This window comes from Toxotes jaculatrix, chromosome 22, assembly GCF_017976425.1.
Source record: "Toxotes jaculatrix isolate fToxJac2 chromosome 22, fToxJac2.pri, whole genome shotgun sequence".
Taxonomy (NCBI): Eukaryota; Metazoa; Chordata; class Actinopteri; family Toxotidae; genus Toxotes; species Toxotes jaculatrix.
Genome location: NC_054415.1, coordinates 16,667,034 through 16,789,594, shown reverse-complemented (window position 1 = coordinate 16,789,594; position 122,561 = coordinate 16,667,034). Strand labels below are relative to the sequence as shown.

The 122,561-nt window shown below is 42.3% G+C and overlaps 6 protein-coding genes across 10 annotated transcripts; 3 read left to right on the top strand and 3 right to left on the bottom strand.

Annotated features, from left to right (window-relative positions):
- Positions 1–1,847: 1,847 nt before the first annotated feature.
- Positions 1,848–7,782, bottom strand: nfyba (nuclear transcription factor Y, beta a). 3 transcript variants are annotated; one of them, XM_041030606.1, is made up of 7 exons: positions 7,675–7,782; positions 5,891–5,984; positions 5,672–5,802; positions 4,078–4,275; positions 2,681–2,759; positions 2,500–2,579; positions 1,848–2,417 (listed from the first exon to the last, which is right to left on the bottom strand). In XM_041030606.1, the coding sequence occupies exons 2-7, from the start codon at positions 5,982–5,984 to the stop codon at positions 2,385–2,387; spliced, it is 615 nt and encodes a 204-aa protein (XP_040886540.1). In that variant the 5' UTR covers positions 7,675–7,782; the 3' UTR covers positions 1,848–2,384. The 3 variants fall into 3 exon arrangements, with proteins under 3 accessions (XP_040886540.1, XP_040886541.1, XP_040886542.1); XM_041030607.1 differs by lacking the exon at positions 7,675–7,782 and adding an exon at positions 7,375–7,589; XM_041030608.1 differs by lacking the exon at positions 7,675–7,782 and adding an exon at positions 7,163–7,295.
- Positions 7,783–18,095: 10,313 nt separating this feature from the next.
- Positions 18,096–69,587, top strand: chst11 (carbohydrate (chondroitin 4) sulfotransferase 11). 2 transcript variants are annotated; one of them, XM_041030621.1, is made up of 4 exons: positions 18,096–18,198; positions 62,031–62,116; positions 64,661–64,890; positions 65,065–69,587. In XM_041030621.1, the coding sequence occupies exons 1-4, from the start codon at positions 18,096–18,098 to the stop codon at positions 65,687–65,689; spliced, it is 1,044 nt and encodes a 347-aa protein (XP_040886555.1). In that variant the 3' UTR covers positions 65,690–69,587. The 2 variants fall into 2 exon arrangements, with proteins under 2 accessions (XP_040886555.1, XP_040886554.1); XM_041030620.1 differs by having other exon boundaries at positions 18,096–18,213.
- On the top strand, positions 51,599–55,311 carry LOC121176536 (sialidase-like). Of its 2 annotated transcripts, none has more exons than XM_041030619.1 (2): positions 51,599–54,400; positions 54,491–55,311. In XM_041030619.1, the coding sequence occupies exons 1-2, from the start codon at positions 52,148–52,150 to the stop codon at positions 54,776–54,778; spliced, it is 2,541 nt and encodes an 846-aa protein (XP_040886553.1). In that variant the 5' UTR covers positions 51,599–52,147; the 3' UTR covers positions 54,779–55,311. The 2 variants fall into 2 exon arrangements, with proteins under 2 accessions (XP_040886553.1, XP_040886552.1); XM_041030618.1 differs by having other exon boundaries at positions 54,446–55,311.
- Positions 69,588–75,165: 5,578 nt separating the features above from the next.
- Positions 75,166–102,247, bottom strand: slc41a2b (solute carrier family 41 member 2b). Its single transcript, XM_041030614.1, has 11 exons — positions 102,123–102,247; positions 100,535–101,217; positions 99,686–99,793; positions 97,124–97,195; positions 96,615–96,759; positions 96,334–96,480; positions 92,585–92,732; positions 91,903–91,982; positions 87,554–87,685; positions 84,905–85,053; positions 75,166–77,426 (listed from the first exon to the last, which is right to left on the bottom strand). Exons 2-11 carry the CDS (start codon positions 101,078–101,080, stop codon positions 77,241–77,243), a joined length of 1,713 nt encoding a protein of 570 aa, XP_040886548.1. The 5' UTR covers positions 101,081–101,217; positions 102,123–102,247; the 3' UTR covers positions 75,166–77,240.
- A 559-nt stretch (positions 102,248–102,806) lies between these two features.
- Positions 102,807–106,855, top strand: nopchap1 (NOP protein chaperone 1). Its single transcript, XM_041030615.1, has 4 exons — positions 102,807–102,943; positions 103,073–103,147; positions 103,302–103,435; positions 104,387–106,855. Exons 1-4 carry the CDS (start codon positions 102,883–102,885, stop codon positions 104,573–104,575), a joined length of 459 nt encoding a protein of 152 aa, XP_040886549.1. The 5' UTR covers positions 102,807–102,882; the 3' UTR covers positions 104,576–106,855.
- A 112-nt stretch (positions 106,856–106,967) lies between these two features.
- On the bottom strand, positions 106,968–121,855 carry aldh1l2 (aldehyde dehydrogenase 1 family, member L2). Its single transcript, XM_041030613.1, has 23 exons — positions 121,624–121,855; positions 119,805–119,949; positions 117,805–118,039; positions 116,041–116,206; positions 115,679–115,780; positions 114,520–114,609; positions 113,997–114,131; positions 113,725–113,850; positions 113,510–113,601; positions 112,834–112,981; positions 112,554–112,673; positions 112,322–112,449; positions 111,828–111,978; positions 111,670–111,740; positions 111,483–111,588; positions 111,220–111,307; positions 110,809–110,902; positions 110,507–110,606; positions 110,150–110,248; positions 109,809–109,974; positions 108,827–108,932; positions 108,542–108,741; positions 106,968–108,450 (listed from the first exon to the last, which is right to left on the bottom strand). Exons 1-23 carry the CDS (start codon positions 121,672–121,674, stop codon positions 108,395–108,397), a joined length of 2,775 nt encoding a protein of 924 aa, XP_040886547.1. The 5' UTR covers positions 121,675–121,855; the 3' UTR covers positions 106,968–108,394.
- Positions 121,856–122,561: the final 706 nt, after the last annotated feature.

Genomic DNA, 122,561 nt, shown 5'->3' with positions numbered 1-122,561 from the left:
CGTGAAGGGATGTAGGAGCCCGAGGGTGGAGTGGACGCTGAAGTGCGCTGTTTATTCACGGAGTGGGAGCGGCTCAGGAAATGGCCGGCAGGGAGCTTCCCGCGGCCAATCCCTGCTGTTCTATAGGAGGAAATGATCCACGTGGGCCTGAGGGAGACCACTTCCAGCCCAAGGGGGCCCATGATGCGGGGCCACCCACAGGAAATACAACATTTCGCATTCATAGTATGTGTACATTGAAATATTATATTTAGCTTTCAAGAACAACTGCATATCATGAAACCTAATGTCAGAGATTGACCAAAATTTTAAGTTTGAAAGGTCTTCGCCTGGAAGGATGTGCGGCAACTGTGGGAGGACTCTTGACGGACTGCTACGACCTGTGAGGAGAGGATCACATAAACAACAAAAACATCAGGAGGCACTGGTAGGTGATTTATTGGTAGTCTTGCCTGCCCGTCTTCTTCAACTGTTCAAGAGTAATAAGAAAAAGGCCACAACACTGTCCTTAACCCTGTGAGCCCGTACGTATCATATATGATACCCACATTTCTGGGACTCATTGCATCACCATCAAGCATAAACTTTGCATTTAACCCTTTTAGATGAACTCTTATGCTCGTATACTAACTCCTGGTGGACACTCCTCCCTTTCCAAATGTTTTGACATGTGTTTTTTCTTTCTTTCAAAATGGCTGCCTCGCACTAGCACACATTTGTGTTTCTCAGGGTCAAGAAAGTTGATCATTTCATGGTTTATGGTGAGAATTTCTTTGAAACACTTACAATATTTTTTAAATGAATAGTTAGTTTGTCCTTAAAATGTTGTATTACTCAGTTTTATAATTACAGTTAGTAGTTATATCGAGCAGAAAATCGGTGTATAAAATATAAAATATACTTAGAATTTATTTTTTTAATTATTTTTTTTTACATTTTGTCAAAGGGACAAATAAAGAGTTCATATCTGAAAAATTAGAATTTTCTGACCATTCTTTCATAGTTCAGGTCTCACAGGGTTAAAAAAAGGAATAGAACTTTACAGCAAACTTTACCTGGAAACGTGGCTGTTAACACTTACAGCATTCGTAACTTTCTCAACTCCATTACAGAGCAGTGTACAGTGTGGAGTTTTCCATGAAGACAGTCCCAAACAGGGTCATGACATGGTCCGCAGGGGAGAGGGACCAGAGAGGAGGAAGACCAGGGAATGGTTAAGTGTGCTGAGGGTGACCGGGGGTTCAGGAACGGTTACACAATTCAAAGGGTCCAGCCATGATCCAGCAGGCATTACCAAAAATACATGGGACTGATGTTTAGGTAAAAAGAAATTATATGGTGAGGGTCAATGACTTGGTTTGTAACCTCACTAGTGCTATAGCTTTAAGGACAGTAATGTAATTGAACCAGGAAGTGCAGACGCAGCTCCCTCTCCATCTTTCTTCACAGGTTCATCTGCCTTCAGAGCTGCAGAATCTGGATCTGGGTCCGGGCACCCCACTCCCCCACCAACCCTTCACATTTACATTCATTCCAGGGACAAGCCCCAACTAATCCCTGTCTCCGCTGTCCTTGGGACAAGAAAACCACATGTCCTGACATAAGAGCTGCTCACACACTCATCAAAGCAGCAAAAGGGCAAGTGGGCCCCAAACTTAACATGCTGAACTTGTCACTTGGCAGCGTTTGTAGCGTCACATTCAATGATTTCGAGGTTTGTGGCTTTGAAGGACAATTCAGCAGGACATGGACAAAGACAGGAGACAGCAGAGGAGGGGAAGCTCCAGCTCTAGACGTCTGAAATTATGGGGGTGGGGGGGGTATGTCATGAATAAAAAAGGTGAGAATTGAAACATCACTCTTGAATTTTTATTCAAAGGATTTACATGACATTTAAAGCACATGGTAAATTGTGGGAACTTACAAAAGAGCTGCATGATCTGATGTGACAGTAACAACGTGGCTTCTCTCGGTTCAAACGAGAGAAGGCCTTAAAAAATAAGCTTCCAATACAATGCCGCCCCCATCCCACCCCCCACCCCACAAGAAAAAAAAATGCATAAAAGCAAACACATTAACACACACCCACAAAAACAATTCCACCACTAAATCATGTAATAAGACTAGCCTTTCAAAATAAAAGCCTCAAATTCCCCCAGCTGTTTTGGAGGCATTCCAAAAACACCTGGTACCTCACAACTAGAAACTACACTTTCTACTCAACAGGTAGTGATTTCTCTGTACATGAGGGTCTGTGCGGACGCTGCACTCCCTCCTCACTCTTCCTCCTCCTGTCCATCTGGTAACCTTTACCCTGTGCTGGGATTAGAGGTCATCAGTAGAGTGCGGGGGACTCGATGTGTGGGCTCGCGAGTTAGTCCTCGTCATGAAAACTGGATCTGTTGTACGGTGGGAATCTGGAACATAGATGTACAGTTTAGTTGGTGTGTGTGATTTAGATATCATCCAGGTCAGTGCTGGAACTGCACAGGCTTTTACCTGTTGATATGAGGTGGTGTAGACCATGACGTTCTGCTGCTGTCCATCTGCTGTGATAATCCCAGTTTGCAGCGGATTTGCTGATGAGGGGAGGAAATGGATTTTAATGAGACCGAACTTCGAACATTAAGAACAGACCGACTGATAATATTCATTGTAAATTCAAACTCATTCTACTTACTGAAGCTATCATCCGTGAGATCCTCCCCCAGGCTTTCTCCCACTGCAACCCCGGGCATCCCCTTTTCCCCTTTCATCGCCTGGGGAAAAAAGTATATGTATAAGCAATATGGGCAACTAAACAAGAACATGGCCTCGTCTGGTAACAAACTGATACCACCTTCAGGCCTGATTCTGCATTAAACCAGGTTTATTTTCAGATTATCTGGCTTCAAAGAAACCAGAGGTCTGTACAAAAAAGCAAGTTCAACATATCCAGGATAACGTTTGGTTATCTGGCTTAATTGAGCCTAACATCCTGAATCACCTGTACTACGAAGCTGGTTATGAACTGGGTTTATCATTGTGGCTACAAATGCTTTCATGCTTTCATGTGAAAGAGACTGAGTGTTAATTACAAGAACTTAAATATGATATGAGAAGGAACAGTGATAACTGCAGGTAAATTCAGTTATAGAGACATGCAAAGGTGATATTCAATAAGGTGAAATCTAAACAACATGATTGCATGACTAGAATAGAAATGAATCTCCAGAAATAATTTACAATTGATAGACTGACAGTAGATGAAGTGAAAAGTGAAACATACTTGAGTTCATACAAAGCAAGTAAAACACTATTAAGAGTCATTTATCAAAACACCTGTTAAAACAAGCATCAAGTCAGAAAAAAGAGATGCTTCCACCTATGCCCATAGTCTCCCATCCACAGCTCATTAGGCTGAGGCTAACTGCTGTGATGAAGCAAAAAGTAACATCACTCATGAGCACGGTCTTGTGGACTTTGTGCGCACGAAGGCCACCTCATGGTTTCCAGATGCCTTTGATATTGATATTCTTTTTTTTTTATTGATAAAATCCTGATCTTATCCATTTCTGCTCCTGATCATCGCCTTCAGTGTTTACAATCAGCTGTTGCTAACTAACACTAATTCCAAGACTCATTTCACAGAGGATTCAGGCTAAATAAATAAATCTGAACCCCTGGTGACACATTTACAATCACAGCACTGCAACAAACCGGGCTGACAAAGGAGTTCAACGTCACATCCTGAGCTCACTGCTGAACTATTTCATGCTGCACGTAGTTTTCTTTTGCTTTTCTATTGCAGTGGTTGTGTTCAGTTTTTACTAGAATGCGTCATTAAATTTCGTTGGGTTCATTTAAGATAGACCTCCTTTACTGGACACCTCTCTGACGCTGCCTCAGGATTACTCTATAAGCAACTGCACCAAGAATGAACAGGGTTAGACATCTTCATGCGTCAAACTAGCTCTGAGTCTGCTGCTTAGCTGCTTCAAGTTCTGTCTGCAGAGTTGACAGTTTTTCTGCCCTGCATGGCTGCTTTTAAAGAAAAAAAAAATTTGACAATTTTACTCCTTGCTTATGTGCTCTCACCTCTCTGAACTTCTGCAGGTAGAGCTTCAGTGGCTCCACGTACATGTCAAAGCCCAGCGTGGACATGGCGAACAGGATGTCCTCCCCGTTTATGGTCTTCCTCTTCTCCTGGTGGCAGCGCTCACTTGCCTCTGATGTGATAAAGCTGATGAACTCGCTCACGCACTCCTGCACACACTCCTTGGCATCTTTCGCGATCTGTGGAATAAAAAAAAAAAGTGCGCACACATGCATTCAGGATAAACAGCCTTGAATGGACCCACTTTGGAGTGGACATTGTGGTTATGTCCCTGCCGTTGCATGCACATTGTGGTGGCAGAAAAACAGTGGAAAGAAATGGTGAGGAAAAACTTCCAGATCCCTGGAATAATGTTTAAAAAAAAAGTTGTGCCGCTGGATGTCAGAAAAGGATGCAAAAAAACACATGATGACCTGTATTTGTAAAGAACACCATCATCAAAAACGTTTATGGTTGTAAACCATTAAACGGACAGACTGGATTGATGAGTGCTTCCCATTATTTACCTTCACTGTGGTGGAGCACCACAGTCTAATTTATCCTGCCACAGTTTCATAATGAAGCTAAAATATTTGTATACTTCTTATAATAACACAAAAGATCTGTGCCATGGTGTTTGGAGCTGTTGTTTCAGTATTAATTTCCTCCTTGCCTCTCTTACACACTCACAAAAAAAGAAAAAAAAAACACACACACACACCGACAAAGGAACCGTCTGTCATTGTCGGAACATCCAAGCACACAGTAGGGGCAGTACCATTATTGTAAACATTTACATTTATGTCCACAGGGCAATCTTTTTAAAAGACTGAGTTTACATTAGGGCTGTACCTATGCCACAATATCAGGAAAAAAAACTTCCTACATGCTATTCTGAGGATAATTGGGTCTGATGCAGGTACATTTTCATATTTTCAAATTGTATTAACTGCGTAAATGTGTGGTAAATAGTTTTATTTTACTTGGATAATTTCTCCTCAGAGATGATAATTAACACAATCTGCATCCACAAATTTGCTACCTGAGGCCCTCTGCTCTGCAGTACTTGTTTGAATGTTTCATTCACAAAAATGTTGAGAAGAGAACTTCAGCCAGAAATCAGCAGAGAGAAACCTTTAAAAAACTGAAGATAAATGCTAAAAAAAAATCTTTCCAAAGCAAAGTGGTCCATGATGAATATGAGAGATTAAGAAGATGAATTATTCATTTTAAGGCATTTTGAAGTCAAGTGTTTTCTTTTTCCTTGTGGAGAGTCAGACTATCTGTACATGACTCATACAAGAGCTCTGGACCACTCAATCCTCAGAGAAAGCATGGGAAATTTCTTAAATGTGCTATTGAAGAGCAAAGCTGTTCTTCTAATTGGTTCCGGCATAAGGCCCAGTGTTCATAAAGAAAGAGAACACAGGTGAAGGTTCAAAGCTGAAATGAAACTATAACCTCTCTGGGCACAATCTAAATTACTGACATAATGACACAGATGATCAGTCTCACTGTGATGCACCTATTTCCATCTGTCACACTGAAAATAAGCCCCACCGACCCTCCAAAAAAAAAAAAGCAAACATCACAAACCTTTCCAGTTTGAGGAACAGCATTCTTCATGATGCGAGCCACGTTGGCAATAGGAAGGTAGATGTCCTGCTCCCTGTAGTTCTCTTTGACACCCCCATCTTCGTGGTCATTCATATTCTCCTCTGTGTCGTCTGCAGAAAAGAAACAGGAGTCAGCAACAGCTCTACACTGACGGCTGTTCTCAGACCAGCACCCTGGTACACCCTGTTTGGTCCTCACCATCTTGAGACTGGAGAACGTAGTGACTGGAGGCCATGTACTCTCCGGTGATGCCCAGCTGGGAAGCGTCTGTGGTCGAGCTGTCTCCGTCCATCTGTGACACAAACATGTAATCACATTCAAAGGCTGACTTTTCTGCATACACCAGAAAAGCCTGAATGCATCAAACATCTCAGAATCATGCTTCACACACACATACTCTTTCAATAACTCTGTATTTACAGGCTTCTAAAGATTACTCCTCTTGGGTTTGGATAGCTCTGATGCTCTCCTAAATCTTGAAGAACAGTGGATGCTTTCAAATACAAGCCCATATACAGCATTGTGCAAAAGTTTAAGACACTTTAGACGTTCAGATTCTTCTCCATCATGAGTCCAATTGTGGGAGACATCTGATTGGTCCCACATTCATTCTGCAATAGGACAACGAGCTCAAACACACAGCATCAGAGTCATAAAGAACTATCTTCAGAGACAAAAAGAACAAGGAGTCCTTCAACAGATGGTCTGATCACATGAAGAGACAGAGGACACTGAGAAACAGACTAGATTCACAGAAGGACTGTGGCAAGTTCTACAAGATGCACAGTCTTGTGCACAGTCCTGCACATCAGTATGATTCTGAAACATGGACAGGTTACTAAACAGGCCTATAACACACAGGCTCGTGTGCCCAGGAAATATCACACAAATGACATGACTGCGTGTGGTCTGAAGTCATTTAGTGTCTTTTGTGTGTCAGTATTTTAGGTCAATCCAGTTTCTATGTAGAAGGCTTGTTACTGAATCCCCATCATCACATCAGGTATGATCTGATGATGCAAGTGTAATAGACATCATGATCCTGAGTAATGGCTGAAAGCCTTCAGGTTGTTCTGATGACTTATTTCAAGTCATTCAGGCGTAAGAATTTTAAACGTTTCGGACATGACAACGTACACGTCCACTACGTGGGTGCAGATACGTCTGTTTTCAGCTTGGTGGAGCAGTAATCGGTCAAAAAAAGATTCAAATGTGTTTAACATAGGGAACTAACTACCAGCTGATTTCATCAGCTCACTGGCCTGTTGAATTCAAGTCATAGTCGTTACAGGTTTCCATTTTAAAAAGGTACCATCCTTGTTTCAGAGGGCGGACATATTTTCAGAGATGGACACCCCTTAATTTTACCCACATTTTTGGAAGGTTACGTGATGAAATGCGTTCGCGGGCTCTGGTGCGGCAATTGGGCCTCTAGCTAGCTGTGTTAGAGAGGTTAGCACTATAACTTACGTGTTAAGCTGCTGTAACCCGGGCGGGACCACATTCCGTTAGCCACATGCTAAATACACCGATGTGCGTTTAGCTACCGTGTGCTAACTAGACTAGCAGATGTCAGGCGCGCGTATGTGACATGTTAAGCTAACTAGCCGATTCACTGGTCTCCACGAACTTAAGTTAATGAGTTGAATACAGTGGAGAGAGGTTGTCCAGCGGGATATTACCTTCTGTAGTTAACCTGTTCAGGTACATTGTGTCTCTTAGACAAATTCTCACTGTAAATCCACCACAGCTGGCGCCTGCACGGACCGCGCTGGCCTGTTCTTTGTCGCACGGCGAAGGGTAAGACGTGGCCGAGGCCGAAATGATAAAGACTTCGTTTTTAAAATTCACCCGCAGGATACTTCCTGATGAGCAGCTCTCATTCACTCAGGCAACAAATAAAAAATCAGACAGAGACGGACATTTCCATTCGAGCTAACGAGAAATCGGTTAGCAATCATTGGCCGAAGCCAGACACAAACCTGCAATGAAGCCCTGGTTGGTTACCTCCCTGAGACGGCTGTTTGGTTGGACAGAAAATGGCTGCGAAAGGACCAGTCCCAGCGCGGAGCCACGGCTGCACTGCCGCCTGTGGCCAGCAGGGAGGCGCATTCAGGGACTCCCCATAAGCTCCTACCCCGCAGATCTAAAGTCAAACCACAAGTGGAAGCGCATCGAATATGGTGGACAATTAAACAATGAGTCGAAATGTGTATTTGAGCTGTGTTTTAGCTTTTAGTGTAACAGTCAAGGCCAAACACAGGTTGGCGGCATTCTGAAATGAGAAGAAAATACACATCAAACTTGCATTCATTATTCAAAACTATAATAAAATATAAGTCTTTTACAGCAACGTGTCGCTCACGTGGTTTCATCTCTGTTAATCATGCAATTACAGTAACTCTGTGCCTAGCCTACAATATAAAAATTCGCTCTTTTCAGAGAAAAATCGTTTATCGGAATTTTCACAATTCCCACGTTGCTGGCAGCATCTGAACGCATCTCTTCTAGCTCCGAAGCGCCCCACAGAGAGGGTAGTAGGTAGTAGACAAAGAGGCTGAGTGAGGAGGGTCACTGCAGGTTACTCTGCGTAAGTGTGTGTGCGCGCGCTTGTGTGTGTTAACCTGACAAAGTAAATTAAAAGAAGCTGAGGTAAAGGAGGCGAGCTAGGTTTAGAAAACTGTTCTGACAAGTGCTAACATTGCTAGCTAACGTAGGTTTGTTATGGTTTTTCATTGCAGTCCATTGACACTTGCAGCATTGGGTTTAGTCTGATTATTTACTGTGTTTGAAAAAACCGGAAGCTGCTGAGTGGAGATGATAATAATGGTTTTCACCACAAGATGTCGCCATTTTACCCTAAAAATTATGTACATATTAGACACAACTTCTTTTGCTCCTCATTAGAGCCATCTGTCATATCCTCTGTATGTCTCTGGTCAGTACACAGTATAATAAAGCATTTGTAAAGTAAATTAAATTTAGAGAGTAGCCAATTTACCTATTGTGTGTTTTTGGTTTGTGGGAGGAAGCTGGAGTACCCAGAGAAAACCACAGGGAGAATATGCAAACTCCACACAGAAGAGCCCAGACCAGGGTTCAAACCTGGAACCTTCTCGCTGTGAGGTGACAGTGCTAACCACTGCACCACCATGCCACCCCAGTCTGAAGATATTAAACTGAAATGATTTCTCTCTCTTATGTGATTGGCTTTCTACACCATAACTCTGTGATCATGTTTTTATTTTTAATAATAGATCTTGCATTTTGTCATAAAGAAGTTGACAGCTGCCATTCAAACGCTAGGATTCAAAAAACACAGATCAGCTCATATCATTCAGAGCCATCCACAGTGACAGAACTTGATTTTTATAATAAAGTATGATGACAGTGATACTGTCATGATACTTTGAGGTTTTTGTAGTTATATTGTGAGTTTCAGCTTGCTGTTGCCACAGCAAACAGACTCAGTTACAGACCAACATTTAGCAGCTACAGAGCCAGATTTTTCCCTGGTAGAGACCAAAAACAGAGCTGAAAGAGAGGTAATACTTGACATAGATTCATCAGGTGGACTCAAACACCACTCCAGATGAATGCTGAGTTGTTCTGTGACTGCTGGATGTGTAAATAACCAACTGTTATTTGATAACAAGTTCAACATATGAACTTAAAAGCCAGGGATATGTCAGTGTTACGTTCACTACTTGTTTCTATAGAAAATGTGTGGCCTGAGCATCAGTTTAGGGTTTAGGGTAATTCGTTGGAACATTTCTCCTGTCTTCTGCTGTTGCTGTTATTAAAGAATGCAGTGTTTTTCCAACATTGGTCAGTTCATCATATTATACTGAGAATTGGTTTTAACTATAGTTGCCATGGGGGAAAGATGACAGAAAACAGTCAGGTAGTTTCCAAAAAGAGTGGGCTTTTAGAAGATCATGGATGTCTGCAGAGTTTCTGAACACAAAGTATGAACTCATACACAAAGATTTAGATCCATATTTAAATTTCCCACTTGTTGGTTACTAAATCCAAAGGTTTAAAAGTCTAACTACTATCAGATATCTTATTTCATAATCCTTTGGTCCTCTGCACGCATCCATCCTGCTTCCCTCCCTCAGAATTACTGCTAATCTGTCAATGAACACAAACTTTGCCACAGCACAGCTCAGGTAATTATCATATTAATGGGACACTCTGTGAGCAGCTCTAGAGGAAAGTGGAAATGAGATGAAGGGGCAGGAGCAGTGATTATTGAGAGAGACATATGCTTAACCCGTTTGAATATTTAATTTCTCTCCCCTTAGTCACCGCCTGACTGTCTGTCTCTTCCCTTGCTCCTTTAGGAAGCTGTAAGTTTGAGAAAAAAAACTGCTGATAGTTGACCTCACGGCTCCCTCTCCAAGAGGCGATGAGAGGGGTGAGTGTTTAATTCAGTTTAATTCAGAGTGCTTTATGGGCAGGAATGTCAAGTGAACAGTATTGGCTTATCATCAAGGACGATACAATTCAGTGATGAGACAAGAAAAAAAGAATTCCATCCATCCATTTTCTATACCATTTATCCTCTTAAGGGTCCAGCTCTTAAAGGCTGGAGCCAATCACAGCCAACCCCAACTTTGGGCAATAGGCGGTGTACAGGTTAGCAATCTAACACAGGGCTGACATATAGAGACAAACAACCATTTACACTCACATCGCCACCTATGGACGAAGTTAGAGTAGCCAATTAAGATGCACCTCCAAATTAATCTGCACATCTCTGGACTGTGGGAGGAAGCCGGAGTACCTAGAGAGAACCCATGCTAGCAGTGGGAGAACATGCAAACTCCACACAGAAAAGCCCCAAGGGGCTGATGGTCTCAATCATCCCTCTCACTGACTCTTTCTTGACTCTTGTTTCTTTTTCTCTTGTCTTTCTGTTTAGTGTTTTATTGTGTTTAGTTACATTCCTTGGAAATCTGTTCTGGTGTTATATGTGTTTGTGTTTTTTCTCACCTTGGTGATCATCTGCCCCATCTATTTGGTATTGTAGGAGGGACAAAGTAGGGGGAGTATGTGTAGGGGGAGAAGATATTTCATTTTGAGAGGTGAGTATAGGAAATGAGCAAGAATATGTAACTGGAGAGATATGGGCAATTGAGGCAGAATTTGTAATTATTAATTATTGAAATCCTTGTACTTGACCAGTATTAACAGTACAGTGGAAATTGTAGACGAATTAAGAGGGCAACAGTAAGATCTGGACTGGCATCTCTTGTGAAGAATGAAATCACCTAAATCTTAAAACATTTAGGTGTCTTAGCATCTATGAACCTGCCAAGGTTTTTATGGGAAGTGGGAAAATTTCCAACTGGTTGGGAAAAGGCAGCGATTATTCCTTATTAACCAGGAACAGATCCATCCAGTCCAATCAATCATCAGCTAATAGCACTGACATGATGTATAAGAATGATAGTAGAAAGAATGATTACAGAAAAATGTAGAAAAGGTTTATGATATGGTTTGGAAAGGGGGATTAATGGGTAAGTTAAACATGATGGGAATTGCAGGTAGAGCATATAATTGGATTAAAGATTCTTTATTTGATAGGGTTCTTCACATCAGAATTGGGCTAGTGTCATCAGGAAAATATATAGTTACATTTTAAGTTCTGTCTCTGGACCCAAATGTGGAGCTCAGACAGGTTGTGAGTTCAAGCAAGGTCGTTTATTGTAATATGATATGAAATCAGTCTCTGTAGGTTGAGGCGGGCAAACCGGAGGTTAGAATGAGCCAGGTGGGATAGCTGAGAAGGCTGGGGCTGGGGAGAATGTTTAGAGACTTCAGAGTAGATTAGGCAAAACCAGCATACAGAGTCGAAATCCTCCAAAGGTGCCAGATGACCAAAGTGGCACTGAGCACAGCAAAACAGTTAGGTGAACAGGTACAGGAGAACCCAAGGCACAAGTGACGAGATCACGGGAAAAACTGCATAAGTAAAATCCCTAGAGAGTCGACTGAATGTTGTACCACATAGCTGAACTGATGATCTGGCATAGAGCAGAGTGCAGAACCTGTCTTTAAACAGAGCAGTTTTCAGGTGGAGTTGATGGGATGATGGCTGCAAGTGTGTAGGAGAATGGGTGGGAAAGGGACCTCAAACCACTGTCATTAGCCCAATACTCTTTTCCTTCATGTTTTTTTCTCAAGTTCAGGGTGATATTGGATGGCCATTGTTTGTAAATGATGGGGCCTTGTGCAAAAAGGGGAAAGAATATGAATCATGAATCAAGGGAAAAACACAAGAGGCAGTTAATACGCTTGACTAAATGTCTGTGCCTCATTTAGAATACATTGTATTGTGTGCTTTCGACACTCATTGATATTTTTCCCCAGCAGTGCTATTAATTCCCTGTCACCTTTTTGATGTCCTGCCACGCTCTGTTTTGAGGCACTGTGCTGAGAGCTCAGTTTTGAGAAATGACCATGTCAGCCCTTGGAAAAAAGCTCCGCTGACTGGGGTCAGTGCCAGAGCAGCGGGTTCAAATGAGTTTCCTACTCAGAACACTGCCTGTCATGAATTATTCATGGACGATATTTAATAAACCCAATCGTCCCCACAGTCTGTCTCTGTGGAGACTGACCTCACATTACATGAGCGGGTTAATATCTGGGATTTTCAGAACTTAATAAGGTACGCGGTGGAGTGTTAAATAGAGGTCAGTGGTCCTGGTGATGTCAGCGAAGATGGATTTTGGCGATACTGTGTAGTGGCTCACCACAGATCCTCAATCAGACTAACTGATTGACAGAAGAAGGATGCTGTAATTATGCATCTTTTAGTGACGGCATGTTTTACAGGTCCGAGGTCAGATGTTTGCTCCTGGATTTCAAACTCTCATTAATACATCTTGCAGGTTTTTTTTGACTGGCATTGCAGTTTGGACACAGATCACTGTGCTTTGTAACTTGCCTTATGTTGCTTTGGAAAGTCACACTTCAAAGTGCTGACTGTCCCACTTTCTTATTATAGCTGACAAAGGCTGGTAGTTGTCAGTCACCATCATATGGTATACCTTGAAGGCAGTTTTTAATTTAATAAGTTAATTCAGTTTTGAGAGCCACTGTGTGTAGAAAGGGATGACTTTAGCAATATGTGATTAAAACATCTTGCAAATTAAAGGAGTTTGTGTTATTGTGGGAGGTGGAGCTATACCAACTTCATAGACGTGGGCTCACCTCGCCAACCAAACTCCAGGATAAGAGTTGCCAGGTGAGTGTGGGAATAATCAGGTGCCCCTAGCTGAGCACCATTGTGTGAGAGTGTAAGAATACAACTGTTGTTAGTGCCTAAGCAACAACTTCGTGGTCACATTATCAGATCTGTTGACATATGTCTTGAACACTTCAGTGGAAAGAGGAGCAGAGTTGTCCACTAATCACCACCTGGTGGTGAGCTAAGTCAGATGGCATGGAGAGTCAGCCAGACAGACCTGGTAAACCCAAATGTGTAGTGTGGGTGAACTGGTCGTATGTGACTGTTGTGGTGGCAACTTGACATCCAGCTTTTGGACACCAGTGGTGAAGGAGGCCATCAAACTGAAGGAGGAGGCCTTTTAGGCTTGTCTATCCCAGCAGTCTCTTAAAACAGCCGAAATGTATATGTAGATGGGCTACAACCGCAGGTATCACTGATGCAATAATCAGGCTGCGGGAGGAGTTCGGGGAGGCTATGGAGCAGAACTTTTGGCTGGCTTCAAGGACGTTATGGCAAACCATCGACTCAGAAAGTGACTCAGGCTGTGTACAGAGGTGGACAAGAACTGCTGATCGTGACTAAAGATATTGCTGAGCAAGTACACAGAGCACTTTGGGGAACTCCTGAACCTTACCAACGTGTGTCCTGGGGTAGGAGAATCAGCACCTCCAAGTCTGAGCTAATGGTTCTCTGCTGGAACAATGGATTGCTCCCTTTGGGTCCAGAGTGAGTTGTTGCAGGAGTTCAAGTGTCTCAGGGTGTAGTTCATAAGTGAGGGTAAAATGGAGCGTGAACTTGACTTGATTGCCGCAGCAGCATCAGTTACGCATGAATTGCATCTGACTTATTTTGTGGGTTTTGTACTGTAACCACAATTTGACAGTCAATCTATGTTACAACCCTCAGCTATGGTTATGAGGTTTGGGTAGTGACCAAAAGACATTCAGAGAGTCCAGCTGTTAGGGGAGATTATATGTATATCTGGCCTAAGAACACCTTGGTATCGCCCAGGATCTTTGTTTTTTGCCACCGTAACCCAATGGATTAGTACAGTTGGATTAGAGTCATCTGGAAGATGCTATAATAGGTGGTAGGTAATGCAATGCTGTCTTTCCCAAAGTAGGAATAGATTACAAATGAGTAAATGGAAATGCTGTAGTTACCACCATAAAAAGAATCATGACAGACTTGTGTCTTCATTACAGTAAATGGTACCAACTGATATAGGGTCACTCCTGTTTGCTCTACTGTTTTTATGTAACATAGAACAACGTAAGCAGCAATTTTCTCACGGTCTCAACTTTTGCAGGGCTGTACAGTCTCTTAATTTGCTGACACATGCTAATAAGGCTGGGGTCTTCGAAGTTTTTCAGGCCAAGGACCCCGAAACTGATGGAGAGATGGAGCAGGGACCCCCTACTGTATATTTTTTATTATATTCAATTGTATTTTATATTAAACTTAGCCTAGTGCCACCTATAAACATACCTTGTTATTGTGCATTCAATACTAAGCTATTCAAATAATACACAGGTTCATATATTAATGTTTTTATTTTATACATGTGCAAGGTACAGTGAGTAGAGTGACACCATTTATAAACATTGGTATCTTCTTTTCAAATAATATTGCAGCGTCTGTCCTTGTGTCTGGTATCTTAGTTAGCTGCAGGACTGAATAGGCTCTAGGCCAGCAGCGAAAGGGGCAGGTCCTCCTCTTTGTGTGCAGGAGGGTTGGAGGGACAGGTCTAGTCTCGTGCAGTGGGTGAACCAGTGCCCAGCTTGAGAAAGCTCCTGTGTGTCGCTGAATGTGTGTATTTCTGACTGAAAGATAACATCTTCTGCCTCCATTTATCCATTCGCTAATATGTTGGATTCATGTTAATGTGTTTTTAAACATATTTAAATTTGTGGGGAAAATATAAAAAATATATAAAAAATTGTCTAATCAACCAAAAATTTCAGGACCCCACTGCAGTACCTCTGCAGACCCCCTAGGGGTCACAGACCCCCTGTTGAAGACCTCTGTAATAAGGCATTGGTCTCTCCCTTCTCACTAGGTACTTGATCCCATTGACCCAGAACCCAGCCTATGTCTGAGGCCTTGGTGCTGAGGAGCAACTGCTGAGGTTAGCCCTCTGCTGTCAATCTCAGTTGCCAATAGCAACAGTACAAGGCACCAGCCATATGATACCCCGAAGAGTAGCTTGCAGAGGGATTGTGTTCCAATGATGCCTTTAAATTTTATTTTTATTGAGACATTAGGTCAGAGTTCCTGATGCACGCTCTAGTTTGCATTTCTTTTTTATATTCTCTGTGATTCAGCTCCTCCAAGCATAGCCCCCATCTTAAAGCAACTTTTGAATATTCATGTAGATCATTAAGTGTCTGATACAAATACAAATGACTAGCTGCTGACCTGCTAAGTTTTCATATTTGTACTGTACATCTGTGAGTGTAAAACAAGGGTGTTCCCGTGGTTCTCATGTTGCTGCTTGTCACGAGTCCAGAGGTCAGTATTGATGCCCGTACTGCTGTGTATTGTGTACATGACAAGCAAAACAAGTAGATGTACATTTTCTGAGATTATTCTCCTGCCCACCTTCTGATTCTGTCTATGTCAGACCTGCTTGTGTAAGTAAGACAGATATCTTCATTAGAAAATGTGCACAGGACTCTTTTGGCGTGTGCTTGAAAATCCCATTAGAGCACAATTTGATCAAAGCAAAGCTGCCTCTATGACTTTGTGCAGGTCTCACAGCAAGGTTAAGATGCTGCATAAGAGGTCCATCTATCACTGCCTGCTTGTCTTGGACGGTGCTCAGGGGTTTCATCTGACTTTCGTGCAGTGTATGCTCTTCTACCAGTAGGTGGCACTGGAGTTGTATGTGTAACAGGTAAATGAAGCATTTACCTCACTGCATTTTGTCAGACTGAGAAGAAAGACAACTAAAGCTGAGACTTTTGTTTTGATAAAATCTGTTCATTTACACCGATACTGTTGTAATGTCTCCAAATATAATAACTGATAGATCCAACTACTACTATTAGTACTACTTCTATTACTGTTACTTGTATTGCTGCCATTTCTGCTATGATTGTTTACCGCTACAATCACTAGTGATACAAACATGGTATTACTATTTCTATAATCTAGTAGATAGACGGTCCATAGATAGTAATATTATAACCACTATTTGTACTACCTTTACTATGGCTACTTTAAATGATACTCTTATGATTACTGTTACAACAGTTGCTATTACTCTTACTATTACATGTACCACCACCACTACTATTTCTGTTACTATTCAGAACTCAATGGTAGAAGAAGTAAAAGTAAAGGATCTGAAGTGAAAGTCCTGTATACTGCTAACTGCTTAACCATTGTAATGGTTTAGGTAAGTTGGACCCAAATGCAGATGTTCAAGGCAGGCAGGTTTAGTGATTATATTTTAAAAACAAAAAGGGCAGGCTTACTAGTAGTCTAACTGTCAAAGAGTGAAAGAACAGAAAATACAGAGACTTAAATACTTCAGTGAGGGGAATATAAGGACACAAGTGACGCTAAGTACGGTCAGTCAAGCAATAACACAGGTGGGAAAAAACAAAAACAGGAAGTACAACCATAACAGGCTACAAAGAACGGCAGAGCTGCTCAGGAGGGCGGCCCGGAGGTTGAGCAGACAGGTGGTTGCAGGAGTTGGCCAGTGATGCTGATGTGATCCCCGGCAGCTTGAGGGATCGACATGTTTGTGGCCTACGCTTCTCTCTAGGCACTCTGACCCTTAGACGTCTCAGGGCAATAGCCAGATAATTCCTGAGGACAAGGGACTGCTAGAGGTCCCTGGGGTCAGGACTGGAAGCTAGCAGGCTGAGAGCTAGCCAACTTGGAAACAGGCTTGGAAACAGAGTGGACACTCGTGGGCCTGGGAATTGCCAGCTGGGACTCAGGATGGGGGACTAGCTAGCTGAAGGCTAGCCAACTGGAGTACTGGTTGGAGGAAAGCTGAGTCAGGAGCAGGCTGGCACCTCATTAGCTGGGAGGCTGCTGGTGGCTAGCAAACTGGAGGCTGGCATTTTGAAAACTAGATGGCTGGGAAATTGCTTGAGAATCAGGAATGTTATCCTCAGAGGAGCCTTGTTGTACAAACGTTTTTTTTTAACCACTCATGATATAGGAGCATCTGACAGAGTGGTGTGGCAGGAATAATCTGGACCTCAACATTTCAAAGACTGAAGAAATCATAGTGGACTTCAGGAAAGCAAAGCACTCGGCTCTCTACACACGGAGAGGAGGTGGAGAGAGTAGAGAGCATCTCAGCAGACCTCACCTGGGAAGACCTCACCTGGATCACACACATCTCCTGGCAGGTGGGGAAGGCCCAGCAGAGGCTTTATTTCCTGAGGAAGCTAAAGCTTCAGCTAGCTAGAGCCTCCTGACCTATTGCTGTACAGTTTGGTTCAGCAGCTGTACAGAACAGAACAGGAAAGGCCCGCAGAGGGTGGTGAGGGGAGCGGAGCGAGTGACAGGACAACCACTACCACTGGCCGACTCCAAAAGAAGGCCAGCTCCATCACAAAAGACCCTACTCACGCCAGACACTACCATTCCACCATTAATTATACTATAATATACTACAGTCTGTTAGGAAACTACTCCTGCATAATTATCATAAACTCACAGAGTACTTTTATTAATAAAACTTTAAAAAAGCATGTATACAAATAAAGTTTTCCTCCTTACAGTTAGTAGTAAGGGAAATCCCAGCAGTTTACAATATGGACTACACCAGAACAGTGTAATTCAGTTCACCACTGTTTCCCAACTAACTCATTTAATAACTAAGTAATCTTTCGAAAGCATGGCTGTAGTCCTGATGATGCTCTTGCACATCTGGACGCATTCATTTCCTTCTGAGCGGGGGGGGGGCGTTTTGCCGTCCCTGCCCTCCCCCCAAAGCTCAACAGTGGTACTTTCCGCGTTGGCTGCGTTCAGCTCATTGACCGGCGGACTATCCTCATCAGTCTCTACAGCCAGCAGAGCTGCTCGCGGAGCCTCCGACGAACTTGGCCCCCCTCCCGCCCTTCTTTCCGCCTCTCTTCAAAGCCTCGAGCGCGGCGGCTCCCTCCGCAGACTCCAGCGTCTCCGCTCCCCGCCGCCATGAAGCAGACTCTCAGCGAACTAATGAGGATGAGCAGGATATGCCGGATGATATTTGCCACTTGTTTGGGATCCTTTATTCTGGTCATCTTTTATTTTCAAAGTATGTTCCAACCAGGTAGGATCTCCTCTCCTCACACTCGGATTTGTGTGTATGTGAATGAGTGCGTGTGGTTTTGTGTATGATGTATGGAATCCTGCCTGGCAGCCCCCTTGGCATGTTGACACATCGATGATTTTTTTTTTTTTTTTTTTTTTTTGTGGCTGTACGGTAACGCAGCAGATAAATCACTGATACTTACATCGTGTGGAGTCGTAAAACACCCAGCGAGGAGAACACTGTCTTTTCTATGGCGCGTTACAAGACACTGTGGATTGATTGTGTGCTTGTGCTTTTGTCCGGCTTTTGCTGAGCGGGTCTTTCTTTGTGGATGTGTGTGCGTTTGGGTGTGATTGGACGTGAGAGACCGGGCGCTGTTCGCTCGCCACCCCTCCACCACCCCCTACCCTTCAGCTGACAAGTGGCATGGAGATATTATGGAGATGGCTTTTGTTGTGGCTTTGTCACCCAGAGGTTATTAACGGATCCCCAAACTATCTGTTCGGAGAATTTAAAACCGATGTCCCTTTCTTATCCATCCAAATCCATTCTAGTTGAGCGGAGGTTCTTGGGTGTGTGGGGGCATCAAAGTATGTTAACTTGGGAGATTTGATTTGTTAATTAGCAAAACAGCAGTTGTGTGGCTTTGTGCGCCACAATCAAAGAAACGTGCGTTGTTGGGATGCGCAAAGCTTGGCAGGCGCACCGACTGTACAGTGGTGTTCACTCAGCGCTGCCTGACCTACTGTACAACAGGTTTACTGTGTGGAAGGAGGGAGAACAATGCTTTCTGGGTATTTGCGTTCAATGAACAGAAACGGAATCAGTCCCAAGAGAAATGATGATCCTGTGATTCTGCTGTCTGTTGGGCTCATTGGGAGGGTTTATAGATTTCTTTTACCATTCTTTATGGCATTTGTGCATCTTTTGCATACTCCTGTCCTGGTTACAGTCTAAATCTATAATTGATAGGGTCAGTGGTGTAGCATCTATAGGTGATGATGTGGAGTCACCTACTGGATCTGGCTGCTGGGATTAAGAGAGAGATGAATCACAAGGCAGAGTGGAGAGCAGGAGCTGCATGCCGCAGGAAGCTGAGCAGACATGCTGCCACATCTCTGATTCAGGAGGTATATTCCTCTAGACCGTTGTGAGTCACCTCTGTTGCTGCTGGCAGAAACTGATATCAATCTAATCCCCGCACAGAAAATCACTGTGATTACACCACTTCAGGGAGAGAGAGGGTACATCAGACAGCCCCCAAACCTTTTCCACGTCAGCAACCTGAACAGATCGATAACTGGACCACGTTTAGCCCTTTGTTTTGTTGACATCAACTTTATTTACACACCCTGCTTTAACTACTGTGTTAAAGTGATTTAAGTGTTAACCTTTCAGACTCACAACAAAGACATGATTTCCACAAGGGACTTCAGCAACAGATCACCAGTTCAATAAGATAATAGTACGTCACACAAATGGAAGAAAACATTGCTTTAACACTTTGGTTATGAATGGATTAAATAAATGAGATGTGTTTATTAGGTGGGTTTTGCTCCCATTGGATAGAGTCAGTTTCCTTGTTTCCAGGTTATGCTAAGCTAAGCTAACTGGCAGCTGGTCATAGCTTTATATTTACCAGTGCAGACACGAGAGGAGAATCTTTTAATCTAACTCCTTGCAGGGGATCAAATAGGCTCATATCTTAAAAAAAAAAAAAAAAAAAAAAAAAAAAAAGTAAAGCTGTTCTTTCCATGCTCCAAAGCCATGCCATTTTGGACGTCTATATTTCTGAGATTTCAGTTTACAGCCCAAGATCACTGGAGGTGAATGGAATTTAATTAATGTTGTTCACAGGTAATCTTAAAACATCTTGCTTTTCCCCAGTTTTCTTTGGAGCTACTCTCTTATGAAGACATGGTCCTACTGGAAACAGCTGGCAAGGTGTTGTGTGAATTATGCAGAATAACAGATGCACTGATGCTCATACTGAATTTTAAATGCCTCGAGCACCACTAATGAAATTCCAATGACCCCCTTTTAAAGCCCAACAGGATGTTAAAAGATCTGCTGTTAATATCTTGGTGCAGGGTCCCTTCAGACCTTAAGAGGTCTTATAGAGTCCATGTCTTGGCAGGACTAGCACAGCTGTTTATGTTTTTTGTTGTTGCTGTTGTGATGTGTTGTTGATGTGAGTGAACTGACCCTTTAGACTTCGGGGAACCTCCAGCTGATATGATTTAGATATGGTTTAGCTCAGTAACATTGTACAGTGAGACCTCTCTCTCCTACTGTACATCGTTAAATCAGCTTCCAGGGAGAGAATTGATTGTAAAAATTGAACCGAGACTCCATTAAACCCCTGTCAAGGACCCCTGGATTGTGCTCTCTGAGTTGTGCCAACCTCCAAAGGCCTTGCATCAGCTTCTGTCCGACACACACTCACACACACAGGTCACACAGTGGATATCTTATTTTGCAGCGTTGATGACAGGGTGCTGTGTCCAGGACGCTCTGATTGAAGAGGAGATGTTTAAAGCACAATGTTTGTGCTGGAGCTGGGATATAACTTTTAATGATGCAGTGTGTATTTGTATGTGTGATTACACAGGTGAGATTGATACTAGTGAGGTGAGTGTGTCAGTCTGTTTACCTTCTTTCATAAATGACTCCATCTCACTGTTTCACACTCCCATCTTGATCTTTCACTCTGCCCAAATCTTCCCTTTCTTTTTCTCACACAGGCACACACACACACACGCACTTCACCACCATTGTTGACCATCAGATAAAGTTCCAGTTAGTGTCTCCCAGCCCCCTGGTCCAGGCATGTTTAGCCAGCCTGGGAATCCCGCCTGGCCTCCCAGTGTAAACTCTCACCTCTCTTCCAGGACTAGCGAAGTCATGACCTCTTGTAAAAAGGATGGGGGGAGAGAGGGTGGAGGGGTATCACAACACAAACAACTCTATTTTGACGTCTTTATTAGATTTTGTTTGGACTGAAACGTCAGGTGGAGTTAAAGCAGACAGAAAACACAGCAGTGAAAATATTCTGTGAGCCAGTGTTCAGTGTCTAGTTAAGCTGTTTGTACCTGTGTGTTAAAAGAATTTGCCAAATTTTTGTTCAATTTCACTCGCACTTTGGTGGCAGCTAGGAGTGTCCTGAGTTTGGTAAGGAAGTATCAGAATATTCTTTCAGAATAAATAGGCATGAGAAGAGATTTACAACACTCAACAGAGTTTGCTGATCTGACCTCCAGTGGAAGACCAAGTCTAGAAGCCAAGACAGCAAAAGGTTTTTCTCCTCTGTATATGTATATGTATATGTATATGTATACACACACACACACACACACACACACACACACACACACACATATATATATATATATATATATATATATATATATATATATATATATTCTGAGAGAGAGAGAGGCTGGAGCCTTAATGTATTGTACCTCAAAGGAGTGACATGAAGTCTTTGTCAGTAAATGTGCAGCAGAATATGGGGCTAACTGTAGACAAGCTTGGCTTAGTCAGATGTTGTAGTAAAATGTTATGATGTGTGGTATCAAAGGCAGTGCTTAAGTCAAGAAGAACCAAAATGCAGTTTGTACCATGATCTGATTGCAGCAAGCTATTGTTCATGAATGGCTCTGTGGAATGTGTCTAATAAACTGTTTTCCTCTATGAAATCTACAAATTTGAGATTTTTTTTTCAGAAGTGGTTGAATAGAGGTGGCCTTAACCCTGTTAAACCGACTCTTTTGCATATCAATTTTTAAATGCCGGTAAAACTGCAACCACATAAGATAGAGCAATAATTAAACCAAGCATATTAAACTGGAGGAGTAACACTTACATATCAAACTTTAAACATGTCTCAGAGAGCTGTTCTCTTCCACGAGTGGGTGTGCAGAAAACCAGTAAAAAGTCGCAAAAAATCCATAAACAGCGCACACAATAAAACTAGTATAATCCAGATAGCGGGTGTTCGTTTTGTTTTTGTCTTAGTTTATAAATTTGAGTGTATCTCAAAAACTAGCCAATGAATACACTCAAATTTATTGTGGTGTAAAATTATTTTGTGCAACTTTTTTATATTTCTAATTTTGAGGGATACAGCTAAGACATCTCTGTATTTAGAAAAATATGTGGCACCACAGCAGGTAAAAATGTAAAATATGTTCTGGCGGATTTGGTTTTATGGCAGGTTTAAAAGGGTTAAAATAAAATGTTGTCTCTGTTAGTCAGAATAATCCACAGAACAAGCTGTGGATTGGAACTACTTTCTACCTAGGAAATAGTGTGGGTACAGTACCAAAAAATTTTTTTTTAATACTGTGAGCGCCAGAAACAAAATTTTATTCACCTCTATTGTAATCAGTGTTGGGTTGCAATGCATTACTTTGTCACGTGTGGCAGTATAGTGAATAATTTCAACAGTAAGGACATCCTTACAAATGCAAACGTCTGTGTCTGACTGACTGAGCGTAACTGAGTAATGAAGTTACATGATGGGTCAGCTTGTCAAGTATCGGAAAGTCCCTATTGGTTGTTGCGCTTTCAAAATGAATTGGCGCAAAAATTTTCTTTTAAGTCATCGGTTGGCGTGGGTGTACAGGCAGAGCTATTTGTGTCATCAGACTATGGTTGCTTTCCATTGAAAGTACACACCCAGTGTAAAGGACTGCAATTTGAAATTCAATAATCACATTACAGAAAGCTAATCTGACAAAATGACTTGTGGCATCGTAGGAAAGCTCACATCAGAATATGACTCAAGTTATTTAAGATGCTAACTAACTACAGTCTTGTATGCTCACCTGACACATTGAGTCATGAATTTGCTCCCAAAGCTTCTTCCAAAAAAGCTTTGGGAGCTTCCTGAAAACAATTTTAGGAAGCATAAATCAGATTAGCAGTATGGTACACAACTTTGTGTTTGTACTCAAAGAAAATACAAAGAACCGGGCAGTGAGACAGGTCATTCAGACCAAAAGAAGGTTGTCGTCCTGTTGTTATATTTCAGCCTGAAGGGCTGGTTTGTTTAGTTTAGCTGCTTCTCGCTGACAGCCCTGAGCGAGGACCTTCATCCTTCCACCTTCATCTTGTCTCTCTGAATTCGCTTTGAGCCTAGGGTCACTTATCGCCTGTGACAGATCCAATCTGCCTCATCAGGCCGAGTCGCTGCTGCTCTTTTAAAAGAGGAGTAGCTGCCGAGATCAGCACGGCTAATAAGGCCGTTTGCTCTGTGGGCTGCTTGTTTGGTTTCTTTGTGAGGTGCCTCGGGGATATTTTGGAGTCTGTGTGTGTGTGTTTGTGTGTGAGCTGAGACTGCAGCTCTATTCACTCACTGTACTAAGTCTTTTTTCATCCTCTGAGAGGTAGCCTGCTTGTACACACAGGCCTCAAAGTTGCATGCTCACATTTCACGTCTCCTTCAAAATCCCTTGTGTCTCCAGAGCGGTTAGCTAAACACAGAGACTGACCTGAGTGACTTAATTTCAACATCAACCCAACATTATTTATTTATGTTTTGTTTTTTTTTACCTGTGTGTGTGACTGAAAGATTTCCATAATATCAGACATGAACTGGGTTTGAAGCAAGGAATGGGAAAGTCTTGGGAAAGAATAAAATATTCCTGCCTGGAATTTCTCTGGGAAACTCGAAATTCCTCACCTTCGTTGGTCTGTGGCGGCAGTGTCAGCTGTAACTGATGTGCAGGGAGAGAGTGCTTAGTCACTGGGGTCAGTGACCTCAAACACAGGAGCCTGTAATTGGAGAAAAGGGCTCCAATCCTCAAACCTCTTTGTAAAAATCTCCATATTTTCCATGCAGGGTTTTCACTCTGACAATATTCGACTTATTTTATTAAAGAGGAAATCGTGTAGTTGAGTCTTCACATTGCTTGTTTTGTCTCATTGATAGTCATAAATTTGGAGTTATTCAATTTAAAATCATAAAACAAAAAAGCAGAAACCTCACATGGCCCTGGAGTCTTTGGCATCTTTGTTGATTCACGGGGGACCATGGGTAAGATGAGGTTGCACTTGATGATTATGATCTAGTTAGCACAGTTGGTAATAGACGCAAACACACTACCCCCCCCCCCCCCCCCCCGGAAAACCACGTCCTGTCTCGAGAACAGGTGTCTGCTGTGTCTGTGATCCTCCTGATCCAGCGCCAAGTTTGTCTGTGATTGCAACCAAACTATTATATCCTAGTGGAGACTTAACTGTGGTTCAAAACTTGAGGTCCTCATGGGTAGAGGCTGCTCTTTGAGGTTTTAGGGTTAGGGTTAGAATCAAGTGTAGGTTAGGGTTGGGGTTAGGCATTTAGTTGTGATGGTTAAGGTTAGGCTAGGGAATGCATTGTGTGTGTGTGTGTGTGCATGTGTGTGTCTGAAACATTACTACCATCTGTCAGACTTCTATTTTCCTCACTGCCATCTGGACTGTCTGTAGTTGTCTTTTGTGCCTTTCTGCTGTGTGGATAAATTCTAGTTGTGATGTGTGTGTACTTGTAGATTTCTCTTTGTGTGGACCACTTTGAGCATAGACCTTGTGAGGACATTTTGGGAAAGTGAGGACATTTAGGTCAGTCCTTACAACTTTTAAGGGCTGTTTGAGGGTTAAGACTTGGTTGTAGGGTTCAGGTTAGAATTGGGTTTGGGTTAAGGTTAGGTTAGGGTAAGAGGCTAGGGAATTCATCATGTCAATGGGGATCCTCACATCCTCACTGTTATTCCTTTAAATGACAATTAGAGGTTCAGTTGCTGAAGAGGTTCTGCCTTTGTTGAGCCCAGCTTTCTGTAGACACAGTAGTCACACTAGCTACTGTTTTACAAATTGTTCAACATTCCACTGATTGGTGTTGATTTGTTACTTCCTGTGAGCAGAGGAGATTTCCTACCATAGAGCTAAGTTTACGCTTAGGTCAGAAAGGTCCTTAAAGAGGAATGAAATGTCGGCGAAATATGAATAAAATAAGAGTTCCATTTGAAAGTACCTGTTAAATGTGCTAAATGGCTGAAGATGCTAAAGATTCTTTCGGTATCCAATCATTTATCAGAAAGGCAGGATACAGTGGGAGAATGAGGACAATAAACGACTAAGGTTATGAACTTTGATTGACAGTTAGAAATCCATGAGTCAGTCAGTCAGGGTCAGTGCCATATCTTGTCTGACAATCTTGAAATCCCTAGCTCGACCCCTGGGTGTACGTGTGTGAGTGCTGGTGTGTTGATAAGTGTATAGTGAGAGTGGAATGGCTCCCCGTGGTCATTATGCACAACTGCCCCTGCTTGTCTGCAGGCCCTGAGCAGCAGTGGCAGCAGTTGGTGGTGGGAATGTAATCACACTGCCGCCGCCAATAAATATTGATTTGGTTGTTAGGTTTTAGCCCCGAGCAGGACGTGGAGAGTGCGAGCGACGCGCGTTTGCCACATTTGGACATTAACAACAGGGGAGCAGGAGGGAACAGGGGGCATTTTTAGGTGGTGACAGAACGGCTTTCAGAGCAGATCTCACAGTCAGTACAGGAGAGCCAGGAGAATTTGTGTTTGGGAAATTGCAGGATGTCTTTGTAGGCATACAGTATGCCCAAAATACAACATAGTTGCCTCAAGAGAATAATGCAACAAATATGTGTGACTGGAAACCTTATCTTTTGGGAAATGTCAACACATTGATTTAGGGAATTAGGAAGAGTAACCTGCTCAGCTCTTGGAGAGTCAACACAAACACCGTACAGTGTGTGTGAGGGAAAAGAAGGAGTGTTTTGGTGTGCTCCGCTGCCAGACGTACCGTAGACTGCATGGCGTAAGAGTGAATCATGGCTTTAATTAAGTGGAGGAAGGCTGAGCAGCGGCTCAATAAATGGTCTGCTCTACACTGGCTAAGATGATGCTTTATACAACAACTGGGAGAGATTTTCCACTTCTTCCTCCGTCGTCTCTCTGGATTTCAGAGAGATCAGACTGCTTGCTAAATAAAAGGAACAATCCACCCTCAGATAGTTATACACTTATAAACATCATCCATCTTTGGTGTTCTGGCCATTCCAGCAGGGATTTTGTGATATACCTCCAATTAACTTTTTCAGTGTACCTACTTGCCTGCTATGTGCCCCATCTGGTTTTGCTTCAGTTTGAGATTTCATCTATTTTCAGAATAAAAGACCCCCAATTATACGCATATATGTCAGTTTACTTGTTATGGTTAGTTCTACTGAGCCTGTGATGATGTCGTAGTAATGTCATCAGAGTCAACTCAGTTTGCACATTTGTGTTACAAGCTGCAAGTGTAAAATTTTGGGTCTAACAAAAAAATGATGTTGATTGCATCATGGGTAATGTAGGATCATTCCTTCTTTTAATCTGTCTTTTGCAAGTTCTCCACCTTTATGGAATCGCACTACTAAATTTGATGGAGCACATCTTAAAAATGCCAAATGTCTTGTCCTAGCTTACATTGTAGTCTAATTTTTGCTATTGTGGTTATAGAAACTTGTCTTTAAGTCTCCATCTTGATGGATTTCTCCCTGTATGAGTGTTCAAGGTTAGCTGTGGTGCAGGATAAAAGCCTCTTTGATTCAGAGAGAGTGACACCAAAAATCAACTGTGATGTCTCCATTTTGCCAACTCATCCACAGGAAGATGAAAAATACCAGTGCCATATAAAGGCCTGCAAAATGTAAGCAGCATCATGGATGCTTTTTTTTCTATTAGTGAAATTGATTAGAAGCTATTAGCTATTAGTTTTCAGTCCCCACCACAGTTGTGGATCTGAGTTATACAGCTCCAGTTACATGCACGTGCAGTTGAACAGATATTTAGCAGAGAGTTTGAAGTGAACAACTTTTGTGGTATTTCTGTTTCAGGTAATTGAAAATTGCATGTCAGCTCTGTCTGCGACAGACAAACAAGCATAGCCAGGAATGTGGATTTGAACCTTGGACTAAGTTTGTAAATGTAGGAAGTAACTATGTTGAAAAATGTGTTAGGTTTTCAAAAGTTGACTCCTTCTGCTTTAGACCACAACTTATCAATCACCTCTTGTACTTTCCTGTAAAAAACGACGTCACGAACGTGACAGGCCCAAACTGTGGATTCTCTACTCCTCCATGTTTTTCCCACATCATTTCCGTCTTTCTCCTTCACTTCATGCATCTCTCTTTTCTCATTATTCATCCATCTGGGCTCAGTGTCGGAGGAGTTTTTCCAGCCATGGTTATTCTGCCAGCGTGGCCGGTTTGGCCAATGAAGGGGTGGATGCTGCCACCGGCCTGCTGCAGACTTCACAGTGCGGCATGGCAGCATAGAGCCTGCTCAGTTGGCTGCTCCAACTAAGTCTCAGAAGATTTTTTTAATGTCCCTCCAAAGGGGTCAGGGCGGACATGTTGACAGAGCTGGCCAAACAAAACTCTCCTCATCACTGACTCAGCAAGAAGTGGGCACACACACACACGTGCATTTGCCTAACCTAATACACCTTGAAGATGGAGCTGTAGTGTGGTTTAATGAGGCAGCCTCACTGCAAAATGGAGCTCATTCTTTCAGATAATTTGCTTATCTCCTTGGCAGCATTGTTGTGCAGCAATGTGTCTGTTAGATCATGGTGTCGTTGACTTTGGTCTAAAGGTGGTACTAAACAGTCATCATTTAGTAATGAGAAGAATGCATCCTCTGGGGAGCATGAATGTGCAAAAAATAAATAAATAAATGGAAACTTGGGCCTGAAGAAAGTTGCTAAAAAGGTCAGATTAATAAGAGTTGCATCCTCTGGTAACAGTAAAAATTCCATGGCTATGCTTTCATGGACCATAATGCTAGTTATGGTGAGGTTTTGACCTGACAGAGGCAAAATCATAAGGGATCAACCCTCCGCGCCACCCTCATCATGCCCAGTGTGGTCCGTCCACAATCAGAAGCTGAGACGGGCTGGGCCTAGTTGGTACTTGAATGTGAGGAATCCATCTCTATGCAACTTTTGTTCAGGAAACCATTCAAACCTCTTCTGATTAGTGTTGATTTTTCACTTCCTGTGGGCAGAGCAGAACGCTACGAGACCATACCCCATTGCTGCATCAGAAAAGTAATTAAAAGTTGATGAAATGCTTGTGAAATTGAAAATAAGTCTTAAAAAAATAAGAGTTAAAGATGCTGTTGATGACTCTTTTGGGATTCCTTGACAATCTCAGAGCAAAATGAGTCCTTTTCAATGTAGTCACTTCATTTAGTCCAACTGTGGTGAACTCACAAACAAATTTGTACAATCAACCGATATCAAACCAGCAGTGACAATACTGACCCTCAACAGCGCAAAATTAGTCCGTACCAGAAGAAGCTGTCATATTAGTTGGGTCACGTGGTCATTACCAAGAAACCAGCAGCAAATACATGGCAAGGAGGCACTACTTTCAGGAGTGACTCGACACTTATTCTGAAATTTGCTGTTATACAGCATCTGATTCCAATCCAAATATCAGTACCACACTTCAGGGACATTTAAAGCTCTAGACCAAAGTGTTGGTCAAAGTGATGGATGGATGGACAGATCAAACAAATAACAGGCTAATTTTGCCAATCTTTGTTTGTGTAGAGTAAAACATGGTCTTTTAACCTTGAGTTTGGGTGACTCTTGGCAGCTCTTGTCTCATTCCCCTGGTATTGTTTGTGCTCATGTTTTTCAAAAGCTCTAAACCCTGTTACTTCCTGTCATGAACAAGGTGTTGGCATTGTCTACCCTCTTTTGCATTGCTTAGTTTATTTTCCTTTGGGCTTTACTGAAAGTAGATAAACATGGTGGGAGTGATTTCCTTTCAGCATTCACACTTTACACCATTATGTGAAGAAACTCTACTTCATGGTTGATGGGCTGCACAATCACAGCTTCGTCTAGAGCTAGTTTCCTTCTAAAGGTCTCCCTTTATTACTGCTTTGATTACTTTGTGCACAGTCAATTCACAGACATAAGAGTGCTTTCAATCTTCTGATCTAATTCTCAATAAGAAAGCAAAGAACCGTATTCCCCAAAATGTAAAAGTAGACGAAGTAGAAGAAGTCAACAACTAAAGACTTTTAACAGTCAGGGCCTCAGACTTCCAATGTGGATATTGAAATCGCTGCAATTTGTCTCTCTTTAAAAGTCTTAAAATGTTTTTGGATTGTTATGAATCTTTGATCTGAACTGGCCTTAAAAGCTTTAGTTTGGGTTTTACTAAAATAATGTACTTCTGGGTTGTAAAGCAGATTTCCCTCAAAATTCAAACCAATATAAGTGGTCACACACTCACTGTAAAATGCAGTGCAGAAGCTTCTGGAAACAGACAGACATCTCTGCAACAGCCTGTCTTCACGGTAATTATACTGAATAATGTCTCAAAATGAATGTATTTATGGCTTGTTGACGGTAAAAGGCTTCAGCACACATGGCACTTTTAAAAGACAAGGAAGGGTTGTTTGTGAGTCTGCTTACTGTACTGAAGAGTCAGAACCAGACTTTAGCCAAACCACATCCAGCAAAACATAGCACAGCATCGTAATACCAGAGGGTTAATGACAGCTGTCTGTTCCTCTTATTTCTGCTGTAGTCTTCTTCCTCCTCATTTCTTTTCTTTTCTCCTGTCTTCTATCTAAGCCTAACCCAGTGTTAAGAGAGGAATTAAACAGGGCCGTCCCATTTCAGGGCAGTTGTGTACCTTACCTCTGGAACCGCTGCTTTGCTGGCTGAGAGAAAGACTCACTGGGCTCCTTTTATCAAGTCAAACACAGTCTTATGGTAGCTTTGTCTGCATATGCAGAAGATGATAATTAAAAGGGAGGTTCAGGCTGTTATAGAATGGCAGCAGATAAAAAAGCAGCCGCCAGATCTGCGTTACAGTGTTGAACCTGTGTTCTCTGGTGGGGATTACAGAGTCAGTGGTCCAGTCTGCATTTATGGTCCAGGCTTTACTCTGAAAGGCTGCTGGCAGTTCATGTATAAGCTGCCCATTGATAAACAGGGAGCTGACCGCCAGCTGAGGTTTGTACATGGGGTGATATCTGTGAACACACTCATGGCACACCTGGATCCAGGATCCAGACTACCCTTTTTATCACAGGATAAAACTTTAGCACATTTGTTTGACAGATTATCTAGTTTGTTTGGGTTATTGAGGGTTTGGTTTCACTATCAATATGGCATACACTGACCAATTGTGCATTAGGGATGGCTAAACTGGCCATCTGGATCTCCAAAATAGAGTGTGGGGTGGACTGTGTGGTCCCTGAGCTAACGACTAGAGGCCTGTTGGCAGTTCGCCTCAGGGTGGAGTGTGCTTGTAGTGTGATGCTGAGCAGACTGGAAGACTTCAGCCTTATATGGACTGCGGGCAAAGCTCTCTGTACAATGGGAGATGATTGATCCTGTCTGTCTGGCCAGTGGTTGTGCAGGTGATGAATGTGATTATTGTTAATAGTTGTGTCGTTTTTTTGTTCCTTAGGATTAGATTAACAGATAAATTGCTGCGTAGAGGCTGTGGTGGGTGTTTCAAATTGTATACTGTCCCCGGTTTTTGGTTTTCCCCTATACACTTCATCCGTCCTATGTGTCCTATATCAAGGAAGCTTTCATAATACCTTCATTGATTGGTGGCCAAGTGATCAGTGGTCTTGTTGGGTGGCTTTTGGGATGAATCACGTCCTCCGAGACACTATGTCCATCTATCCGATAGGCTGTAAGGATAGTCCCTCAAGATAGTAAGATTACCCTGCTGTCAGTTCTCATGACGCAGATCACCATGTCCAATGTTCCACTGTTCAATCCTAACAAGCTGTTAGAGAACAAGATCTGTAGGTTTGGATTTGGTTTACCATTGAACATCAAACATTTTAGGAATGCTTTCCTCTTTTTGTCCTCGATTGGTGATCTGCGCTTAATGAATCACCTGTGATAGTGATTATGAGATACCTGTGAGGACTAGCTGAGCATCTGTTACCTGCTGTGAGAAGCAGGGGAAGATGGAGGGAGCATCAAGAGGAAAGAGGAACAAAGAATGGCAGAGAAAAATGGCAGAGGAAGATGTTGGGGGGTGGTGGGGGCAATATTCAAAGCTTTTTACACCTTCCTCTCACAACCAGCTTGCTTTTCAGGCAGGATGGGGTTGCCATGGTGATAGTAAGGGAGGGCTGCCATCGGAGAAGAGCGACGTCCTCTTTTGGCTGTGGTCCGCCCCAACGTGGTAGCATAATGGAAGTGTGACTTCTGACAGTGAAGTGTGTCTGGTAGGGGGCTGTGCTGGAATCTGTTTTCACCTCGTGTGTTTGGGTTTGGCCACATCTAGCTCCATGTCACCTTTACGGAGACAAAGAGCAGCAGCCTAACTCAGAGCATCTCAACCCATAGAGAACAATATAATACATGTGATGTGATTTTAATGTGAAATCTACAGGAAGTGTTGAGGTTTTTTGTCAGTGGTTTAACAACAATTAAAAAAACAAAGTCAAAGTGATTTAAATTAATTAAAGGGACATTTTGGTGTTTCCAAGTGGGTCTGTTCTGCCTATGGATCATGCTAACTTTGCACTCAACACCTTTGCTATAATGATTTGGACAACATGTTGCCAGCAACTCAGACTCTTTCTCACCGTTACAAGGCATTATTTATGGACCAGCCTTTGTGTGTTTATGCAGGATTATTCGAATGTCTATCCTTTGATTAGCTGCTTTCATTTGTGAATGTATGGCATGCATGCTTACTCTGTATTTCTCAGCCCATACATCTGCCTGCATCTCTCCGTGTCCACCTCTGTGTCTTCTTTTCTCTGATTCTAACCTGAGATGACTTGGACACATGTTTTGTGTCTCGGTGCCATCCTGAATCGATTTCCCACATATCCTCCTGCCAAGTCTTGGCTGTGCTCAGCTGTAGATCTGACTGACAGACAACACAGACACCTTAGATGCTGCTTCGTATCCCTTCTCTGTGTTTCTCAGGGTCCACTGGCTCACTAAATCATGCTTAGTGAGTCACACACACACACATACACACACTAACATATGGGCACACAAGGCCATAATTTCCCCAGATGTCTATTTTAAGAGGACTCGCAGTCCTTGAAAAAAAACACACACACTATAATTTTGTGGTGCATAACTGCAGTGTTGCAAGAGCAGGCAGCATTAACGGTATCTCAGTGCGCTAAGGGAGAAGGCCAGACAGAAAGACAGACATCCACATGACTCAGTGCCTCTATCCTTCTAACTTAGCATTAGCTTTCAGGCTAATGCTATGTTCTCACAATTCGCGCTTTGCATTTCCTATTAATTACTCTGTAGGCAAGTCCGTTTTATCTCTATAGCACCAAATCAGTACAGAAGTTATGTCAGGGCACTTTTCATATAGAGCAGGTCTAGACTGTAAATATCCCCCATTATCAAGCACTCGCAGACAATGGCCAGGAAAAACTCCCTTTTAAGGTTTAAGGTGGAAACCTTGAAAAGAACCTGGCTCATAGTGGGCGGCCGTCTGCCTCCACCGGTTGAGTTGAGAGAGAAAGTAAGAGAGAGTGAGAGAGAATAAAAATAACCAGTTCCACTAAAGCAGCTGTGGATGATTTAGTGCTCACATGGAGACGCATTTGTTGCAGGTTTTGCCTGCCATGCGGTCAGTGTGTGCCCTTTGCTCAGGACGGGGCTCAGCAATAAAACAAATGAAGGCCAGAGTCAACTGCGTGTCGTGTAATCTGTCTTCATGTTTCTGTTTGAGCGTCGATGGGAAACAAAAGCTTAAACAAGGGGGCAGAATTGTGCGTCCTTCTATAAACTCTTCCTTTCTCGTGTTGTGTGTTTGTCTCTCCATTTGAAATTGTGGACATTATGGAGGTGACACGGATAAAGAAATGAGAGTGATGGTGTACAGCAGCTCTGTTGAAGTTGTGAGTCAGACAACAAAGACACCTAAGATGTTGGTAGTATGTGTTCGAGGCTTACTGGTCTTCCACAAAGTTTGCAGCTGAGATTCCCCCCACCAATGGAGATTTGTTGGTGTGGGTAAGACATAAGTGGATGTAAGTGGAATATATTCCACAGATCCTTCCAGCCCAGAGATTTTCCTTGGACATGATATCAGCATGTCAGAGGTGCTGATTCATGGGCACTGCCCTGGTTTGCTCGTCGTCCTCCTCTGCCATGGGGAGCTCTTTCTGGATCGGCAGCATTGTTTAGCATTTGCATCCTTCTATCTTGCCCTAGTTAAGACTCCCCAGGCCTAGTCTGCCCTCATAGACTTTTCCTGTAATGTCTGTATGGTGCAGTCTTACATTTGGCTATGCCAGAGTGTTGTTTGCTGACCACTTCCGCCTTGTTTAAATGATGCTTGGTCACTGCTGTCGCACAGAATTATCACTTGCCAAGCCTTGAATATCTTGTATTCCTTCACAACTGATGTTATCGCAGCTGCAGTTTGCTTCCAGAACTATACAAGTGGATGGAGGAAAAAATCCTGGGGATTGACAGCCACCTCCTTAAGGAGCTACTAATCCTCTTCTACAAAGTCTTTACTGTTGTTAAGGACACTTCATATTCAAGCAGTGACCAAAGAAGTCTATGGAGGACTGTGCTGTTATCTCCAGACTTTAAATCTACCCAGCAGGCTGCTCTTGTCCAAAGCTGGCATCCATGCTTCAGCTTGGCCAAGCATCTCCTTCACATGTTCTCTGTCATTTCATCAGATTTTGATGATCTCATTGCTCTGAAAAAATAAGTTGGAGGTATCTTCCTCCTTTCCCTCCTTTCATCCAGCCCGGCCATCAGCAGGAGGGTCCCCCATATGAGCCAGGTTCTGCTCAAGGTTTCTTCCTGTTAAAAGGGGGTTTTTTTCTTGCCACTGTCGCCTTAAGTGCTTGCTCTGGGGTCAGCCTCTGGGTCTCTGTAAAGCGCTTTGAGACAATTTTGATTGTGGAAGGTGCTATGTAAATAAAATTGAATTGAATTGAACTGAAAACTTGAAAAGACTTTCCCTCCATGCTTAGCAGTAAGATAGTGCGGTGCTGTTTTAAACTGGATGAATGTTACTCTTTTGAAATGAAGTATCCGTCCACTACAAGCCATTCCTCCGGCAAACAGTTCCTCTTCCCTGCCACCTTCATCAATTTCCAAGTATCGGTATCCCATTAGGTCCTGGAGCAGTGCATTGTCTTGCCCTTCATAAGAAGTCATTCACCTCTTTACATTATGGTTCTTCTCTTCAAAGTGGTTTGCTGTTTCTTTGAGGCCTTTCAAGATCATTATAATCTCCAGTTCCACTCGCTGGTTGCTTTTCCACTTTCCCTGATCTTTTGTCCCACAGGAGCTCAGACAGGGCTTCTGTTTTTCCCATGTCTTCTGTCCCTCTGGTGTAAGGTTTTGACTGAAAAAAATAAAAGCACTGATAGTGGACAAACAACCTCCATAATTTCAACAGGTAATGTTCCCTTGTTTTTTTCTGCTTGGAACCAACTAAGTAGCACAGGCACACACTCACACATCTCGAAAACTGTCATTAAACAGTTAAATCTTTTGAGGAGACACTCGCATTTAATACCTGTGTGCGTTTTCTCAATATTAACAAACACCTATTGGACAAAAAGGTACTGATGTTTTACAGATACGCTTGTATATATGATTAGTAGGCTTTAAAGACATAAGAATGAAGAAAAATGCATTGGAGAAAAATTGCAGTTAAAATGAATTTGCCTGTAGCCTACTTGTTTGCACAGCTATAACCATGGCAGCACACTCCAAAGGAACTGTTGAAAAAAAAAGAATGACATGCACTCCATGACACAGGAAACAAACAGTGGTCTCCTGTGTTTTGTTGATCCATCCATCCCAACACCTTTCTCCTTTACTCCCTTCATAATTCATATGACCACTAGAGGGCGCTACCATTTGCTGACCCAACTGATGCTGTCTCAAATGGCCGCTAAACATCACTTAACAATAAAGAAATGGCTCATGATAAGCTGCTTGTACCAACAGCCTGGGTTATATTTAATGGGAAGGCCTTCACTTTATCTCTCTGCAGGCCCAGAGCAGCTGACAGTCACTGGTATCTCAGTTAAAGTGTACAGACACACACATCCCATCTTCTCCCTGCTGATTAAGGCTTTTATAATTACAGGCCTCTGAATGCCTAACTTGTTCGCACTTCAAAGGTGGCTGACCGTGATTGGAGGAGAAGTGGATTTTCCCTAACTCACACATGTTCATACAGTGGGTATTTTCTATTTCACTGTCGTTGATCCTGTTCTTTGCTCTTGTTTTTTATCTACAGGTGACATCAATCCAAAATCCTCTTTCAGTGCAGAAAAACACTCCACTCCACATCATTTCATGATGGTTTTTGCCCACTTGGTATTATTACAAAAATCCAAACTTGTTTCAGTACTCTCTTGACCCAGGGTCCATCTGGTGCAAATCCGCATAAATTTGTGTTCATTTTCTGTCTCATGTCAACTTCTACCTCAAATTCTACTATTTTTACATTTATACATGCAACCCAGTAAACATGAAGATAGAATATACAGGACAAACATCTTGATCAGGAAATTAAATTCCTTGCAGATCAAGTTACTTTGTTACACTTCGGCTAAAAAAAAATCATATAGAATCCAATACTTTAACTCACCTTAAATGTTGTAGTATTATTGACAAAAATTGATTGGTTTCTCTGTTTAAGGTCCTATATTTTCACTAACTCATTGTCTGTTTGTGAAAGGGTCAGTTCACCCAAATAACACAAAAAACTTTAGCACAAAGGAGTGACAACTTTTGTAATTTGGGTGAACTGACCCTTTAAAGGTGGCAAAACAGCTTATGTAGTTTTACCCTCCACTGCATTTCTTTTTATATCAGTATATATAGTATGTTCCTGAAAACACCCCAAACACACATACACACACAGGCTTTTCCAAATGTTGCTGTTGCAGTGTGGCAGAAATGATGTGTGTTCAACTTCTGAGAGAAATGTAGGATGTGTTTTTATGCTGCAGGTCAAATCAAACTGGTCTAGTCCACCAGCAGAGCAGCCGACCGGTCGATCACCATCGATGGTTTGTTTAGTAGCTGATTGGGAAGTTCCCCCCTCCTTTAAGTGAGCCTGGCTGCTGAGCCAGTGTTAGTGTAAAATCAATCCCATTTCTCTTCCTGTCAGCAGCACCACCACATGGACTGCTTTGTTTTTTTTTTCTGCACATGTTCGATTGGAGGAACTGGGCTGAAACTGGCTCCTTCCTTCTCCATTTTATGCTTCAGCAGCATCAGTTGCACATGCCACAAAGCACAAATAGTGTTGACGCAGAACGTTAGCACCCAGTGCTGCTTCTGCTGATGTCATCTGAACTGAAGGCTGGCTTCACGCGGTTTCTGATCACTCTCTCTGGTGTTCTGTGCTTGTCTCAGAGTGGCCACAGAAAGAAAATTTCCAAAAGCTGTATAAAGGCAACTGGACTCACTTGAGGTTCTTGAAAACATTTCACCTCTCATCCAAAAGACAGTTCTAACCAACTGGTGGGGAATCCAGGTATTTATCTTATTGTGAGGTCGTTCACACCTCGAGGGTCGTCGAGGCCACATGTCAGTCGATAGGGTCACATGGGCCATGGTGTGAATGGGTGTTGATCAGTCTGGGGAGGGATCTGAAGGCTGCATTATAAGTGACTGATAAGTGGTGTCGTGGGCCACCCTAATGACATAACAGCAAGGTGGGGGAACAACTCACATTTGACCTCAACGACCCTCGAGGTGTGAACGATCCCACAGTAAGGTAAATACCTAGATTCCCCACCAGTAAGTTAGACTTGAAGAAGCTTTGCAAGTCCAGTTGCCTTTGTACAGCTTTTGGAAATATCATGACTTGGATGACTGAGAACCTTCAAAAACAAACAGGGAGAAAAAGTATACACATATCGGGGCCATCTTTTTACTGCATTAAGCACTTGAAATACTAATTCGCACAAGCGCAACAACAGAGCAGCTTTCTCTGGACCACTGCAGTCAAGCCCCTAAATTTGGAGTGCATCCATATTCTTAGTTTTATGGTAAAGGAACCATGCAGCATTACCAACTTCATTCCTTGCTTTTTCAGACTTTCCAAAGACAAGTGTTGTAGTATGAAAGTCTCGACCTGAAGAGAAGCCATAAATTTGTCAAACTGCATTGGATTTGGCAAAGATAGAGTGAGGATATGCACGTGATGGTTTTCAAAATGAGGAACAAAGTATATAATAAATCCAAATAAATGAGATGAAATGTCATAAATGGGATAAAACATGTTACCCGTCGTTCTTTGTGCCTTGAAATCATTTCCTTTCTGTAATATTCTGTATGTAGTCAAAGTTATCCTGAGCTAAAATGTATGATTTTTTTTTAACGTTTTTCCAGGAACCCAAAATCAAAGAACAAAGTTATTCCCTCAGATTTTATAACGTATTTATTATATTTCATTCTTCTGCTCTGTGTAACCAGGCTTTGGGGCTTTATCTAAATTGATCTTCCTTCCCTCTGTCTTAGTATCTGTCTAAGCCCCTGTTTTCTCTCTGGATTGCCAAGACCTAAGCCCTCTCTCTATATTTAGTGCTGGAGGCTAGCTGTGGCTCTGGTGGAGGCTGATCTGGCTCCTAGCAAGCCCTCCCTGGGACTCAGCTCTCCCACAAAACCTTTAATCTTAAGGGCCGCACCCCAGAGAGGAGCTAGATGAATGAGATGCTGGCAAGCTGGCGGGGGGGGGCTGTATGTCAGAAAAAGGGGAAGATGCAGACAAGCTGAAAAGTAGATTTGAAAGAACAAGTGTGTGAAGAGGTGGGAAATAAAGAGTGGGAGAGAAAAGCAGAAAATGAGCTCATAAAAGCAGCTCGTTAGCTCGTTCAGCCTCTGAATGGAATCAAAGAGAGGGAAGAAAAAAGAAACCTGGCACACAGACGAGCAGGGTTTACCGCTAACACTCATTTATATCCCTGTGAGGACTTTCAGAGGCCCTGTCCATCTTGGTTCATTTTCTACTTGTGCTGTTTTGTCAATAAGAATCATGGTGAATGACACTGTTACACATGCCATCTAGGCTGTTTGATTTAATGAAAAGCGTTTTTTTTTTTTACCTTTGGTTACCATGGGTTACGTGGTTCAAAGACCTGTTCAGGGTGTACCCCTTGCCTAGAGTCACCCACCGCGAGCCTTAAGAGGATAAGCGGTATAGAAATTGGATGGATAGATTCTTGTTATCAAGGGATGTGAAAACTGTGAACTGTGAACAAACCCACTCAGATGTCAGATGGAACTGTGATTCCAAGGTGACAAACTGGCCAAGTGTAGACAGCGTAACATTACAGTGCAGTTTGAAAGCAGAGCACTTTAGCAGCAGTCGGGTTTCAGTGCCAGTTCCATGCAGTCAACTGTTAGAAATCCATCACAGAGAGGAGGCAGCCTACACCCACAAGCAGACCAGAACACAATGCAGCCACAAGATGTGTTTTGGGTAAATAACTTGCTACATATCTTACCACTGCTGGAATGGATCACATTTCTGGGGCCAGATGTGCAGAAGTGTGTACATTCAAAAGTTAAAAGTCTTGTTACGTGTGGTTTACATTTGCACATGCCTGCTGACTCCTAGCGTTCTCTATATATAGATGCTGACACACCCGCGTTTTAACTTGTTTGGACAGAAGCTGTATTCAGTCTGTCGTAACACTCGTCTCTAAATGAGCACAATCTCGTGGCCTGTACTGTTTTTATTCCAGTCTCTGTGCAGAAAGTTGTTTGTGCATTTTTTTTTGGGGGGGGGGGGCATACATCTGGCTTCAGACTTCTTCTCTGTGGGTTGATGAAAGTCATTCTGGGAAGTGTAAGAAACCGCTAAATGAAGGCAGGTTGAGAGATTAAGGGTACCTTCAAAAAAAAAAAAAAAAAAAAGCTAATTACAAGATTTCATGATAGAAATAACTCCTGTCATGTACTGAGCATCAAAGAGTGATGATATCCAGTACACAAAGAGAGAATAGAATAGAACTGAATAAATTTTATTGTCCAGGAAAAATTTAAATATATTGGTGTTCAGCATCTTACCCAAGAATCACTTAGACATGTGGACTGGAGGAGACAGGGCTCAAACCACAGAACTGGGTTAAATGAGGCCTTCTTGATTATTTGGGGTGGGGGCAGGGGGTAATTACTGCAGTTAAGTGCCCATACCATCCAGAGAAATTTTGCAGGAGGACATGACATTTGCATTGTCATCAAAGCTGAGCTAAAATCAACCAATAAAATCTGTGTTTTGTAGATGACTGGCCACCATAATTTACTTAAAGAAAGGCTGACCTCTTATCTTTTGGATATTCTACCCATCATCATGTCAAGTCCCTCCCATGCTTGTCTTAAAATCAGTCTTGGCTTTGTGTATCTTGGCCCTGAGAACAAAAAACATCTCCCAGTTTCAAAACAGCACCTTAGCTGGTTGTATCCTTTCTCTATCCCAGACCTGAACTGTTTTTGTGCTGGGCTTTTCCCTCTTCACTCGTCTGTCTGTACTTTGGCAATTAGAGGATGACGTTATAGTCTGATTTGCCAATTGGAGGTCTGCATGTTGCCTTAGTATTTCCATAACAGAAATCCAGAATGTGTGATGTGCGAGTTGGACAGTCCAAATATAGCTGTAGATTTAGGAGGTATGGTTCAGGTTCAGTTCCACATAATCAAGCCATTTAGACTTTTTATTTAGCATCAAAAGTAAAATACAGATGATACAGTGCAAACTGAAAATACTGCTACAGTGCAGATTTAACAAAATGTAATAAATGAAACGTCCAAAAAAAATCAAATGAGAGGAAACGAGAGCATGAATGGACTTATCCTCTTCATCACACATAGAAAGATGTAAAATAAAAAAACAACTAAACTATGTTTGTGTCTCAGAGGCCACTGTGGAGTTTAGGTTACATTCTCATGTTAAATATTAAAGGCAATTTCCAGGTAGGACATTTTCCACATTTTTATCAAGGTTGGATGTGTAGTGCTGTACTTTGGGCCTAGGAAAGTTTGAAACTATGACTTTTAATAACTCATCTCACCCTGTGAGCCACAATGAGAAATTCAGCCCTTGAAAAATGATGGTCGGCATGAATGTGAGACTCACCATTAAATATGATTGAAGTTAATGAATTTTTGGAGCCATTATTCATAATATGATGGTATATTAGACCGTCATCATATCAGAGGTGTGATGGCTGGTGCAGGTGGCAGCAAAGTTTCATGTCATGACTTTCACATTTTAAATCACATAATAAATATAGCTCACCCCCCCCCCCCCCCCCTTCCCTGGGGAGGGATCAGAGATCAGGGATTTAGTGTCTCGCTCGATGATGCTTCAGAAGGTGGAGTCCCTTGGGATTTGAACCCAGGCACCTTTCTCACCATACCATCCTGCTGTTCCAAAATCAATTATGTTGATTGATCTCGGTGGAGTGTGAGTGTGTGTTTGCTCAACCAGTGTGGATGAAATGTGGGGCAGATAAAGCCTGAGCTCATAAAATGCAAATAAGCTGCTTGGTGCATAAAAAAGTAACAGGTATACATTTTCACAAAAGTGCAAATGCTACTGACTTCACAAAAGTCCAAATAAATGGAAAATTACCCTGAGATGAGAGCAGCTAGTGAACCAGAACAAAATCAAAGCAAAGCTGAAAAGTTACTGGTAAAGTTGGAAACAGTAAAGCTGGGTGAGAATTCTCTGGATATAGCGACACCTTTCACGTTATATGTAGTCAGCTGGCCCATTTTTAACATAGAAATACTGAAGCCTGCAGCTTTAAACCTAACCCCAAACACTTATTTCATTTTCCTTACTGTTAGCTAAAAAATAAAAATGTGTCCATTTTGAACTGTTGTTACATACATTTTCCAGTGTGTAGTAGCCTAACCCTCAATTCCTAATGCAGAATTCTAAGAAAAACGTAAGTGATTTGAGAGTAAAGTCAGAATTCTGAGATTAAAGTCAGAATTTGTCTCAGAATTCTGAATTCATGCCACACGTGGCCCTAATCCTCTTCTTTACCTGTCATTATATGTGTCCTTTGTCATGTTTGCTTCAGGAGTTTGATTGTTCGTTTCTGGTGCCATGTAGGGGATGTTATAATCCCAAATCCTGCTCACAGTCTGTATATTTTCTTCATAATCTTCGTCTCTGTGAGAACTGAATTCTTCCCAAACCACCAAAGCATCAGTCGTTTGGGCTATGCAGAGCTTTGTGTGTGTGTGTTTTAATGACTTTTTAATTATCCTGTAATCAATGTGTCCAATGAGGCCCATTAAGACACCGTGGATGGTCAAAGGTCACAGCTCAGCTATACTGACATTCACCCTTAGAGTTTGGTGTTACAGTGACTTTTTCAAACCATGTCCATGAATAGAGATGTTGCGTACTCTTGTTTCATAAACTGGCACACTGCAGTTGTACTCAATGAATCGCATTAATCTTTCATTACTTAATTCATACATGCTAGTTTTTACTAGTGTGTTTGTCAGCAGGATGTTTGCAGAACAAATGAATGAATTTTTTATGCATATCAGGGGAACAGCTAGGCTTCAGGCCAAGGAACAATGGATTAAATGCTGGTGGGGATCCAGAGCTACAGTTTCTTCCATAAGACAATAATCAGTATTTTACCAGAACTATGAGACAGAAAGACACAGAGGCTTGGCTTCATCGGCTTGGTGTGTGTTTGCTTGGTGGAAAGTCACATGCTTCAGCCTGTATTACACTTAAACTTCACTTTACCTCTTCGTCTCTCCCTCCATCTGTCTGTACGTCAGTGGTGAGCTTTCATCTGCTCGTTCTGCTGTTTCCACCAAGCCCCATTTCAACTCAGCAAGAGCTGTAATCATCCATCCTCACAGACCTGTGTGTTTATGTGTGTGTGTGTGTGTGTGTGTGTGTGTGTATACATTCTTATATGCTTTTGTTGCCATCTGTTAAATCTACAATTGAGTTTGGTTTTTTGTGTACATATTTAATGTATGTTAATGTATGTTTAGAAAGTTATTTTTTTATTTGAACACAGTAATGATTCCTCAGTGAAGCCAGTGCTGGTGGACTGATGAAATGGTGAAATAATCAGAAGAAATGAAAAAAAGAAAGAAGATATTTTAAAGTGTCTAGTGTTGCAGTCCCCCCCCCCCCCCCCCCCCCCCATTCTTTACCAGTGTCATTTTGTATGGTAGAGGATTTGGGGCACATGGGGGGAAAAAATTGTAGAATTCTGAGTTTAAGGTTTAAGATTAACTCAGAAAAACTGAGTTTAAACTCAGAATCCTGGGATTAACACAGAGAAACCAAGTTTAAACTCAGACTCAGAATGAGAGAATGAGAGAAGAGTCAGAATTCTGAGTTTAAACTTGGTTTCTCTGTGTTAATCTCAGGATTCTGAGTTTAAACTCAGTTTTTCTGAGTTAATCTCAAGATTCTGACTGTAATCCCAGAATCCTGACTTTAATCTCAGAAGTCTGACTTTAAATTCAAGAATTCTAATTTTTTTCCTTTTTTTTCCCATGTGGCTAATTCTCTTCCATAATTTTGTCACTCTCAACATCCTGGGATTAACACAGAGAAACCAAGTTTAAACTCAGAATTCTGAGAGAAGAGTCAGAATTCTGAGTTTAAACTTGGTTTCTCTGTGTTAATCTCAGGATTCTGAGTTTAAACTCAGTTTTTCTGAGTTAATCTCAAGATTCTGACTGTAATCCCAGAATCCTGACTTTAATCTCAGAAGTCTGACTTTAAATTCAAGAATTCTAATTTTTTTCCTTTTTTTTCCCATGTGGCTAATTCTCTTCCATAATTTTGTCACTCTCAACATCCTGGGATTAACACAGAGAAACCAAGTTTAAACTCAGAATTCTGAGAGAAGAGTCAGAATTCTGAGTTTAAACTTGGTTTCTCTGTGTTAATCTCAGGATTCTGAGTTTAAACTCAGTTTTTCTGAGTTAATCTCAAGATTCTGACTGTAATCCCAGAATCCTGACTTTAATCTCAGAAGTCTGACTTTAAATTCAAGAATTCTAATTTTTTTCCTTTTTTTCCCATGTGGCTAATTCTCTTCCATAATTTTGTCACTCTCAACAACCAGCAAGCAGTCATTGTTTGGCCACCAATGTATCCAATTGGAGTTTGGAAGTTTGCTTAAGTACTCCTGTAGAGGAGGGTCTCCTACCACTAAAGCTGCACCAACTAATAACAGCTGATCAAATTATTGCGTGTAATGTTAAAGTTGCCACTCGCAGTGCCAAACCCACAGGTCTTGTATCAACAGGACAGGTCAAGTCTAGAATTAATTTAGAAACATTTGGGGTTCGGTTCCAGTTCCTGGTCCTGTGCAGGATGCAGGACTCTCAAACAGCAGGCCACCACATAACAAATCCATCATTTTTGCTTCAGTTCAAGCATCTCTTCAGGTACCTCTCTGCAGGGAAGAGGACAGCAAGAGGAAGAATTTTCTGTGGGAAAACTCTTCAGTCTGGTTTTGATTTATGTTTTTCCAAGAAAAATGGTCCAAATTAAAGATACTGAATATTGGCAGAAAATGTGATTCAAAAAGCCAAATTGCTGTAACTCGAACGCGTCTGCAAGCTGTACGTGTAGAGGCACGGTTGTCTCTTGTGTGCATGTGTGCATTTGCTTTTAAAAAGCCCCTGCTTTTACTTGGATGTGTTACAGCACTACAGATTTAAAGTAATCAAAACACACAGGGGGGGAGGGGGGGGGGGAGGGGGGGGTAGACAAACTGGACCAAGTTCACTCTGAATGAAGCTGAACTGGAGTGAAATCACAGCAAAGAAAAACTGAAAAGATAACAAGCTGTGTGTGTGTCACGGTGGGGTGCAGCCTGCCGAAGGGAAACAGAGGCAGGCTGAACTAGAAAAAGTCTCTAGAGGCTGTAATGTTCATTACTCTAAAAATGCTAAAAATGTGCTTTTTCTTGTCCTCAGACTGTGTTATATGAAAGACTACGAGGTTATTAATATTAAAGTTCTTATCGTGGGATGTGCAAATTTAATTTCAATCCATTAAGTAGATTTATTGTATGCAAGTGGAAATTGTGGTTGAGTTGTCATGAGAAACACTTCTCTCAACCACATGTATCCACAGCACATTTAATTGCAATTGGACCAGTGCAATCATAAACCAAAGCTGATGGAATTATTTTTTCAATAATGTTTAAAAAAATGCTACTTTTAGAGGCAAACCCACAGAGAACAGTAAACATAGTGGAGGATTTAACAGCTAAAGAACCAGATATTTAGTTCATAGAGACCAAATCAGAGCAAAAAAAAAAAAAGATTTGTGAATCAGAACTTTATTATTATTATTTTCTCTCCTAACAGGGATATATAGACAGAAGGTTTTACATTTAATTCTTTGGATGAGTCTAGATTGTGATTTCATTCCCATTAGACATTTGTAAGTAGACAGTGCAAAGATAACAAGATAACATACCCGTACCCCCCCCACCCCCCCCCAAAAAAAGAACACACTGGAAACTGAGATTACCTACTTACGCTACTGTGTGTGTGTTTCAGGGGTTAGTGAAGGGTGGGTGTGTGTGTGTTTAGATTCCTTGTAGACTGTTTGGCCTGCTGTGTGTGTGTGTGTATTCCAGTAGTAGTGACCTGTCTCACCCTGTACTTTGATCTGACCCAGTGAGCTGATTCAGCAGCAGCAGCAGTGTGAGGGGTGTTTTGTGACTTATCCCTCCCCTTGTTTTGTTGGGAACACAGCTCACCCATGATGATTACTGTCCACTGCATAATGACAAAGCCTCCTGCTGGGGTTGTGGTCAGGGGGCTGCATGGGTTGTCATGTCTTATTTTTAATAAATAGTGTTCTGCAGACACTGTCATCCAAAGAGAAACAGAAAGGCATATATTTTTAGCATGGTCCCAGTGGTAATAACACAAGCAATCCAGAAGATGAACGGATGAAGAGGAGTGCGTATGAAACATCAGACAGGTGTTTATGTTCATGAATCCATCATCCAATGGGCAGGACATACATTTGTAAAATGGGCGTATTAAGATGAAAATGGTGGTGGTATGGGGGGGAATACCTTCGGCTTGATGCCCAGACTGGTCAGCTCAAGGTATTTTTGAATTTTGCTTTTGAGGAAAAACAGAGAGATTAAAGGCTTTTCAGTATGCTTCAAACTAACTAGTTTTCCTGCCAATTCTGATCCAATTAACTTAGTTCTTCAAACACAGTCAGGTGGTTTATTTGTTAATCTATGATGAAGTTTGAGTTATTTTAGCTATGATAAGGAACCAACATAACCTGTCAAAATCTCAGACTAAAGGTTTTCAGTCTTAATTAAAGCTGCACTAAATTATTTTTGACCACTGGGGATCAGCAAAACAAACTAGAAGCGCAACATTACTATTTTATCACCTTGTATAGTTGTGAGGCAAATGTGTCTGCAAACAGTTACCTATTCACACATTCACAAACATAGCACAACATCAGTGTTCATTTTTGGGCACTCGATGAATCGTTTAGCCCGTTCAGACCCGGCATTAAAATGAATCTCAGGTGATCCGATCACAAGTGTAAATCCTTCCGACATCAGACCTAGAGTCAAGTTTTTTACACAGGTTTTGAAAAACATTGCCAACTAAAACACACACAATAAATGCTGTTCTTACATATGTTGCATAGAGGGCTTTTTTCTGACTTAAATAGCTGAAAATGATTGGTAATCCAGGGCTTTTTGTCCTTAAGGCATGTTTAAAGTTGTCTGGTTTCCTCCCGCTTCTCTTACAAGTATAATTGAGTATCATCGACATAACAATGGAAGTTTATGGAGTGCTTCCTAAAAATGTTGCCTAAGTGAAGCATATACAAGGTGAATAGAATTGGTCCAAGCACAAAACCTGGTCGAACTCCTCAACTGTCTTTTGCATTATCCAAGGAGGATTTCATCGTTGCTGAAATTGTTTGGGTGTGTTCTCCAGTCAGGCCTCTGTGGGAGCTGTAACCTCACATCCAGCCGAGTTTAGCCTGTACCCAGCTGTTAACTGGGTACAGGGAGGTTTCGCAGCTTTCCCTTCCCTGCAGCGGGGGGTATCACTTAACCCAGGCCACATTCTTCTTCTTCTAAATGTAGTTTCAATTAATAGCTCGTCTTTTCCGGAATCATTCCACATCTACTCTTCTTCCATCTCCCTTCCTCTCCTGCTCTGATGGAGCTGCTGTGTCTCAGTCATCTTTCTTCATGTGGCACTCCTCTAACTAAACAAACCAAGGACAGTAAAATTCTATTTTTAACATCTACTATCAGGCATGTGTGATTGTGATCCTTTGTCTCTTTACTGTGGGTTGATGATTTCTGGAATGAAAGCTTTTCTAAGATTGAAGTTAAACAACTCTTCAGACACGGTGTAGACGAGAAGCTGAATGTAATGTAAATGTATTAGCAGCTGTATATCAATGATTCCAGTGGGATTTCTGTTTACTGCTTTACAGCAGACTTAAGGAAAAAGAGTTTGACACCCAGTACATCACAGAATTTATTCATTAATATTCTGGGCATCTAGAACAGCTTTCTCATCTGACTGATGGTGACCTTCTCTTGAATATCCAAACAGAATCTTTCATTATTTCATTCCATAATTCCATTCTAGCAGCATGGCCATGTGGATCACAGTGTAGGTTGTTCCAGACAAAAATACCTACCCTGAAATACTGATTAATAAGAACTACTGGAATTAGGCTTAGGGTTACAGACTGTGATGAGCCACTGATCTAAAAAGAAGTTTTTCTAAAGCAAAGCAGTCCATGACTAATATACGAGGCAGTCTAAGGGGCCATCCACATGGAGACAAGTTTAGGAGTATCCGCAATAGTGTTTTTTGTTGTTTTTTTTATCATATGGGCATTTTTTTAAACTGGGCCCCAGAGTGAACAAATCTCAAAACGCCACCCTTGCATTTCCATGTTTACAACTCATTACTTGTTGCTCTACGACCATGAGTAACAAGTGGAATAGGACATGGAGTACAGCATATGCCGCTTTTACGCAGCGCTAGGCAGAGGATCTTGTTGTGAGCTTCCATCATGATCATGTCATGCCACAATGTTTTGGAGCAGTCGACAGCACCCACATCAAAATCATGCAGCCATCTACCAACTCCATAGACTACATCAATAGGAAAGGCAAATGTTACCTTAATGTACAGGCCGTCTGAGATTACAAGTAGAGATTCATGGATGTCGTGATAAAGCGGCAGAGATCTGGCAAGATGCCTGTTCTGAAGAAGCAGATTGTGGACGAGGAGGAGGCCATACCAATTTTTCTTCTTGGTGACCCTACCCACCCACTGCTACCTCACCTGATGAAGGAATATTCAAAGGATGGCTCCACACCTCAGGAACAGTACTTTGGGCTATGTTTGTGTAGGGCACAATTGGTCATTGAGGTCGCCTCAAGGCCAGATTTGGTGTACCTAAAAGGCCTATGGACATAAATGTGGATAACCCGCATTTCATTTACTCCTGTTTTGTCAGCCTCCTTACTGTGTTGGAAGTATTCTGTGTTGGGAACAACACAAGGTGAAAAGGACTCATAGCCTCCCACACAGTGCAATAAGTTATCACACTGACTGTAATGAGGGGGAGGGAAAGAGTGAAGAGAGTGCTCATGAAGTACGTTGACCCTTAAAGACTGACTGAAAGACCAATCTTTTTTTTGGAAAATGTGATTTTTTTATTTTTTTTTAAATTTTGCTTATGCCATTTTCAAAGTTTTGAGATGTTCCAGTGTTTAAAGAATGAAATGAAAAATAAAACAAATGGCTGCAACCATTTCCAGACCTCTTTATTAGAAAACAAGGTGCAGCAACAAGTGTGCAAATACAGTATCACATTAACTATCCTTAAGGTAAGTCATAAAGTCAACCTGTGTAAAAGGCAAGTTCGGTGCTTTCTCAGTCGTGTTGAAACGGTGATTGCCTGTATGAAATTGAGGATGTTTGTTGCTGTGGAGTGTCGTGTCGTTGTTGGTGTGTATCGTCCAGAGTGGTTTGTTTGTTGTTTCAATAGTGCGAAGGAAGGCCGGTGTTGTGGGGTGTGGGCTTGTATGCATGAATGCTGGTGGGTGCCCCTGGAACTGTCCATATCCACCGCTGCTACTGTGGGGGTGTGCAGTGTGAGGTTGTTGTGAAGTAATGCTCTCATCAGGGAAAAGCTTTCCTGAGTAGTGCTTGTAATGTTGACTATATCATAGCATATGGCAAGCTCATTAAGCTTGAAATCATGAACCTAACTGGAGCATATCCCTGTGCTGCTTCACAACGGCAGGAGGCAGACTTTCAAGGGATTTGATGGATGTGACGAATCAGTAGAAAGCTCCAAGGCTGGAGATGAACTTTGTCTGGAAGACAATTCTTCCAGGTCCCCTGTCTCGATGCCAGCGTCGATGGATCATGTATTTTCATGTTTGTCTTTTTCAAAATGAAAAAGAAATCGTTTTTGTCTCCGTGTGGACAAAGCCTAAGGGACAAGTTCCTGAGGCAGCATGTTAGCATTGTCATGTTAGCATGTGCAAGCCTCACCACTACAGAGTGTAGTTGCAGTGTTGTGAATAAATGACAGAAAATGCTTCATGCCACTTCACAATCAACCAATCAAGCATTCTGAGTTGCAAGTCATTAATGTTTAATGAGCACTTAATATTAAACAGGCTGTCCAGGCAGAGAATATAGAACTATCTCATTATCGATTGAATTAATGCAGTCAATAGTGATTTTTAGGAGTACATCTAAGCAGCACAAATTTTTTGATATGTACAGTTTACATCTTCCTTATTGAAGTTAATGTTAATTGTGCTTTTAAGTGTTGCTGCAGACAGATTTTAAACATGAGTTCAGTCATGTTCAGTCATTTGAAGACAGCCCCACATGTCTGCATCATTATAGCTCATCATTAACTCCTTGAAGAAATCTCATGGCTAAAAACTCTCATGAATTACTCATCAACTCATGTCAACGGAGAGCATTTCTCTAACTTTAGATGTTTTATGCATAAGACACTGGAGAGCAGGCGCTGAGGACCAGGGAAGATCATTGCAGTGTGTAGTTTGTTGAGAATTTCATGTCTTTGTTGCTGCCTTGCATTGACAGACTGATTCTTCTCCCAGCATTCCCTCTATAACTAAAGTTTGGTTGTGCATCAACCCTGTGCATGCTGACCTTACTTTGGCTGACTTTGGCAGCGTAACCTGTTGCTTAGGCTAGGGTAGAATGGGGCTTCCAAGCCTTCTTGGGCTTGGGCTACTCATTTGAGTCTTTGTGTAATTCATATCTGTGTTTGGAACTGCCCTGATAAGGGACTGGCTCTAATCTTTAAAACAAAACCACCTCATGAGTTGTCCACCCAGGAGGTGCAGGAACACATAGATAATCAGAGGAAGTGGTTTTGTGGAAACTAAATGTCACCGCAGAAATAGTGGGATCTTGTCAAGGAGGGGATTGTCTTGTCAGTGATCCTCAGGTGGCTGGGTCCCTCCGCATCCGGCTTCAAAGATGCACCAGACCACGTTCCCCCTAGGGATGAAAAATGTTGCACTTCTGGTGGCTTTACTTTCTCTTTGTTTCAGGACTTACCTCAGGAAACTATGCGTTCACTCAGCTCTCATCACTTTTGGTTGTAACTGTCAAATGTAGTGATATTTCATTCACACTCTTTATTGCAGGGTGGAGTGTGGGGATGTGGAGGGCACACAAGGCATGAAGTGTGTGATGGAATGTGTGTGAGAAAGTTCACTGAGTTCGTTTCGATCCTGTCCGGTCAGCCTTGTCTGTATGAAGGCAGGCAGGGGGTTTCTCTTGCATCTGCTGTGGTGCCCCCGTCGCCCCCCCCCCCCCCCCCCCCCCCCCCTCTCATGTGACTGGGTCTCTCTCCACGCTTGGCTGTCTTCTGACCGAATTGTCCCATGCTTGACCAGATTTTACCACCACTCCGTGTGTGCCCCAGGGGAGAGGAAGACTATAAACAATCAACACTTCACTTCCTGCCATCTACCCAAGCCTTGAGCTCCATTAAGTCCACGTGGCCTTGGCCTCCCTCCCACGTAGTGAAACCATTACCAAAAACTTGTGATATGATGTCCCACAGAAAACTTTATTTTGTTTGCATAGTTTCTTTCTTCACTTGTTTATTGCAAAGAAACATCTTTTATTTAATGGCAATAATGAATACAGGACTTTCCCTCCCTGAATGAAACCAGATTTCCATATTTAGGATGTACTGTTACAGTAAATAATTAAAGCCAGGACTTTAATTTAAAGCTATCCATTGACCTTGTATAAGTTTCCACTATCTGTCTGGTTCATGCATCGCTAACAACTTGTCCAAAGTCTGTTGTCGGTGTCATGAATGAGTCACAGAGAGTTAACGTCTGTGGTCTTGGTTCCCTCTTAACCCTTTCATGCATAGTGGTCTCTACAGTGGACAGCTATTCAAAAGCTGTTCTCTTGTATATGCATGGGCTTTATTGTTATAGTTCCATATCAGCCAACACGGTGGATGCTTGTGCACTAAAGCAAAAAATGCCAACAGATGCCATGATGTTTCATGCACACGAAAAACAAGTATGTCTGCGTTGTGAGAAAACATCAGATTAGTAGCATTAAAAATGTTTTTATTTCATCGTTTTCACACAGAATGGACATGTTTGTAACTCCACAAAAAAAGGTTCATAAACAAAATTTCAATTGTATTTTTTTTTCATGCCTAAAGAGGGATAAAAACACATGGGAAAAAAAATCATAACTGAGGTTTTCATAATTCATGCATCAAAGGGTTAAGGTTACTGGGTATAAATTCCTTTCCTTTTTAGTGGAGAGGGAATGTTGAGTCAGGCAGAGAGAGGGCAGCTATGACTCAGGGTTCCTGGGACTTTGGGATTAAGCACATGTGGAATTGGGGAACTGACGTCATGCACAGGAGAAGATAGACGTTTTCCAGATATTTCGGGTTTTATTTATCCAAGTTTTGAGATGTCTGTCTCATTTTTTTTCCCCAGGTTTTGCCTCTGAGGCAACATAGATGCTGCCCTCTGTCCTCTTTATATATCTGTAGTGGTCAAGTGCAGTCTGAGGAACACTACAGTTGTGGTCAGAGGTGTGCTGGAGTGCACAAAATAAAAAAAAAAAGTGAGTAGTTTTCCTGGCTGCAGTCTGTTGAGGCAGTGGAGAAGTTACAGTGATCCCGACCCCATGTCATGACTAGCCCCTAAGGGGGCTATTTTTTGAACTCTTCAGTGGACTTTTGGACATTTTTAGTTTAAGCTTTGGTTATAGTTCCTGTTTTATTTTGAAATTTCTGCCCTTGTGTATCTGGTCTTGTTGTACTTCCTGTCTTTGTCTTGTTTCCCGCTTTTGTCATTGTTTTCCCCGCCCTAATTGGTTCCACCTGTTCCCCTTACCCGTGTGTATATATAGTCTGCGTTTCCCTTTGTCTAGTGTCAGTTCGTTTATTGTCTCATGCCTTCGTCCTTCACGCCATGTTCCATGTTTTTGTCCCTTGCCTTTGCCTTGTCTCGTTCCTCGTCTTGCCTCTCGTCATCGTATTCCCAGTCAGGTTGTGTATTTATTTGTTACTTTGTTTCTTGTTTAGTTTTAGTTACTTGATCCATGTTTCTCCTCTCTAAGAGTGATTTTGCGTTTGCGTTTTGTAACTTTTGTTTTCGAGCCTTTTTCCCCTTAATGGGTGATCTTTCGTTTGTTACTTTGTCCAGTTAGTTTGTCTTCCTCCTCAGTGAGTGATTTTCTGTTTGTTACTTTGTTTAAATAAATAATCATTAGTTTGGACTACGTCTGTGGGGTTTTGCATTTGGGTCCTAGTCCTTGCCTCCTCCCTCAGTCCTGACAGAACGAACTGACCAGAATGGACCCAGCAGACCCCATCACAGAGACGGACTTGAAACTCAAGTTCTTGTCCATGTCCAAGGATTATCTAGAAATGAAAGCTGTTAGTGAAGAGCTTTCTGAGACCTCTCCCCGTCTTAGCAGGCTGTTTGAGCTAATGCAGCCCGGAACTAGCTACTGGGAGTGGAATTGGGGTAGGAAAATGCTCCGCGACCTAGTAATGGAAAAACCTTGGACTATACATGTGTTTCCAGAGGTCGCTGCATTGTCGGGACTGTCTCCGTCTGATCCGGCTCTGGTCGACACCCAAGGTTTTAAAAGCAAACTGGTCAAGTACTTTGGGAGTAAGATATTTACCCGGCCAGCCTCCCAATCAGTTAGCCTCGGTCCGGCTAGCCTCCAGCCAGTCTCCCCTGTCCCTGCATCGGGGATCCCGGCCACGTCTCCGGTCGGCGGTCCGGCCGACAACAGTTCCTCGTGTCCCGTCAGCGGTCCGGCCGCCATCAGTCCCTTGTCTTCAGGCGGCGGTCCGGCTGACACCTGTTTCCCGTCTTCTGTCAGCGGTCCGGCCGACATCAGTCTCTCGTCTCCAGGCGGCGGTCCGGCTGACACCTGTTTCCCGTCTCCTGTCGGCGGTCTGGCCGACATCAGTTCCACGTCTCCCGTCAGCGGTCCGGCCGCCATCAGTCCCTTGTCTCCAGGCGGCGGTCCGGCTGACACCTGTTTCCCGTGTCCCGTCAGCGGTCCGGCCGACATCAGTCCCTTGTCTCCAGGCGGCGGTCCGGCTGACACCTGTTTCCCGTGTCCCGTCAGCGGTCCGGCCGCCATCAGTCCCTTGTCTCCAGGCGGCGGTCCGGCTGACACCTGTTTCCCGTCTCCCGTCAGCGGTCCGGCCGCCATCAGTCCCTCGTCTTCAGGCGGTGGTCCGGCTGACACCTGTTTCCCGTCTCCCGTCAGCGGTCCGGCCGACATCAGTGTCACGTCTCCCGTCGGCGGTCCGGCCGACATCAGTTCCACGTCTTCAGTCAGCGGTCCGGCCGACATCAGTCCCTCGTCTCCAGGCGGCGGCCCGGCTGACACCTGTTTCCCGTCACCTGTCGGCGGTCCGGCCGACATCAGTTCCTCGTCCCCCGTCAGCGGTCCGGCCGCCATCAGTCCCTCGTCTTCAGGCGGCGGTTCGGCTGACACCTGTTTCCCGTCACCTGTCGGCGGTCCGGCCGACATCAGTTCCTCGTCTCCCGTCAGCGGTCCGGCCGACATCAGTACCTCGTCTTCAGGCGGCGGCCCAGCTGACACCTGTTTCACGTCTGCGGACGGAGGTCCGGCCGACTCCTATCCCTCGCCTCCAGTAAGCGGTGCTGTCAGCGGCCCGGCCGACTTCTGCTCCTCGACGCCGGCGGTCCGGCCGACTCCTGCTCCACGATTCCTGTCGGCGGCCCGGTCGACATCTGTCTCATGTCTGCAGACGACGGTCCGGCCGACACCTGCTCCACGCGCCCGGCCGGCGGCACGACCGATTCCTGCTCCACGCCTCCTGTCGGCGGTCCGGCCGAACCCTGCTCCACGCGCCCCGCCGGCGGTACGGCCGACACCTGCTCCACGCACCCGGCCGGCGGTACGACCGACACCTGCTCCACGCCTCCTGTCGGCGGTCCGACCGACACCTGCTCCACGCGCCCGGCCGGCGGCACAACCGACTCCTGCTCCACGCACCCGGCCGGCGGTACAACCGACTCCTGCTCCACGCACCCGGCCGGCGGTACAACCGACTCCTGCACCATGCCTCCTGTCGGCGGCCCGACCGACACCTGCTCCACGCGCCCGGCCGGCGGCCCGGTCGACATCTGCTTCACGTCTGCAGACGGCGGTCCGGCCGATCACTGCTCCACGCATCCTGTCGGCGGCTAGCTCGATGTCGGCCTCACGTCTGCAGACGGCGGTCCGGCCGACACCTGCTCCACGACTCCAGCCGGCGATCCGGCCGACACCTGCTCCCCAGCCAGCGTCGTCCTCATCTCCGGAGGAGACTTGTCTTCACCCCTGTGGCCTTCCAGCCTCACCTCCAGTGGTGGCTCAACTTTGCCTACGTCGTCCTGCAGGTTGGTCATCTGAGCTGCTTCACCTGTCTGGTCATTCTCCCAAGCGCCATCACCTGTCTGTCCAGCCTCCTGGTCGGCCTCCCCAGTGTCTTCACCATTCTGTCTGGTCTCCAGGCCGTCCGCCTGAGGTCTCCTGTCCTGCCCTGGCTCAACCTCCAGGCCGTCCGCCTGAGGTTTCCTGTCCTGCCCTGGCTCAACCTCCAGGCCGTCCGCCTGAGGTCTCCTGTCCTACCCAGGTTTGGCACCCAAGCCGTCCGCTGGAGTTCCCCTGTCCTGCTCTGATTCCACCTCCAGGCCGTCCCCCTGAGTTCCCCTGTCCTGCTCTGATTCCACCTCCAGGCCGTCCGCCTGAGGTTTCATGTGCTGCCCTTGTTTGGCATCCAGGTCGTCCACCTGAGGTCTCCTGCCTCTCTCACCAGCTCGCTGATTGCTGTCCCCTGACTCCCTCCTCCAGACCCCCTCCACCCACCCTGCTTAGCATCGCATGTCTGACTGTGGGCCGTCTGGAATCCGGCCCTTTAGGGGGGAGTACTGTCATGACTAGCCCCTAAGGGGGCTATTTTTTGAACTCTTCAGTGGACTTTTGGACATTTTTAGTTTAAGCTTTGGTTATAGTTCCTGTTTTATTTTGAAATTTCTGCCCTTGTGTATCTGGTCTTGTTGTACTTCCTGTCTTTGTCTTGTTTCCCGCTTTTGTCATTGTTTTCCCCGCCCTAATTGGTTCCACCTGTTCCCCTTACCCGTGTGTATATATAGTCTGCGTTTCCCTTTGTCTAGTGTCAGTTCGTTTATTGTCTCATGCCTTCGTCCTTCACGCCATGTTCCATGTTTTTGTCCCTTGCCTTTGCCTTGTCTCGTTCCTCGTCTTGCCTCTCGTCATCGTATTCCCAGTCAGGTTGTGTATTTATTTGTTACTTTGTTTCTTGTTTAGTTTTAGTTACTTGATCCATGTTTCTCCTCTCTAAGAGTGATTTTGCGTTTGCGTTTTGTAACTTTTGTTTTAGAGCCTTTTTCCCCTTAATGGGTGATCTTTCGTTTGTTACTTTGTCCAGTTAGTTTGTCTTCCTCCTCAGTGAGTGATTTTCTGTTTGTTACTTTGTTTAAATAAATAATCATTAGTTTGGACTACGTCTGTGGGGTTTTGCATTTGGGTCCTAGTCCTTGCCTCCTCCCTCAGTCCTGACACCCCATAAATAAAAATCTGCTTAAACAGCTAGACAATGAATGGATGGATCTTATTATGTGACTTAATCATGACAAATATCAACCATTTTACTTCATTAATCACAGACGAGATTGTTTTGAGGAGGAGGCATAACATTAGTTGCTCAGTTTGTTCTCATTTCCACAAGCTGAAAGTTGAAAGGGTACGGAAGAGGATTAGGGCCACGGGAAAAATAAATAAATAGATAAATAAATAAATAAATAGATAGATAGATAGATAGAATTAAAAGTCCGAATTTTGAGTTTAAAGTTCCCATGTTAAAATTAGAAGTCTGACTTTTTCCTTAGCTCCTAATCTTGCCTCCAGTTGTGGGTTTAGAGGTTTACCTGGAGGCTCATGGAACACCCTCCTCACACCAGACTCCCTGGTCTACAGGCTTCAGCCGAATTCTTCTCAGGCACAGAGCACACAAACCAACCAAAAGCCATATTTTAGGCCTGTCATCAAGTTACTGACAGAATTAACAATAATTAGTGGGGGCACTTAAAGAAGACGAGCAGGCCGAGGAGACCAGCAGAGTACAGTAATGAAAAGATCAGATCTTGATCTGTGTTATTTTAGTCAATAACCACTGAAATATGTTCAAATCGGCCCAGTACCAATCCTTAGCATCGGCTTGGGATACCTCTACTTCCTGCTTTGCAGTGTCTCCCAGATAATGCATCATTAACACAGCCTGTTTCCAAACTGTCTTTGTGCTTGAAAAAAAAAAGTTGGAACACCTGTATGATTTGTTTGCATCAACTCCTTTCAAGGCTAAATTAAACTAGCCCTGGCAGGTTATCGCTTACCTTTGTGCCATTTAAGGTTATTTGCTGAACTTGCGCTGCTTTAATTAATTCATTAATTAATTAATAATTTAATAACGATGGAGAACAGAGGCATTGAAAAGTTTTATTGTTTTGTTACTACTCTCATCGCTTAATTATGGACAGTGTTTAGAACCATATTCTATTTTCAAGAAATCTTATCCAGTCAGTTTTGTTTTTTCCTGTAGGCAGATTTTGTTGATGCAGATCATATGACAAAGCTGTTTCAGTGGAAGTTGTATCCTATTGTCAAACTGAGGTACATTGATGGGCACTTCTGGCGTCCTGCTGTGCAAAGTACTCAGTCAAAACTGGGAATATAATAACAGAGAGAGCTGATGGAGGGTAGGGTAGAAATGGAGTTAAGACTAACTCAGGCTCAGAGACATGAGTCATGAGAGACATGAGACCTGACTCATGTCTCTGAGCCTGAGGTGAGGACGGATGCAGCTGGAATTGCTTGTGTATTATCTTCAGGTTAGCAATTATCATTAAAGGGATTAGACCAGGAAGAGTCACACACACACACACACACACACACACACACACACACACACACACACACACACACACACACACACACACACACATACACACACACACACAGCCGATCATCATCCCTGGAGACTTGATTGAAGACACGCACAGAGAAAATAATTTCCCCAAGTTCTTGTTTAGTGATGTTGCACCAACATTGCTAATCACTTGTATCTCTACTTCCCTAAAATCCCTATTAGTCTGCAGCACTTTGTGCAGGATGATAACAGCCCAACATACACACTTAAACACACAGAAGCCATAATAGTAGTGTCAGTATTTAGACTAAGTCTCCCCTTGTCTATGTGTGTGTGTGTGTGTGTTGGCTCAATCTCCTGCTGTGAAGGTAACATTAACAACAAATGAATCCCCCCCTTCCTCTTCCGGGGACGACAGCTACGAACAGGCTGTGAGTACAACACTGAAATTCAGGTGATAAAAGACATTTTGTTGGATGTTTTAGGTGAATTGCAAAATTGGTTAATTCAGAGGAGCTGCGCTTTGGGATGAGCAGCATCCGGGAAGCATTAAGTTTTACTAGGAAGCACTTTAAGTGTGGTTCTCAGTGTGGGTGACAGAGGGGCCTGCTTGTTGCACTGAGCTTGGAAGCTTCCCAGCTTCTGCCCACCTGCTTTTAGGAGGACCAATAAAGTTAGGGGTAATCTAAGCTTTTTCAAAGCATTTTCTGCAGCAGGATGATGGTAAGAGGGAAGGAGAGGTGGAGGATGATGGAAGCAGAGGACGGTAGCTGAATGGAGTTAGCTAGCAGTTTTCTGGGGTGTGTGTGGTTATTTGTGTGAGCACACAGAGCCTCTCTTTACTTCAGGGTACACACTGGAAGCCTGGCTGGGCTGCTGGTGTTTGTTTGGGCTGGCAAGGTGCGCTGCAGAGCGCTACAGCCCAAAAACAAGGAGGGGGAGGTAGGCAAAGGTGATGAGGGGAAGGAAGGGGGCAGTGAAAGGATGCTAGATGGAGTGTTTGTTTTTTTTTTTTTTTTGTAAAGTTACGTCTCAATAACTTCCAATGAGGATGATTGCAGTTCAAATTGTAAAGCAGCAGACGAGAATAAGTCATGTAACCATAGTGACATGAACGATGAAGTTACATCTGTCACACTGTGACGTATCACTGCGAAAAGAGTCTTAGAACCTCTGAGTCTGATCACCCCCTGAGTATGTGTTGAAGTTTGGTGTGGGTGTTTGTGTTAGTCTCATTAATTATTATTATTATTATAATCATTATTATTATTATCATTATTATTAATAGTCCTCCCACATCTCTCTCTCTTGACTCTGTCTCTCACACATGATCCCATCATGCTCATGTAAAGCGGCTTCTCGTAAAAAAAAAAAAAAAAAAAAAGGGAAGCGGCATCTTTTTACCAAGCTCCAGCATTAGCTCCGACTGCACGGACGTCAGCAAGAAAACATCCAATTTCTCTCTCTCCAGAAATACACCTGAAGATTAAAACAGAGAAGTAACAGAGTGTGTTTTGTACAATCAGCATGACTGTAGCTTGTTTTTCCTCCTTCTTCCTTTACCCTTGGCTTCTTACCCCCTTAGCTGAAACACTGGGTTTTCAGGCTCTGCTAACTTCCTGTGGAAATGAAAGGGCATTGGTATTCGATTTCCACACCTGTGTTTTTCTTCTAAAGACACACGGACTTGTAACGTGCTCTGCTCAGCTGTAGCATTAAAATTTGCGTTTAAGTAGCTGACCGTCCCCCAACAGTGGCCTCAGACTCATTGTGATACATCATCATCATCATGACGAGTACATGTTCGTGTGCTCAGGTGCTCTGTCGATACCTGACGAAGGTTCTGCCTTTCCCGTAACCTTAATAGATTCCAGCCTTGAGAAATCCAGCAGTTTCCATGGTTACGGCTCACTTCCCACCAACCAGTGAGCCAGGTGTTGGTGGGGAGACTTTTGAGTGACCTTATGTTCCTCGGGGGGTGTATAGCACTGAGCTCTGTAAGCTGGTTTTCGGTTCGGTGTGTGGGTGATGTTTCACTCAGGGTGTACTTGGGGTTGGGTGGGTTGTGGGGTCCGATGTCATTAGCGGTGCTCTCTCCAATGCTGCTCTGTGCGACATGATGCAGTCACACACACACACACACACATGCACTCACACCAGGACTGAATCTTCATTACCTTGAGCGCTACCGCTAGCCTCATCCACAGTAATCACCACTGCTGTGCTGACTCAGCCTGCTGGGATTAGAAGCATGAGCGTTCATGTGTTCTTCTGTGTGAGCGAGCCTGAAAACTAAATATTCCATGATTGTATAATTGCACTGAGAGCTCCTGTCCTCTGAGAATACAGTAATTGCCAGTATACACTGTCCATAGTAGAGGAGAGAAGTAACTGCATTATTAAAGGTCGGCTGTATCAACAAGGTTATCAATCACACCAGTGAGTGTGAAGGCATCCCTTCCCTCTCTCTATGCTCCCCCCTCGGCTTTTGAAGGTTGTGGCCGTCCGTCGGGGCTCGTTACGCTAACAAGCATTCGGCTTGCTCTCCGGGGGGGCGGGATAAGAGTTCACATACAGGGATCCTGGCTGTATCTGTGGTCAACACCAATTGTAAGCACACTCAAATAAAAATTTAAAACATCAACAGTCTGCTGAGAAATTGCCAATCCTCCCTCTATGCTTTGATGTTCTGAGGCTTGAGGATGAGAGGAAGAGAAGACGAATCCTTTCAACACTGCAGCAGTAAAACAAAACAAAAAAAAAGGCTGCACTACATTAGCTGTAAATGATGGAAATCCGGACAGTCGGAGACGTCCTCGTAATCCTGATGTTGTGTCCACGGATGAGAAAGCAGAAACAGATTTAAATTATGTGTGTGTACTCAACAGATTTGCATATTTGCAGTGTGTGTAGCTGTAAATGTGGATTCTGGCATTATCAGATTTACAGAGCAGATGTGCACATTTAAAAATGAAACACCTCTGTTAGTCATTTCGCCTTCCTGTGATGTGTTTTTGATGGTGTTGTGTGTCTTTGTGGTGTTTTGTATCTCTTTGTGGTCCTATTTTCTCCTCTTCAAAGTAATTTTCTGTCACTCTGTGGTTGTTTTACTTGCATGTTTGGAAATACAGTATCTAATAATAATGTGCAACATATTTTTTTTTTTTATCTAATATGGACTGCAACCAGATCCTGTGGCCAGGATCTTAGTTTTATACCAAATGGGGATGGTAGGATGGTATTGGTATCTTTGGCTGTATTCTCTACATACTGAGAATCTATTTCATTTATTTTAATTACTGTATTTCAGTTTTAGTTTTAACAAACATCATTTCCCATAAGCCCTTAAACATTGCAGGGTAAATATAAAGTTCCAGAGAATGACACAAGTCCATGGGCCCTGCACTAAAATTTGGGAACTGTAGTTTTTTGTTCATTTTTCCTGTCTTTATATGAGAAGATCATTTCTTTCAAAATGTGGAAAATATACCCTGGAAACATTGAGAAAATACTGATGAAAGAACTCAGGTACAGATGGACATGGAACAGCCTCTAGCAGGGATGGCATCAGTGCGTAACCATTTGTGGGATTCTCTAAGGATAGTAAATTGTAAAATTACAGGCCCATAAAATCATGTAGCTCTAAATGCTGGTTCAGAGCAGGGCTTTGTCTGAAAATATAAATATTAGACTTTTAAAAAGTGTTTTGTTTTCTTCTTAATCCTTGCACTGATAAAATCTTCATTTCTAGAGACTTGCTGCAGCATACTGTAGCTGCTTTGGCAAGCATGTGGCAGCCCAACACCTAATCAAGACACTTCTAGGTTTTTCCTTTCATTTGTCACCTGCCATTTGTCAGTGTGTTGAAAGGTCCGGCTGCACCAAACGTATTTATTATTTTCATCATTGTTCATTGTTTACTCTTTTTTTGCCTGGATCATGTCAGAAAACTGTCTGAATATTATCCATCAAAATTTCCCAGAGCCCACGGAGACATCTTTCAAATGAGGTGTTTTATCCAACATGCAGTCCAGAACCCAAATTTTTATAAATATGATCCAATGAAAAATAGAGAAAAGCAGCAAATCCTCACATTTCAGAGGCCAAAACCACCAAAAAATGGATCATTGTCTTGTTCAATCAAACATAATAGGTGCCAATCTGCTCAAAAAGATCAGGTTACTTCTTGAAAGAGAGAGACAAGTGTATCAGCAAGGACACAGAAAACATTATTTGCTTGCATATTGTATCGTCATTATGACTTTGTGACGCGAATGTAAACATGCATTGGAACGACGAGATCTAGTGATGGAAATGTACTGTAGAAAAATGTATCTGTGGTATTTCCATCTTTCCTGATGGCAGTAACACACGTTCATCCGTGGCCATAAAAAAATTTGGAATAAACGGACAAATCCTCGGCTGTCCTCATAGCAAGTTCATTTTCTTTCCTTGTCAGTCCTGCTGCCGTCCTTCAGCACTTTTCCATCCAGAGTAATTGGAGAGAGTGTGTTGGCGGGGGCGGGAGTGTTTGCGCTTGCTGCTCCCGCTGAGCCGCTGCCAGCAGCTACTGCTCTGTATCGAGTTGTGTGTTCAAGCTGAGACCCAGCCAAACAAATGCTGAACTGCGGCTTTTGCCCTTGGCATATAATCATTGTGCATGTCATGAATCCCTTTAGCTTTCTGCTTCCCGCCTGCAGCAGTTGGTCGTTTTAAGCAATGGTTCCCAAAGTGGCATCCTTGAGGAGGTGTCAAACAAACAGTAGCAAGATTTTACTCTTGCAATCAATCACAGAATTTAATTTATCTACCAAAGTGAAGGAGTAACTCCTCTGATTACAGGACTTTTCTGTCTACCGTTAGAGGAAGATGACAAAAGTAAATGTGAAAACACACAGACAGACCATACCGCATGAACACAAAACAAATGAAATCTCAGCGAACTTGTGCATGAAAACATACAGTACACAAGTACAACAGAAACCATTAAGACTTGTGGCCATGGTGGTTCCCATGTCGGAATAAAGATATCATGTTAAAAGGGTAACGACAACAGGCTTAAGTCCAGTAGATGAAGACTTTGTGTTCAGCATTTGACCAATAAGGGAAAAACTCTAGAACTCTTGAACATTAGTCTTGAGCTAAAAGGTTTTAAGTCTTGCTAGTCTGTCTTCCTTGTTTCTCTTTTCTTGATTGGTTTCGTTGGTTGGTTTGGAAGCCTTCAGTTCTTATTATTGTCTCTTCTGTTTTACAGTCATGCGGAGGAACCCCTTCATGGTGGACGGCTGCTGTAGGAAAGGGTCCCGCAACGCCCTGCAGGAGCTCTACAATCCCACCCAGGTAGGAGGCTAACATGACTGCATAACTAGTCTACCTTTATGTATCTCTGTATAGACGTAAATCTGGAGGTGACAGTAATCTGAGGCCATATTCATCTTCAGCTTTGAGGAATGAGAGTGGACAAAAAAAATTCAAAGATCAAAAAAGACTAGCGGTTTTGTTGAAGTCTGAGAACGTAACCTCTCCCAAGGACAAACAGGAAGGAGCTAAGTACTGAAATAAAGTGTTCTTAGCACTTGTATCCATGAAGAGCCAATATGCAGGGTGCCCTCATCAATGGCTTGTCTTTGTAGTCTTTGAAGCATCTTGTGGACTTTGTGGCTGGGCATGGACATATGTGTACAGGGGAGACTTAATGTTCTCTGTGATGGATTAGCAATATCAAGCAAGTGAATTGAAATCAATAGATGCCTTGAAGGTAGGCAATCAATTGAACAGCTTAAAGGTTTGACAAATATGTATACACAATTTGTAGTTTATGGACTATATACATCTGTTGTGTTTGAGTACAGTATATCAGTATTGTGGTGCAGGACCCTGGTCTCTATCTTTCCTCACACATCCAACTGTTCTGTCTTCCCTCTCCTCTGCCTCCTGTGTCCTTCGCTGTCTCAAGCTACTTCCTCACATTCACTCTCTGCTGGTTTCTTTTTTCCCTCTGGTGGCCATTTATCACTGTTCACCTTTAAACATATCCCTCGGTCACAGCAATTCCCCCAGGCGCTTCAGCTGCAGGTGTGTGTTCACCACTCATGGATAGGTTAAACTCAAAGGTCAAATTCCTGTGTGCAAAAAAAATAATTCTTGGCTAAGAAAGGATTCTTCTTCTTCTTCTTTCTGGGCAGTTAAGATTAGAGCAGGTGCTGGAGGTTAATTATCCGTGGAAGACTTTGTCACTCATGTAAACTCCCACTGATATATTTCTATGTGCTAAAGTGTTCTTGAACATCCATACTTGAGAGAAGCTGCTTGTTATGTTATGTCATGTTATGTCTCAAACATAATATACTGTCCTCAGATAATGCATCTACTGGGTGTCACCAGAATATCAATTAAAGCTGATATTCAGGGTTTTTTTTTATTCCATTTATAAACTAATATAATAAACCAAGGATAGGCCCATTAAAACTTATAGTTTACTGGCAGTGATCTTGGGACTTTTGAGAGCCCCAAGGATGTGTGGTGCGTGGTGATTCAGAATCGGATTTCACTTGAATAGGCAGCTACAGAACTCTTTTCTTCCTTCTAACCTTCCTCCTTTTTTTTAAAACCCCTCCCAGCTTCCTTTCTTCTCTATCCTTCTTTTCAACCGTCAGCAGATCAGGAGGAACATATTCATTACAGCCCCTTGCATCTAAGAAGAGCTGGTCCCGCTCTGATTCTCAGGTCGTATTTCTAACTCATAACACCTTTCAGTGAGAGTAATAGAACCATGGTGGGGAAATGAAGACTTGAAATACAGTACGGAAACAAAATCTCTACGTTCCCCTGTCGTCAGCTTCTCACACATTTTACTAATAAAAGTGCAGTGACAAGAAAAGGTGATTGTCATGAATGTACAGCTGGCTCATCTTGAACTTCTCCCGACAGAGTGAAGTAAAGATTTCACTATTTGCATGTGCAACAATGATAATTTCACACATACACACCCTCACATATGAATGTGAGGATGTGTTGCTATCATCTATTGCAGCTGCACAGGAAAACTGCCGAGCTGAAGGTTTGAGGCCCTTCTTTGACCTTGACCAATGGGAAGAGGTCAAACTAAATTGCCCATATTATGTGGAGCTGCTAACTACGTTTGTAGCTGTGGTTTCATGACTTTTGGTGGCTGATGCTCACCCACATGTCCACAGGGGATTAGGGGGCAATGTGCAAGCAAATAGGCAAGTAATAGTGTCTGCTGTCCCTTAGGAATGGCTTGAAATGGGCCAGAGGTCAGTAACCTCTATCACGGTTTCCTCTCTTTCCCCTCTCAGCCACACTTTTTCATTGAAACAGCAAGACGGACTTGTCTGAGCTGCTTGAAGAGGAAATAAAATGGCAGAAAGTAATCTGGGGAAAGAGGCAAGATAAGGAGGGGAGAAACTGAGGGAGAGCAGATGACAAGATTCCCTCCCTTTGTTTCTTTTCCCCATGTTAATTTACAGCGTTTGTCCTCCAGATGGGAGGCCACACACGCTTGCTGTAATATTTGTGTGGATGTCAGTTTGATATCTCTGAGCGAATAAAAAAAGGTAGAGATTTTCATCAACAAAGAGCTGCCATTTGTGCAGAAATTCCTTAGCTTTGATGTGTGGCACAGAGAGTACCACAAAGAAAGAAGAGGGAGGGATAAAAAAAAAAGGCCCTCTTCTTGAGCACAAAAGACTTTTCAAGTTACACTTTCATCACAATATATATATGTGTGTGTGTGTGTGTGTGTATATGTGTATATGTATGTATGTATGTGTATATATACGTATGTATATCCAGATGGTCACCTCCCGACAGTTTTTCGTTTGAATTTCACATCGTCTCTTTCTCTTATTTCTCCATGAACAGCCGGAGCTGTCAGCAGCAGCCATCCTCCACCAGACCAGGAGGGATCAGGTAGTGGATGCCTGTCGGGTCTACACCGCAACCAGCCGTAAGCGGCGAGTCTTGACTCCTGGAGACCTGAAACATCTCGTGGTGGACGAGGATCATGAGCTCATCTACTGCTATGTCCCGAAAGTGGCCTGTACCAACTGGAAACGTGTCATGATGGTTCTCACAGGTCGGGGCAAATACAAGTGAGTCTAGCACATATCAGACTGCTTCTTAAGCACTTAGAGAGTACCAGGGAAGTATATTGGTCAGGACCTATTGAATGATGTAGTAAATTTCACTGGATGTAAGTGATGATACAAAGACATGAGAATCATTCTTTGCTTTGTTCCTCACTGTCCTTTTTTTGTTTTCCATAGTGACCCAATGGAAATCCCTTCCAATGAAGCCCATATTCCATCTAACCTGAAGACGCTGAACCAGTACAGCATCGCTGAGATCAACCACCGCCTCAAGAACTATCTCAAGTTCCTCTTTGTTCGCGAGCCCTTTGAGAGGCTGGTGTCTGCATACCGCAACAAGTTCACCCTCAAGTACAACTCATCCTTTCACAAGCGTTTTGGCACCCGTATAGTCCGGCGCTACCGCAAGAATGCTACTCAGGATGCTCTGCTCCATGGTGCTGATGTCAAATTCAAGGAATTCACTGAGTACCTGGTGGACCCAGCCACACAACGCGATGGCCCGCTCAACGAGCACTGGCAGACCGTGTACCAGCTTTGCCACCCATGTCACATCCACTACGACCTGGTGGGCAAGTACGAGACACTGGAGGAGGACGCAAATTATGTGCTGCGGCTGGTAGGTGTTGGCAATTCCCTGCGCTTCCCAAGCTACGCCAAGTCCACTCGTACCACAGATACCATGACAGCCCAGTTCTTCAGCAATATCAGCACTCAGCAGCAGATCCAACTTTACCAGCTTTACAAGTTGGACTTCCTCATGTTCAACTACTCCACACCCAGCTACCTTCGGCTGGACTGACGGAGTACAGAGCCGAGACTCTGAGAATGGCTGCCTTTTTTTAAAGAAAGGCAACAAAATAAGTGAAGGGCAGACATTTTTTTGAAGCAAACGATTTAAAAAAAAAAAAACATCATCGGATCTTGCAGGTCTGAAATAAAACACATGAATGATTGCTGAAGGAAAGAATGATGATGCGTGCTTGTCTGGGCATAAGTGGAAGGATGTCCAATCAACTCTTGGTGACACAGAGAGCACTGATTGGATGAAAATGTGGGCTAAATGGACAATAAGCACGCAAAGATTAGAAATTAGAAGGTGAAGCAGGTCTTCAAGATGGGGAGCTTATCCCTAGAGGATGGACTTGAAGAGGAACTATCCTGATGATGCCCCATAAACATTTAAACAAACTGCTGACAAATTAGGTTGCTTCCGATTCTGTAAAGTTAACAGTGGCCTCGCACGTGCTCTGATGCCCCCCCAACGCATGGGAGGGAGCTAAGCTTACCCCCCCAGTCAATAGAGAAACTCCGTCAAATTGTAAAAGACACTTCATGCCCTTTGCTGCGATGCCAATATGGTGTATTAGCCCCCATTGCCCTTGCCCTCATTAGAGTCATACATTTCAGAGGGAAACTGGCTCATCAGTGCATCGAGGATGCACTGTAATGGATGGCTACTGACTGCACTCTCAAAACCTCTTCAACTGTAACTGTGGCGCCATGGCATTCAGTCAGCAGTTTGGACCAAACAAGTTCTGTCCCTGGTCTTTCTTATTATGATCTTGGCAGAAGGGACCTTTCGTGGACCCTGTGAAATCAGAGACACCTGCTGCAGCAGTGAAGTCTGTGGGTAAAAAATAATCATTGTCTGTAATGATCCTTGATACTTTGAACAACATGATGTGGTTAAGAAGGGTACGGGAGCAGTTCAGATGATTGGCGCACACCAGCTATTGTGAGCACCATCCTTACTGTTGAGATGAAAGAAAAGAGATGGCCTGCATGGTTGTGAAAGGGTTAAAGGGACTAGATCTCATAACCATGCCCTGCCATGTCGTACCCAGGGTCATCACATCCCTGCAAAGCATCTGTTCTGATGAACAATAATGATCAGTAAATTAAGATTATCCTTTTGTCTACATGCTTAGTTTATTTTTTACTGAAGCATTGCTGCGAGCAGCAATTACAAAAGATTATTTAATTTGCTTTGTTCATTAAACTAAGAGAAAGATTTCATATTTTTGTTTTCCTGGTTTAGGGTTTTTAAAGGTGAACTGTTAAAAGAATTCTGTGATGTTGATTTGTTTCTTCAGAACTTGCCTCCGATGCCACTACATTATTAGTGCATCTCGAAACTTTCATTTCTGAAGGATGTATGGTGTATATCAGCTTGTGGCTTTGTCCTTCTGAGCCTGAGACCATCAGAGACTTGTGGGTGACTTTGGGTGACCAAAATCACATCTGCTCTCAGATCATTGGGATGATTCCTTAACCAGAACATGAGAATGTTAAAGCTAATAACTGCACACTGATTGTAATTGGATTACAGGCTGGTTGTGTAAGTATTATACAGGAGGGGAGGGAGGTAGGGGAGGGAATGAGAGTGAGAACATCTCCTAAACCACAATGCAAAGGAAAATGAAATCTCTGTGCTTATATGTTGCCTATAAATAAGTAATTGGTCTAAATTTAAGTTACTACTCGGACTTATGATTAAGTCAAGATCCTCCAACCCTTTGAAAGTGCAATACTTAATAACTGGAGTATCATATTTAACAAAACTTTGCAAACATAGCAGCACAGCAACGACAAAAGTTTTTTTTGTCATTGAGAGTTTACCTTGATACTTTTACTTCACGCCAGAATCCCTGTAAAGTGGCTGGTGAAATGTCAGCATAACTTCCAAGTGATCTCCAGATCTTTAAATTATAAACATCTGGAGGCAAGGCAGTACCTGGGCAGGCAGTACAGACTTTAACACCCTTGGCTTAAGCTCCACATTTAGCCACAGAATTGATCACAGAGGACTTCTTAGCCTTCAAACAAGCCCGTTACAGAGGCTTGTATTTTCCTCCTCTCCAGCCTTGCTCGAAAAATGACCTGCTGTATATGAAAAAATGTAAACATCTGGTGTAAAATTCACAATTCATGCTTTTGTGCTTCTATCCCTGTTTTTAACCCCACAGTCTGCAAAACTTTTTCCTCCTTTTTCTAGTTTTTGTGGTTTTTATTTTGGATCCCTTTGGCACCAAAAACACAATACTCAAGATAAATTCCTCCAGAAATGTTATCATATCATCGGCATAGAGGGACAAAGCCAGGAAATTCTGATCAGCTTCTCTCCTTTTCTGCCTGATCCTGACATATCTAAAGTCCTAAAGCAGTATGTTTTTTGTACAACGTGGACATGATGTTGTTAATTCTGCTGCTGTTTTTTGAGCTGTCATGTTTGTATAAATTAATTACTCTGGTTGCCTCATGCACACACACACACACACACACACACACACACACACACAAAACCAATGTATCGCACTTTTCTTTCTTTGTGCCTTTCATTTAGCGCAACACACAAGCAGAAGAAGACTGAGAACACCTACTTGTGACTTGTTCTATAAACTTTGAGATCCGGGAACACATGAACATCATTGCAATTGAAGTTTGACAGGGCAAGGGGCAAGGCGTGCTCGGACAATCGAACAAGTTGTAAACAAGCCAGCAGTTTATCGGTTTAAAATGAAAAGTTGAGAACAGATGAAATGTCAAGAAAAATCTCCCACACTGTACTGGAAAGCTAGGTTTGTGCACAACTATGGCAAGCATGGTAGCTCAAATCAATCTTCCTGAAGAACATTAACATGTTCCACACCTTCTCTGATGGATGTCTACAACTAATTAAACTGTCTTTTATAAAACATTCATTGCACTTCATCCTGCTACACTACACATACCTTTTCATGTGAACTTTAGAGTTTAGATAATCTGGCTAAACTGTTAGCTTGTTTACTACCCCTGAGCGCATGTTTCTTGCCCCTTTATATTTTGTTGTAGCATCATTGCCTCTTTTCCCTGATCTCAGCAATTCATTTCTTTAAGTATAATGAAATGTTACTCATAGAAATTATGACCAAAATTTACGACCCAAACAAGCTAAGTTTTGATAAGTTCTCTCTCAGTCACAGATCAACTGTGAAGAAAATGTCAGATCCATTTCTGGGGTGGACCTTGCACCATCAGGCCCTGGTCTTTGTAGGGTTTTAAATACAGATTAATTATACTAGTTCATTTCTCCCCTATAAAAAAAACACTACATAGCTGAACACATGGGTGGAATTTGTCAGATTCGTCCACATTAGCGTGGTTGTGGTCTCTCAATGGGCCACTGTGTGGATTTTGTGCTGTGCGTGTGTGTGTATGTGTGTTGTGTGTGACCTTTTGAGTAATGAATCCTAGATTAGCTGTTACTGGATTTATACTTATACATCATCAGCATTTTTCACCATCCTGTCTAATGGGAGTGTGTGTGTGTGTGTGTGCGGGTGAGTGTGTGTGGATGTGCATGGATGCGTATGTTGACACTCCGTGCTGTACCTGCTCTGCCTTAGAGGGAAAGGCGAGACTCTCATTGCAACATTTATTTATTTATTTATTTCTCAGACGACTACGCGCACAGCCTTCTTCGCTATCACCATGGCAGCACACACACACACACACACACACAAACTCCTGCATCTCTCATTTACTCTGAGGACAGTCTCTCTCCGTGCTGTTGCACTCGGTTCATTTCAGAGGCTGTATTCACTGAAATCATGAATAATTGAGCGCGTACTATTGCGCTGAGTGTGGGAGAGTGTTGTCAATCCCGCAGCAGCCCGACCTCAGTTCATCCTGTCTGATGTTTTCACAATAAAATAACACTGAACCTCAGAGTGCCTCCCACTGCTTATTCCATGTGTGAGTGTCAAAATATGGAACAGTACACATCAGCCGCATATGACCTTTAACCCAGAGAACTCCATGCAGCTTCCATATTTATGTCTGGATATAATATAATGAAGAGGGATTTCTGAATAGCTGCTATTTGTAGGACTTAATCCTACAAATTAATTTTCCTAATTAACTCATTCATTATGTCCTATAAAAATAACTCTGCAGTAGTAAATTGAGAATCTGGTCACATGAATCATTAGTAATTTTAACATCATACCTGAAGGGAGGTCACGCAGAGTTCTAGTGTAGGAGGAGCCATCACTAAAAATGTAATAATATTTACTTGATGAGAGAAACAGATCTTTAAAAACCTGGGTATATAAGGTGTATAAATTCAAAATTATTAACGTACCACCAACCATATGTTACCACACGTGTTATATTTAGATGAACTGACACATTAAAACTCTTTATTTTTGTGTAGCTGCAGGTAACATTTCTGGAGGGTGGACTTGCTTAATGGCTTTTCAGTAATTCCCATGTGCACTGTGCATGACAGTAAAGTGTAACACTGAAATACTTACAATTTATTTTGGACACATCATATCACATTGGACCAGAATAATTGAATGAATGAATGAGACTTTTAAGTATAAAACATCTGAAAGGTGGTTTTGAAAGTTTCAAAACGTCACATATGAATGTAGAAGCTACTATCTACGAAAGAGCATACCTGTCCAGTATTGGACTTGTTTAATGAGTGATATGGACTTATAAATAATGTTGTAAATACAAAATGCTTCCTTTTTTTGTCAAGAGTTAGATGAGAAGATTGATAGATAGAAGATATTCCAGGGAAGCTGGTTTCTTTTGAAAAGCAGTAAATACGTGGATTCTACTTTCTTTGTTTGTAAAAGAGTCAACTGTAGATAAACTCAAGCAAAACTTCCATCCACTGTCCACTGCTGAGAGAGAGTTTAAGATGCTATTCATGCTTTTGCTGCCACTGAATGTGGGAGCATCAAACCATAGTTCAATCTCAGGCTATTGGAAAATTTTTGAGAAGACCTATCATTTATGATATTTTCAGGACAGAGGTTAGAGGAGAGGTTCACACTGTCTTTCTCATTGTGCTTTCAATTTAAGTGATGGGAGACAAAATATTTCTCCTGTCCACAAACGATTTCAAACATTTATCCTCTGACCTTAAGAACATTGCTGTTCATCTTCAGCTGTAAGGAAATAGATTCAAGACTATAGACACTTGAGGCTTGGTCTCAGCTTAAACCCTATTTACAGTGTTTGCAGCTTTTAATTTGATCTATTCCATTCATGCTTGGTCACTTACTGTTACGAAGATGAGAAAGCTACTTCTGGACTGTGCAGAGGAGTTTGAACACTAGCAAGAAAATATAAATTAGATGAGGTGCTGTCATAGAAAGATTGTTTGCATGCTTCTTTATCACAGATAATGCATTTTACTGAGGCTTCAGATTCAAGTTTCAAGACTTCCGACAAACAAGACCTTCTCTAACTTCCTGACTACTGCTGTGGTTCAATGTGACATGAAAGGTGAGGCACTTACTACTTAGCTGCTGCGTAGGTTAATGATGCCATATACAATCATCTGTCATCAAGAGGGAGAATTTCTCAGGTGGCCAGAGACAGAGGCAAAATGGAGAGATTGTCCCTGACAGCGACAGGTGATTAAAACATGAAGTTTTTTGTACAGTCTATGATACTTCAAAAGCCCTAAAGGAATAACAATAATTTCACTAATTACATTTCCTTTCCAGTCAGGACATCCTCTTGACGTATGGATGCAGGCACAGGTCCTGTCTGATTGAAGGATGGCTTCACAGTTATGTGTGTGTGTGGTTAAGACTTTCCACTGTGGTTGCTACATCATAAATCTGTTTAAAAGTTGGACTCAGACTACAAGTCTGCAGGGGTTGGTGTCTTCCCCAAGGACATTTGGACACATGGAGTCAAACCGCCAAGCCTTCAGTAAACGGACATCCAGTTATCCAGCAGGAGCCGCAGCTGTCCCTGACTTCTATTTTGTGGTGGTTTGAGGCCTAAACTGAGATTGGACACATCATTACTTCAGCGTAGAATGGTTTGAGTTATTAATCCAGTTGCGGCTGGACAGAGGGTGAAGGACAGTAACTGTCTGTTTCTGCTGGAGTCAGTTAATGATTGAGGATTGAGGTAACTTTGTCCCTCAGCCTGAAATGTGTCCTCACTCTGTGGTGACAGGTTCCCACAGAGCAAACAGCTTTCGGCCTCCTACCACTGTCTCAGTTCAGGCTTTGGTGGAGAAAATGAGACTGATAATCACCTAAATAAAGACAGATCGACCGGCGTTTGACTCCAAATGTACTGCAGGCTGTGCCATCCATCCTCAGCAACAGAACTATCCATCTTCCTGTGTCCAGAGTACAGTTACTGTTAGTGCAAAAAGATAGAGGGCACTGTGGTGAGGGTGCAGGGTTCAGAGCGTCACATCCAGACCAGCTGTCTCTGGGCTTTCTGGAGAAATGACAACATTTAGGCCAGTGGGATTTCGTCTGCATAAAACACTGCCGGCCACTACAATAGCTATATTTTCTTTGCTTAGGCAAAGCTTTCAACACCTGGTACCTTCAGACTTTCAGTCATTCAGTCGGCTGGACTTCAACAACTCATCAAGAATACTGTGCAAACTGATCAGTTATATTTCCTGTCACCTTTTTTGTCATGAAGCTATACATGATGTTTCAACACTACCTTTACGCTGCCAGCATTGGACTTAACAGAGTCCCCCCCAAAGTCCTGAATGATTTTATTTTTATAAACCGTGTGCAAACAAAATATTAACTTGATGACTTAATGACATCTTTTTGAAGACTACTGACCCTTTAGACCTGTATAGTGTGTTTATAGTACTCAGAGTCATGTCATCATCTGCCGCTTATCTGGGTCCAGGTTGCGGGGGTGACTGCCGCCCAGTCCAAAATGCACCAAAGTCCTACGGCACCTCCCACAGGTGGTGGGCCCATGGGAGGTGGTGCCGTCCAGAGTGGGGCTCAAACCTAAGGCCCTGAGAGATTGAGTCTCATGCTCTACCAACCTAGTACTCAGAGTTTCAAATGTTAATCAAAAGTGTTCAGTATTCAAAGTTCGTGTTAAATGCTTGGTCAATCTTAGTGGTAGATTTAGTTTTACATGAGGAAAGTGTTATTTGAGTTCATCTGTGATTTATGCGAGCACAGTGATTCACTCCTACACTGCGTTTTTTTTTTTTTTTTACATTATAACCAGACTGTACATGCTCTCATTTTCTCTGTCTCTCTCTTTTCTTCCCTTTGTCCTAATCTCATCACACTCCTCAACAGAGGGATTTCAGTGCTAGTTGGGGGTTGGAGATCCTTCGTCTCGCTCTCACCCACACATCTACTCCTGTGCGCACCCTTGTTCTCACCAGTGCCAGGATGAGGTGTTAAGATGACTCAGCCAACTTTCACCATGTACATGCTATGGTCTACTCTGATGAGCTGTAGCAAATGCCACAAAAACACACCACACCACACCAGTTTGTCAGATACCAGTGGTGAAAACATAATGAGCTTTCTTAATACATGGTACATTCTAGCATAAGTGTGTAGGTGTTTGGTGCAGCACCAATTATTACATATGCTCTGCAATCAAAGCTCAAACTGTGAGGTGCACTGCAGTTTGTGTGAAGGCCACATCTGAAACAACCACCACCAGTTCCTTCGTTTTCCTACCTTGCTCAAAACTGAAGCTTTTGTCTGCTGCATGCAGAGCTCACATGGTGGACATCTTTCACTTTCACTACTATTCACTTTCACTACTACTATAACTGCAGTGTGTCCATGTGGAAAAGAGGATGGCTACTTGTTAGCTACTGTGCTACTTGTGAGTTACTGCCCAAGGCTGTAATGCCTCTGCCAACCAATGAGGTTCCATTTTACATCCCTGGCTCTCTAGACTCTTGTAGTATTTGTAGGGATTTCTCTCTTTGGCAAAATGGAAGTTATCACCATACTGACTTGAAAAATTCCAGTAGATAATATAATATGTTATGCTATATATTCTTGGCTGATAAAGCTGATTCTGATAGGACACAGAATTGGGGTCATGACAGCCGACGATACTTCAAATATGGATGCTGCTGCAAAGAAGCTACAAATTCTAAGGAATGGCTACTTCGCACATGTCTTCAGCCTTCAGTATCCAACCAAATGTGAAATAGGGTCACAATCATCTTCCCTTCTGTTCATGAGTTATGGTGTTCAGTGATGGCAAGAAAAGCGTATGATGTCACAGTGAAGTTGACCTTTGACCTTTTGGATATAAAATAACACTACATGTCCTATTAGACAATTGTGTGAAATTTTAGCTGTAATTAGTAGGGATGCACCAAAATGAAAATTTTTGGCCAAAACCGAAAATGAGGAAACCAATGCCGAAAACCGAAAACCGAAACACCGAAAGAAATTATTTTGCCAATTATTAGTACCATTGCATTTATGGCTATGACTGTGTACTAACCTCATTAAAATTGCAAGGCATTGCGATTACATAAATTAATATGAATGTTTCAAAGAATAAATCAATTTAAACAAGACTGTAAAATTAAATATGTTCCCTCATAAAAACACAAAGTGCATATAAGTCAGGTGCATTTTAAAATTTTCGCTGTAGGACTACAACATAATAGTGTATCAAAAGAAAGATTGCCATAGTCCATATGTTAACCGTAGGCCTTTTAAAAACAACAAATGCACCAAGAATTGAAGCGCTTTAAGTTTTAAACTTCCTTGCCTTTTCAAAAACGTCCGCCACAGACGGAGTGGGCATGCTCGGAGGGATTTTCCTTTTCTGCGCTGCATTCCCCTCATATTCAGCATAGCAATCGAGATGTTTGGATCTCAGGTGATAAATTAAACCCGACGTGGAGAAATTCTTTGCAGATGCGCCCCCTCTTGAAATTTTGACAATACATGTTTTGCAAATCCCTATCCATGTGTCTTTCTCAGATTTACTAAAATACGTCCACACCGCAGACATGTTGGCCTTTCCAGACAAGCTCGTACTGGCCGCTGTTTTCGCTTGCGTCATCACAACATCCTGTTTCGGCCGTGTTGTTTCAGTGATAAAAGTCTTTCGGCAGAAAACCGAAAATGCGCTTTTGGGCCATTTTCGGTTGGGCCGAAAATTTTCGGTGGCCGAATATTCGGTGCATCCCTAGTAATTAGTCTATGAATTCTTTGCCGTTATGGCAAAAAACTAGTTTTATGAGGTTGCAGTGACCTTGACCTCTGACAACCAAATTCTAATCAGTTCATCCTCGAGTCCAAGAGAACGTTCGTACCAAATTTGAAGAAATTCCCTCAAGGTGTTCCTCAGAACCAATGTTCACAAGAATGGGATGTATGTGAGGTCACAGTGACCTTGACCTTTGACCTCTGATGACCAAATTCAAATCAGTTCATCCTTGAGTCCAAGGTTTTCCTCAAGGTACACGAGACACAATAACTCAAAATGAGCCGCTTTTCAACTGAAGGACGTTTTATTTTGACATTATTGGTCCACATGAGCCTCAAAAGCAAACAGAAGAACCCGAGAATCTGACACCTTTAATGATAGCTAGTAGAGTCAAGCCAGTGCTAAAACCCAACCAAACTCTTCAGAAATAGAGTACAAAAAGAGCATCAATTCATTGCACTGTATTACAACATTGTAGAAAGAAAACTGCATTAATGGCACGACAGAGAGAAAAACCTTGTCAACCAGTGAATCTCAAGAGGCACATGTTGAGAGTTTGAAGAGAGCCACTGGTCACAGTCACATGCACAACAGATTTGAATAAAGAGGTGGTTTGATTTAAGCGTTTATTCATGTCGTTCCTCTCGGAGCTACAGGGAATGACTGAGTCAGTTTTCTCAGACGTACTAAACCAGACATATTCTGAAAAAAAAAAAAAAAAGTCAGGGATCTGGTGTTAAATCCGGTTCCTTTACACTGGTTCTAATCAAATCCCTGATATGAGCAGAAAATCTGACTGTGCCAAGATGAAAATTTGCTAATTGTGTGCGTACATGTAGACATTACAGTGCCCCCCCCCACCCCACCCCTTATTCCCCACGCCCCACTTACCCCCCATCAGAGGAGATAAATGAATAATTGACATGATATACAAAGGATTTTATGCTGTGTGTTAACATTTACAGGATATAACAGGAAGCCAAGAATGGCAAATGTCTCTAAACCTCTGCAAAGCAATACTTGACCTTTCACCCTGATCCCCTCACTTCCTGCCTGCTACACCCATCACTGATGGTGCATTTGTTGGCTACATCACAATATTGTGCTATAACACTGAGGCCAAAGTAGCACGTCCCAGGCAAACAGTACCACCACAAAGTGAAGAACAGTGAAGAGCTAGCAGTTATTTGTATGATAAAGGAAAATTCATTCATTCATATTAACCTAACCCGGTAATAATCTTGTTTGTATGTTTTCATTTTTAATGTCGCAAAAGGCTTTTTTCAGACAGAGGACAGCGTTTGGCAAATGTAACACTATCTGACAGTTTTTACAAAATGAATATGCAAGTGTAGTTAGCTTGTGATGTGCTCCTTGGCTTTGGAAGTAATGCTGAGTTACCACTGTAGGTAAATGAGCTAGCTAGCACGCAGACATGCTAACATTTGCATCTTCCATTAGAGCAGATAAGGCCACTGTTAAATCCGTCCCACCACCCTCCAAAGCTCTTTAAATACCAACAAAAGCTCTTTTCGCAGACAATAGCTGTACATACTTAGTTCCAGCTGTTAAGCAACAATTGGACAGTCACTGTTCAGGGGAGGGATTTACTGAATACTGGCTGTGAGCTGGTACCATGAAGTGCTGCAATGATGGTTTTATACTAGAATTAAAATGTCCTTTAACATTACCACTTTTATTTTGTCTTGGCAATTATTTGTATTTCAATTCAGAATTACCGCAGTCGCAGATGCTGGTCCTCAAGACTGGATCTGATTTACTTAGCTGGTCCCCAGGGCCACAAAGGCTGAGAACCAAGGAGGCAGGTTAGAAATTTGGGTGGGGATATAAATAAAAGTGTGTTCAACAGTCAATCTGAAGCAAAATAACAGCAGGCTTCACTTCTCTTGGCCTCAACCCCAATGTTAATGTCACTGATGGTGCAATGGTGCAAAGCAGTGATACACAAACAAATCTTGTGACATGGTGGGTGGTAGAATCCCAAAAACATATTCCAGCAAAAAAGACTTCTTTTGGGAGAAGACTTCCCACTGATGCTCATCTGGTTGATGTTCTCCAGCAAAACCAGCAAAATAATCTGCAAGTGCTTTGGTGCAAAATCATCATGAAAATCAGAATTGCTACTCAGAACAGTCTCTGTTTATGAAATATAATGCCTTAAATGTGTAGAAAAAAGCCAGGATCAGAAAATAGTTTATAAACCATCATGTGGTTTAAGAGAAGTCCAATCCAGTATATGGAGCAGAGGAATGTGTTGGCCAGTGACCCGAGAGCGCCCAAGGCTATAAAAGGCGTAAGAAGTTAGCTGGGCAGACAGCAGGGTTCCCGTCGTGCCGGCCGCTGCCTCAGTCCCCTACATCGCTGTCCTGGTCTCCTATGAGCCACAGGAAGTGGAAGCTGAGAGCCAGCAGGGCGGTGCCCAATAGGTCCCCCAGAGCAGTCAGGTAAGGGATGGAAAAACTGTCCGGGTCTTTGCCGCTCCGCCACATGGAATGAACCATCCAGTCTGATATACACAACAACAGCAACACCTGGAAGAGAAAGAAGGTGGGCTCAGTTCTCTCAGAAAGACCAGACATGGGTCCACATAGAGCAGGAATGAAACAGCTAAGCTAAAGGACTTGTTAACAGACTTGCTTGACATTCTTCACCGTGGTGCCACCCACCACCAAAGTTTTTACACTTTGAAATAACAGTTCCGTTAGCAACACATTGACTTACACTTAAAAAAAATCCTCAAGACTGTCAATCTAAAGCTGGTTCTCCGGGTTCCAGACCCCAAGGCACTGCTGGCATTTACCGTAATTTAAGGATTATTGAGCGCACCTGAATATAAGCCGCAGGTGTCTACATTGTAACATGATATTTACACAGAAAGATGGCACACCAAAAGATTTTTAAAACTTTTTTCCGAACAGTGCCGTTCACAGCAGTAACACGGCAGTAACATGGCAGTAAAACGGCTGGTTAAAAAAGGAAAAAATACAGCAGCCTACCAGAAAAGTCATTAATGCTATCTTCCTCTCACTCTTGCGCACTAAAACAACTGAAGGCGTCTTCTTCAGTGTCAGAATTGAACAGCCTCAGAATTACTTCGTCACACACTGTCTCAGTCTCTTCTTTCGCTGTTTTTGTTGTTCTCTCTTGTTATCCCGTAAAAATCTATAAATTAGCCGCATCATTGTTTAAGCCGCAGGGTTCAAAGCGTATGAAAAAAGTAGCAGCTTATAGTCCGGAAATTATGGTAGGTCATAAATTAACTGTAATTAGCCACATGCTTCAAGTTCAAGCTATAGCTATTATATTAGCAACTTCAGTAGAGACATGATGGTTTCATGTGAGGGGTTGTGGTTAAAACAGATGCTTCTCAGTGCAATAAGAAATGCTAGATTGAAACTAATCCACTTTTAAGTATACAATAGGGTGTACTAGATACTAGCATCTAGCGCCACACTCATTTGTGGTTTGGGTCTTTAATAATTACTAGTTATCCTTTGAGTTTTCCTCTTTGGCCATTAATCAGGTCAACATTTTTATTTGTCCAGGACTTTATTGGGTTGTGATCAAATATCTGCAAGAAAGATAAAATTCCCATCAACCTCCGCTGTAGTTTTTGTCTTTAGAGCTAATGAAGAAATGTTAGTATGCTAACACGCCAAACTAAGATTGTGGTAAGTGAACATAACTGCTTTCACATCTGGATGTTAGTATTGTCATTGTGAATATGTTAGCATGCTGACATTAATATTAAGCTTAAAGCAGCACTGTAGTTCAGTATTAGCCTCACAGAGCTGCTAAGCATAAGTGTAGACTCTTGATAAGGAAAATAAGGATAAAAGCAACAGCTATTTTTAGGTTACTTGTTTTATTATTACGTTATAGTGCAACTAATGTTTTTTTGTTCTTGATAGCAACATTAAAAACCAATATAGCAAATGAGAGAAGGATGAGAAGGTGCAAACAAAGCACAGATGGAAAAGCAAGATGGAGAAATATAAAAATGATCAATAACATTATCAATAACTGCTTCAAAACGCCATGTACAACAGCACAAACACTTCAAGTGTAGTGGAAACAGAGAGGGGAAGGAGTAATGGACAGAGCAGGAGACGAGTTAAGATAGTGGGATTCATAATTCAAGTTTCCACGCATGGAGGGAGCGGTGCCCGGAGAAAAAGAGAAGTCTATTAAAAGATAAGGATGAATCTATAATTTCATGGGGAAACGAGCTGTCGAGGGTTGGCGGTGCAAACATTACAAAAACAAAAAAAGTATAGCAGGCACCGAAAGATACCAACATGCTAAGAATACAAGCAGGGATGATGGTATGAAGTGGGAGCAAGTACAATTGATAATAATTCTGATAACCTATTGACAACCCTGTCTTTGACTTGGGGGGCAATTCTGTGATTGAGCAACATGTCATCCTGCTCTTTTCTTTCCAATAATGTTTGGTCACGACGCCATCAAAGTGTCTCACAGCTGAACAACAGGCTGTCAAACCTTGCTATTCATCGGCAAAGGTGTTGTAGCTTTGTCTTTTATTCATGATGACAGGGCGACGTGGTTGGACATCCTCTCTGCTTTTGTACAATCATTTGCCTCTAAGCTGTCAACCACAATCCATCTCTTAGAGTACACAGGTTTTCATCCAGGGTTTAGTCTCGTTTGGGTTTTTTCTTTCTTGGACAAACATAGCAAGACAGGGAGGGAATGAGAGGGAGATACTTGTGTGCAAAGTTTCAGGTTGTCAGTTCTTCCTGGAGCCAGAGTTGCCAAAAAAAAAAAAAAAAAAGAAACACAAATCTAACAAAGTGCAGTCTCTTTCGTTACTGTATCTGGTTCCTTGATCATATCTGAGTGGCAAGAGAGAGGAAGCGTCTACAAGATAAAGCTGTTTGATCTCCTGAGATGCCCAGATGTGACAGTTTCTCCAATTACACATCACTTACACAGGTAGCAAACATCCATCCATCCATTATCCAAACCAGTTATCCTGTTAAGGGTCGCGGGGGAGGCTGGAGCCAATCCCAGCTGACTTTGGGGTACACCCTGAACAGGTCTCCAGTCTATCATAGGGCTGGCATATAGAACCATTCACACTTGCATTCACACCCACGGACAGTCACCAGTGAACCTACTCTACCATAAAGTCCTCATTGACGGAGTGCTGATGGGATGGTCGTCCTTCTTCTATCTCTGCAGAGGACTTCTGTAGCTCTGTTAGAGTGACCTTTGGGTTCTTGGTCACCTCCCTGACCAAAGCCCTTCTTGCCTGGTTATTCAGTTTGGTTGGACAACCAACTCTATTAAGTCCTGGTGGTCCCAAATGTCTTTCATTTTACTATTAATGAGGCCACTCTGCTCCTGGTAACACTCTGAGCTTTAGAAATGGTTTTATTAGCTTGCCCAGGTCTAGATCTACAAAGAGTTTCTTGGACTTCATGGCTTGGTTATTGTCCTGACTTGCTATTAATGAACTGTGGAACCTTTCTAAACTATGTCCAATGAATTCAGTTTGCCACGGGTGGACTCCAATCAAGTTCTAGACACATCTCAAGGATATTTAAAGTAAATAGGAAGCGCCTGACCACAATCTGAGTGAAACCGCAAAGGATCTGAATACACTCTGAGACCACTGTATATCTTGTTCTTGTGGAATATTCATACATTCAGACAGAAACCCTGTTTTAATCGGTTTTCTCAGAGAGAGACACAAAGTTCCCTCTTCTGTTTGCTCGGATTTACTTCTCTGAGCCCCCTCTGTCTCTGATACTCCTTTAAGTCTGCAATCATGTGCTCAAAGAAACCTGCAAATTCTGCCTGAAAGAACATACATGGTATTAATGTCACTCTACTGCTGCTTTAGAACACTGCAAGTATTTATCATCTAAACATAATTGGATTTAGCTGTAACTCTTCCAAATAACTGCTCACTGAAGTGCTTGATTTGCAGACCGTTACGAGCCGTTTCACTTTGTTGATCTGATTTTGTAGAATAACTTATTCTAGAGCATGACCTGAATAAAATTGCACTCAACAAAGACTAGAATACACTCTACATACACACCGGCATTTAAGTTTGCTCAGCAGAAGCATTTAAAGGTATGGAAGGAAAGTGGTGCAAAAAATAAGTAACCTTTAGTCAAACATGGGGCCTCCTGCAAGAACCACTCATACAAAGTTTGTGTAGGTGTGAATGTGAGAGTGACACACCTTTAGTCCGTATCATTAAATTCATTTACTGTTTGTATTGTAATACTAATGTACTTCTCTTCCTCTCAGAGGAAGCAGAAGTGCAAGAAAATTAGGAATGTTCTATTATAAAAGATAATATTAGCATGTAACGACCTGTTACCAGCTGCAATAGGCAAAATGTGGTCCTGGATTTACCTAATGTAGCAGGAACTATCACAGAGGTGGTTGTGAGGACTTTAGCTGGTGTTTAGCATCATAATAGTGCAACATGCACTCACAAAACTTTTTAAGTGTGTAGTTGAGATCAAAATAAAGGCCTGAGCTTGAAAACAGGTGTGGTCTGACCCATGAGTACTCCCTTCCACTGAAATAATGAGGTCTTCACCTGTTCTTAAAGTGCCTTAACATGTGTTCTGACCCCTTGACCTTTAGCCTTAGTATAATTAAATCTCCCGGTATCGTGATTCCCATGAACATTACATTACCATCGTCCATGCATATTCATGACATTTAAACTCTGTGTAACCTTGACTCCCAAACTGTCAATCTATTTTCTTTTGCTGAGGTTTTTTTGACACCTCTGTGTGCCCTATATTACCTTAGTTTATTTTGCCTTATTCTTAGTCTGAACCTGCTGTGGCCTTATAAAGCATTGTTATATCGCGCTGTCTAGTCCTTGGTTATTTATTTACTAGAGATTTGTGTAAAAACAACAGCTACTGGTTAGTTTAACCACATTCTCTCTCTCTTCTCTGCTTGCTGATCGTACTGTGAGGCTGGCGGGAGATATCACAAAGAGGCAAGCTGGTCTGCAGAAATGTTTCCAATTTCTTGTGTAATTTTCTACAGCTTTTACTTTAAATAGAACATTATCAAACCACACCATGTGCAATTTCGGGCTTATCGCTGCTATTAAAGAAACAGACTGTTACGCTACTTTTTAACTTTAACTGAATGACACTATCAAATTCCACAGACAGTTTTGCCAAAATGTGTCTCACTCCATGTAGAGCACAGAGACAAAAAAATAAAACTATATTCTAAAGTCTGTATATACTAAATCGGAAATGGATATGAGCCTGTGTTAAGGGTTTCTGGCAGTTGGATATTTGAATTGCAGGTTTACATTTCTATTCCAAACATGGGGAAAAAAAAATATTAAAATAAATGTTCTCTGTGAAATGAGGGACTTTAATATACCATGGAGGACGGATGAATCATCCCACACCCCCTGCCCCATTTTGCACACTTAAAATGCTGATGGTGAGAGTGGCAGAATTTTTATTAACATCATTACAGCCTGGTTTGAAGTATAGCTGGAGAGGCTCACTGAAGGTGCAGCCACTGGAAAGTACACACTGCTCATAATCCGCACACACAGTATATACACACACACACACACGTTTGTTTTCAGAGATACAGACACACAATATCACACTACAAGATAAAGAGGGGGCAATGGAGAAATGTCGCCCTTTTGGTGATCACAGCATGTTTTAAAATGTCCACCCTAATTTTAATTCATTCCAAAACACTAGCTGTGATTTTACTGGATTTGAACACAGCAGCAAAGTTAATCAGCATCAAGTTCAACTTAGGTAAAGTTTGACCAAAGAATATGAAAAGTTATGAGACAGCAGTTGAGGGCAAAAATATGTCTTTTGAATAAACTGTGTGAATTTATTGGAAACCAAGCTAAGTTTGTTCACCATCAGCAAGCATATTAGCGCTTTTGTTTTCTGCCTTGGCAACAGAGGTGCTGCAACAGAGGCAAAGGACAGTTAAAGAAATAGGGGGATATTAACTAATGAGTAATAGTCAGGATGTAACTTTGTCCCACACATATCACTAGCTCATCAGCAGTACAGCTACTTGTCTTGGTTTCAATCTCTTTCTGCTCATGTCTTTATTTATAGTATTTAAATATTTAAAAGTCCATATTCTCCACTCTGCCATCATCTTCATCTCTGTCTGTATTTATATGTTGGGGTGGGAACAACGCGACACTGTCATATATTTTTCAGTATTTTTTTTTTTTTTTTTTGCTTGGTGTAGCCAACAGAATAAGTGGATTCTCTCTGGAAAAACTGAGTGTAATACAGTGACAGTAAATTTACTGTGTGTATGCATGCAAGTATATGTGGAGATATATAGATATATGGAAAGGCTTGAATGTGAATGTGAAAAGAAGGCTCTACCGCATGCCTGCTGTACAATGTGCATTGTGTGTATCTATATGTTTTTCATGAAGGCTTTGGAAATAAGTTTCCATTCAGGGAAAATAAAGATCTGAGTCCAGCGTTTATCCATGTTGCAGTATTAAAAATAAGCCTCGGATTGAATACAGCACTAGGACAACCTACATTTATTGAACTTGCACACTATGTGCAGCTAATAATTAGTGTCTGCTATTCTGACCGTCTGTGCAAACCACACTGATGACAAAGCAGATGAAATTCTATGGGTAATTTCTGCCTCCTGCTTCAGTAAACAACTGTTCTATTCTAGCTTTGCTGTGATGAAGTAGTGCAGAGACTATCGTGCAAAGCAGGATTCAGGCGATTTCCCCTGTGATTTCGCAAAGACAGATCAACAAACAAGTTCATGAATCATTCTGACATGCAGCGGCTTGTCGCCCTTTTGGCCTGACCTACCCTGTAAACCCTGCAGGACAACTGAAAATCAGATGGCAAAGTGATGTTTAAGGCAATAAAATGAAACCAATAAATTGATCTTGATACCCCAAGGGCCTGTCTCTGCCACGTGATGCTCTGCCTGGGGACTCAAGCACGCTTAAAGCAGTTCTACTGGCTGCACACTAAAGTGATTTGGATAGTCTCCCAATTCCTCAGACGCTGGGATTACATCCTAATGTTCCATGTCTACATTAAAGATTTAGGGAAGCCTTAAAAAAGAGGTCTTTGAGCAAAGCAAGCATCTGATGCATACACACAAAAACACACCAGTTAAACTCTTCAAACTGCAGACGTTCAGACAGATCAGGGTGCACCTGAGAAAGTCAAAGCCAGTCATTCGTCATTCAAGTCGCTCCTTTATAATTATCTTGACTGCTGCCAAAACAAAAATGCACAGAAGTCAGATTCCTTCAGGCACTGACTGAAACCGCAACGCTGTAGAAACTCATAGGACACACGCACCTGCATCTCTACACTACAAGTTCATCTTTCTCTGACTCCCTGGAAAACTTCATTTACGAGACAGTACAGTTATTAATATTAAAGCTACAGTATATAACTTTGTTATTGGCTTCTGTGACACACATTGGCCATAGTGTGTGTCACACTATGCCCAGTGTGTGTCACAGAAGCCAATGACACACACTGGCCATAGTGCAGAGACATTACCTCCTAACCTTTTGAGCCAGCCTACTACTAACGTACTAAGCAATCAGAGGAGACCAAAGTAGGGGGCGGGGAGCTCATCACGGCTGTCAATCAATACGTGAGCTCGCCACGTGAGCTCGCCAAAGCTTCAAGCTAGCATTAGCTGCCAAAAGATGTCGCCATGACTAACTCACAGGCTACTAGAAAGTTCCAGATTCCTGCATTAGCTGACACAGCAAACACCACAAGAATCTAGGTGGAAGGCTGGGTAGAACAAGTCTCATGATAGTGAGGTGCAGGTGATACGAGTGGTTTTTGCAATTTAAAGTACCAGGGTCTGAAATCTTCTTGAAAATAAAACCATTAAAATAAAAGCATTAATGCCTGTTCCTACTGTTACTACTACACTGTTTCAGGAAACTTAGATTTTAAAGCACACATTGGCATTTAAAGCATCAAGTGCTCACCTGCAGCATAGCAGCAGCCAAGTAGACAGACATGAAAATTGGTGTCAGGGTGGTGTGGCCGCTCTTCATCAGGTGGATGGTGTAGAGGAAGATTAGGTGACCAGGAATCACCAAAAGGAGGAGCACCTGAGCAGACCTATGATTAGCTCCTGAGGTAAAAAAAAAAACACAAAAAGGTAAAGTCAGCGATTCAAATCCAATAGTGTTTTTAGATTCAGCCAAAACCACTAAGGCACTAATAAGCACTAATAAAATTGACACGTACTAATGTGCACCTCCACCTCCACAGGTTAGCGAAAAGCAACATTAACCTGGGTCAGGGATCTCAACTGTAGAGAGACCTCCACAAGATGAAAGTCATTCAAATGGATGTGGAGGTTGCTTTGCTTCTGCTTAACAAATGTAAAACATTAGCTTTACTAAGTCTCACAGAGCCAATAGGTCAGTGTTGTGTTGTCCTGTTTGCTAATGCTCATGATAGCTAATCCCAAGTGTTTCATTAGCGAGCAGGTTTCCATGTCACATATTTATTTCTTATGTTCTAGTTTGCCAACAAATACTGTTGATGTGATGTTATAGTAGCAGGAGAGTTGAGATTATCAGTCTGGAGCTGGTGTGCTGGCTGTCAAAAACCGTCTCATCTTCTCTGCATGTTAGCTTTGCAGCATTAATTGTAGCAACAGTTTGCTAACTGACGACCTAGCTAACAGTTTCATTATTGGCTGCCTTGTTCTGTTGCTCTATATCATGGTATTCATGCATACAACATGCACAGGATTTTATAGCCACAGTGACCTAAAAACAGAAGTTTGCTAGTACGGTTAGATTATTTGAATTGATAAATGATTCGAAATGCTATGCTAGGTAGCATTACCTTAAATTCTATCTTAGCTATAAACATACGACCCTCTCTTCTGTCACTGTTATTTTGTAAATACAATCTAAACAACTAACTCTTGCTAGTTTTAACTCTGTTGTATTTTGGATTCTGTGTTTGTGTGCACGTTGTTTGCTGGATGACGTTATATATGACAATGTTTGTTTTGCTACGGCTATATCAAAGACTATCCACTTCTACATTGTATAAGTACGGAGCCCCTCTGGTGACATTGGATAAAAAAAAAATAATGCGTGGCCACGAGATAATAACTAAATAATTTTTTTTTTTTTTTTTTAATCCAATGTCACCAGAGGGGCTCCGTATATAAGACACTGTGGATTGTGCCATATTTCTCTCTTGGTCAGCTAGCCCAGTTGTTAGTGGTGCGTGCATCCATAAATGTGGGGGTGGAGCTTCTGAAGGATTACTGAAGGAAGGGGTGTATTCGTTTTGCTGTTGAGTTCAAATCTTTAGTCTTTCTCCAGAATTAGTTACTGGACCTTTAATCGTGAATGTGAAGAAAGCATGTCTTTGCAAGAGGAAACAAAGTTGTGGGTATCTTCTTTTTTAAATTCATGATTGAATAGCTTGGTGACAAATTGTGCTAGTTAAATCAGCCCACCTGCTGTTACCAGGGTTCAGAGTCCTGCTGGTTTTCATTCTAGACTTCTAACAAGGAATTAATTTACACCTGGGAGACCAGGAGACAGCAATTAACTTCCTGGTAGGACAGAGAAACAGCAGTACAGCAGACCACCAGACCACATTTTTAGCATGGGCATTTGTGTGAAAGCCAATTAAAATAATCAGCAACCAGCACTGTATTAATAATATTAATAATAGCCACAATAAAAGTACCTCACACCTATCATACCAAAGTTAGACAACAATGTCCAATGTGCATACTCAGTCACCTATTTATTAGGAACCGCCTTGGTTCTCTGTGGCATGGATTCTAAGAGATGTTAAAAAACCTTCCTTTAAGATTCAGGTTTGTGTTGAAGGCCAGCCATGTTGTGGGGGAGGAACTGGACTCACTGAACACAGTGTTGGAGAGGAGAATGTTGTCCAAAGTTAGGACAATATTGGACTCTCCTTCACACCCTCTCCACCATGTGCTGATCAGTCACAGAAGCTCATTCAGCAACAGACTCATTGTTCCACACTGCACAACAGAGCGACACAGGAAATCATTCCTGCCTGTCGCAATCAAACTATATAACTCTGAACTGTAAGAGTCACGGACTCATGTATATTGTGTATACTTCATTTTTAAACCATCAACCACAAACCTCATGTACATATCTGCAAATATTAAGATGTCTTATTTTTTCTATTTTTCTATTATTTGTATTACATTGTTCTGTTTGATATTGGAGTATATGTACACTGTAAGGGGGGTATTGCAATGTTTTTACTTGATTTTCATTATACTTTTATTTTGTTTTCACTTCACTTATTTATTTTAGAAACTTTTTTCTCTTACTACACACTCTACGTGCAATTTTCCTCTTTTCTTCATTTTCAGCTGGGAGTTGTAAGTAACAGTAAGAATTTCCCTACGGGGATTAATAAAGTTATTCTGATTCTGATTCTGATCAGCAGTTCCAGAAACACTCAAATCAGCCCTTCTGACACCAATAATCATGCCAGAGTTAGTGTCTGAAATGACATACTGATGTTTGATGTGAGAGGAGTAGAGGAGTACAGGTGTTCTGAATTAGTGTGTGATATTATTAAATGGTCTGTATATGCACATTTTTACTGACCTGTACCACAGAATGTGCGGCAGGGGTAGTAGCATCCCTTGGCCTCGTCAGGGACCTCCCCAGGAGCACAGTGGAAATGCAGGTGAGTGGAGAACCGGCTGGACTGAATAGCCACAAGGTTACCCCCGATACCTGGACATGATAGAAACATTAATGGTTCATGACTGGAGCAAAAACATTCTGCATTAATGAAGTCCATGAGACATATGCAGGTAAAACAGCTATTTATTTGCACTAAACAACTATTTTCATTATTGATTAATCTGACAATCACTTTGGCAATTAATTGATACATTAATCATCAGGACGTTACCCCAACCCTTGCATTTCTCCTAAAGGGCAGCATTCTTATGACAATGAACCAATATCAAATGCTAGCTTCAGTAAAAAGAAGTGTCGGGTCAGAGAATGTCTCCCACATAAAAATAGTACTGAGTTGTTACAGATAATTCTGATACTGCTGTGCATTTGCTCCATGTATTTAGTTTGTTCTTGTTGATAAAGTCACCAAAGTGGCAGAAGCTTGACTCTGTGACTCCGCAAACAAACACAGTTCTTAGATGTCTGTTTTGAACCCTCCATCTGTTTACACATTTCCTTCCACCTATGCACTGTGCATGCTGCGCTTGGCACCACAATACTATAAAGATGAGCAAAGTGAATTTCAGGATCAGGACATAACCAATCTAATCCTCTAATCCACTAATCCTAACCGACGAGCGACTGTTGACTTGTGGGTATGCTAACTTGGCAACATGATAAAGATCAAGATGATTATACCTTTATTTAACTTTCTTTATGTTGCTTTCACTATAAAAAAAGAATCTTCACCAGAATCAGAAACTTGTAGGAGAAAACATAGGAAGCCCAAGCTGACCAATCACTGCTCTCAGTTGCCATAGCTTTGGTGAGGAGTTAGACTTTTAAGGAGATGAATGTCAGCTACAGAAGCTACAGAATGATTGGCGTAAGGTTTTCCATACCTTCACCAACATTTACCACATTTTTTCCCAGACAGTAAAGTCATCACAGTATTTCCTTGTTTAAAACAGCTCTGCAGTTCTATTTTCATAGAATAACCAAAGGTTAAGAGGTAGCACAGACACAGAGGGTGTGACTAAAGTTGACTAATCCCAATTTGACCGCTTTATTCCAGCCGTGTCAACAACACACAGACTAAGTTTATGTGTCTTTCTTCCTTCTAGCCACAGTCTGGTGACTAAGGCCCCTAAAGATAACTCACATATTTGCAAAAAAAAAAAAAGCTCAGAGGAGCTGAGAAGGAAGAGGCTTTGCTTGTACTGATAATTGATATACTGATAGATCTAGCGTCTGTGGTTAGCCTAGTTTAGCATAGACTGGAGGCAGGGGGAAACAGTTAGATCCAGCCATGCCAGATTTTCATTGTCAAATTCCTCTCCTGCCAAGGTTCTCGAGACCAGGAGTCATCTTCGCCTTCATATATGGGTACACAAAGTTGGTGTCACAGTACCATCTAGAAAATGTCATCTCCCCCAACCTCACGCAGTTCCTTATCAGCACACATCCAGATCCATTTTTCAGTGTCATGATAGCGTCACTGTGAACCAGGATTCCTCTGGCTTGCTGATAAATGAAATTCAAACATCATTAAACTTCTTATCTACATCTGAACTTTTCCTACTGTGGCTACTTATTCCCAGCCGTGACCATCTCCTATTCATCCTGCGCAATGCAACTAAGTTAAGTGTGATGTGCATCAATATCACACGAAAGCACAATTTGGAATTTTAAATATATTTTTGCTCCAGTTTTTATGTCAAAACATAAATGGGGTAAGAGGTAAGAGTGGAGGGTTTTCTTACAACCTCAGCAGGGGGGCAGAGGTAGAGTGAAGGAGGTTTGGGGGGGCGATCTAGCTTTTTCAGGTCACTGGTTCCGACAGGAGGAATGAGGTTGAGGAGGATGAGGGATGGCGGGGCTGGGATGCTGTGAGGCTACAAGGGGAACTATGGGGGGGTCTGTGCTCCTCTCAGCTGGGCTGCTCTGCCTGGAGGGTTTGGGGGTTGGGGCAGGGGGGCACAGAAATTGTCTGAATGATCACCTCATCCTGCTCCTCACCAGGTTTGATTTCCCTTTTGTTTATCTGAACAGCTCCAACACAGGGACGTGACACGATAATAAAAATGCAGATAAAAATAAAATGAAATAACAACCTAGAGAGGGAAAAAAAACGGATAGGTGGAAGTGAGATGTAAAAAAGAGACAGAAACCTTATCTCAAAACAAATAACAGAAGGGAAGAAGAAAAGGCAAAGATGACAAGTAAAGATTAAAGACTCGGCTGAGTGCTATCTAGTGGAAAAAAAAAAAGAGAAGATGATGAATAACATAATATGATATGTGCAGGCTCAGGAAATTCACATCAAAGGCTTTTATAACGGGCACCTGAAGCTGGATTTAAAATCAAAATAAAGGCAAAAACACCAGGCTTGTTTTTGAGGTGATATATTGTGGCTACTGAAAAGAACAGAACAAGTACAACAGGAAATGAACTGGCAGTGTCTTCCTCAATATCAGACCTTAAATATTAATATATACTAAGCAGACACAGATACCCTGCTTTTTCAGGGAATTGCATTAAACAGCCTAAATGTATTAAAATGAAATAGTGGAGGTCAGAGTGGTAAAAGAGAAGGCTTTCTCCCTCTATTCTTCATTTAACCGGTCTTTTCTTATTTAGCTCTTCACACCCCCTCTCCCATTCCCTTCTGGTGAAACATCCACAATTTATTATTTTACTGTTTCGGCTCTGTCTGCCCTTTGTTGAATTGCAGTTTTTATTAGGACGTGACCCGTGGCGCATTTTAATCAGCTGAAATGCACACGAAGACTGTTTAAAATGAGAGACTTTTTTTTTTCCTTACACACAAAAACATCCTTGAACTCATAAACCAGAGCACGCTTCTGATTCCCCAACTGTCCAGGATGATACGTCTCGACGGGACACCAATTAGGAGTCAAAATCTTACTCAACGTCTCGTTAAATGTCTCTCATTAATGCCATTTAATTAAAAGCTCATCTCTTGTTGTGATGGTATTGACAGAGCCCTGGCAACTGTGGCCAAGCCCGTTACTGGGAGATGGAAGAGAGAGGAAATGGATGAAGAGCGGTTTTATGAAGTGCAGACAGACGGGCCATGGCCTACTGCCTGAGCTGGTCTCATTAGGTAACTTATTTATGCTGATGAGCTTCAGTTTATCCGGGGACTGTTGACTGCTCTCTTTTTTGTTTTTCACTTCTACTTTGTTCACACCTGGGAGCTGCACAGCACAAATAAGACTACTCTACTGTGTGTCATCCATCTTGTGTAAGCACTTTATTTTTTTTTATCTCATCTGGAAGGGTCAAAGTCTGCATTAATTACAAACCTCAGTGGGATAAACAAGACAAATAACAACACTTTCTGTGCACCCTAAACTTCCGAGCTAAGCAGCTCGTTGTTGTCCGACATGTAAAATAAAACCAGTGTGTATCACTGCCGCTGATTAACAAAGGTTCTCTTTAATAACCACTCCAGTTAAATACATAATATACTTCTCACCATAAATATTTAGGAACACTCAACAACATACGCTAAGGTTGCATTTGAACATTTAACTTCTGCCACTAAACCAACATTCCTCAACACAGTATATTGCCCTAGCATGAATTATACAACATTAAAATAAATATTTAATTCTTTACCCATCAAAGTCTCCGCAGCAATGTGTCAAGTGGTGGGTCATCTATGGTGGATACTGCCTTTAACAGTGACTCTCATGAGCGCTGTTGCCCTGGTCTTTCACAGTAAATACACAAGCAAGGGGGGTTTCTCAACATATGACCTGCAGACACCGGAACAGCTTCTTCCCCACAGCAGTCACTCTAGTAACAGTTAACAGCTAACTTGCATATTTTATTTTATTTTATTTTTTATTTTGTCTTATTTTATTTTATTTTCATATTTATTGTATTTTCATATTCTTACCCTTTTATTGCACCACTCACTACTGGACTGGTACCCATTTCATGTTTCATACTGCACTTTATTGCATATTTGTATATTTGTACATATTGTATATAGATTTGTTACCTTGTTTTTTACCACTAGAGAAACAACAACTGCCGGCAAAAAATTTCTTGTATGTGTATGCGTACTTGGCGAATAAATCTGATTCTGATGTGTAGCTGTTCTCTAAATCACCTCGTAGCCTTTGGTCTAATATTTGACCGAATCCCTGTCTCCTCGCACCCCAGGCTATAATTGCAAACAGCGATGCCTCAAAACCTTTCAGAGTGATGGAAGGAGTGCGAAATCCGTGACTCACCGTTGATGACCGGGGTGTACACCACGATGCCAGCAAGATTTGGGTCAGACACTGTTTTGTCCAGGATGAGTCCTCCAATGCTGCGGGAACACAACATAATCAGATCATTAACTGGGGTTTGTGTGTGTGTGTGTGTGAAAGACAGACAAAGAGAGACAAAAAGGGGCACGGAAAGACAAGCGGAGCATTGTCTTTATCTAAATGATGTCCACAGTGGGCTGGTGTACTTCTCTATAAATAACATGAAAAATGCTTCATCAGCTGCACTGAATGAGAAAGGACAAGAGATGGATTTGTCAATGTCCAGAACCAATATTTGTGTTTTCTGTCTCCTCTATTAAAGCCTGAGAAATATGGAATCACCTGCACTGAGTGCTGAGAGGTGAGTGCTCGAGGGGGTGAGTGAGAGCAAGCGAGACATCCATTCCCTTCCTGCTGGCTGTAACTGTAAGGCTGCCAGGCTCAAGGGGACCTGAGGGTGTTATGAGCTCGGGTGCTGCAATTTGTTTAAGGGGATGAGTCATCAAGCAAACCAGACGCTAGGAGTCACAGGCGCAGAATAACTGTTCCTTCCCCTTTGAAGTCTAAACACACACACATACACACACACACACACACACACACACACACACACACACACACACACACACACACACACAGCTACATACACAAACACACATACCTGCTGATGACCATGGCAGTGATGACTGGCTCCCATCCAGAGTAGAGCAGGGTGCGGCTTGCCGGGTGCTTGGAGGAGATGACGATCCACAGGGGAGTCAGACACATGAAGAAGGCGCAAACTAGTGACGACACGTATGGGTAGGAATCTGGGGAAGAGGAAAAGAGCTATTTATTTTTCCTGTTCGCATTTTCCCTCTTTGGGTGGTGGTTTGGAGCCTACTGCAGCATGCGCTAGGGAAATGGTAAAGCCACCACATAGGTGAAAAAAATATATATATATATACAGTGGTGGAAAAAAGTTTTTGGACACCCTTAAAATTTTACACAATCTCAAATATTATGTAATATTATGAAATATTTGCAGAAAAATCTTTTGAATTTCACAAGGTGTGGCTGCATCAGACAGACACAAACAAAACAAATGATTTCTTTTGTCTTTTGTTATCAAGAAAAAAAATAGCAAAACTAAATTCTTGATGGTGTAAACATGTCAGTTCTCAACATTGTCGGTATCAAAGTTAACAAATAGCAAAGAATGTGTACAAAACTGAACAAAAAATAAACCATCACATAACAAAATTAATATTTAGTACTCAGTAGCGCTTTAATCCTGGCTGGCATGTTCTCCACGAGCCTTTCACACTGTTGAAGGGTAATCTTCTCCCATTCTTCTTGAATTACTGTTTTTAATTCTTCCAAATTCTTTGGTTTCCGCATTGAAACAGACCTTTTGATAATCCACCAAAGATTTTCAATGGGGTTCATGTCCGGGGATTGAGCTGGCCACTCTAAGATCTGGATATTGTGCCCCTGCAGCCAAGTTCTATTTGACCTGGATGCGTGGCAAGGGGCATTATCTTGCTGATCTTGGTTTGTCTTCCAAGCTTTGTTTGTTTGTTTATATTTCTGCAGTGTGTATCCAACTGCTGAAGGACTGCATCTGCACTTTCTGGCTATCTGGCGGGAGCTGTACCCTTCCTGGCTGAGAATCTTTTATCTTTCTTTAGGCCTGTTTCTTGTGTTAAGTTCCTTGTTTTAGCCATTTTTGATCTGAAGAACTTTCAAATGTGCTGGCTTTATATAGGCACAAAGCACCCTAACAAAAATTGTACTCAATAAAAAGGATGATCTTCATTTGTGGGTCAGTGGTACCATAATACTAATGGCTGATTTTGAAGTCATTAGGAAAATCTCCCAAAATGTCAAACTATTCATACCCAACTAAAAAATAAATGAATAAATAACAAGCTGCGCTAATTTGAATGAAATTTGAGTTGGTCAACAATGGAAATCTGAATCTTCTAAAGGCCGCCATGAGCTGGTTGAATTCTCTAAACGGGAAAGGTTATTACTTTCCTTTTCCATTTCCTGTGTGTGAGATACAGCAGAAGAACAAATGGAAAGGACACACACAACACAGAGAAGGTTTCCCTGACTTTCTCTCCACTACCATGCCTCTTGTTCAAACTACAATAAAGCACAACACAACTAATTTTGAAAGAGTAATTAGGGTAAAGCACCTGTTTAGGGCCGCCAGATGTTTCCAGCAAGATCCTGTTCCAAGCACTAAATATCTGTCATTAGGAGAACCATCCCAAAAGAAAGGCCCCACTGTTCAGTTCAGTTCAGTTCAGAGTATAACGGGCTCCAGCAGACCCAGACCTTCAGTCTTAAAATAAAAAGCTGAGTTTCAGATTCTAGGCGAGTATGGCATACACGCTTATGGGTATTGTACTATTTAGACCCATCTGCTGTGGTAAACAGATGGAAAAACATGAAATAATTCAAATTACCTTTAATTTATAGTGTCATTATTTTTTCCACATAATTCTTGTTTGGTAGTAGTTTTCTTAAAGAAAAAAAACTTAAAGAACCAGCATTTCTTTCCATTCTACAGTGCTATGTTGGGTTTTCTGTTCGACCTATCAGCACACATTCTTTATCCCAGACATTTTAACTCCAGAGCTGTTCTGGAAGACCTTTATGTTTGTGATTTACCCTTTTGAATCCAGTTCTGCAGCTGTAAACTCAGCCAGTACCTCAGTATTTGAGTCTAGAGCTAAACTGATTTATTAATTTAAAAATCCATCCAAAAATACAGCCATTTCTTCCCATTTGTCTAAGGCCATGAATTCAGTTCCCTGAATGTTGCCACATCCACACACACACACACTGTGCATATGTTGTTCCATCTCACTAAAGCACTGCAACAATGGTCATTGGTTAAAAGCACTCTATAAATAAACTCCTACAGACTGACTCGAGTTGGCAGCTACTATGTCTTGTCTCAACTCAGGTGGTCTGCCTCAAAATTAGAAGCATTAGAGGCATTAAGTTCTCAGCTGTGGAGATAATCATTTGATTTAAATCCTGTGCAGCTGAGAGTAAACTGACCATTAGTTCCTATTTAGCGGCAAAGTGTTGGCGTGACCAAGCTTGAGAACAATCACACTACTGTCCTGGGAATGACACAGCCTCACTGCACTATCCTGGCAATCTGAACTCTGAAGTGTGTTTAATACGTTTAGCTCACAGCGCTCAACTGTTCCTTTCACAGTGGTGAACATCTATGTTATAAAATAGGAACTGACAGCTGGAATGAGACAGCTTCCAGTGTTGCCTTTATTAAGTAACGCAAGGTGGTGCAACACAGGTCTGGGTGTGACATGAATTCTGTGGAATGTGTGGTGGGGTGGAAAAGGGATGGTCTGTTCTGCAACTGGAGCTGCTGCAGAGAGAGGCAGGAGGGACCTCTACTGGGGGAAGTGTATCACTACACAGCACCACAACAACCACACATCCAGGGTAATGAACATTTCTAAATGATGGACCAAATTTACCCCACTGTTTTGAAAACATTTAGAATTTCCTGTGTTTTCTGGACTGTGTCACTTCATTCCAGAACCTATTATAATCAAAAGCTTTCAGAATTAATGAAATATCACAATATAACCTGAGGCCGAGTGACCCATGACCAAAGGGAATCTGCAGATTGGTTTTTTTTTGGCAGTTATCCAAAATAAAAAACTTTTTTTAATTTTTAGCAAAATGATTTTTTTTGGCTTTACAATATTCATTTAAGATAACAAAGACTGTTTTTGATTTAAAAAAAAAAACAGCACACACACTCCATTAAAACAACTGAAAACTAGGGTACAGGATTAAACCTGGTAAACCTGGGTTTAAATGCTCTCTGAAAACAAGGCACAACTTTCTTGACATGTGCAGAGGGGGGTTGGAGATGTATTAACATTCTAATTTTTACCAACAGCATTGTACAACAGCTCTATTCGTTTCAAATCTGTGGAAATCTGCATTGCTGTGTCGTCGGAATTTCTGCGGGCACACATTCTGTGTGGGGCCTGCTCATCACTCATGTTAGATTCTAAGGTAGCTTAAGCTTAGCGTTCATGTTCACATGGAGTCAAGGAACACAAGTTGTCCACAGCTGGAAAAACATCAAACTGACTGTGGATGGTTCTGAAACAGCATCACAGGAACAATCCAGACCAATCATGGAGAGCCAACAGTCTGCAGGGGTTCACCTTAAGACTCCACCCACTGACAGCAATCTGTCAGATTGGACTACAAGACGGGAAGGGCTTGTGAGTAAAACCACTACTGAGGTAGCTGGTTATAATGAAAGCCTGCAGACTGTTGGCTCTCCATGTGTCACAGCTCCTGATGTGGTCATTTAGTGTGTCTGTGACTGTGGTGGTCTTCTAAAGGTAAAAGGTATTTGCTCACCCAGGCACTTGTAGAGGCCCTGACTTATCCAGGCCAGGATTGCCAAGGTTATGAGGTCACCAAAACTGGCAGCAATGGGTGTGGCTACGTTGTCTGGGTTGATGCCTGTCTTCTTGGAACCCACGATTACACCCACCATGATGATACCTGCACGTGACAAGAGGAGGGTGGAGCGCTTTACTAATGGTCATTAAATGGCTGGTGACTTTCAGATATTGTTACACATAGTCTGACCCAGCTTCTCCACACTATTTAATTTAACAGTGCTGGACTGTGTTTACCCTGCAGCAGGGAGGCTATGAAGGCCGTGGCCACACTGCTGGAGCAGAGTAGCACGGCGTGGCTCATCTGGAACTTCCCCTCTGGGATCCAACCGAGAACCACAGCTGCGATGGCCGCCAGGAAACCCACCACAGTGGCCTGAACCTGGAACAGAGAGGAAGGGGGGGTGGCGGGGGGTTATGTTGTGCTCCTGTACTAATGAAAGAAAACAAGCATTACTGTGTGTGTGAACACAGGATTACTAACAGGGTTATTTAGATAGGAATTATCTCCATTTATACTCTGTTGTGAAACATCATCAACAGCGTGCCTACGTACATTTTTCAATGACATAATTCCTGCTGACGGATGTTATTGCGTAACATGCTGAACACACAGATCATCAAAACACTAAAATGTTTATCAGTGTGTCCGTAGATGATTAGCAGAGCCTGTACTCAGTCTTACTATTTTATTGATTCTACGTACACAGAGCATTCCAGGCGTGCGTGTTTGAGTGTGATATTACCTGCTTCAATGCCAGATTGCCTATGATCAGATTCCACTTCTCTATTGGAGAATCCATCTTGCCCACATTCACCTGTGTCAGGAGTAAAGACAGGCAGTAAGGCGGTTTTCTATGACAGTGACATCCATCCATTATACATGTAACTTAATGTCTGAACAGGTCGCCAGTCTGTCACAGGACTGACATATAGAGACAAGAGGCTGATTAAAGAAAGGTCAAAAATATCCTGACTTTTAGCTCCTCGTATGCCTTAAACTCCCAAAACACCAGATCCTACATTTCCCACAATGCACGCTTTTGTTAGGCCTACCCCACCTGATAAACAACCATATGATCAACTTTTAACACCACCAGTTTGTAATGTAGGCTTTCTGTTCGTGGCCTCCAAGCCCAAGCTGAAATAACCTCGACAACATCACCATGACATCACCAGGGTTATTTTCTCAGCCTCTGACAAAGCTCCTCCAGAGCCACAGAGTTACATTACACAACTGTTTTCACAGGTTGAATAGCACTTGACAAAATCAATTGCCTCTGACATGTAAAACCAGAGGAACTGCAAATTAAATCATATTTAATCTTTCATGTCAGATCTGATGCAGTCGATGTCTGTCTGAAGTCTACGGGGCCACAGAACTCAGCAGACACCTCCCTGGCGAGGCTCTCTCAGGCCTGTATTTCACTTCTTGCTTGTTTTGAGGATTTTTCTGGATTTAGTTTGAGTCCTTGAGAAGTTAAAAACATTCTCATCTCAGCTGAGGTCCGGAACTGAAGCTCATCTTTTCGATTAGGCCATCTCACTAAACCAGTTTTATCAACTGGTCTTACTATTTTAGTCATATTACCTGTTTTGGCAGACCGCTTTCACATTCACTTGAATGGACAACACTGTAGATTACAGTCATTATACAATTATGGGTCATTAGACAACTGAGACTTTTAGTTTCTAGATTGGTCTATTCTATATACTAAGAATGGTCCATTCTGAAGACTGAAAGCTGACCTGGGGCACCCCTTCAGCAACTAATCTTTTCAGTTCTACTTTCCAGCATAAATTTTTATGAGACATAGTGTTAAACATGCCTTTTTTGCCTGGTTTCATGCTTTTAGAAAAACAAAAATATCTGTAGTCCCAGCCCCTTTTCTTAATACAAAACTCAATTTGTTTCGTAACTGATTCTGAGGAGGGCAACAGTAACACGAAGACAAACTGTTTTTGGGACACCGCTGAGTATATCAGCTCACACTGAGCTCCGCTGTCTATGTTGACATAGTGCTGTGAATGTGGAGTCTGTATGCAGGGATCTGGGGTGGGATGACATGAGGAGCCAAAAACCAAACAAAGAGAGAATTCTGCTCTGTCACTTCCTCCGCTACTTCTGACTTGCAGAGTTTGAGGCGTGGACACAAACAGAGACACGGATACACTTATGAGAGGGTACTACAGAGTAGGGGTTTCATGCACCTATGGACAGGAGAGTAATTGCAAAGGTTTGTAGAGCACATGACACAGTTTTATGGGATATCACATGTATGCAGTGGTTCATTGAGAACCTCATCTGTTCCCTCCTCACTGCTCCTCCCTTTTTACAACAAGTGGAGCAATAAATTTGCCATCTGATGGTTCAGTGGCTCTGGTTGCAGCAGCCCTTCCTATGTCCCTCTACAGGAAACTGGTGTCCTAGTTGCAGTAGCTCTTCCCACCTCCCTCACATGGAAACCACCTCTCAGTCTGTTATATCAACAAATTCCTCTGTTAATTCCTAATCTACAAAGCTCTTACACCAAAACCCATTCAAGATATTTCTGACTTAAAACTTTCCAAAGTAATTATAACTTCAACTAAGAAGGGGGTACAGTGAAAGTGGAGACCATTAACACTGAAAAACAAGGTCAGTATTCCAGCGGAGTCCTTTTCATGTTTTTTTTTCTTTCAAAAAAAGCACCCGACGACAAACCTTTTGGACAAACCTTAATCACTTTCTCTAGAACAGTCACCAGCAGTTAACATAGACACGAATGACCTTATAACTTTCTCTCTGAAGTGTCTTTCGCTTGTGTGTGGTGATTTTGTCAGACGATGCTGTGGTTATAAAATCAGGATTTTAGCAGCAGCAGCAGAGCAGCAGCATGGAAACGGCTGCATGAGTAGCATGAGTAGAAGAGTAGAAGAGAAGCAAACAGATAAAAGGCTGAAACCGACTGACAATTAGGCAGATTACAAATATGATGCGATGACGTTACAAATAAGATAATTAGCATATTTCATATCTAGCAATATTTAGTGATTTTCTTTAGGTTTAGCTACTTTCCATTGAAAGCAGATGTTTACAGAGGTTCCACAATAGTTTTCAACTACTTCCTCAATTTCACACATTGACCATAAGCCAGCCATATACTAGGTTACTTTTGTTGTTCATATTGCACTAATGTGGTATTTACCAGCAAAAAAAAAACACTTCAGTTAGTTAGTTTCCTCATACTTCATACCGCACAGAAAAAGACTTCCGCGGTAGTGTGCCACTCTGACCGTGTGTGTGTCTGTGTGTGTGCTTGTCTCACCGCTGTGGACAGCCTGGAGGCCAGAGTCATCTCAAGGTTGCCCTTGAGGCCAAGCAGAGCAGGAACCAGGATGAAGATCTCTGTGATGTACTGGAACGCCTCCCAGTGCTGAGGACAACACAAACAAATAATATATTCAAAAGTTATTTTAAATGTGTCTGGCACCATTGGTGCTCAGGCCCTTACAAAAATAACAATAATAATAATAATAATAATCAAGGATGCAAGCAGTGCTAAACGGCCCTTGCACTTTGGCCCATGGAAGCCAGGGTGTTAATTCTGACAATGTACCAATTGTAGTGAGCTTTTGAGTATCCCAAGCCGCTCAAAAATGAAACAAAGGAATAATAATAATAATAATAATAATAATAACAACAACAACAACAAAATCAGTTATTGTATCTGAAGGTTTTCGAAAACCACCCAACAGATCATTGGCACATCACCGGCACCCAGATGCCCTGCAGTGAGGACATCCATCGGAAACAAGACTTGTGGTGTTGAAGGGCGTCAAGGTACATGTTCATTTATATCCTGTACATAACTATTCATAATAGCCGTGTGTGTGTGTGTGTGTGTGTGTGTGTGTGTGTTTAACCTTGACATTAACTATTAATATTCATTTATAGCTTGTTTTATATTAAATTTATATTAGTACAGTAGTAACATTCATATGGTTTCTATTCACTTTACGTCTAATTGCACTTCTGGTTAGATGCCAGTAATTGTTCAATGCCAATACAGCTGAATCTATTGTAATGTAATCTAAAATGTAGCCTTTAATGCCACCCTGGCTCTCAACTGCACTGGATACTGTTTGAATAATAGCTGCATTGTAACTCGGCTTACCTGCACAATATCCAGCACCATTCCAGCTGATACAGTTCCAAATCCAGCTAGCAGGAAAGGCACCAGAATCTGCAGTGCCATGGCCAGTGGCGACTCCTTGGGCATATTCTGCTCATCAGATGCCTGCCCTTCCTCCTCATCGTTCTCCTCCTCCTCCTCGTCTGCCTCCTCCCCGGAGAGCCTCCTCTCAGCCAGCATGGGCTCTGTTTCAGAGTACCCTCCATCTCCACAGTCAGATAAAGTCACGGAGGACCGAAAGGCCCGGTCCAGGTGCCGTCGGCTTTCAATGTGAGATGTCTCTTGCCTGTAGCCGTTCTGGATTGAGCTGGCCTCGGGTTTAGCTCCGAGGTCCACCATGGCCAGCCGCTCCTCCTGCAGCTTGGTATAACCGGTAGGAACCATGGTATAGAAGAGAGAGGCGATCCGCCCAGAGGAAACAGGTTTCAGGGAGAGAGCACTCCACCCACCACCTGCTCCACTCATACGTACCGTCAGGCTAGAGCCCAGGGACTCCCCTATCGTTCCTCCCAGTCTCTGGATACTCATGATGTGGTCTAGGGCTGCAGTGTCTCATCTCCTGTCATCAAGTCAGAGGGCGATGTCACAGAATTCACAGTAAAAACTTACACTGGTTCAGGTGCACCATCCATGTTAAAAGAAACTGGCTTCAGGGACTCATCAGCCTGGAGAAGGTGCACAAAGAAAAGACAGCAGAGGGAATAGATGTCAGAACAGGAAAACAGCCTGAAGTGATCTTTGAGATAATATTACACTGAAATGTAACAGTTGAGTCACTTCTCATAAAGAGAAGAACCACAGAACCTAGACTCTAAATATGGAGCAGTTGTTTACTAATGAACAAAAGACTAGCACTGAGGAAAGCCATGCAACTTTATATCAACAGATGTGACAAAAGTTTGAAACAGAACTGTCCACATCACTCCAGTAGATACAGTAGATCTAAGCCTCACTCATGTTCACAATTCTGTGCAGGCCATAAGCATACTACACTATATTGTGTATGCACATCTCTGGGTGTTGTGAATCATCCTAATGAAATGAGAATAACTAAAGTGAAGCCAGAGAAGGTAGGATAATGATATATTATCAGTTTCTGAAAACATGTTTTTAAATATAAGTTAACTGACAGACAGCACTGAAGTAAACAGGAAACAGCTGCTGCTGTTCAGTTTCAGTATTTTTATAGTAGTGCTACTTGTTCTCAGTTTACTGAGACGGTCTGAAGACCACAAGTTACAGTTTGTACTCAACATCGTTCAGGCCTCCACGGTGCCTGAATTTCTCTGTCTCCGTTTTCTAACACTTCTTTCATGATAGCGACCTGATTTGACGCCTTCTTCACGGCATAAGCTAACAATTATCGATACATCTGCTAAGCGAGAAATGAGAAAATACTAGCTAGCTGTGGATATCTGTTTATGCTACATAAAACAGCTATGTTAGCTAGCTGTGTAGGAATATAAAACAGAAGGAAGCTCGGCCGGGAGAATACAACAGCCAAAGTTAGCCAGTAGATAGGTTTTTTCTAGGCGTCACCACCTTCTTTGTTTTATTTCCCAGAAGTTACCTTTCTGTTTCTGTTGAGACATTTAATCCAGCAGGAGAGAAGCGAGTTCCTTCAACAGACAGCCGCTGAGCCGCGTCACAGCAAAACAGCGCCACCATAGATCGTCTATGTTGACTTGATGGAACACTCAATTTGAAAATAGTGGCTACACACATAAATGCACGGGTTGTCGTAATTTGCGACAAGGACGTAAAGGATTCTGGGTGTAACATATTTACATCGAAAGAGGAAACGTGTGAGAAAATTAGCAGTTTTTCCTAGTTAGTTACGTCTTACGTCATGACTTCACGCACTTTATATACCTGGTGTGAATGTATACCAGTAACATAAATTGGTTTAGCTGAGTCATTATGTTGTACGTAAAGCAAATAAGCAATTTGCTTGTTAGAGAAAATGATAAACCCACGAAATAAATTGGGTTAAGTGTGACCGGCGGGTTTCATATTAAGAAAATTGAGTAGGAGTGAGACCTCTCGCCTACAAACAGGCTCGACCATAGACTCGGAACAAAAAGTGCCACACGGATATGTTGAAGGCGCGCAGGCGCAGAGGCCATTTCTGATCATCTCGAGCGAGACTGGGAGTTTTCACAAATGGCCTGCGTGTGTAGTTTTTACTGCCAACTTTTATGAGTGTGAGAGCTTCTATAAACAATAGAGGGCGCTGTATAAAACCACAGCTTACATGTCTTTTTTTTTTTTACCTTCAACCCGGATGTTGCTCTTTTCAGTAGCACGTGGATGAAAACAGAACCTTAGAAATGGAGTTGAACGCAAAGAAAACAAGTTCCCGGGCTCTACTGTCGTGTGGCAACGGTTCAGGTTTGTTTGCTAATGTAGCTAGTTAGAGGCTGAGAAGGGTACATGTTGTGAGTTAGCTCAGTTAACTCAGTGAATTCTCACGGGCTTTGCTGTGGGTGGGTGTAATGAACTTATCTGTTGTGTTGCCAGGCCTCAGTGAGAAGCTTCTCCTCAGGCCAGGGGCTGGTAGATCCCTGCAGACAGAGAGAGTGCCAAGAAGCAGTGGTGAGACCAAACATCTGTTCTCTGCCTGCACTGATGTGTTGTTATTAATTAGCTATTTTTACGTGATTCTACTTGTAGGAAAACTTAGGACTTTTGAGATGCATGTCTGACTTGTGTTGCTGCTGTTGTTGTTGTTGTTATTGCTGTGTATCAGTGTTGGAGCGGCTGCAGAGCTTCCTGCCACAGATGGCTGAAGCTAACGAGAAGCTGAAGCGGGAGATGGAGGAGGCTCCTGCTGGACGCTTTGACATAGAGAGTGTGGAGGAGGCACAGAGCGTCATAGAGATGGTGAGTAGAGCTTAAGTGATGCTGGACTTAGAAGTTCATTTTCTCACAGCAATGCGCAACAACCCAGTATGTGCACTGGGGATTTACTTAAGTATAATAGCAGTCCCAAGGTTTGTACTACGAAGCAGGATCTGAGGTTAGCACGCTAGCTTGAGGTTTAACCCTCCATTTTCATGGTCATAGTTGTGGTTCTGTTCTTATTGGGTTTCATCACCATGGTAACTTATGCTGCACACTTAACCTTCTATGGAGCAGGTTAACCTCAGAGGATCAGATCAAAACCTGTCAACAGCCTAATCAGATCATTGGTCATCATTCCTAAGGGATTTTGACAGGGAGAAAAGGTTTTACATTAAAGTGATAAATAAAAAAAGATCAACAGATATTTTTATATATGAGTGGAATGGTTTTTCTATTTGATGTTCTGCTCAAGGTTTCTTCCTGTTAAAAGGGAGTTTTCCTTGCCACTGTCGCCTCAAGTGCTTGCTCTGGGGTCAGGCTCTGGGTCTCTGTAAAGCGCTTTGAGACAATTTTGATTGTGGAAGGCGCTATATAAATAAAATTGAATTGAATTGAATTTTGACGATGCTGCTTGTAATTAACACTCACCCTCTTTCACATGAACATGCTCATAGCCAGATGGATAAACCCAGAGTTAACTGAGCCAGTTAATAACCAGCTTTGTAGTACAGGTGATCCAAGATGGCTAATGTCCAGTGAAGCCAGATAACCACAAGATATCCAGGATGTGTTGAGCTTGCTTCATAGTACTTGCCTTGTTTACTTTGGTTTCCAACATGTTTTATCTTATTATTAATATTATTATTATAATTATTTCACCTTTACAAAATGCTTTATAAATAAAGCATATCAATATCATATATTATTATTTTAGGTTTTAATGGTATTTATTGTATGATCTGTCTGAATCATGGTTTCTCTTGATCTAAGGATGTAGCACTGGTGGAGCTCAGCGGGTCAGACAGCAACTCGGACTATGAACAGGATTCGTCGAGCTCCGAGGAGGACTCAGAGTCTGATGACGAGCAGGAGATCACAGAGCAGAACCTTAAACTACCTGGAGACAAAGGCAAGAAGAAGAAAGCCAACATTCAGGTTTTGGACCAGAATGGAGAGTAGAACGAGTAAGGCGTACAGACTTTTGTCTTCAGATTGAGTTTATTTTCGCTGTGAGGTGATGGGGGTAAAGAGACCAATGACAAAACCTCTGCCTCAGACGGAATTTTAAACTTCATGGACTCAGAGACCATAAACAGAAACCGTCCCATGCAGAGACAGCCCTGAGTCGCTGCTATAGGAACAACGGTACACATTATTTTGAATGGATTGAGGTCGTAACTGATATTGGGATTCCCTCATCTTGAATGCCCATCAGCTGACCATGTGACCTCTCATTCTACATGGCGTGTTTCAGCCGTGGATAGCCTTGTTTTGGCAGCAACAAACTATTTGCGCTTTAATGAGGCACACTTGAGAGTTTCTGGAGGACAAAGGGTCACGATGCAACAAAAAGCAAGACTGCTCCATCCGTATTTATTCATTCTTAAATTAGTTAGGTCCACCATACTGGGTAGTAACCCTCTTTGTCCCCCCAGAGCAACTTGAATTCTGAGTGTCATGGACTCAATAAGGTTCTGGAAACATTCCTCAGAGGTCTCTGCTCCACATTTACAAGAGAGCATCACACCGTGGCTGCAGCAACGAGATGATTGGATCACAGAGGTCATGGAAAAATCAGGGTGGTCAGGGTGTCCCAGTGTTGGCTAGGATTGGCTCCAGCGCCCAACCCCCCCAGATTTTGGGCTGAATTTAGACTGAATGCAAGATATTTGCAGGTTCTGGTTTTCATGCGGTCCAGTGCTGAGAGTATCGCATGGTGACAGCAGCGAGCAATGATTGGCTGGCAGAGGTCACTGGAAAAATCTGATTGGAAGTTAGTCCTCCGAATTGAACTTTCATTAATCGTCATCCCTTTGTTTATATGAGTCACCATAGATGATGTGTAGACATGTATGTTGACAATGCAGACTTGTTGATGCAGAATTCCTGTGCTCCTGCAGAGGGGGAAATAAATGCTTTAGAAATGGGTCTTGATTTATGTATTTCCACTTTATAGTGCTTTTTCTGAACCAGAAAGTCACTAGTTTATTTTATTTTTCAACTCACTGAATTGCTATCTATGAGGACTAAAATCAGTTTTTAATCTCGTAAATTTTTAACATCGTAGTGAGGACATTTCTGGCCTAAGAGGACATTCTGACAGCAAACAATGGCAAAAGAGACATTAACTATTCATGACATTTAATAAACAGCACTTAATGAAGCAACCTGGGCACTTGTATCCTCAGATGGGGATGCTTCATTTAATGGTAGAAAAAAAAGTAAAACTACACATGGCTGCTTTCTTAACCAGAATTTTAGAAGAAAAAGTGCTCACAGAGCTAAATGAGTTTTACTTATTAAATTAAAGGGCCAGTTCACTCAGCAACACTTTCCCTTATACTTGTCCAGGTTTAGAGATATGTACATTTGGCATTTATGCTCCCACCCCAGCGCAATCGAGGTGAGTGGAATGCAGTTCATGGTTGTAACAGCACTGAAAACAGTACATTTAAAATTCAACAGAAACACCTCTTAAAAGAAACAGTGTCCACACTATTCAGAATAACCCACAGATCTCAGTTTGAACCATTTTCATAGTGAAGTTTATTAGAATTGTTCAACTGTTGTGTTTCCTGGTATCCAGACAGGGAAAGCTGCATTGCTGTTGAGCTTTGTAAATGCCATTTTTTCACTGTTGTCCTACTTTGTGAAAAATGCTACTAACTAGAAATAACCAGTAATTCCATACAATGGAGGTGATCATTTGGATGAACTAACTCTTTAAAGAGAGACTGTGTAATGTTTAAAATAAGATGTACCAACTTGTTCCTCTTGCTAACAGAAGCTTAATTCATAAGGAATAAAACACCACCTTGTTTATTGGTCATTACATTCAGTAGTTTTGCTGCTACAGCATTACTCGATCTGACTAGCTTATGGTGGTTAGTGCTGGCTAAAGTTGACAAATGTTAGCTTTTAATGCCAATAAACATTTTTAATGAGAATAGTGGCAGATTTACCTCAGAGTCACTAACATTACCCTAAGGCTGGCCTCCACACAGTGTAGCTTGTAAACGTGACTTTTTTGAACAAAAACTTTAAGCCAACAAGCTAACATGGTTAAGGAAGAATACTATGCTAGTTAGCTGGATATGCTTACAGTGGCAGCTGGCTTTACAGCAAATAGCAGCAAAAGTCAAACTCATTTTTATCATGGTTGGCAGTACAGCCTCTTTTTCTTCAAGTCTTTGTATGCGTGAAACCTAAGTACACAGTGGAAAGTTACACTACTGTGTATACTATGCTAGTTAGCTGGACACACTTATGGACACACTTTAAATTAGGCTCCCTGTTTGTATTTATTACAACAGCAAATACTGAAGAATTAGTCTGTTTTCCACTTAACGGCAACATTACACAGTACAATTCAAACTTTATTCACCATTGTGTGGCATTATTGACTGAATACAGAGGGGACAGACGAGAGGACAGCTTTCACCTTCATCACAAAGAGTGAGAAAAAAAAAGAAAACTTGCTTTTGTAGCCCTTGCTGCCTTCACTGACAATGTGGGACAAATAGAAAACTAATTCCACAACTTCTTCACATTAGTGGTGCATAAAAACATCTAGCTAGTCTTTAACGAATATATTATAGTGTTTTAACATATAATAATTTTCTGTTTGACAAATAAAATGTCAAAAATATATCAGGTAGTCCCTATTTTCCCTCTTTTGTTAAAAAATATGTACAAAAACATCAAATTTTGACAAATGGAGAAGAGCAAATGTCGTAGGTAAGGATGTGGTAAGAGACAGCTGCATTGATGTGATGTAAACAACCAGAGGGTGTGATGGAAATGAAACACAGAGCTTTATGTAGTGACAAATACTGTAAAGTGTTTTACAACCTTACAGACAAATTTGCCTGTACATGCCTTTATTGAATGGCATGAAAAATTAGATTTTCTGATCCTGATCTTTCAGATCCCAGTCAAGAAACCCGAAATTCTAGAAACAAAGTTGCTGGTTCATAATTAGCATACGGTGAACCATCATATGCTAATGCTAAGCTGCGGGAAAAACCTACCTAGAAGGTAGGAAATCTACCTAAATCCACCAGCTTCTGTTTGGCTGTTGAGAACTCAGTCCTCATTAAGACTTTTGTCACTGCTGCCAGTTTTACGAGTGTGAAAGTTCATTCTTGACCTTTGACCTTTGCTACAGTGATTTTGAAGTGGATGTGTCAGTGTACCTCACTGTTATGTTGTGGTTGCAGATGCACACGGTTGAAACTTTCATCCAGACAGAGGGAACTGAAACATTGCTTTTCAACCTGGTGGTAAATTGACTGTTAACTCAAGGTGGACTAGCGGGCTTTTTCACAAACTTTTTCTGAACCAGTGATGATGGTTTCGAACACTTTGATAAAAAGCTAGTAAGTGGACCTTGAGCTTATGTTACTAACAGTCAACAGTTCTTATGTGGATTCAGCTGTAACCTCAACCCTGTTTTCCCATCATGGATGATCAGATCAGTGCAGTAATGGAGTCCAAGCGGAATCAGCTCAGGATTTTACAGGTGTGTATAGGCAGGCAGAAAAATGTCCCTTGTCCGTGATGTGAATTTCACACAGACAGCCAAGAAAAGACAGGCACATAGTCCAAAACTGTGGCATAAATACAACCATACTCTCCTATCAGTCGTACGGTGCGCACTCACACAAAGACATACTATCCAGAAGCAATGCTGAATGAAGCTGGATGTCTGAGCGAAACAGACAGATGAGTCCCTTCCTGTTCAGATGTAAGCAAGAGTTTGTTGGGGGCATCTGGGTCTCAGTACTCCACAGTCACAGCTTTGGTCTTGAGGTATTCCATGAGAGCATCCTCTCCTGTGGACGAGACAGGCAAATAGTAATGGTCAAACCTTGGGTTACTGACCCCGTCTTTGTGTAATTTTGGTGAGCGGTTGCCTCTACTCACCAAGGTCTTTGCCAAAGCCGGATTGCTTGAAGCCTCCAAAAGGTGAAGCCACATCGGTCTTGTTGTAGGTGTTGACAAATACCGTTCCAGCCTCCAGCCGCTCGCTCACGTACATGGCCTTGTTGATGTCGCGGGTGAACACACCGGAGGCCAGGCCATACTCTGTGTCATTTGCTCTCTGTAGCACGCCATCCACGTCGCTGCAGACAAAGACGACGGAGGGTGCCCAGGGTTAGTGAAATTGTATGACAGCACCATAATGAGATGCTTCTTTTCATGGCTTACCCATTCTTGAATTTGGACACCACCATGACAGGGCCAAAGGACTCTTCTTTGGCAATGAACATATGGTCCTCCACATCAGTGAACACAGTGGGCTCCATGAAATAACCTGATGGCAAAAATGGCCAAGATGGTTAGCCGATGCTAACAGTGATGCTAAATTTTCAACAGTAATCAAAAAACTGAAGAGAAACCACAGCAGCTGAATTTGACAAGTCAATCCACAAAAAAATGAATCAGATTTAACACAGACATACTTTAATCATGTCAGGTGAGTGGTGTATCTATAATAACGAGATAGTGCCACACTGGGGCACACAATTGACAATTTAGAGTCGCCAATTAACCTAATCTGTATGTCTTTGGACTGTGTAGGAAGCTGGAGTACCTGGAGGAAACCCACGCAAGCACAGGGGAGAACATACAAACTCCACACAGAAAACTCCCTTTGAGAGGAGGGTTAGGTTTGTGTTAGGTTACTCCCAAGGCCAAGAAACATATTCTTCACTTATTACGTTAGCTTGTGGGCTTAAAGTTTAGAAAGTCACTTTTACAAGTTGCACTGTGTCGAGGTCAGTCTTAGGGTAATGTTAGCTATTCTGACTATCATCAAAAATGTTATCAAACTTGAAAGCTAACATTTGTTAACATTAGCTTACATTAGCCACATAAGCAAATGGGCATACCAGTACTTGTATAAGTCATTTATATTTATTTGAATGTTTTTTTTCTCAATTTTTGGTTTTAGCATCCAAAACATAGAGTAGAGTTAGCACTTCATTTATTCTAAAGTTAGGTAGGGTAGCAATGAAAAATGTAAAAACTTAACACGTGAAAAACAAAAGGGTTGAAAATAAAAGATGGTGCTGCTCTATAAAAGCAGCCAAGCCACTGTAAATTCTACTGTAACCCACTGCACTGCTTTGTGTTCTGTGTGAGAATCTGAGAAAGATTCCCAGAGGCTCCCGGTGTGTGTGTTCTCTACCTGGCCTATCCACCTGTCTCCCTCCATACACCAGCGTGGCCCCCTCCTTTACTCCAATGTCACAGTACTCCAGCAGCTTGTCCAGGTGGGCTTTGTGATTCTGAGGGCCATGGTCTGTGGAGCGATCCAGAGGGTCTCCGATCTTCATCTTCTTGATCTCCTCCACCTTTGAGGGGAGAGGGTTGAGTAGAGAAATAACTCTTTGTGTTTCTTCCGGTCAAACTTATATTATTAAACTGAATTATGGAAAATGTAAGCGCAAATGTTTTTGAGATCTTGAACAGAACTAGAGGCTAAAAGTCGGAATATATCGGCCTCTGTTGCTCCAGTGTCGCACTCACCACTCGACAGATGAACTCGTCATGTATTGACTCCTCCACAAACAGACGCCCAGCAGCAATGCAGTTCTCACCTTTGTTGAAATACACAGAGCTCATGCCCTGTGAAGCAGCACAAACACACAGATACAGAATTAACAGCAGCTTATTTGTGTCTTTGTCCTTCAGGATACCCATGAACCTAGGTGTCATGTCTTTGGACTGTGGGAGTAGGATTGGCGCTAGGGTTAGCTAGAGTACCTGGAGGGAAGCCACACATTGGTCTTTCAACCAGTATTTTCATCAATATGCCCCCACCCTTAGCAAAACAACATCAGCCCTTTCCCTCTTCCCGTGTCTTTGTGAGCCCAGCTCTCTTACCATGCGAACAGCCTTGTCCAAGTCACAGTCACTGAAGATGATAAGAGGCGACTTCCCCCCCAGCTCCAGAGAAACCTTCTTTAGGTTGCTGAGTGCACAGCTACAACAGGATATCACAGAGAAAAGAGCAATGAATGAGCAATGAATCAGATTTAACACAGACATACTTTAATCATGTCAGGTGAGTGGTGTATCTATAATAACGAGATAGTGCCACACCGGGGCACACAATGGACAATTTAGAGTCGCCAATTAGAAGACACTTTTCTCAGCCTGCAAGCAGCGAGTTTTTTGGGTCATACCTCTTCATGATCTGTTTGCCGATAGGCGTGGAGCCAGTGAAGCCTAGCTTGCGGATGTCCGGGTGGTCGGACAGACGCTGGCCCACCATGCCACCTGGAGGAGAGAAAGCGATGAGGAGGGTGTGCTAGGGGACTGATTAGGACAGCCATGTTAGAGATTGGTTGAACTCTCTAAAGGTGTGTTAAAACACAGGAGGAATGCCTTTTTTCACGTATGTAACAATGAGAAAACCAGACACTTCCTGTCTCAAAAAGATGCAGAAATGATTTTGTTACTTCTAGGTTGGACTATTGCTAAGGAACTGCCCCCAGCAAGTCTCTAAAAACTGTCCAGTTGATCCAAAATGCTGTAGGGAAAGGGACTTTATTTTTATTTTTAGAATATGTAGATACTGTATTTGTGTTTAATACCTGAGCCTGGCAAAATGTTGATAACTCCTTTTGGAATGCCAGCTTTCACTGACAGCTCAGCAAACTTCAGTGCTGTCAATGGGGTGACCTGTAAATATTAACAAAATATATTTATATATACATACATACATACATATACATATATATATATAAACCAAAAACTAGGCTAGCTCAGCATCTCTTTTACTGGATTGAATTAAACTAGACAAAGGATATAGGTGTATGTGATGCAAACCCAGATCCTCCAAATTTACTGGACCCACCTGTGCCGGTTTGAGCACAAGTGTGTTTCCAGCTGCTAGGCAGGCAGCGCTCTTCCACGCCAACATCATGAGAGGGTAGTTCCATGGGATAACAATGGCACACACACTGCCACAGAAAAACCACACTACTCAGTAAAAACACACAACTTACTGAATATAAATACACGGTAAAAATACATTGGTTTACCCCAGAGGTTCTTTCTTTGTGAAGGTCAGATTGCGGTTGGGCCTGGCCTGGTTGATGGGGATTGTCTTGCCCTGCAACCGATATCAGCATGTGTGTCTAGTATTAGAGCTTTAGTAAACTATTTGTAGCTATACTGTACTTGTTGAGCATGAACCTACCTGGATCTTGTCGCACCAGCCAGCGAAATAGCGGAATGTCTGGATGGACATGCCTACGTGGGTCTTGAGGGCAAGTGTGTAGACAGCCCCTGAGTCAATAGACTCAATGGTGGCCAGCTCCTCCTGGTGTTCCTCCATCAGATCTGCAAGCCTGGTGAAGGAGGAGTGTCAGAGGGCACAGAGTGTGAGGGGAACTTTAAAAAGTAACATAAGCATAAACCCTTAAGAAGAGTACAACTTACCTATGCACGCAGATGTACATCATAGATTGGAAAATCTAATGTTGCCATGGATTCAGTTTCCATGGAGGGTGTAAGAAGTCACACTGAATTTAAAAATACTCTATTATATTTCTCACATATTGAATGGCCATTTGGATGGCACAAAGTTTTAGCAAGTCTCTGTCCAGATCTTGGGACTGAATCTTAAAGTGTGTTTCCAGCCTTGGTGATCATGCAAGCCCTACTGCTAGTCCTCTAGGTGGAGCTACTTACTTGTAAAGCAGACTTCCTCTGTCTCTTGGGTTCATCCTGCCCCATGGACCATTATCAAAAGCTTCTTTGGCAGCTGCCACCGCCCGGTCCACGTCCCCCACCGAGGCATAGGACACTTTACAGATCACCTGGGCACAGAGGACGCGATGGTCACAGACACACTCAGAAGTTCTGCTGGATGTGTGTATGCGTTTTGCATTTGTGTGCGAGTAAGTTCACTAAGATCACTCACAGATCCGTCGGTGGGATTAATGGTGTCGTAGGTCTTGCCATTTTCTGCGTCCTCGAAATTACCGTTGATAAAGCACTGGTTTGGCATTTTCACTGTCATGTTGTTTACTTCTTTGGTTGCCTGGGTACAATACGAAATATAATTAAGACATGTCATTTCATCATCTGACCAGATCGTGGGGGGATAATTATGATATATGTCATGTACAATGTAGATGATTGTTTCTATTATTTTGAATCAAGGACTAGTCACTTTACTTTAAGTTGGCGCTCAGACTCACGTAGTCAATGACCAGCTCTTCCTCTTGGTCCTCCCCTCTCAGCTTACGGACAAACATCTGTATGAAGTCCTGGAAGGTGGTGGCCATGTACACATCCTCGTTCTGCAGCTGTACGCCGGAACATTTCTGCTTCACCTCCTCCACCAGCCTGGTCACAACCACACCAAGATGTCACCAATGGTCTCTTTTTTTTAAATAATTCATTGATTCCTCCTGTGTTCATTTCCTTCCGTAAGATCCTTTTTTGTTCATGTAAGAGTTTTTTAGTTTCTTTTGAGTTTATGTTTTGCTGTTCACGTTTTATATTTTATAGTTTTTTTTTTCCTACATGGATGTCTTTGGGGTTGTCTTTCCAAGCCTTGTTCTCGGATGCACCGGCTGGTTTCTGTACTTGTCAACTTCTAAGCTTGTCTTTTTTTTGTAATTGAAATTACTGTACTTTATCCGTTCCTCCATAATGTTGTGGATTTTCGGCTTGATTTCAAAAGCTGAATGGCTTTTGAAATCAACTGTACTTAACGTGTCCACAACCAATATTATCTGGTAATATACAGTGAGAAACAGCTGCCCTCTTGTACTACCAGCAAACTGTTTTGCTTTTATCTTGAAAAATAAAGACTAAAATGATAGGTGAATCATTTCTGACCAATCGCTGCATGGCCTGCCTCTCCCTCACCTGACCACATCCATGGAGGCAGCTCCAGACTTGAAGAAGTCTGTGGTGTCCTCGATGGCTGGGACATTGCTGAGGATGCCCTTCCAGATGTTCTGTGATTTAAAAACCAAAAATAAAAGCAAATTATTCAAACTCTTACTAACACAGACATTTTACTGTGATTTTTTAATCACTTACAGTACAACTACTAGGTTAAAAAGAATGAAGTTGTTTACCCTGATCTCCTCTGCCATCTTCTTTTCATCATCAGTCAGCTCCACACTGGTGCTATCTCCAGAGGAGAAATATTTGGATGCAGGGATCATCTTCCCATCTTCAAATTGCAGGTTCTTCACCAGGAGCTGTGGACCCAACGCAGAGCAGGTAAAGTCCAGCGACAAGACCAAGAGGCGACAGGCAGACACTGCATGGCTCTATCAGAATTAAGCCCCAGCTGTGTTTCTGAATATTTGTTTTGTAGTACGTCAAAAACTAAAGAGACACTCACAGCTTTCCCATCAGTTCCATACAGGACGAGCCCATTTTTGGTGACCAGGCTGGGCTGGGACGCCCCATCAATCTCCAGGGGCTGACCGGCCGGTACTGACGCCCCTAACATGGACGAGCCATACAGGGTCACAGACTGAGGAAGAAGAATACACATTGAAAGAATTAAAATTTAAAAACTTTATGTGGACTTCTTTCTCTGCTTTCAGAGAAAGAGGTCCACGCTATCTAGGTATTATCTTAAATTTAAGACTTTTTAAGGTCTTTGTAAGACATTTAAATGCCACTTCCATGGAAAATAAGGATGTATTTTGTTATGAATTACATTAGAAAATGATTTATTGATAGCACGGAAAAGAAACTGCAACACAAATTTAAGATTCCAGAACTTTTAAACATTTTCCGACATTTTAAGAATGTTCCAGGACATGCTGAGACCATATTTAAGGTACTAAATGTCAGCCTCAACTCAAAAGTCTCTTGACAGATTGATCCTGCAATAGACAGAGTTCCAGGAAACCCACCTGACCACCAATGACAGTCCAGGCACCGGGGACTTTGTCATGGCCACGGATCCAGTTGTGGATGGTCTCAGCTGGTTGGGCCAGGTTGACCTGTGGGGGGAGAGAGAGACAGAAAGAAGCCAGGAGTGTCAACATGTTGACAACTCAGTTTGGTTTTCCAGACCAGTTAGCCATAAATTTCTGGGAATGCACTGGAAAACCCAACAGCTGGCTGAGCAAAAAAAAAAAAAATGGTGGATGGTGGAAAATAATCCTCTGCACTAAGAATAGCACATGTAGACACGACCAGCAACGTGGCTGCAAGCGACGAACTAGAGAGCAGCTGGGATCAGCCCCACCTCAGTCTTTCTCCTTGTAAGATAAACACCACTCACTCTCTTGCTCAATACGTGTTTGGTCCAACCGGTAAATTTCCATGGTGTTGAATGAACTGAATGAAAAGGAGGTGTTGCTGCACTGAGCAGCTGTCCAACTGCATAAAGATAGCAGAAAATTATCTATGCAGTTTTCTATCCCTGTGTTTCACTCAAACATCCAGCATGTTTTTTTTTTACCAGCCAACAGTGACAGTAACTGCCCCGACTCGTCACCGTTGCTAATGGCCAAGAAGCTGTCAAATGCTGTTACTCTTACTGACAGTGGCAGTGGTGGGACTGCGACCAGGATCAACTTCTGCGAACTCAAAAAAGTCACAACATCGGAAATATCTTCAGTATTATCATAAAACTACATTTTATACAATAAAGGACCTCACAAAAATCCACTTCTTACTGAAAACCACTGCATCTCTCAAAGACTGCATGTGCATCACAGCCATCGGCCATCCTGGGACCCTTCTCCCTCTCCTGGCTGTCACAGTGCCTCATTCCAGATGTTTGGATTTTTGCCCTCCACGAGTCCCAGCCTCCTCCTCTCCCTCTAAGTGTTTGAACGATGTGTTTGGATTTTGCCTCTTGTGTGTGCTTGTGTAGTCCTTCCTCTTCTCAGGTCTTTGTGGTGGACAGGACGTCGTGTGGCTCAGGTCTCTTAGGCTGCACCTTGAATAGACCTTAAGGCCCCTTACATTTTAAATTCGGATTGTGCTTTAGTGGTGAAAATAACGTTGCCTTATAACCTAACTATAGAATTTCGGGCTGCTGTCTGGAACGAGGACTCTCACCCTGGCGTTGGACTTCTTCTGGATGCCCTCGTAGCTGGCTCCTTCCTCTGTCTGGGGAATTCGGGGGGCCCTTCCATCGGCGATGAGCTGTACTGACTCCACCTGCACCAGGAAACAGTGTGGGAGTGTAGCATCAGTCAGTGGTGCAACAGCTGTCTCTAAAGCAACAACTGTGGAGTTAATGGAACCATAATGCTGATATTAGTAGAGAAGGCCAAGACCGGAGCCAGGTCTTGACTGCATGAAGGATTAATGAATTTAAAATATGTTCTCTATGAATATATGTTGTTGATATACTACTGGCTACATTCTTACGTTATCAAAAGGACTAGTTTGCTGCATTTCAAATTCTGGGTGGTTACCATGGCCTTGATGCCCTCTGGGAAAAGGAAGCGGTTGTAGAGCGTATCCACGGTGTCGTTGGGCTCAACAGCACACTCCCTTTGCAGAAGGATCGGTCCCGTGTCCAGTCCGTCGTCTGCCCAGAAAACCGTGAAGCCAGCGTTCTTATCGCCATGGATCAGGGTCCTGGTGGCAGACCGACACACATAAACTCATAAACACTAGGAGCTGTGCCATAGAAAACTTATTTTTAGAACAGATAAGAGATGTAAAACCATACACCTGACCAAATGGAGCAGAATTGGATAAAGAAATGATAAGAGGGCATACTGTGAATCAAACAACTGGTTTACTGTAGGTCCTCCTTAGGAAGCTGGATTTAGTCATACATTTTTTTTAAGGTTTTATTTTACTTTTTAGGATATATTAACTTGACTGGATTCATATTACGGATATAATACTAATTAAGATATATTCACTGAAATTACATTTATGATTAGTAAGACTAAAGATACTTTAGTCAAACTGCAGTTTTAGGTATCCTGAACTGGAGTTTTAACTAACCAAAAAGGCCAAAAAAAAATTCTTTTATATTACAAGTCAAACTGATCTCATAACATGTCGTAACATTCTCCAGCTTAAATTAACATTTTGCATTTCAAGGAACAGTTTAACATAGACAAGAAGGTCTACATTACTCTCTATTTAATGTCCGTCCATTAAACGTGAAGCTAGTGCCAAATTAAGCTATTAGCCCATGAGCTTAGCTTTGCATCAAAATTTGAAACAGGAGCCTTGTCCTCTAAATGTCCAGTGTAGCCCTCTAACAAAAAACATTCGGTTTCATCTGTTTCATCAGAAATGCAAAAACCACAAATTGTGGTAGCCGTAGTTTCCACCGTAGTCTAAGCTAAGCTGTCTTCTGGCCTTGAGCTGCATAATTAACAGTCACAAGAACACTCACAATCATCTCACTCTGGGAAAGACAAAATGTCAACTTATTTCTTCAGTTTACTTTAAACAACATTTTTAGAAGCTTGTAAAAATAATGGTTCCATTTAGAAAAGTCGCAGGGATTCAAATTCTTTAAAGAAAAAAAAAACAACACAATCTGTAGTTAAAACAAACGGTAGCTCTTCCTTTCAGAGAGATAGTAAGGGTGGAGAACAGAGACTAGCAACAGGGACTGATAAGAAAACCAGCTTGCTAAGAAGACAGAACTGGTTTAACCCCACCCATCCCATCACAACCCTAACCTGGCCTGGAAAACAGAGAGGACTGTGAACTATATAAATTGTATTATGATGATAATGTTATCAGGGTTATCTGGACTTGGCTTTGACACTAAACGTTCATGACGCAAAGCTAGCATTACAAAAAGAAGGTCAACAGAAGTGGACATTTAGAGAGCAGGGCAGGTCTGAGGATATATGCTATTGAATTGCATTATGCGAAATGTAGGATCCAGCTGTTTTGAAGTTAAAATAAGGATATTTCTGCTTCTGCTGCTTCAATTTGGACCACTCCTTTTAAACTTAAAGTTGCCAATTAAATGGCAAGTCTAAGTTGTTAATTGGCAACTCTATCAGCTGAGATTGGCTCCAACCTCTCTATCCCCATGACCTTTTAGAGGATAAGCGGTATGGATGATGGATGGATGAGCAAGCATGTGTTGTATTGTCATGTAGTAAGACATTTTATCTGAGGACAGATCTATGCCACCTCCAAACCTCCTCACTACACCAACCCAAGATGCACAGTTTAACCAGCCCCCTCTCTCTCACCAGTTGATGGCCGAAGCTCCTCTGTGCAGGGGCAGGATGGAGGGGTGGTAGATGATGGAGCCGTGCTTGGGGTGGTCAATGATGTTCATTGGGATGAACTGGGAGCAAAAGGGCATGACGTTGAGCTCGGCACCCACCGCCTTGTAGGCCTCCACCACCTCTGGGATGGGTTTCCCCTTGACCCGCCACCGTGGGAACTTGAATACCGGTGTCCCGTCTTTCTCAGCTGCCACCGCTGACAGAGCAAAGGAGAGTTTATCAACACAGTTCAGAAAACAGAAAGGCTGTCTGAGGAGGAAGGAGAAGCGAGATGAGAAATAAGATATGACAAATTTCCTTGGCCGGTTGCGAACCGGGGAAGGTCCAGTTCTAGGGTAGCATCTTAACCCCCAATTGTACCACCCCACCTGTATAAGAAATAGTTTTTAAATTGATCAGGTTTGGTTCAAGGTACACTGTTTGACATTGTGATTACCTTGGGATGATTGGTCAAGATTAGGGTTAGGTTCTGGATCAGGTACACTGTTTGATTTTGTAACCACTTTAAGATTACGGGTCAAGATTAGGGTTAGTGTCCGGATCAGGTTTTGTTCAAGGCACACTGTTTGACTTTGTGATCACCTTGGGAGTTACCTTAGTTCCAAGACATGAGACTTAACAATAAGATCAAGAAGTTCCAAATGCACATTACAGTTTCCACCATCCACGCTTACTGACTGTCTTCTTTTTCACATTGTGGGTTGTGAATGCAATGCTTTTAAGATTACTTGTGCATTGTCCTTTTCTAGTGCAACTAACAAGGAACATTATGAAAATGAATCCTACTTTCAGTACCACATGATCATAATGAAAAACACACAATAAGTGTTTTTTCTGAAGGGCCATTCGGAAAAGGAGTCACATGTGGCAATCTCAGCCACTTCAACAGGAGTCAGATAAGCTTGAACTCCAGTCAGAACTAGGCCTAACTGCTGCACCACACACACACACACACACACACACACACACACACACACACACACACACACAGCTATAATGAGCTGAAACAAAACCTGGCACCGTGCAGCAGGTGAACCAGCTGCCTCCAGATCAGCTCCAGATCCCTCTAGCTTGCTATGCTACAGTAAAAGGTCACAGGGCACTGATAGCAGCCCAACTGGCTCACACACCCGCAGGTACATGTAAGCTAGAACATGTAAACACAGCCCTACACACATCTGATAAAAGAGGTTAGAGAGACAGGAAAGAGTAGCATGGGGAGGTCAAGTGTCTGTGTGTGTGCTAAAATGCAAGAAGAAAAAAAAAGGACTCTGGCACAGTGGGAATATGCCCATGACAAGATATAGTGAGAAGAGAAACAGTTGAACACCTGCTGCAAACACTCAGAGCAAAGGAGGATGACATGCAGAGGTCAAGAGACCGGTAGCTGGTTATGATGATGCTTCCTGGAAAGATTGCATCATACTGAAGAGCGTGGCCCGATTGCAGACTTTTCACCTCAGAGCTGCATCACCAGACCACAAAGGGCCTCTCCCATGCACAGATAATGGAGCCACTATCCCACGGCTAACACGGGACAAAGGCTCGTCTTTGTCTAGAAGCACAGCTCATTCTACACAAATCTACCTCAGCCACAGCACAGACCTCTCTGATGAGACCCAGAGTGAGGACACAGTTGTACTGTTGCAACGTTAAGTCTACATTTGCACCAATCAGTATTTAATCTGGACCACAACCCCCCTACCCCCTCCCACCCCACCCCCAAAACCCCAAGGTTTTGTAAAACAGACCTAACTCACAAGCAGTGCCAGAGGAAGCTACTGTCCAAACAGTGTTAGGAAGCAAATGGCAAACGACACCCTACTGAACCAAAGTACACAGACCAAATAAACCACCACATCCGCAGTATCCCATCAATTCATAGTAACCTCATAAGTAATAAGAACTAGCCGGAAGACGGTAACAATGCAAAAACACAAAGGGAATAAGAGTTAACTCACCTAGGGGGTCGGCCTTGCCCTCCTTGTCAGGGACGGTGAACACACCCACCACTCTGTGACCCTGTTTCCTCAGGTTGCTGTACACCTCCTGGCCAAACAGGCTCTGGCCAATTATGGCTAGTTTTAGCTTATTCTGGTAATAATGCTGTAACGAGAGCAAGCAACACATTAGTTTCAACCAATTTTCGGAAATTTTGGAAAAACTCTTCTGCACTGAGACTACTTCACATAATGTCATACTGTACAGGAAGAGGTTTGCAGTCCTGTCTTGACCTACTGTTAGTTCCACGCTGTAGATGTTACGCAACACGCCAAATGGAGAGGCGGTCTTGATAGCTACCTACAGGAGACTGCCTTTAGTACCAGCAACCAGGGGGGTCCACAGACCAAAAGTCTTAAAGGGCCACTCCAAAAATTTTGTATTCCGCTAATATGGTATTGAGGATGACAAAAAAACCATTACATTTCCTAACTTTTAGTTCCATTAACGGGTTAAGCTCCAAATACACTGGATCCTACAGTTCCCATAAGATGATATCACCATGATGTCGTAGTGATGTCATCATGTCTTTGTTGGTTATTTCACCTGGGGGCGGCCAGTTTTTAAATCAGCTGGAAACTAAAAAGCACCTTCTGATTCAAATTCTCTGACTGTAAATTATGAATGTGAACAGATCATTACATACACTTCAAATATTTTTTACTTTTTTTCCCCATGTTCTTACAAGTACTGAAATAAAACGTGACCCCCACAAATTCATCACCCGATAACACTACACTACAGTTTTTCTCGTTATTGATTGAAACTTTTATTTTTAATTAATTTGAATTTTAATTAAAAGATGTCTTATCTGACCAATAGTCCATAACTCAAAGTGTATTAGTTCTACATGTAATTTATAAAGACTGAAAGCACAAAAAAGGCAGCCAATCCTTGCATTTGAAAAACTGCACTGACTAGTCAATTAACTAACTGGCAATTAATCGTCCTGCTAATTATCAGGTAACTGATCTATTCACGTGGCAGTGTCTAAAAGGGGGGGCTGATGGTCGGTAAGTGTCTGGTCATTGGTGGAAGCCTTGACAGCGAGTACAGCCCTCATACACAGATCGACAAGCTCAAGTGCATCTGCCTGCAGTAGCAGCAGCACGCGCGTTGAAAGGAGGGAGGTTTCGGATTTCCCAGCGCGCACATGAACGATCCTGTCAAGGCGCACGAGACGCCGTCTCTGGCTTCTCCAGTGAGTTTTGCAACGTGCTTCATGATGCATTCAGATACATCCTTTAAAAACCAGCTACTGTAAAATAGCTCTAAGAGCAAAATTAGAACTGGAAATGACAATGCATCTGGTTACAAAACTGCACCCCCATGCACCACCACCCCCAGAATGATAAGTGAATGAGCAGACTGCTCCAATGCTGGTGTCCTGTGAGTCGCTTGCAACCCTGCAGAATCCTCACTAAGCCGTTGTGGGTCTACAGTACAGAGCTCCTATGCTGATGCAACACTCCTCCAGAGCTTGTTACAGTAAAGGCCAGTACAGTCCGAGCAAAGAGGGCAGGAAGAGGGGGGTATGTAACGTGGCAAACTGCAACCATACTGTACTACATCATGCACTGGTTTGGTTGGATATTCACTGGGAGTGACTTAAGAGGACCTGGAAATGAACCCTCCCGTCCTCATGTCACCACAAGCACTATTTACCAGTATGATTTCATATACGCACACACACACATTAATAAACGCAACAGATGCATCAAAGGCACTTTGCACATTCATTCTCTGCTCCAGCAAAACGGCAAGCGCAACGTTACTCACGGACGTAGTGGAGAATCTCCGTAACACTTGACGTGACGCCGTCCACAACATAATGGCGATGTCTGTGTATAAAAATGTATTTGATAGAAAAAAATATTAAAAAAGAAATCCGAAATTGCTGCAGAGTGTGTCGGAGCTGCTGGTCTTACACACACGCCTCTGTGTGTGTGTGTGTGTGTATGTATGTATGTATGTATGTATGTATGTGTGCGTGACAGACTCAGAGCTGCAACCCGCGGACTTGGCTCACCATAGGTGGCTTATACTCGACAGCGGCGGGGACGACCCGACGAGGGGGCTCGGCGTTTGTACGTGCGCGCCCACGCTGCGCTCGCCGCCTCCTCTGCCGCGCGGTCACGCGTGAGAATATTACATAATCTCAGTTCGCTGTTAACACACAATATAAGAGTTTTACACACAATATTAGAGTCATTTAAACGGTTTTAAAATGTTCAAAACATTCTTTATAGATAATTTACAGCAACACAGTGTCAGTACAAGATAACAACTTTACTGACAATACAACCAATAATCTTAATATTAATGTCAGGTACTGTACTACTAGCCATTCCTTGCTAACATTATCTAAACAAATGATTAACACTAATTTAGATGAGTATGTCCCATCCTAGTAATTTTGGATATAATTCAGTTCCAAAGATGCGTAACTGATTTGAAAATTAATGTGTTTTAAGAGCTTTGTGCCAGTTCTAATAAACCTTTAGCTTTTTTGCAGCCCTGCCATAAGGCATTGCCCTGAACCAGGGCTCAGGCAGCTTTGTGTGGGAAGCATGGTAGGAACTTCATTCAAGTCCTGGTGCATGTATCAACCATTATCCTACAAACCACACTGTTTAACTACAAAGTAGTTAGCGTGAAGGCACTGTTTTGGCAAGGCTAAAGTTGGAAGGTGAACAATGATTAGAAAAGATTCACTT

What these genes read in the sequence shown, in the direction of transcription:
- chst11 (XM_041030620.1), top strand. Translation starts at nt 18,096, where the DNA reads ATGAAGCAGACTCTCAGCGAACTAATGAGGATGAGCAGGATATGCCGG. An exon ending in AGCTCTACAATCCCACCCAG is followed by an intron (nt 62,117 to 64,660) that starts GTAGGAGGCTAA and finishes CTCCATGAACAG; the next exon opens with CCGGAGCTGTCAGCAGCAGC. An exon ending in ACAGGTCGGGGCAAATACAA is followed by an intron (nt 64,891 to 65,064) that starts GTGAGTCTAGCA and finishes TGTTTTCCATAG; the next exon opens with TGACCCAATGGAAATCCCTT.
- aldh1l2 (XM_041030613.1), bottom strand. Translation starts at nt 121,674, where the DNA reads ATGTTGTGGACGGCGTCACGTCAAGTGTTACGGAGATTCTCCACTACG. An exon ending in AGAAGAAGTCCAACGCCAGG is followed by an intron (nt 114,610 to 115,678) that starts GTGAGAGTCCTC and finishes CTCCCCCCACAG; the next exon opens with GTCAACCTGGCCCAACCAGC. An exon ending in AGATGGCAGAGGAGATCAGG is followed by an intron (nt 113,602 to 113,724) that starts GTAAACAACTTC and finishes TTTAAATCACAG; the next exon opens with AACATCTGGAAGGGCATCCT.
- LOC121176536 (XM_041030618.1), top strand. Translation starts at nt 52,148, where the DNA reads ATGGACCCAGCAGACCCCATCACAGAGACGGACTTGAAACTCAAGTTC. An exon ending in CTCCAGGCCGTCCGCCTGAG is followed by an intron (nt 54,401 to 54,445) that starts GTTTCCTGTCCT and finishes CGTCCGCCTGAG; the next exon opens with GTCTCCTGTCCTACCCAGGT.
- slc41a2b (XM_041030614.1), bottom strand. Translation starts at nt 101,080, where the DNA reads ATGAGTATCCAGAGACTGGGAGGAACGATAGGGGAGTCCCTGGGCTCT. An exon ending in CCTCCAGGCTGTCCACAGCG is followed by an intron (nt 97,196 to 99,685) that starts GTGAGACAAGCA and finishes CTCCTGACACAG; the next exon opens with GTGAATGTGGGCAAGATGGA. An exon ending in CATAGCCTCCCTGCTGCAGG is followed by an intron (nt 96,481 to 96,614) that starts GTAAACACAGTC and finishes TGTCACGTGCAG; the next exon opens with GTATCATCATGGTGGGTGTA.
- nopchap1 (XM_041030615.1), top strand. Translation starts at nt 102,883, where the DNA reads ATGGAGTTGAACGCAAAGAAAACAAGTTCCCGGGCTCTACTGTCGTGT. An exon ending in GTCGTGTGGCAACGGTTCAG is followed by an intron (nt 102,944 to 103,072) that starts GTTTGTTTGCTA and finishes TTGTGTTGCCAG; the next exon opens with GCCTCAGTGAGAAGCTTCTC. An exon ending in GAGAGTGCCAAGAAGCAGTG is followed by an intron (nt 103,148 to 103,301) that starts GTGAGACCAAAC and finishes GCTGTGTATCAG; the next exon opens with TGTTGGAGCGGCTGCAGAGC.
- nfyba (XM_041030606.1), bottom strand. Translation starts at nt 5,984, where the DNA reads ATGGACGGAGACAGCTCGACCACAGACGCTTCCCAGCTGGGCATCACC. An exon ending in CGTTCTCCAGTCTCAAGATG is followed by an intron (nt 5,803 to 5,890) that starts GTGAGGACCAAA and finishes TCTTTTCTGCAG; the next exon opens with ACGACACAGAGGAGAATATG. An exon ending in TCTCACGGATGATAGCTTCA is followed by an intron (nt 2,580 to 2,680) that starts GTAAGTAGAATG and finishes TCCCCTCATCAG; the next exon opens with CAAATCCGCTGCAAACTGGG.